Here is a 144,179-nt window from a genome sequence, read left to right as displayed (position 1 = left end):
TCTTGACACAATATGCACTGGATCAAACCGTGAATTTATATCACTTTCCAATAGTATGACTGTCAAATTTGCTTCTGATTCATCAGTAAATGACAGAGGCTTTATTGCATATTACTACTCCCTGCCATTGGACAAGGGTAAGACAATTATTTGGCCTCTACTTTTCAATGTATTCAAGATTAGAACATAAGAAAAATGAATTAATGTGCACGGGAAAAGAATATTGATTCTTTGAATCTTTGAATATTTATAATACAGATGGAAGCCATTCGGCCCAGTTTTACTTTGCTGGTTGTAAAAGAGCTGCCCAACATAATCTCACTTCCTGTAATACACCCTGTAGACCTGCAGACCATGTGTCATGGAGGCACTTTTTGAATGTCATGATGTCTTCTGTACACAGAACATGAGGTTACCTAAATGCAATATGTATTGTGGATAAGGCCGATGAATCAAAGTTGTGTGTGAAAGTGCGACTTGATGGCCATTACAGAAGTGTGGGATAAAGAGGGCAAGAAGAACAGCCTAATGTACTTGGTTAAAAGGTTTTCCAGCAAGATGTAGCGGGGATTAGAAAGGATTTGGGGACTGCTTCAGGAAAGAATCACATCCCCTCTCCATCTTGCTGGAAAACCCTGTAACCAAGTATATTAGGCTGCTCTTCTTGCCCTCTTTATTTGAACTCCCCTTCCCGATCTCATGCTGTCCCTTCTGTCCTTGGACATCTCTGTTGCCACAGTTAGGCCACATGCAAATTGGAAGAACAATACCTCATATTCAACAGGCAGCAATGGTATGAGCATTGAATTCTCTAATTTCAAACAAAACAACCATATCCATCCCTTTTCTTCCTTCTGCCCTCTCCAACCCCAATGCACACACGTTTCTCCCACTATCTCCCACCATCAAGTTCATTTCCCTTCCTCCCTACACTCATCTCCCTTTCTTGAGTCCCACCATTCATTTTTATCACTTCTTTTTGCCCTTCTCCCTGTCCCCATCTACCTATACCCTCTCTCTGCCTTTACATTTCACTCCTCCTCTTCTTTGTCTGACATCCCGTTGCCTCCTTTTCACCTCAGCCTTTGTCACGCACTCCACCCATCTGCCAATAATACACAGCCCCCTCCCCCCACCACACTTGACAGCTTTTGCCCCCAGCCCTACCTTTCGTTTCCAGCTTTCTCCCCCCCCTTACTCCATCAGTCTGAAAAAGGGTCCCAACTTATACAATGTCTATCCATTTTTCCCACAGATGTTGCCCGACCTTGTCAAATAAGAATGTTGACTGATTCAGAAGGCAGTGACCATTGAAACATTCCAATCTGAGTGGTGAAAATCCTCAGAGAAGACCTGAAAATAGGACGACATAAGTCAAGCCCCCGTAATTGATTTTGTTATTGATCATTTATCTCCTTCTTTGCTTCCAGAATGTGGAGGAACACTTCTAGCTAACAATGGATCCTTTACCAGCCCCAATTATCCTCACCCATATCCAAAGAATGCACAATGCATCTGGGTGATAACTGTGGATGAGGAACAAAGAATTCGGTTGAATTTTAATGATCTTCAGTAAGTGTGTTTCCCCAGTACTACATTTTAACAAAAGAAAATGTGGGCGGTAGAATTTTCCATGTAACTATTGCTGGTAGATGCAATTAAAGGCCAACAGAACTCCTGGTTAGTGCTTTTAAACTGAAGCCTTCCATGCAGAGGAAATATGAATTATTCATTAGCCATCCCAGTGACAAAGGATGCATGGAGATCTACATTTTACCAAATTTGCAATATGCTCACCTGTGTTAACCTTGTTGGCTTCTCATTGGGTTCAACACGACTCAACACCTCAGCATCATTCAGCATTGGATAAGTAATTCTAATTAATCCTTGAGTTATCCAAACATGGAAATATGTTGATCATTCCTTAGAAAATAGAAATACGATACAATACAATACGATGGCACTTTTTTGTCAGACCGAGGTCTGAAATTTGTTTTTGCATACAGCCATACAATAAAATAAAGAACACAACACACAATAGAGTCCACATAAAACATCCCCACACAGCAGAATCAAAAAGTTTCCCACTGTGAGAGAAGGCACCAAAGTCAGTCATCTTCCTCGATGTTCCTGATCTTTACCCGTGGTCGGGGTCTCCGGAGCCCTCCGCAGTTGTCGCTCAGGTCCGCTCGCCGGGATGATGGAACAGCGACAGGCTACAGGCAGAGGCTGCTAGTAGTGCAGCGCCCCCTTCTGCTGTGGACAGGATGATGCACTCATTACTTTTGTATTCAATGCTTTGCAACTCACATTGTGCTTCAATCAGACTCCGCACCAATCTCTCTGATTTAATTTAGAAATCATGTTTCCAAAAGGATGGATTTAGTGATTGGTTTAAAATAGATATTCATCATGCGGAGGTGATTTAATGTAACAGTGTGTGGAAAAGGTATATCGTTTTTCTCAATTTTCCTACTTCAAAACGATTCACCTAGGGGTGGAAGTTACTGAATCTGAATGTTATAATCATTGATCAAATCTTATTCTTTGGGAAATTATACCAAAGGCACAGAGCTACAAAATCAGAATGATAAAGAAATCCCCAATTGTTGACAAATGGAAATTGTAATTAATTAAAAATTCTTACATTTTACATGATAGCATTAATACTTAGGGGGGAAAAAAGTCATTCTAATGCTCTCACAGGAAAGCAATGATTTTTGGTGACTTCCATGTTCAAGCACGGTCTATCTATTATATAAGCCAAAACACTGATATCCTTGTTTGATATTTTGATTAGTTCTGAGTGTTGCCTAATAGTATGTTTTGCATGATGGATGAAGAAAAATTATCAGAAGATCAATTACTATTAAATTAAATATTCTCAATCTGTGCCAATTCTCTTCCCAGGTTGGAAGTTTCACCAAGTTGCTCTCGCGATTATGTTTCAATCTATGATGGGCATTTCAGAATTCCTACTTTATTTAAGAGAATATGTAATGGATCAGGCCAATCATTTACATCAATATCCAACATTATGACTGTTTATTTTAGCTCTGATAACCATGGAACTGGCCATGGCTTTGCTGCATACTTCCATTCCCTGCCATCATTCTATCGTAAGTCTCTAATGTTGCTTCTTTGGTTCAATGTAAATCAACTTAGAACCTAGGATATATTATTTAACATATATATTTCAAATATGTTCAAAGAGGAAGTAAATAATCCATTGCCCTCTGGGTGCTGACTGCTCCGCTGAGTTCCTTCGGCAGTTTGGTTTTCACACAAGATTCCAGCATCTATAGTCTCTTGTGTCTCCCCCATCAGTTTTTTAAATATATCAAATAACTAACAGGGCTTCAACATAGTAAATTGTTTTTAAGTTTTTAGTTTATAGATACAGCGCGAAAACAGGCGCACTGGCCCACCGAGTTTGCACTAATTCGCGATCCCTGCACATTAACAGTATCCTACACACGCTAGGGACAATTTTACATTTATACCAAGCCAATTTACCTACAAACCTGTACGACTTTGGAATGTGGGAGGAAACCGAAGATCTCAGAGAAAACCCATGCGGTCACAGGGAGAACGTACAAGCTCCATACAGATACAACAGGGCCGGATTTAGAGGAAGAGAGGCCCTAGGCTATTCCACTTGTGAGCCCCCCCCCCCCCCAATCCCCTATATAAGGCCCCTCCCAATCAGCCTATTAAGCCAATAGGTAATTCCAGCCCTGACGAGGCCCCCTTAGATCTCGAGGCCCTAAGCTTAAGCTTGTGAAGCTTATACGTAACTCCAGCCCCTGCACCCGTAGTCGGGATCGAACCCGGGTCTCTGGTGTTGTAAGTGCTGTAATGCAGCAACTCCACCACTGCACCATCATGCTGCCCCATTTTTTTTAAATGAAAAGTTATTCAGATTGTTCTCAGATTTCAACAACCACAGAAACTGACCTTAATCAACTTCTCTGGGAATCATAGTTGTTCAAAATAGTTTTGTTTTAGTTTAGAGATGGAGCATGGGAACAGGCCCACCGAGTCCACATCAATCATGGATCACCCATTCACACTAATTGTACCTTCTCCCATTTTTGCAATAGATTAAACATGTAAAAATGAAAATAGGAAGCCATCCTTCTGATAGACCATTTTACAGTTAAAAACATTTCTGCAGGAATTTATGTTGACTGAAATATGGACACTAATTAAAATCCTTTATTACTTTTCATTTGTAGAACACTGTAACTGATTGTAGAAGGCACTTTACAGTCAATTACTTTTCATCCCCCTGAACATAACACAGGGCCGCACAGTGGTGAAACAGTAGAGTTGTTGCCGCACAGCGCCAGAGACTTGCTTTCAATCATGACTATGGGTGCTGCCTGTACTGAGTTTGTACGTTCTTCATGTGACCATGTGGGCGGTTTCCTCCCACATTCCAAAGATTTGTAGGTTAATTGGCTTTGGTAGGTTGTAAAATTGTCCCCTGTGTGTGTAGGTTAATGTACAGGGTGATCGCTGATCAGCGTGGACTCGGTGGGCCTAAAGGGCCTCTTTCCAAGCTGTATCTCAAAAATCTAAAGTTTAATGTTTAGACTGTTATCCCTTAGAAAAGAGAAAAAGTGCAATGTACAAAGTCCTTTCAGTTACCCATGGTCAAATACACTGATTCCATGATAGAGTAATCTGCTAGCCTATACCCTTCCTTTCAAGTATACAGGTTTAGGAACTAATTGCACCTACTTTGAAATTAATTTATCTTTACAAATATGAAGCATTCTCAGATCATTGGTACAAGGTGAGAGAAATAGTGGGGCTGGAGGGGGAAGAGGGATAAGGATGACTGGTGCTTGTTCCCAGACAGCAACAAGCCAATTTCACAGAAGGTTAAGTAGGGTCTCATATCTGTCAACAGGATTTCTTGCTCCAACTAGTACTCAATGAGCATTAATGATACTGCAGACATGTGCATTCATGTGAAAAAAGTACAAATCAGGGCTTTATCATAAGACTCCTGATGTTAAAGCACCCATCACCAAATCTAAAATTGGAAAACCCGATTTTGTATTTTGAGTGAGATACAAAAAATATTAACAGGGTATTTTGAGCTGTAGACTACAATTAATAAAAAATCTTCATATCAAGAGTAGAGAGAGGTGAAATTATTGGAAAAAATGAAATGTTTGTTACTACTACTGATTGATTTCTTCATTGTTACCAGATAAGTTTGAATGTGGAGAAACACTTTTGGGCCACAATGGATCCTTTGCAACGCCCAATTATCCAAACAATTACCCATTCAGCACAAAATGCACGTGGCATATACATGTAGCCGAGAATCGGAGAGTAAGGCTGAATATTACTGAACTTCAGTAAGTAACAATGTTCCAAAAACACATAAACTGTAGATTAATCTTCAAAGACTTACAGGTTTGTAGGTTAATTGGCTTGGTATAAATATCAAAACGTCCATAGTATAGGATAGTGTTAATGAGCGGGGATCGCTGGTCGGTACTGACTCTGGGTGGGCCAAAGGGCGTTTATCCGCGCTGTTTCTCTAAATTAAACTAAACTAAACAAAATAATAGCAGTTAGACAAAAATGCTGGAGAAACTCAGCGGGTGAGGCAGCATCTATGGAACGAAGGAATAGGTGACGTTTCAGGTCGAGACCCTTCTTCAGACTGAATTTCGACCCGAAATGTCACCTATTCCTTCACTCCATAGACGATGCCTCACCCGCTGAGTTTCTCCAGCATTTTTGTCTACCTTCGATTTTTCCAGCATCTGCAGTTCTTTCTTTAACTAAAATATCAGCAGTAGTATCTTTCATCAAATAATTATTCCTGTTGGATTCATTTGAAGATATCAGTAATTAACTTTGAACATAAATCCATACTTTTAGTCTAAAATCCTCCCCCAAAGGGATTGCATTTCTCTGGCTACCTGTAATACATAGAGATTCAGATTCAATTGAATGTTTGAAATGGAAAACAATCTCATTCAAGTGGTGCTTCCAATGCATTCCATTTGGGCTATCTGCATAACATACCTCAATATCTTATTGTGCGTGTCTAAGAATAACAGTAAAACTCTGGCATGCTCAGGACTTTGAGAGTGCTGATCTGACAGATTTTCTGCTCTGTTAGATGTTATTCCAATTAATACTCCAACACATTTTTTATTCACTGGTTTTTTTTTAATGTTAAATAGCATAAGGATAAATTTTCAACAAAACCTGGAAGTCTAAATGGTGCACTGGTTAGAATCTTGGAGTGTTGCAAGGAAATGTAAGAAGCAAAGACCAATGAGTGGTAAAGAGAGTGCAGGCAAAGGGGCCATGGTGAGTTTAAAGGGAACACATGTATTGGGGCCCCAGTGAGTTTAAAAGGGGATGTTAAGACTGGGGCTCTGGTGATTATAAAGGCAGCGTGGGAACTGGGGACCAATTATGTTCAAAAGAAAGTCCTAGGGCCCTAATGTGTTAGGAGTGTGGAATCACAGGAATCTTGAGAATGCATGTTCCAGTGCCCTTGTGTGTTTAAAAGGTGAGTGGGAATCTGGGACCTGGTGTGGGCAGGAACCAGGGGCTCACTGTGTTAAGGGGGTGCATGGGAACAAGAGACCCACTGTGTTGATGGGAGCATCGCCAAAGCCACTGTGCATTAAATGGGTGCGCTGGTGTGTTAAAGAATGTACGGCCACCAGGGCCCTAGTGTATTAATGGGAATTTGAGATTCTGCATTGTCGAGCCAGGTGTCAAATCATTGGGATTTCTAAATAATCCACTGGCAAATTATTGATTTTATCTAAAATTGGTTGAAGTTTTTAAGTTATCAAATAAACAAAGGTGATGAAAAAATTTCAAAATACAGATCCTCATTCACGTCATTGACTAATGAGGTTGCATCAATGTTCAGGCAGTTTGCTATTTAATCTGTGGAAATCTGAAAGCTGAAATCAAAATAGGAAGTGAGTCAGTCAGCCGGGCAGCATCTGTGTAGCAGAGTTCATGCTCTAGGTCAATAATCCTTCATCAAATCTCCACCATTCTGATGAAGAGTCATTGATCTGATTGTTTGCTCAGTTTCTTTCTCCACAGATGCTGCTCGACCCAAAGGAAGGTGTGGATTCACACTCTGGAGATGGATATGAGCACAAAGAGTTGTCAACTTCTGTTTCATTGTCTAGAGTCGAACACCGAAACTCAATATGGTGCCTGAGTCAAACTCCACACCAATCTCACACACTTTGATTCTTCATTCACATTTCAAGAACTAATCCGGTTACAATTGGGTTATAGATAATTTTTTACATCTTTTATGTTGCAAAAAATATATATATATTTAAAACTTTTCTATTTCCAAGAGTCACACTGGGGATGGAAGTTCCCTTGGGCCTGATTTCAAAATAAAATCATATGAAAATGTTAACATTGGAGACAATGATGCAGAAGGTGTTGGCACAAAGATGTAGGTTGAAATAAATCAACCTGTGTGGACCAAAGAAAGTTGGGGTTGGAAGGATAATTTGGAATTATTCTTGATCATTTTAAATGTGAAAAGCTACAAAAACGTACCTTCATGTCATTGAGTATTTCAGATCTTATCCACGTTAAGGCAGTTTGCTATTTAATCTGTGGAAAGATTTGGTGTATAACAAATTGGTTAAACCTTGTTCCATGCATTTCTAGTCAGTACCATGAGCCTGTGCATGCATTCAGTGCTACATGGTTTAGGATTAATGAAAAAGGATTTTTTTGCAATATATATTATTAATCTATGATCAATCTCTTCTAGCCTCGAATTTTCATCAAGTTGTTCTTTTGATTATGTTGCAATATATGATGGACCTTCAGCTGCATCTACTTTGCTTGTAATTATATGCAGTGGATCAAACCATATATTTACATCATCCTCCCACAGTATGACTGTTTATTTTAGCTCTGACAACAATACACCTGAACGTGGCTTTACTGCACAGTACTATGCCATATCCTCATCTGACAGTAAGTCTACCAAATTACTTTTCTTTTATAACTTAGAATTTAATGAAAATGATTTAATGTATGCGATCAATTTTCAACGAGGATTACTGCATAAAGTAACCTCAGGTAATTGTAAGGTCAAGTTACTAACAAAACATAATTTATTTCAACAGTGAAGGAAAATAAAATTATGACAGTATTTGCAACACTCAATAAAATCAAAGTAATTTCGCCAGAAATGTTATATGCATTTGTTCACTCTCAGTTGCCTATCTGTAAAAGTGGTGTTTGAGAGTAAAAGTTCCTCATAATCACCATTTTCTCTGCAGTCATGAAACACAGCCATACATCTATGCTGCTGTTAAACATTTCTCCAGTAAAATCATTGCAAAAATAGCCCTGGAATCATTTTGAAAAATGTATCTATAATAGTCTTTAGATAATCTTCTGGATCAAGCTATTGATATCCATTTTCATGAATGGCAAACTACTATTTGTGTTTATTTTACAGTAGATGCACTTGAAACACGAAGCTCAAAAGGTAACAAGAGTTTTGTTATGTAAGCTATATATTTTTTTCTAGAAAACAATGTTCTGTGATTTAGGATAGATAATACACATGATAGACATTGAACTTTACAGTTTTTCCCAAGCAAAGGCTGCCCGCATAACAGGAGCTGGCACAGTGGCGCAGTGGACGGTTGCTGCCTAACGGCGCCAGCGACCTGGGCTCAATCCTGACGGGTGCTGTCTGTGCAGAATTTGCACGTTCTCATTGTGACCATATGGGTTTTCTCTTGGTGCTCTGGTTTCCTCCCACATTCCAAAGACATGCAGGGTTAAATTGGCTTCTGTATATTGGTTGGTGATGACTCGGTGGGCCGAAGGGCCTTTTTCCATGCTGTTTCTTTAAAAACTAAAAACAGATGTCTTTGCCAAATTCATAATGGTCCAATTATAATAAAATAAATGTGATCATGTCCAGACTCAAGAGTGCAGGCGGTCTTTGTTGCAGTGTTCCCAGGATATTAATATTGTGCTGAAATCAGTTCTTTGTTCTTATATAATGAACCAACTATGAGAAATCCCAACATGCCATTTACCAAGGCTTGATCAGAGGGCTGGGAGCTTGGCCTCGCAGGACAGGAGCTCTCTGGCTCAGGAATCTTAATAAGATCTGAAAGAAGGCGAGGTAGAGATCATGACTCTCTGATGCTTGTTCTGGTGAAAGAGACATGGGTGCAGATCCAGGTAGTTGAGGCAGGGACCATCCCGACATTTAAGAAAAAGTTAAACTGATACATGGATAGGACAGGTTTGGAGGTATGGACCAAAAGCAGGTAGCGTAGCTGGGACATGTTGGCGGGTGTTGGCAAGTTGCGCCGAAGGGCCTGTTTTAACACTGTATCATTCTATGACTACATTATACCTCCACCATGCATGAATGCTTCAAAATTAAGTGATCGAGTTTTATTGCCATATACTCAAGCATAGAAACATGGAAAATAGGTGCAGGAATAGGCCATCGGCCCTTCAATATGATCATGGCTATTCATCTAAAATCAGTACCTCTTTCCTGTTTTTTCCCCATATCCCTTGATGTCGTTAGCCCCAAAAACTCTCTCTTGAAAACATCCAGTGAATTGGCCTGCACTGCCTTCTGTGGCAGAGAATTCCACAGATTCACAACTCTCTGCGTGAAGAAAGTTTGTTCTCATCTCAGTCCTAACTGGCCCCCCCTTTATTCTTAAACTGTGACCCATGGTTCTGAACGCCCCCAACATCGGGAACATTTTTCCTGCAGTTACAGTAAGTGAAAATCTAGCAGGCAAGCAGGATGCTTTCTCCAACCACCCCTATTTGAAGTCTACTATCTTCCATCGTTTCTACCCAGTGCTTGGTACTTACTTCCAGCAGCCACTGGTTGTCCTCCAGGATGCACCGAGCCGCTGCCTGATCCATGCCGGTCACCTGGGCGAATTCGGCACAGAGACTCTCACGGCAGCGGCACAACACTTCGACGCCTCCGACGGCCCGGGACTCTTGCACTGAGGCTACTCCATGGCCGGAGCTGCAGTGAGTGACTCTCCAGCCCGGCAAACACTCTCCAGCCCCGCTCCCCGTCCGCATCTGTCCCCGCCGCTGCTTCTGCTTCCAACACCCGCGGCCCATGCAGTTGATATGAGTTTTGAAATTTTCGTTGATCACAGAATTTCTCACAACAGAGCGAGAGAAATTTGTGATCAGCGTGAGAACTTGGTGAAATGCGTGATTCTCACGCTCAATGCATGGGAGTTGGCAGCCCTGCCTCTCTATCCACCTTTCCCGCTCCCCCCCCTCTCTCTCCTCCTCTCTCTCCACCTCTCTTTCTCTCACATCTCTCTCTCCCTCCCACCTCACTCTCATCCCTCTCTCTCCCCTCTCTCTCTCCCCCTCTCTTCCACTCTCTCTCCTCTCAACCCCCCTCTCTCTCCCCTCTCTCTCCCCTCCCCCTCTCTCTCCTCTCACCCCTCTCACTCTCTCCCCTTCCCTCTCTCTTCTCTCTCCCCCTCTCTCTCTCCCCCCCTCTCTCTCCTCTCATCCCCTCTCTCCCCTCTCTCTCCCCCCTCTCTTTCCCCTAACTCTCTCTCCCCTCTCTTTCCCCTAACTCTCTCTCCCCCCCTCTCTCTCCGCCCTCTCTCTCTCCCTCTCTCTCTACCCCCTCTCTCTCGTCCCCTCTCTCCTCTCTCTCCCCCCCTCTCCCTCTCTCTCCCTTCTCTTTCCCCTAACTCTCTCTCCCCTCTCTTTCCCCTAACTCTCTCTCCCCCCTCTCTCTCTCCCTCTCTTTCTTCTCCCTCTCCCCCTCTTCTCTCTGTCTCCCTCTCATCCCCCCTCTCCCCCCTCTCTCTCTCTTTCTCCCTCCCTCTCTATCGCTCCCTCTCTCTCCCTCTCTACACACTCTCCCCCCTCTCTCTGTCTCTCCTCTCACCTCGCTCTCTCCCCCCCCTCTCTCTCTCATCTCTCTCTCCCTCTCTCCCCATGTCTCCCTCCCACCTCACTCTCCCCCGCTCTCTCTCCCCTCTCTTTCTCCCCTGTCTCTATCTCCTCTTTCTCTTTGCCCCCCCCATCTCTCTCTCTTTCCCCCTCTCTCCCTCTCTTTTACCACCCCTCTCTCTCCCATTCTCTCCTACCCTCTCCTTCCTCTCCACCCCCTCTCTCTTCCCTCTTTCTTCCCTCTCACCCCTCTCTCTCTTCCCTCACTCTCTTCCCCCCCTCTCCCACCTCACTCTCCCCCCTCTCTCTCCCCTACCTCTCTCTCCGCCCCCTCTCCCTCTTCTCTCTCTCCATTCACGCCCCCTCTATCTCTCCCCTCTCTCTCCTCTCACCCCCCTCTCTCTCCTTCCTGTCTACCTGTCTCCTTCCCCCCTCTCTCTCCGCCTCCCTTTGAGAGTCTGTCCCTTCGGCACAGAGACTTTCGCGGCAGTGGCGCAACGCCTCCGACGGCTCCGCGACCCGGGACACTCGCACTGTCCGGAGTGCTCCATGGCCGAAGCTGCAGCGTCAGCCCCGCAAACACTCGACAGCGCCGCAAACACTCGCAAGTCCCGGCTCCCCGCAACTGTCCCCGCAAACACTCGCAAGTCCCCGCTCCCCGCTTCTGTTCCCGCCGCTGGTTCTGCTCCCATCCCTCCCGCAGCCCCGGCTCTCCAACACCCGCGGACCATGCAGTTTATCCGAGTTTTTAAATTTTCGTTGATCACAAAATTTCTCACCACAGAGCGTGAGAAATTTCTGATCAGCGTGAGGCCGTGAGAGTTTGCTTGAGGGCGTGAGTATCACGCTCAATGCGTGAGAGTTGGCAGCCATGTAAGTGGTCACAGGGAGAACGTACAAATTCCACACAGACAGTGCCCATAATCAGGATCGAACCCAGGACTCTGGCGCCATGTGGCAGTAACTCTACCACTGCGCAACTCATGAGGGGAATAGGCAGGGTGAATAGTAGGTTCTCAGGACAAAGCTGTAATGCTGACATTTTTCAATGTCTTCCTCTGATTTGTCATGGTAAGAATATTTCCAAGGCAGACACAGTTCAAATGCCCGACGAGAAGCCCAATCCAAGAACACGAATGGTGCACTTGTGGCAGAGAGCAGGCAATTGTGCACCCTGTTGTAATATACAGCAAGCTGCTTATTTCATGTCTAAACAGCTCAAGTGCTTTGCCAACTTATTTCTGGGCCTGTAGATTTCCCTAACTTATTTTGTACACTTGAATTGTCTGCCAACTGTCAAGTTTTATTTGCCAATGAGTTAGGCATTCCTGCTTTGAATTTTTAAGGCAGAAAATTGTTAACAATCCACCAAGGGTTTGAGTAGTTATGTAAAACTGCCCTTTACAATTGAAATTTCCCTGTCTTTTTCTATAGTAATATTCAGGTTCAATGCTATTAAAATGACTCTGAATTATTAGGATTATTGTTCTTGCCAGATGTGATATAGTTCAAGGCATGATTAGTAAGTTTGCAGATGGCACTAAACTTTCTAAAGTAGATGGTATCCTGGACAGTGAAGATGGTTATGATGAATTAGAACAGGAATTTGATCTACTGGCCAAGTGGTCAAGGAATAGCAAAAGTGGTTGAATTCAAATAAGAGTAAGGAGATGTATTTTGCAAAATCAAACCAGGGCAGAATCTTCACAGTGATCAATAGAGCCCTGGAAGCAGTTGAGGCGGGTACAATAAGATCATTTAAAAGACAGGTGCATGGATAAGAAAGGTTTAGAGGGATCTGGGCCAAACACGCACAAATGGAACTAGCTTAGATAGGGTTTTTTGGTCACTTTTCCCGTTGGACTGAAATGCCTGTTTCCGTGCTGTATGACTCCATATGCCCCAAAAGTCTATGAAAACGTAATCTCTGGCTGGATTAAATGCAAGCATGTGCATAAAGCAGAGATAACCCGTTCAGAGTCTCCTTCGACTGAAGGTTTTCTGCTTGGCAGTAATTTCCAACAACTGGAAAGTCCTGACTGAAATTTAAACTTACAGCAGAAAAAAATATCATAACAAAATCTTACCTAAAAGTCTTCACCCTCCACCCTTGAATTCTCCAGCTGTGCAAGTGTCAGAGGTAAGTCACAAAATCTACCTTTCTGAGCAACACTGCAGTGGGCATTCAGCAAATGGGAGAGTTTGGTGGAGAAATACTAATGGAAACTTCCCATCACATCTCGTCCATTCTGCTGTTGGTGCTGAACAAGGCTCTCCAGGAAAGTTTAGGAAGTTCACAAGCCTCATTCCGCAAGTCCACAGAAGGCTGTAGTGTTCAGGTCAGTGGATGTTTTTAAGGCAGGATAGATTTTTGATTAGTACGGGTGTCAGAGGTTACGGGGAGAAGGCAGGAGAATGGGGTTAGGAGGGAGAGATAGATCAGCCATGATTGAATGGCGGAGTAGACTTGATGGGCCGAATGGCCTAATTCTACTCCTATCACTTATGACCTTATGACATTAACAAGGCAGTGAGTCAAGAACCCATTCCTGCTTCTCCTCCCGTCTTTGTCACCTAGATTAATTCCAATTCTGCTACAGCAGATATCAAGTTTCCTGTGCGTTTCCATTTGATTTCTACATTGCTTATTTTACAGAAATGACTGATAGTTTTGTTTAATCACCTTTGCAATCTCGTTTCCACAGTGCTTTCTTTAAGACTTTCAAATGGAAAGAATGAATGTGAAGGAAGAGTTGAAGTTTTATATGATGGAACGTGGGGAACAGTGTGCGATGATGACTGGACAATAAATAATGCACAAGTGGCATGTCGACAGATGGGATGTGGTGAACCTATTACTAATCTTCCAGTGGCTCACTTTGGCCATGGCACAGCTGAGATTATGTTGGATAACGTTGCTTGCCAAGGAAATGAAAGTTACCTGTGGGACTGTCCGCACGATGGTTGGATTTCACATAACTGTGATCACACTGAGGATGTTGCAGTAAACTGTTCAGGTATCATGTTTGCTCTGTTTTCAGTAACTCCCTATTCAAAGTACAATAAATCACTGTTCATCAATGTCATGAAAAGTTTCTGGATATGCAGAAAATATATGTACTGTGTTTGTAAATGCAAAGTATAAGCAGTAAGCAGACTATTATCTAAATGGTGGCCGACTAGGAAAAGGGGAGATGCAGCGAGACCTGGGTGTCATGTTACACCAGTCATTGAAAGTAGGCATGCAGGTGCAGCAGGCAGTGAAGAAAGCAAATGGTATGTTAGCTTTCATAGCAAAAGGATTTGAGTATAGGAGCAGGGAGGTTCTACTGCAGTTGTACAGGGTCTTGGTGAGACCACACCTGGAGTATTGCGTACAGTTTTGGTCTCCAAATCTGAGGAAGGACATTATTGCCATAGAGGGAGTGCAGAGAAGGTTCACCAGACTGATTCTTGGGATGTCAGGACTGTCTTATGAAGAAAGACTGGATAGACTTGGTTTATACTCTCTAGAATTTAGGAGATTGAGAGGGGATCTTATAGAAACTTATAAAATTCTTAAGGGGTTGGACAGGCTAGATGCAGGAAGATTGCTCCCGATGTTGGGGAAGTCCAGGACAAGGGGTCAGAGCTTAAGGATAAGGGGGAAATCCTTTAAAACCGAGATGAGAAGAACTTTTTTCACACAGAGAGTGGTGAATCTCTGGAACTCTCTGCCACAGAGGGTAGTCGAGGCCAGTTCATTGGCTATATTTAAGAGGGAGTTAGATGTGGCCCTTGTGGCTAAGGGGGTCAGAGGGTATGGAGAGAAGGCAGGTACGGGATACTGAGTTGGATGATCAGCCATGATCATATTGAATGGCGGTGCAGGCTCGAAGGGCCGAATGGCCTACTCCTGCACCTAATTTCTATGTTTCTATGTTTCTATAAGGTGTCTGCTAAATTATTTTCTCAAAATTTACTCTGAAGCTGGAATGAGTGAAATTGCAATGAAATAATTACACAGTAATATATTTTTTGACTGTGACATCATCTCTACAAAATATGTAGCTAACTAGAAACCTATGTGATGCTAATTTGATGCAATTTTTCATCGCCCATCACATCCTGAAGGAAGAGTGACTCAAAAATAAACAGATTTCATTCCGATAACACTTTTCCAAATATAACTAATACGTTTAGACATAATTTGATGCTGATAAATCTTAGAGTCGAAACATATTCATTTCAGGTTTTGGATCTAGTATCTTCTCTACTTCTTAGTCAGTCCCTGAAGATTCAATTTCCTCTTCTGTTTTCTGCATCGTTACCAAGACCAATATGGAACCAGAGATTCTTTCACAGACAGCAATGCCTCACAGGGGAAGTGATTGATAGTTTGTGAGGTAGTGCACTCCATCTGCAGCTTATGCTTGGTCTTTGTGTTCTCCCAGTGCTCGGAGATGAAGCACTCAATGTATTTTGATTGTTTCTTTTTCTGATGGTGCTGTATTCATGATTCCCAGTAATCATTGGGGATGTTGCTTTGGTTCAATGAAAATTTAAACACTTCCATAAATCTTTTCCTCTACCCGCATGGTAACCTCTTTCCATGAAAAAGTTTGGAATTAGTGACTGCATCAGACTGAGATTATCTCCAAAATGGCACATATAGTTACGTTTTGCTTCCTTATCAATAGTTGCAGCTCCGCGGTTGAAACACCATCAGATTTCTCCCATATTCCACGTAAATTTGTAAAGACCCCTTCAAATTTTAAGGAGAACAGTTTGTTCCCTAAAGGAAAATGATTGTGGAAGATAACTTCTACACAACTTTTTTTTCCATCACTATTGTAACCAAATTCCCAACCCCACACACTTCAAGAACTATACAGTAAATCTACTGTGATTCAATGAGGCAGGTGAAGTAACTCAGCGAAACAGGCAGCATCTCTGGAGAGAAGGAAAGGGTGGCCTTTTCGGGTCGAGACTCTTCTTCAGACTGGGCGTTTTGTGTCGAGACTGAAGAACAGTCTCAACCCGAAACACCACCCATTGTTTCTCTCCAGAGATGCTGTCTGTCCCGCTGAGTTACTCCAGCATTTTGTGTCCGTCTTCAAAATCAAAAGAAGTATGGATCTATGTTTCCTAGTTAACAACATAATACTAATAATATAGAAGTGCTTCCAACTCTCTAACTTCATGGCCCAGTGTACCTCCACTGAATTGATCATCAAAGAATCAGTCAATCCTAGTTCAATGAGGAAAACATCCATGATGCAGCAACATTGATTTTTATAAACAAATTTCTCATCAATTGAACCTCTAACTCAAGATTAATACAAATGTATTTAATATAAGTATAGAGTTTAATGTCCACCTTCACCATGAATACAATCACAAAGAATTCTTGGGGTGCAAATTCATAAATAATTTAAAGCAGCTATTTGGGTTAACCATGACATATAGAAGCCAGGTAACCTACTCCTGCTCCTGATTTATTGTACTCTGTTGGCTAAATCTTTGCCTTCATTGCCTGTAAAGCACTTCCTCACAGACATGGGAAAAAATGAAATTAATATGAAAACACAATTTTCTTTCTATTCGAATAGAATACCAACATACCTGCCGAAAAATAGCTTTCCACAATAATAAATATTTCCAGTTATAAAATGTTGTATTTGCTATTGAAGAACTAGAATCATCCATGCAGAACAATCAAAAAAGCACGTTGAAATATACCAATTTTTCCGTAGAATAATTGAAATTTATCCAGTTGCCTATTTTAACCAAAATGTTTGCTCTACAAGCTAACTACAGACCGAAAACTAGAAAATTGCCAACATTTATCACATTTTTATGATGATGGTTTTTCAAAGTGACTGTTTCTGCTTTGGTTTCCTTTTAGATGATGGGCTTCAGATACCATTGTTTCTACAAGCATAAGTCCTAGAGTCATAAAGATGTACAGCATTGAAAGTAGGCCATTCTGCCCACCATAACCAAACTGGCCAGTGGCCACCCATCCATCCTAATCACATTTCCCAGCACTTGACCCCCTACCTTTCTATCCCTAAGCAATTCAAGTGCTCATCAAGAGACTTCTTAAGTGCTGTCAATGGCCCTGCTTCAACCACTCTCTCACTGATTACATTCCAGATAGTTACCACTCTCTGTTTGAAGAAGGTCCCCCCTCATATCCCCTCTTAATTTCTTCCTCCTTATCCTAAATCTATGTTCTCTTGCTTTGTCTATCTCTGATATGGTGAAAGGTTTCTTGCAGTCTACAATTATCTATATCCCTCAGGTTTTATATACTTCAACCATGTCCCCTCAAAGCCTGTTTTGCTCCAGGAAGATTAGGCTTAGTTTCTCTAGTCTCTCCTCATAACAGAAACCCTCCAGCCCAGGCAACACCCTTGGTGATTTCCTCTGAACCCTCTCTAGCAATATCACATCTATCTTCTAGTGTGACACCCAAAACTGCATTAAGTACTCTAGTTGAGGCCTAACCCAAGTTTTACAAAGTTGGAGTATAACCTCCCTGCTATTGTATTCAGCGCCCCAACCAATGAAGGTCAGAATCCCATATGCCGTCTTCGACACATTGTCTACTTGCACTTCACCTTCAAGATCTGCACATCTCCAATATCCCTCTGTTCATCAATGTTCCCTAAGATCCTACCGTGCATGATATAATCCTAGCCTCATTAGTAGTCCTTCATAACTGTTTCATAAACATCAAAATAATCATTTATTTTATTTTACAGCAGCTGAAAGGAGACCACAATCTTCACCAGGTAAAACGATTTGTTGCGATTTAGACAATTGATGTTTATCTACATTAAAGTATTTATTGTGTGGTTTAGAAACCATCGCTGTAAGGAAACCTTATTCAGTTCAAGAAAACACCACATTGCTGAAGCAATTCTGGAAATAGCTCTGGTCCAATTGCCAAGCCATGTGCTTAAAAATATGGAAGTTATTCAATTCCTGTTGCAACAAAATCTGGCGGTATAAAATAAGGCACGGGAAAGGTTAAATCAAAAGAACACAAACTCTCTTCCATCTTTACCAATTCCCACCTCTCTTCCCACAGTACCTTCCCTTGCAAACCCAAGAGATGAAGATTTGCCTCCCTCCTTTTCAGCATCCTGGGCTCTTTTGATTGAGGTGGTGAATTGCTTGCATTTTTTGTATGGCATTCATTGCTTAAAATGTTAAGAAATCAACTACAGATTACATCACCATTTTTCTGAAAATGCCCATTCAGTCCACAAGAAGAGCTTTAAAATGCATGTCACTGTTTTTCAAGTGACTGGGTCTCTGTATTTGACCTCCTATGCTGTTGCAATGAAATCCCATGCAAACCTTTACTTCAAAGGTAGGACACAAAATGCTGGAGTAACTCAGCGGGCGGGACAGGCAGCATCTCTTGAGAGAAAGAATAGGTGACGTTTTGGGTCGAGACCCTTCTTCAGACTGAGTCAGGGGGGGATGGAGTCATGGAGATATGGAAGGGTAAGGTGTGAAAACACAAATCAAAGCAGACGATAAGTTTATTAGCTGAGGGGATGATCTGTTGATGACACGGCATGAGTTAATGAGCAGGAGAGTTTGGTCATATGCATGGGCTCCAGGAAAAATGGAATTTGGACAAAAATGACAATTTAAGCAGAAAGCAGAAAATAAATTATTTTTTGAAAGTTCAGCAACTGCTTCCAATGAAAAGTAGTTTTGTCAGAAAATACAGCCAGTCTATGATTGCGTAAACAAAATATGTCCTTTGTCAAGGTGTGACTGTAGGATTCATGACAGGAGAAATCCAAATCAGCTCCATTGGAAAATGTTTAAGAAGGAACTGCAGATGTTGGAACAATCGAATGTAGACAAAATGCTGGAGGAACTGTCTGAAGAAGGGCCTCGACCCAAAACGTCACCCATTCCTTCACTCCATAGATGCTGCCTCACCCGCTGAGTTTCTCCAGCATTTGTGTCTACCTCCATTGGAAAATTGTCATTGTATTGTTTCAATGCTGAAATTTTTATTCTGCAATTTACTTTTGTCTGCTCCCTGAAATGCTTTCTAGTATATTCCCAAAAATTGTTGTTTCGCAACTTACTTTTATCGCTTCATTTTTATTTTGTTTCAACTTATTCATTTTATCCTTTTCCACTTCTTTGTTATTGTTTACAGTTAAGCTTACAATAAATAATCATTAAACCCATTATTTCACGATGATTTTATTTTAGAAAAATGTGCAGACTTGATTTTCTTTTATTTCCTTTTAAAGTGAAACTATCCTGTTCCCCAAATAACATGGGAGTAGTAGTTGGCATAAATGATCTCTATTCACTGGGTTATACAGAGAAGGATATTGTCTTAAAGGATCCATCCTGCAGGCCACTCGTCTCTGATCAGAATGTAGCATTTACTATACCTTTTAATGGATGTGGGACGGTACAGCAGGTAAGGGCCGTGGTTGATACTATTTGATCTGGATACCATTATTATTCCATTATTGTACATACAACATCTAATGTAAATTGTAGATTTCCAATGGCATTAGTTATATTGTCAGCGGACTACAAAACTTACAATAAATAATCATTAAACCCATTATTTCATGATGAATGATTACCAAATTTTATTTTAACTCAAATATAGTCATGTATATTGTGGTGTTATATTGACTGGAGGTCCATGGCTAGTTCACAAGGATCAGTGCTGAGACCTCATTTTTAATCTATATAAATATCAATAAATGACTGATGAAAACATGTGGTCTGATTAGAAAGCTAATATATCCAAATAGGATTCCTTCTCTTTCCACAGGAAATAAATGGAAGCTTAATTTATTCCAACACCATGAAACTTTCATCAAAGAAATTGGTTGCAAATCGCCACTCAGCATTACATGTCAATGTTGGCTGTGAATTGCAACAGAATGGAGTCATTAAAGCTATCAACTGGACTGAAGATGAATTGCTTCTGAACAGATCAGTGTCTAGCAAGTTTGACATCAGGATGACATTTTATGACTCTACATCATTTAACTTTTCAGTGCTAGATAAATACGTATACCTAGAACAAGACATATTTGTGCAAATTAGTCTTCACAGCTCAGAAACAAATCTAGTAATATTTGTGGATACATGTACAGCATCTCGACATTCCTTTGACTGGGCCTATGTGCTAATCAAGAATGGGTAAGAAATACTAATTAATATGTACACTTAAGAATTGGAAAAATGTGTTAGTAAAACTCTTCGACTCCTCCATAAGTACTAACAATTTTAAAGGGATGAAACAATTTCCTAAAACATTTTGCTATGAGTGATCAGAGGAAAAGAACATAAAGACATGGCCATGAGATGAGGTGGTTTAAAACTGAAGTAAGCTTTATATATAGTAAAAAAGAACTGGCAGATTCTGGCAAAATCAAAGGTAGACACAAAATGTTGGAGTAACTCAGCAGATGAGGCAGCATCTCTGGAGAAGGAATGGGTGACTCTTCGGGTCGAGACCCTTCTTCAGACTGATGTCAGGGGAAGAGGCAGGACAAATATAGAATGTAGGCAGACAGTAAGACTAGTAGGAGAAATGGGAAGGGGATGGAGAGAAAGCAAAGGCTATCTGGTTAGGGAAGTCAATGTTCATACCACTGGGGTGTAAACTACCCAAGCGAAATATGAGGTGGTTCCTTCAATTTGCGCTGGGCCTCACTCTGACAATGGAGGAGGCCCAGCACAGAAAGGTCAGATTGGGAATGGGAGAGGGAGTTGAAGTGCTGAGCAACCGGGAGATCAGGTAGGTTACAACGGATTGAGCGGAGGTGCTCAGCGAAACACTCGCCGAGCCTGCTCTTGGTCTCGCCGACGTAGTGAAGTTGACACTTGGAACAGCAGATACAGTAGGTGAGGTTGGAGGAGGTGCAAGTGAACCTCTGCCTCACCTGGAAAAACTATTTGGGTCCTTGGATGGAGTCAAGGGTGGAGGTAAAGGGACAGGTGTTGCATTTCCTGTGGTTGCAGATAAAAGCTTTATATATGATGGCTATAAAGTTGTGACATGTATTAACAACATAGGGGAAATGAGGGACGAGAAATATAGGTTTCATTTTGTAATTGTGTGAAATTAACTACATTTAAATATAATTGTTAATGTTGTAAATATTTCTACGTGTCAGAACTTAGCTTTGCCATTCAGCAAAATTGGGGTAAGCTATCAAGGTTTTCAGGAAGATTTCAGAGGCACAATTTCTTCACTGCATCACTGACACTCCTGCCCGTGCTCATGTCTTGTTGCTGGAGACCAGTGGCCAGTCTAAAAGTGGTTAAGGTATGGCATGTCTATCATCAGTGTTAGGTGATCATGGACAGCAATTGCACATAGCCAGTATTGTCTTGTCAATATATTTTTCTTTGTGATGCCAAAAAGTCTCACAAATTTCCAAACAATTAATTTATTAATGATAAAATATGGTACTTTTATTTGTTCATGGTTTGTGGGTATCTTATTAAATACTTTGTTGCAGGTGTGTGGAGGAAGAAACATACATTAAATATTCTTCACCATCCAAAAATATCGCAAGATTTCAGTTCAAGCCATTTCACGTCCTGCAGGTTGTTCCTTCAGTTTTCCTCCGTTGCAAAGTTACTGTTTGTAAATCTTCAAATCCTTCTTCTCGTTGCAAATTGGGTTGCATTTCCAAAGAAAAGAAAGGTAACATTTCCTCTGAAGAATTTGTTGTTTTGGGTTCCATTCAGTTGGGAAACCGATCCAGCTAGGATCTAAACATTCTACTTATGCAGGTAGACTTACCTTTCTGTATTTACATCCTCTAAGAGTATAACTGTTTGAGAGAAAGTTTGCATAATGATAATATTTAGTGTTTTATTTTGCCTTTATGGCACATATGGCCTAACAGTTATGTTTTCAAAATATTTTGTACACCTGCCTGAAGGAGACAAAGCTAACCATTGAAGCAGTAATTTAGCCAATGGTGCTGGTTTGGTCTTTTCCATATTTACAGTAATGGTGATAAAGCTCAGACAGCAAAGATATCCATACTAATAATTATAACGCTACCTTCTATGAAACATCATTCAGAAAGAGGACTTAAAATTTGAAATTTACAGCAATTAGTTTGTTCGTATTTATTGTTACACGCACCAATTAAGGTACAGTGATTTTTGAGTTACCGTGATATACCGTAAAGTACAGTGATATTTGAGTTAACTCAGTGATATTTGAGTTAAGGTACAGTTATAATTTGAATTATATGACAACGTTAAAATAAGGAGCATTTCATTTATAAAATATCACTCCCATTGATGAGGTCAAATTAAGCAAAATTTAGCTAAGTAATTTCACTCAAACTGTTTGCTTATCTCCCAAAGCATGTTGGTGTGTTGTCCAACTTAAATATTTTAATTTATTGAAAAATTAACAATTGCTGTTTGACTGCAGTTAATCTATGAACCAAATGTAAAACATGGCAGAAATTGAAAATAAAGTTACAATAAAACCTTCAAACAGTACAATTTATCTGCTGCGTGAATTAGTACACATGTACTGATTCCAATTTACTTAAAGATTCATAGCGTGATACTGCATGGAAACAAATGCTTTGGTCCAACTTGCCCACACTAGCCAACATGTCCCAGCTACACTAGTCCCACCTACCTGTGTTTGCTCCATATCTCTACAAGCCTGTCTTATCCATGCTCCTGTCTAACTGTATCTTAAGCATTGGGATAATCGCTGCCTTAATTACCTCCTCTGGCACCCTATGCCATACACCCACCACCTTTTGTGTGAAAATGTTATCCATCAGATTCCTATTAAATCTTTTCCCCTTAACCTTAAATCAATTTCCTCTGGTCCTCAATTCACCTACTCTGGGCATGAGACTCTGTGCATTTACCCAATCTATTCCTCTCTTGATTTTATACACTTCTATAAGATCACCCCTCATTCTCCTGCGCTCCAATGAATTGAGTCTCAGTCTACTCAACCTCCCCCTATAGCTCAGACCCTCTACTGGCAACATACTCGTAAATTTTCTCTTTACGCTCTCCAGCTTGACATCTTTCCTATAACATGGTGCCGAGAACTGAGCACAATACTGTAAATGGAATCTCACCAATGTCTTATATAACTGCACCACGACCTCCCAACTTCTATGCTTAATACTCTGACTGATGAAGGCCAGTGTGCCAAAAGCCTTTTTGACCACCCTATCTACCTGCACCCGCACTCCTAGATCCCTTTGCTCTACAAAACTTCCCCAGAGCCCTACCATTCACTCTGTGGGTCTTGCCCATGTTAGACTTCCCAAAATACAATACGTCACATTTCTCTGTATTAAATTCCATGAACCATTCCTCAGCACAGTTGGGAAGATTAAATTAATTTTATCTCTCTTCCAAAATAGGACCAAAGTAAACTCACCCATTAAAATAGCTGTAATTGTGGGATAAATTCTCTGAATATACACAAAACGATAAGCACACATTTCACAGAGCAGTACATATATGTCAGGAATGTTGTGTCCATCACATTTCAAAAAGTACAAATGGAAAAAAAAAGATCTGATGCATTAAACACAAAAGCCTAAAATATAAATACGTACACAATATGTAAATTGAAAAATGCTAGAGCCAGATGGCTGGATCCAGTGACTCTGGAAGGGAAAACCAGGCACTGATCCTCCTCGGATAGGAATTCCCCTATCAATCCCATTACCAGCAGAGTTATGTGCCCCAACAGTAATTATGTGACCATTCTTTCCAGTATCTGTTCCTGACAGCTTTCAACCATTCTTTTTACAGTTATAGTACCTGACAGATTGAACAATACAGCTTTTTCACTGACTTCTGGGTGGCCTTGTCAGTTCTTGCTTAATAGATTGACTCTGTTCCTTCTGTGGAAATCAATTTGAATACTTTCTATTACATGTTAAAATTCTTCCCTCACATTCACCTTAAGAGAAGATCCATATATTTAGCATATTTTAAATAGTTTATTTACAAATAACAGCCGTGGATTAATGAGCCTATTCAATGCTTTGGCAGCAAAAAAATACATTCTACGTTAAACAAGGTCTTTATTAATAGTTATACATGGATATTCTACATATATAAATAAATTAATATCCATCTCACTAATCCAACTTCTGAAACTCAAGTATTTTATCACTGTACTGCATGCAAATTCAAAATCTTATATCCAGGTGACACCCTACAATATCGAGATCAGAATTACATTGCCATATTAAATATCCCTGCTCTCAATCACTAAAATACACAAGATCCACTGTAGCAACATAAAATGCTTCTTAGATGCAACATATCTTGATTTCTACCACCAGGGAGGTCAAGGCCGCAGGGATATGAAGAGCATCCTCAAGCACTATCTAGGACAGATTGCAATAGGCCATTGTTGGCAAAGGTCCGACTCACACTGCCTGAGACCTGCTCAGACAGACTCTCTTTAACTAACAAATCAGGCATTATGTGCAATTAAAGCCTCCTTCCACTCAAGTTGGCTGCGTCTTCTGCATGCCGAACTTGAGTTTTAGGAGAAAACTGCAGTCACATCAAGTCTACTGGATGCCACATGCACATAGGACTGTGAGAAAATCACTAATTCACAATCCGCAAGCTGTCAATTTTCTTTAATGAATTTAGTTCATGTAAATTAATTTGCATAGGGGACTATACAATAGAATTTCAAGGCCAATACTTTTTTTCAATAACCCTTTAGACTTTCCACCTTATGGTAAGATTTTAATACCACTTACTATATTCAGTTTCATTAAAATATTGGTATTATTTAATGATTGCAAATCAGATACAAACTAATTCAACGATAGATTTAATTGCACCAGGTTTTATGTTTGGTAATAAATGGCAATGATGGGTCTAAAACCACAAATGAATGTTGAAGATGAGGTAATTAGAATATAACTTTTTTAATTACTGTGAAGTGTGCTAAAATATGCCGGTCTTTCCACTGCAACTATCCAAAAATGCAGTGGAAGGGGTACGGATCAATTTCAAATCAACTCAAGGATATCACTGTCATAAAATCATTAATATAGATTAAATTAAGGCTCCGTTATTTTACTAGTTCACAAACATTAAGTCTTTTTTTGTACTTGCTATAATTTTAATACATCAATTTTTTACAGCAATGCTGTTTTAATTGTATTTGCTGAAACTGCATTGGAAGTTTGCAATAAAATGTAATTGTCAATGGTTTTTATGTGAATCCCGTGTAGATGGACCATATAATTTCTCCCATTAATCTGTATAAACCAAGCTCCCAAATGGAGATGGTCTTTAGGATTTATCCATTAACAACTAGAATTAGCTGTTTATAAATCTTAAAGGCAGACTGTCAGGTTAAGAAAAAGACCATATGTTCGATTGAATTAGCTGGGTTAACTGGCATGAAATAATGTGTATATGTCGCTCATGGAAAAACACACCAACAATGAGTTTAATGTAGAAACAAAGAACTGCAGATGCTGATTCATACACAAAAGGACACAAAGTGCTGGAATAACTCAGCAGATCAAGCAGCATCACTGAAAAACATGGATAAGTGATGTTTCGGCTCGAACCCTTCTTAGGACGTTTAATCTGATTGAACTTTAAATCTATATGAACCAAGTAATGTTGCTTAATTACCCCAACAGTAATTGTTAAATTGAATGTTTCTCAAGACTATACCAGTTTCACAGTTGTGTTTTGAATGTGATGAAAAATTATTTAAACATCCCCATTTGTTAAGAAGGCACCATGTTCAATTTCTTTTGTTGCAGTCCTTTTCACACCAGCATTTTCAATCAGTTTGGTGAGTGAAACAAACTTTTTATCAAGGTCATCTTGCAATATGTTTATTCGGTGATCAATATAATCCTTAAGTCTTTGTTCCATTGACTCCATATGTTCAGTGATATGCTTTTCCAATTCAACACAAAATGTCTGTTGGTACAGCCTGTGAAGGAAGGGAGCAACATAAAATCTAGCCCATAGGTTCATAGAATATAACATTTTTTAAAAAAAACAAGAGATAAACTTCCAGAACTGTCCACAATTATAAAAAGAAATAAGTTTAGAAGGTGCATACATTGGGACAATAAATCATCAAAAACAACAAGGTGCATGATCTATGAACATTAGATGCGCAACTTATTCATTTACAATAAATTATTAGCCTTTGATTAGTAGTTTCCCCCATGCCATTGCTTGTGGACAGTTCAGGATCTAGAATGTAAAACATTGCCGAGATTGTGCTTCTAAAATATATTTAACAATATCATATCACAAGTGGTAGAGACTACCTTGTGGACATGTATCTGAACATTCATATCCTGCCTTAAATTTCATTTGTCTCATTTTTGTAATTCCCCATGGCCTCTATGTCTTGTCCCACTACAATATAAAACATTGTGCAGAGGTAAGAACAAGTTATGATCCATGTATATTGATAAACAGTGTAATGTGACATGCAAGTGAACCTGTACTGCATTACTTTCAATTGCACTGTGCAGATTTGTGATGCAGTATTTCCACTCAAAATTATGTCATAATTTAAAACACCAAAATATAGTTTTGTGATTTGTCCTAAGTTATGACTAAGTTACTGTTTATAGCCCCCCCCCCCACACCGGCAATGTATTAATAAACATCATACATAGAATGATTAAAGATTTACCTAACAAAAGGAGGAAATAACTGAAAGCTAACAAAACCCTGAGCAGCAAATTTTCATAAAGTACTTTGCACCAGTATCCAAACTCCATTTCTGTGTAAGATATCCACAAAATGATTAGAAAGCTTACCTATCACAGGTTCCATCTTCTTCTGTTACATCGTGTTTAACAGCTTTAGTTTTTTCTCCTATGCGAAGTTCATTCACTTGGCTGCACAAATTCCGAAGAAATGGTAGCATATCAGAACTAAAGCTGTTTTGTTCCCCATTGTTTTGTTTGCACAAATAAGTTGATACAAGCTCTTGCAAATCTCCTCCAGCAAACTTATGTTCATCTGCATCTCTTGCGCTAGCTTCAGAATCATACTCTGTTTTCTTATTATTTATTCCAGTAGCCAAGTTTGAGGCATCTCTTGTTTCTGTAGACTCACCATTCAATATAAATATTTCTTTTGACCCCTTCGTTTCTTCCATTTGTGAAATGAATATTGGGTTAGTTTCAATGCATTCATGAGAAGACAGTCCTTCCTCAGATAGTCCAGTTGTCTGAGATGAACCAATTACTTTTCCAATTTCTGTCAAATTTCTTGAACCAAAGATTCCCTGGAACAATCCTCCTATTGCGGCTTGGTTCTGCTAAAAGAACAGAACACAGGATTATAACAATTTAAGTTTATTTTAGAAAGTCATGGGCAGAGCTGCACAACTTCCTACTGCAGAGGCTCAACATCACCTTGGTTGTGATCACCAACCTCAGCAAAGATGTAAACATCTGTACATTTAAGATAAGAATATAAGCAATAGGCCACCTGGCCTTCCAACCTCTGCTATTCATCAAGATCATAGTTAATCTCCTGCCTCAACCACCCTTTTGCTCTATCTTTCATATCCCTTGATTCCTTTATATCCAAAAATCCATCCATGTTTGAATGAAGTCAATGACTGAACCTCCATAGCACTCAGATATTGAGAATTACAAAAAATTCACCATCTTCCGAGTGAATAAATTTCTCATCCCAGTCCTAATTGAACCATTCCTGATCCTGAGGCAGTGATTCTCTATCCAATTCAGGAAAGTGTCAGCCTTTTGATCCAAGTATGAATAGTGTAAATTCGATGAGATTAACCTCACCTTCATTGATACTCTGGAGAATGCAAGTCTCATTGACTCAGTCTCAATAGGTTCTCCCAACATTCCAGAAACCAATCTGGTCGATCTTCGCTACCCTCTCTATGGCAGGTACACCTATTTTAACCTATATAGACTTAAGATTGCACATGATACTCCAAGTATGGTCCCAAGAGCATATATAATAGCAGTAACATATCTTTATTCCTGTATTGATATCCTCTCATCAGCAAGCTTGCCACTGCTTTCCTAAATGCTTGCTGCACCTGGATTGAGCTTTCAGTGACTGGTGTTCAAGGACATTCAGATCCCTAGGAAATAAACATTTCTCAATATGTTCATATTTAAAAAAACATTATTTTTCTGTGTTTGCAGACTTATTCAGCAAATATTGCATCTACCAAATGGTCATCCACAACAGCTTCTTGTTGCCTTTTTACAGACTTCTCCCTATTAAGAATCCCACCTAGTTTTGCATCAACCAAGATAAAAACACGTTTTGTCCCCTTGTACCTCTGCTGCTCACATTCTGCTGACCCAAGAAAGGTCTATTTATTCCAACTTTTTGATTTGTCTGTGAACCAACTCTCAATTCAACCCAGTATATTCCCTCCAATTTCACATAGTTAAGCTTTGTTGACCAACATCCTGCTAGGATCCTTACTAAAACCCTTATTAAAATCTAAATATCCCATAAACAAGTTGCCACTTTTGTTACTCTACTAATAACATTCTAAGTGTTCTATAATTACATCCTCTGTTACGCAAAGTATTTCCCCTTCTATTGTTGTTACGCCAACAGGTTGGTTGGTCAATGTTATTTCTCTCCCATTTCTATAACAGGAGGGTCCCATTTGCTATCTTCCAATCCACAGGAACCATTCCCAAACCTGTTGAACCAATTCATCCACTAACTCTAGGTCCACCTAGTTCAAAACTCTGCAATTTACACCATTAGGTTCTTCAAATGTTGTTGCTTTAAGCCTCACCTTTTCTATTAATATTTTTTTCATGAAAGCTTATTTCCATCAGATTCTTATTCTCATTACCTTGCTACTCTAGTATTTCTGAAAAGATTTAGATCTTCTTCCAGGAACACCAACAAAGTATTTAATTTCCTTGTCATTTTCTTATTCTGTTATAAATTCTCAAGTGTCTGAATGTAGAAGATGCATAGTTGACATGTTATTGTGTTTGCCCATTTTTCACCATTTTACTCAGAGGCTATAACAATTACAGCACGGAAACAGGCCATCTCGACCCTTCTAGCTATCTTACCTTTATCAATGCTGCGGTCTTTCTTTGCAAGTTCTCAAATGCTCACAATCCTTACTACCACCACAGGCAACTTGATAACCCTTCTTCTCAATTAAACTAATTAAATTTCTCCTGTCAGACAAGAATATACCACTATATCTGTAGTGTTATTTTCAAAAGGATAAAAGTGTATTTATTTATTTAAATGAAAACTATCACCTGTCCTCGAATATATCTTCCAATAAATTTGCACCATCAGTCTGATATTGCCTTTAGGGATCAATAGAAAAATATTTTTGTTGCCTACTGACTTTCTCTACATCTTTTCAAGATACAATCTCCTTTCAATACAGAGCATATGTGGACAACCTGTTTAATCATCTCTATTGCTGAATTACCATGCCATGTTCCTATCATTGCAATCCCAACATATTAACAAATGGTTCTGCCTAAATAAAAGCACATTTTTTAACCCAATTTGTGCTTGAGTGAATGTTTGCTTTCCCAAACTGCCTGAGAAGGCGATGAGAATGAAAGAATAAGTATATTTCAAATCCAGGATGTTGTGTTACATGAAGAGAGAATTACAGGTGATTGCATTTCTTTGCACAGGCTGCCTTTGCGCCTCTTGGGCATAGAGATTGCAGGCACTTTTGTAGAAGCCGATGTAAGTAATTGGAATCCATGTTGTAGATTGCCCACAGTGCTGCAAAATATCAATGCTTTTTTTAAATGTCATTCCATTGGGCTCCTGCATATGAATGGTCTAATTACACTTCTGATCCATGATTCCCAGAATGATAGAAGGAACTGGGCACTGTTAAAGCCATTTAATATTAATGCGTTAGACTTTCCTTTAGGAGATTCATTTTCTTTTATATGATGAACCAATCTTTTAGGACCGAGATGAGGAAAACATTTTTCACACGGAGAGTGTTGAATCTCTGGAATTCTCTGCCACAGAAGGTAGTTGAGGCCAGTTCATTGGCTATATTTAAGAGGGAGTTAGATGTGGTCCTTGTGGCTAAAGGGATCAGGGGGTATGGAGAGAAGGCAGGTACAGGATACTGAGTTGGGTGATCAGCCATGATCATATTGAATCACTGTTTTTTAACCATGACTGTGATAAAGACAGTCGACGCTTGAATGGCCTACTCCTGCACCTATTTTCTGTGTTTCTATGAACATATTACTTTCCTTTAATGAACCAAACCCCAAGTATTTTATTTGCATCCAGGTCAGTGAATCATGCAGGCTCGAAGGGCTGAATGGCCTACTCCTGCACCTGTTTTCTATGTTTCTATGAACATATTACTTTCCTTTAATGAACCAAACCCCAAGTATTTTATTTGCATCCAGGTCAGTGAATCATTTTAGCCCAAAACTGGCTTGAGAGAGTTAGAGAAGAAATTATGGAAGGCCAAATTGGATTATCGCACCATCCTCTGGTTCAATGTGGTTCCGAAGCGTCGACTGTCTTGATCACAGTCATGGTTAAAAAACAGTCTTGGAGGCATCTCCTTCCATAGCTGTTTAACATTCCACTACTGTTCATGACTAAATGTGGCAGGACTGCAGAGCTTTAATAGTCAGATTGTTTAGCTCATTTAATACTTGCTGCATTTGGTGTTTTTAAGTATGTTTTGCTAGGTTGGTACTTCATCTTGAGGATCATTTGGTGCTGCTCCTGGCATTGATGGATGGGGAAAGCCAAGAAACAGTTAGGAAATCTTATAACATATTTTAATGCAGAAATACAAGTATTGCAATTCCTAGGTTTTAAAATAACTTACCTAATATAAAAATATATTTCTTTTAATTCAACACTTTAAAGTGATCTATGTATTTAATTCACCTTTTGTTGAAACTGGACCATGTTCAAAAGTTGCTGAGCTCCAGGTGACAGCTTTGTTCCCATTGAATCCATCATTGTCTGAACTCGCTGCATGTTGATATTTTTTCCTAATGGAGAAATGCCTCTTGAGATACCAATTGAAGCATGCCTTATGCCCAGTAATATTTCACCAATTTGTACTTTCGCCTTTCCACCTAAAGAAAGCAACTAAGAAACAAACATTAATCAGAAGATTCCCAGATGAAAAGATGGCAAATAATTGATAAATACTATTTCTCAACATTTTACCTTTAGTTCACATGACGAACTCGGAAATTCCAATTTAAAATACTTCTTAAATAAGAGAATCTGCTTGTGGCCACTGAAAGAGAATTAAAGCACTCAATTATCCAAATGCCTTTCAATCTTAAAGAATTAATCTAAAATATGTTCTTCAACCTAAACATTGAGTTTGGGGATTAAGTATACAAGATAGAACATAGAACAGTACAACACAGGAACAGGCCCTTTAGTCCCCAATGTTTGTGCTGAGCGATGCAAAATAAACTAATCTCATCTGTCTGCATATTACCCATGTCCCTCCATTCCTTGTATAATCCATGTGCCCATCTAAAAAAATGTGAAACACCACTGTCGTGTCTGTCTTCACCACCATGCAAGCACTCGCCACCCTATGTAAAAAGAACTTATCTTAAAGACTCCTCTTAATAAATGTATGGTAAAACAATATTACCTGTTTATTTGTGAATTTTCTAGTCTTTGGCCTTGGCAGGTTCCACAGTACTCTTCTTCAGTGTAAACTTCCATTGTTTTTGCTTCACTAACTACTTCTACAAAGGTTATCTCAGCAAGCTGTTTAGAACACTGGAGATACAGCAAACATGGAGTTTCCACAGGGTTGGTTTGAGGTCTTTCCAAGATAACTGGTTCTGTACTGAAGCAGAACAAGAATGTACAATAAGCCATTTCTGATACAAGCCAAATATATGTTTTCAAAATCCTAAAATTGTCATAATTTATTTTTATCCTTGGTCGAAACGTTTCTTCCACTGCAAGTAAAATACGTTGCAGTTTGTAATAGAAAATGGGATTTCCTATTGTTCGTGGTTTAATATTTTCCAGATACTGGTACTATTCCTCAAATTATACACACACATACGTATGTGCACACACAAAAAAACACACAACTATACTAGTTGTTACTAGTATAGGTCGCCATTCTTGGTCACATGTGTGACTGAAAACTTGTAGAATACATCTCTTCTTATTCCGAAAGCATTACACATATATTGCTTTGTACTGCCTATATAATTCATATTTTTTCAGTTTGTCCAGTGAAATGTTTATATGTTATGCTGACAATGTTTATTTAGGGTAAGAGGTCAAATATGACTGGTCACCTGTGTGACATGTTGGTTCACTTTCCAAAGAATGGACATATACTAGTTACTATTAACTAGTATAGTTGTGTATTCGGTTTTGACCAAGTTTCAATTCACGATATCTTCTGTGCAAATCAGTTATGTTTCACTCATAACAACTACATCGATCAGCATTAGACAGCATTAGATACCACACACACAGCACATCAAATCACTGCAGAATAAGTCTGAAGATCACATACCCAACGCTAATGTTTAATTTGGCTACTGGGACAAAAATATAATGGGTCACCCAATTAGCCGCACATGCCAGTGACCGACAGAGTCAGCAGTGGCCTATAGACCGATTATTCCACTAATTTTGCAAAAGGTTGCCACTCGGGATATAATTGATCCCCCCCTCCCCGCCCGCCCGCACTGGCACCACTTGGTGTCAGCTGAGCGGATCACCTTACACAGGTGTTGCTCGCATCACGGGTGTGGGGCAATAGGAGCCAAAATCACAGCAGCCTCCACACAATTATTGGCAGCGAGGCGTCTCTGAGCAGCTTCTGAAAATCTTCCTGCAGAGTTTGGGGGGATTTTACAGTTGGCAGTAGCTGGGGAATCAGGCGCGCCGCAAAAACACTGCCCGCCCTTCAGTACCGGCGCGAAGGCTGGGGGAACGCCGGCCGCCCGACGCCTATTGCCGGGGGGGGGGGGGGGGAGAGCTACCGGGGTAAAGCAGGGCCGCTACCGGGGGGGTAAAGCAGGGCCGCTACCGGGGGGGTAAAGCAGGGCCGCTACCGGGGGGTAAAGCAGGGCCGCTACCGGGGGGGTAAAGCAGGGCCGCTACCGGGGTAAAGCAGGGCCGCTACCGGGGGGTAAAGCAGGGCCGCTACCGGGGTAAAGCAGGGCCGCTACCGGGGGGTAAAGCAGGGCCGCTACCGGGGGGTAAAGCAGGGCCGCTACCGGGGTAAAGCAGGGCCGCTACCGGGGTAAAGCAGGGCCGCTACCGGGGGGGTAAAGCAGGGCCGCTACCGGGGTAAAGCAGGGCCGCTACCGGGGGGGTAAAGCAGGGCCGCTACCGGGGTAAAGCAGGGCCGCTACCGGGGTAAAGCAGGGCCGCTACCGGGGTAAAGCAGGGCCGCTACCGGGGTAAAGCAGGGCCGCTACCGGGGGGTAAAGCAGGGCCGCTACCGAGGAGTAAAGTAGGGCCGCTACCGGGGTAAAGCAGGGCCGCTACCGGGGGGTAAAGCAGGGCCGCTACCGGGGGGTAAAGTAGGGCCGCTACCGGGGGGTAAAGCAGGGCCGCTACCGGGGTAAAGTAGGGCCGCTACCGGGGGGTAAAGTAGGGCCGCTACCGGGGTAAAGCAGGGCCGCTACCGGGGTAAAGCAGGGCCGCTACCGGGGTAAAGCAGGGCCGCTACCGGGGTAAAGCAGGGCCGCTACCGGGGTAAAGCAGGGCCGCTACCGGGGGGTAAAGCAGGGCCGCTACCGGGGTAAAATAGGGCCGCTACCGGGGTAAAGCAGGGACGCCGCCGGGGTAAAGTATTACCGGTGCGGGCTCTCCCCGCCAACACCGCCCTCCGAGTTGTCGGCAGCCGCCATCACCAGTCTCAGCACCTCCCGCAGCCCTCCCTTGTTGCACTTCCAGGCGGCCCTGGCGCACACGACGGCCGCCGAACCATTGGTGTTGCCGGGCCCCGGCTCCATGCTGCTCGTCTCCTCTCCCGGCCTCTCGCTCCCTCCCCTCCCCCGTCGCCATGCGACGCTCCCGCAACCTGCCTGCCGCGTGCGCACGCGCGGGCCCGGATCCGGGCTGGGAGAGGGCGAGGCCAAAGATGGCTGCTATAAGATCGTTGGGCGAGGCTGCAGCTGTTGGATTCTTGGAGGGGAGGATGCTCCTCAAACTGCCGAGCATCCTGGACAATACAGTTCACCCCCTCCATGACACACTGATCAACCAGAGAAGTGCTGTCAGCAACAGACTGGTTCTACCAAGATGCAGGACAGAAAGCCACGGGAGATCCTTCCCTGTGGTTATCAAATTCGACAGCTCCTCCCCCTTCTGTCGTGGGGTAGACTACTTGACTGACCCCCCCTTCCTCAATCTTTGCACATCCCCAAAGCCTTACCAAAGATCTTTGCTTACCACTGATCACTTTATTTTCATGTTTCATGTATTTTGTGTTTTTTATGACTGTTGGCAAATTAATTTTCCTCCTGGGATAAATAAAGTTTTATCGTATGGTATTGTAGTGCAGTCATGTGTTGTTATTTACATTTTGAAACTTTTTTTCCATTTCCTCACATGATTTACATTAGCATGCTGTTAATCTTTTCTGAACACACATACTGTCAAGTTATTCTTATAATAAGGCTCGTACAACGACGTAATCGGAGTCTGTCTTTATTTAGCAACTCTGTACAGCAGCAGCAGGCTCGTGTGCATGTACACAAAATTGCTGGGGAAACTCAGCGGGTGCAGCAGCATCTATGGAGCGAAGGAAATAGGCGACGTTTCAGGCCGAAACCCTTCTTCAGACTGATGGGGGTGGGAGAAAGAAGGAAAAGGGGAGGAGGGGGAGGAGCCCGAGGGCGGGCGGATGGGAGGGTGGGAGGAGACAGCTAGAGGGTTAAGGAAGGGGAGGAGACAGCAAGGGCTAGCAAAATTGGGAGAATTCAATGTTAATGCCATACGGACGCAAGGTCCCCAGACGGAATATGAGGTGCTGTTCCTCCAATTTCCGCTGTTGCTCACTCTGGCAATGGAGGAGACCCAGGACAGAGAGGTCGGATTGGGAATGGGAGGGGGAGTTGAAGTGCTGAGCCACCGGGAGTTCAGGTAGGTTATTGCGGAGCTGGGGTCCGTTGCAGGTCTGGGTTAGTGAGGCCTGAAGTCCAGGGAGTGTCGATGTGAGGTCCTGTTGGTGCCGGCGCATCGCGACCAGGGTGGATCTTGCTCGCAGGATGGCTCGTGTGCATGCCCGGGCATTCCCTCACACCCCCCGGTAACCACGTCACATCCGGTTACGCCCACAGCGCCAACTTCAGGCCGGATGCCGTCACTGCAGCCTGACCACTGGCAACAGCGCCCCCTTCCGGTTACTACAAAATAAAGGCATTCCTTACACTATTATTCCATAATACCACATCTCCCTTTCTATGAGAACAAAGGGTGGACTACCTTTGTCTCTGCAGGTCTTAAGGGGTTTATTCTGCCCTTTTGCTGGAAGACCTGTCCCTGATCTGTCCCTGTTTCAAGCATGCAAAATAGAAATAAAATAACTTACGCGTTACCATATTGTGAACTATTACTTTAGCAGGCTGTGTTCTTCAAAACTTAAACTCTCAGGTTTCAGGTAAATGTAACAGGTTTAGCAGAACAATTTCACAATCACATTTCACTCTCTTTTTCTTTACTGTAGAAAACAAATCAATAAATCACCAATCAAGTCTCTTCGGCTTTCTAACCTCTCCCCCACACCTGGTCCGCACAGTCTCTGTGGTGGGGCCCTCTCTGCTGGGTGATGTTGTCACTGGTGGAGCTGGCTCTGGTGTAGGTGAATCTTCTCCCACCGGTGGCTCATCAGCGTCGACTACCCCACTGTTGGTCTGCAGCGGCACCAAGTGATGCCGGTTCCTCCTCAGTGTGCCCTGAGGCACCTGGACGATATAAGAGCGAGGGGTATTGTGTGTAGATAGCAATGTGCCCTGGACTCGTGCATCGGTGATCCACACATCCTTCCCAGGTACGAGTGGCTCCAGATTTCTCACTCCGTGCCTCTTGTCGAAGGATCTTGCGTCGTTCCTCCTCTTCTCCCTTTCTTTGGCCCCCAGCGCGTTGTAGTCAGGCAAAACTGGATTCAGCAGGGTTGGAAGGGCAGGAATTGTAGTGCGGAGGCGGTGCCCCATCAACAGCTCGGCCGGGCTATAGCCGTTCTGTAGAGGGGTTGCTCTGTAGGCCAGCAATGCAAGATATGGGTCTGATGCCTTTGTTAGCAGGTTTTTCATGGTTTGTACAGCGCGTTCCGCCTCCCCATTGCTCTGAGGAAACTTGGGGCTGCTCGTGATGTGCACAAAGCCATACTCTGCTGCAAAGGCTTTAAAGTGGCTACCTGAGAACTGGGGCCCATTGTCACTTTTAAGAAATTCACAAATTCCATGACGAGAAAACATGGATTTCAGGTGCCCCACCACATCTGTGGACCTTGTGGGTGACAGCAGCGCAACTTCCACATACCTTGAGAAATAATCTACTACTAGTAGATAAGTCTTGTCTTTCAGCGTGAATAGGTCAGCTCCCAAGGTTTGCCAAGGCCTGTCTGGCATCTCCGTTGGCATCAGCGGCTCTTTGACGTTCCTTCTCTCTTGGATGCAGGTTCTACATTTCAGCACCATGTCATTCAGCTGGCTGCTGAGTCCTGGCCACCATACCGTCTGTTTGGCCCGGCCCCTGCACTTTGTCACCACCAGGTGTCCCTCATGTAGTCTCTGCAGCACATCACCTTGTAAGGCTGATGGGATGACGAGCCTCGTGCCCCGCAGCAGCAGCCCATCGTGCACAGTCAGCACTGCTCTATCAGCCCAGTAATGTCTCAGCACTCCCTGCAGTTGGCTTTTGCCGGGCCAGCCGTCTGTGCAGTACTCCATCAGTGCAGAGCATGTGCTGTCTGCCTTCAGGTGCTCACGTAGGCTGCTCAGATAATCTCCACTGACAGGAAAGTTGCTGATGACAGAGTCTACATAGATGTTGGTGTCCTCTAATAGGCTTGTGTCTGTGTGTGTTCTTGCGGCTCTCAGAGGAGCACGAGATAAGGTGTCGGCTGTCCACAGGCTTTTGCCAGGGACATGATCGACTGTATAGTTGGACCTCATGAGTCTCATCCTAAATCTTAGGACTCTTGGTGGGAGGTCATCCAAAGCTTTCCCTCCCAGCAGACTCACCAACGGCTTATGGTCAGTTTCCAGCTCGAATGGTCTTCCCAGGATGAAACAGCTGAACCTTTCACATGCCCATGTTGCAGCCAATGCCTCCTTCTCTACTTGAGCATAGCGCTGCTCTGTTGGTGTCATTGACTTGGACGCATATGCCACAGGTGACCACATGGCATCGCTCTTCTGCAGCAGGACTGCCCCCAGGCCAAAGGAAGAGGCATCAGAAGAGATCTATAGAGCACTGTTTGGGTTGTATAATGTGAGCACTGGTGTGGATGACAGCTCTGTTTTTAACTGATCAAAGGCGGCCTGCTGCTCTGTCCCCCAGTACCAATGGTTCTTCTTGGACAGCAGGTCTCGTAGCACTTTGTCTTTTTCAGCCAGGTTAGGCAAGAAGCGGCCCAGCTGATTGACCATGCCCAGAAAACTCCTGAGTTCGCTGACATTTTTGGGTGCATCCATCTCTTGTACTGCTCTCGTCTTCTCTGGATCTGGCTTCACTCCATCTGCTGAAATCACATGACCCAGGAATCTGACTGTGTGGCGTGTGAGCTCACATTTGTCCATGTTGAGCGTAATGCCGGCCTTTTGTGCCTTCTCTAGCACCGCATGTAGCCGCACATCATGCTCCTCCTGCGTCTGTCCCCAGACCAGGATGTCATCCATGTGACACAGTACCCCCTCCAGGCCACCGGTCACTTCTGTCATCATCATCCTTTGAAAGTGCTCGGGGGCTGATGCTATGCCAAAGGGTAGACGGTTAAAATAGTAGTGCCCAAAAGGCGTGATGAAGGTGGTGTATTTGGCAGACTCTTTTGTCAATGGTACTTGCCAGAAGCCCATGTTGGCATCTAATTTGCTGAATACTGTTGCGCCAGCTAGCATGCCCAGAGTGTGCTCGACAGAAGGCAGGATCAACTTTTCTCTGCATACTGATTCATTCATCATTGTGAAGTCCACACAAATGCGAACATCACCTGCTTTTTTCGGCACCACCACCATCCCGGCACACCAATCAGTCGGCTCCTCAATCTTGGTGATTACGCCCATCTTCTCCATACGGTCTATCTCCTCCTTCACTTTTCCCATAAGCGGCAGAGGGACTCTGCATGGTGTGTGGAGAGAGAAGGGCACAGCCTCTGACTTCAATTTAATTGAGTATGGCCTCCGAACAAGACCCAAGCCGCTACACAGCTTCGGATATTGTTGTTTCACTGATTCCAAGGTGATGCCGTCAACCCTGCACACAAGCTGAAGCCGTTCTGTGGCAGGCCTTCCCAACAGTGCAGTGTGCAGGTCTTTTACTACATAAATGTTCTCTATGGCTGTCTTTTTGCCTCTGCGCAGTGTTTCTCTGGCTACACCCAGGACAGAGAGTGCATTGTCCCCTGGCCCAAACAATGGGCGTGTCGACACTGCCAGGCGCTTCACATCATGCCCCCCTGTAATGTCATGGTACACCTCGGCTGGCATGGCGGTGACATCAGCACCAGTGTCTATTTTAAAGCACACTTTTTTTAGTCTCACTTGTAGCTGCACCGTCCACGGGTCTTTTCCAGCATCCACGGCTCCCAGGAAAAAAGCTCTCTTCTTCCTCTGTAGTGACAGCATTCAGAGATTTTCCACTGTTTCTGCACACTTTGCCATAATGTCCCTTTTTGCCACAGTTGTGACACACAGCATCTTTAGCAGGGCATTCCAATTTTCCATGCGAGGGCATTTTTCCACATCTATAACAGGCCTTTGAACCTGGCTGTGGCCGTGTATTAAGTTTATTTTTGCCTGGTGTTTGTGCTTGTGGCTGAGGCTTTGAGGGAAATTTGGGTTTTCTGTAGCTTTTAGCATGCACAGCATCAACATTAGAGCACTTGCTAGCACCGCTATTTTCTCCTCTTAAGTCAGACCGCTGTCGTCTAACTTCTTCAGACTGCCTTGTCTTTGTTATAGCAGTTCCAAGGGTTAGGTCTCTGTCTAGCTGTAGCTTTTCTGACAATGAGACGTTTCTCAGCCCGACCACTAACCTGTCGCGGATCAGCTCGTTCTGTAACTGTCCATAGTTGCAGTGTTCAGCTAATCCGTATAGAGCAATGATGAAGGAATCCACCGTTTCTCCTGGCAGTTGCACACGCTGATTGAACTTGGCTCTTTCGTAGCTTACATTCTTTTTAGGCACAAAAAATGCATCAAAGCCCGCCTTGACATCCGTGTACATCTTCCTCTCATCTGCAGTTAGCGTTAGCCCCTTTAGCACATCTTCGGCTTCATCGCCCATGCAATACACTAACGTGTTCACCTGGTTTTCTGCCGACGTCGCGTTTAAGTTGCTTGCAAGCCGAAAGCGGTCGAATCTCCTGATCCAACGCTCCCATTCTTGAGGCTTGGTAAAATCGAATGGCTCTGGAGGTTGTATTGTGAACGTAGCAGTTGGTGTAGGTTGCGCCATATCTGCCGGCTCGTCTCCCATTTCCCGCCAAAACGATACACCTTCCACTTCTTCTTCTTTTTTTTTTTTCGCTTACAAGTTTTCGCTTTTTTCCCCTTTCTGACACCATGTCAAGTTTTTCTTATAATAAGGCTCGTACAATGACGTAATCGGAGTCTGTCTTTATTCTGTACAGCAGCAACAGGCTCGTGTGCATGCCCGGGCATTCCCTCACACCCCCCGGTAACCACGTCACATCCGGTTACGCCCACAGCGCCAACTTCTGGCCGGATGCCGTCACTGCAGCCTGACCACTGGCAGCAGCGCCCCCTTCCGGTTACTACAAAATAAAGGCATTCCTTACACTATTATTCCATAATACCACACATACCATGACCAATAAGTTTGAGATGTTTTTATACCAGGCCTTAAACTGGTATTATCCCCCTAGAATCTTTGCAGCAGGAAGAAGGCGTCCTTGTTCATCTCACACAGTCTTATCATCCACGTTATTTTCAATTGAATTGGTTTGGTATTTTGCTGTCTTAAAATGGGAGATTTGACAAGATATTCACCATATGACAAACATAAGGAAAAATACAAGGAGCAGCATCAAACTCAGCCAATGGCTTTCTTTGAATTTACAAAAATCTTTGGCTTTATCAGCTGAGAGACAAAGTTGAGGTGGAGAATACATCTAAAATTTGGATCTTTTCAGAGATTCGGGACAATTGAGAAATTATTTAACCTTGATCACCAGGATCAAGGTTACCGCTGCCTCTATCATCAAGCTACAAGATCAAGATCTTAAATTCAGCAAAAATCTCAGTCTACCAGTAAGCAATAATCCCTGCCCTCCTGTGCATTTAGATCATATGCATCAGACTCCTCAAAACACAGGAAATATGCCACCAATCATATCTCTGCAAAATCCTCCTAATCCACTAATAGAATAAGTGAACTCATGTCATTCTCACAGGCAAACATTATTGGCATTGAGGCCAGACCCAGGAACAGGAGTATCCCTCTCATCCTTCCAGATTGTTTCACCATTCAATAAGATTCATAGCCGATCTACTTCAGGTCTCAAATACTCTTTGGTGTTAGATCCCCATAACGCTCAATCCCTGATCCCTCCACAATCGGACAATTTTGATCATTCTGCGAGGGAATTTCTAATCTAATTACAAACACTTAACTGCACCCAGGTTAAATTACAGTCTAATTACATGTTCTATTTACACTCAACTGATTCCATTGAGTAGACCTCATCACTTACATGTCCAATTCTCGACTTCTGAAAGAAGCAGTCCATTCTGAGCTTGGTCACATTACTAGAGATTACTATCAGAACAATAAAAAAACGTCATGCTTGTTCTCACAGCTTCCTTGCCATCTCATGGGAATCTCCGACCCATAATAGTTCAAAATGAAGAAAGGGAATTCAGGATGACTCAAGTATTCTCTGTGTGAACATGTAGAAATCCAGAGAAAAATGCAAACTGAACCACCTCCAATACTACCAACTTTTACCTGCCCTGCCGAGTGTCTCCTGTCCCACCCGTGGCAGAGTCTGTGGTGTCCACATTGGTTTCATCAGCTACCTCTGGACTTACATAGTTGGGTTCGAAGCAAGTCACCCTCAAGCCTAAGGACTGCCTAAGAAACATACTATATTAAGGCAGCCATATTCTATGATCCTTCCAATCTACTGACAACATATGCAAATCAATGTCAGTTTCCTCTGACAGGTCAACATTCCCAGCATCCAATAATTACACCGATGGGCGGGCCATATGCTGAGCATGACCCACAGCAGATATCTGAAATAAACTTTCTTGGTGCAAAATGCAGACGCTGGACTTCTGAAATAAAAATAGTAGGTAAGACACCATTTGTAGAGGGATAAAAAAGTTAACCTTTTAAGTTGACGTCCACTTCTCCAGGACTAAGAAACAGAGAAAACTGGTTTTAAGCTGGAGATGGTAGGAAAAGAGATGCTGACCCGTTGAGTTACTACAGCTTTTTGTGTCTATCATTGAAATTTGGGAGCCATTCAGATCATTTCCAGAGATGCTGTGCTGCTGAGTTATTCCAGCATTTTGTGTCTACATTCAGTGTAAACCAGCATCTGCAGTTCCTTCCGATACATAATTCATGTTTTGTTTCTGTTTTATTTCATTAGATGCATCTTCCCATCAAATATAATTCTTTCATCATATGTCAGTCCCGCCATCCCGGGAAATAACCTGGTGAACCTACGCTGCACTCCCTCAATAACAATAATGTCCTTCCTCAAATTAGGAGACCAAAATTGCACACAATACTCCAGGTGCGGCCTCACCACGGCCCTGCAAAACTGCAGTATGATCTATTAGCTGCTATCCTCATATCCTCTTGCAATGAAGGCCAACATGCCATTATCTTTCTTCACTGCCTGCTGTACCTACATGCTTACTTTCAGTGACTGATATACAAGCACACCCAGGTCTCGTTGCACCTCCCCTTTTCCCAATCTGACACCATTCAGATAATAATCTGCCTTCCTGTTTTTGCCACTAAAGTGGATAACCTCATATTTATCCACATTATACTGCATCTGCCATGCATCCCATTCACCCAACCTATCCAAGTCACCCTGCAGCCTCATAGTATCCTCATCGCAGCTCACACTGCCACCTAGCTTTGTGTCATCTGCAAACTTGGAGATGTCACATTTACAGTAATTCCCTCGTCTAAATCGTTATTGTAAATAACAGGGGTCCCGGCACCGAGCCTTGCGGCGCCCCACCAATCACTGCCTGCCATTCTGAAAAGGACTCGTTAATTCCTACTCTTTGCTTCCTATCTGCCAACCAGTTCTCTATCCATGTCAATACCCCACTCTCCAAGATAGAAAGGGTACAGAGAAGATTTACAATTATGTTATCAGGGCTAGAGGGTCTGAGCTATAGGGAGAGATTGAGTAGGCTGGGACTCTATTCCTTGAAGCACAGGAAGATGAGGGGTAATCTTATTGAGGTATATAAAATCATGAGAGGATTAGATCGGGTAGATGCACAGTCTCTTGCTCTGAGTAGGTGAATCGAGGACCAGAGGATATAGGTTTAAGGTGAAAGGGAAAATAATTAATAGGAATCTGAGGGATAACCTTTTCATACAAAGGGTGGTGGGTGTATGGAACAACCTGCCAGAGGAGGTCGTTGAGGCAGGGACTATCCCAACATTTAAGAAACAGTTAGACAGGTACATAGATAGGACAGGTTTGGAGGGATATGGACCAATCGTGGACAGGTGGGACTCGTGTAGCTGGGACATGTTGGCCGGTGTGGGCAAGTTGGGCTGAAGGACCTGTTTACACGCTGTATCACTATGGCCTACCCTGTCAAGCAGTGCTGGAGTAACTCAGCCTGTCAGGCAGCATCTCTGGAGGTGAGACTCTGCAGTTCCTTGTTTCTAAAACAGGATCTGCAATTCCTTGTTTCTACCTTGTCAAGCACCTCCCATAGCATCCCCTAGACCCACGATGGCTTCATCCACCACCCCAGAACATACAGAAACAAGTGTTCCTCCATTCCTTGCCTGAAGAGATTTGTAGAAAAGACTTATCCACCAACTTTATTTATTGAGAAAGCCTCGTCGGGGAGGTGCTTCCAATTGCAGACCCTCAAATGGATGCTCAGGTATTCCACTTTTACTCCAGCACTAGATTGAATAGTGGTCATCGAGATAAAAACAAACTGCTACGCTCCATAGATGCTGCTGCACCCGCTGAGTTTCCCCAGCAATTTTGTGTACCTTCTGCTAGAGTAACTCAGCGGGTCATATGTGGGTGGGTGTGGACAGATGAGGTTTCCAGTCAGGACCCTCTTCAGACATTCCGATCTCCACGTGATGCAACCTTCCGAGGTTGTCGTCAGTGATCAAACTCGTTTTTCAGGTCCGTTTGGATGTTCCTTATACCTGACAAGAAGGTGAGACGCAAGTGCGAAAAGTTGATGTGAAGAACGAGACGTGGTCAATGGCGTGTGATCTGATCACTCTGTGCTTGCCCACACTATCCTGTCGGATGCTGCTGTTCGTGGAGTTTTTGTTAGTTGTGGTAGGATTTTGTGTTAACAGCGGGACAGGTAAGAATCAATGCAAGATAATTCCTTTGTTCGGCAATGTTATTGGGAGGTCAGATCAATTAATATATTATGATTGTTGCGACTTTTTTCTTTATAACCCAACCTTTGTTATTGGAGGCACGGAAATTAGTTGGCGGGACTTTATAATAAGGAATTTTATTCGTATTATTGAAATAAAAGTAATTCCTGATTGGCAGCTCTTTAGAGTCAAAGGGAGCGTTTGACCTACCTTTATGTAACTTTAATTGACGCGGAACTGTTCAAAATACTGTACAAATTTTCCTTATATTCTTAAGAAAGGCAAACACAGAATACACAGTATGATAATTGGATACTTGCGTGGGTATTGTCAAATCTGGATGATTCTGGGGTAATTCTCACTGATAAAGGACACTCTCTTCTCAAAAATCGAACTAAACAGTCCTGAAAACGCAGCCTGATTGGATCTCCGTGATTTTTGCATTAACCCCACAACTGAAGTCTTTCAATTGAATCATTCAATATATTGTCTGATGCTCCCCACAGAGAAGTCATCCCAGAATTCTTCTGGATTATTTATGCGCTTCTAGATTTCTTTCGATTCCATTTTTAATTAATTAGCAATCTGTGCGTGACGTGCGCACGGTATCTTAAATATGATCTGTATCTCCTCCACCCTGCTCGCAACCCACCTCCCTCCCTCCCTCCCTCCCTCAAGACAGAACACGGATAGACCTCCCTTGGTTCTTATCTTTCACCCTGCCAGCCTTTACAACCAACACATTATTCATTGACAATTCTTTGACAATGACTGCTACAAAGTGATCTCCCCCACTTGTCGCATCTTTTCCTCCCAACTCCTTTCTACTCTCCACAGGTACCACTCTCTCAGTGATTCCCTGGTGCGCTGATCCCTCCATCCACCTCTCCACCCCCTTGCTACATAACGCCAATCCCAACCTTCTCCCCGCCAGCATCCCTGAACTTAAACAACCATTTTGTCCAGCTTCCAATATCTAATTAATTTCATCAAGATTTCACCAAACTTAATCTTAAATCCAACAACCCACATCAATAAGTGATCTGCAATTGTCTTTAGAGCAAGTTAAACATTTTCTCGCCCCCAGTCCCCCCCACACCTCTATCTTTCAGTCTAAAGAAGGATTCTGACCCAAAACATCACATCTTCCTTTTCTCTAGAGATGCTGATCCATTACTTCAGCTTTTTGTGTCTATCATTGAAATTTGGGAGCTATTCAGATCATCTCCAGAGATGCTGCCTGACGTGCTGAGTTACTCCAGCATTTTGTGTCTACCTTCGAGGTAAACCAGCATCTGCAGTTCCTTCCGATACATAATTCACGTCTTGTTTCTGTTTTATTTCATTAGATGCATCTTCCCATCAAACATCTCATCTCTCTGGTTATGAAGTCATAATTCCTGAACTTATAGGTGATCGACAGAAACAAAATGTTGACCAGGTACTTGGAATGCCATATAAATTCCTCCATTTCATACTTTATGCAGTTAATTTAAATATTTCTCATCATCCTTGTTAACTTGTTTCATGAAATAAAGCAGAATAAAATATCTAAAGATTTAAAAGAAAAATAAGAAATGTTGGCAACTGTTGCATTTCACATTTTCTCATTTTATTTCACAATCACCACAAATGTACCAAGTACATAACATGTTGATCAATAAAAGCAGTTTGTTATTGGTGTTGTATAACAGAAAATTGATTTAACCTGGAATAATTTATGACTGTGACCACTCCTGGGTCAAATTGCTCAAATCGTGAAAGTCAACTGCCTATCCCCAGTCAAGACCCAGTCACAATCCCAGTCTGATTTCTGTGTAAAGACAACATTCCCTATGCATTATGCTTTTGAACCAGGGGAACTTGGCAAATTGTCCTGGGAGTACCCAACATAGGCCAAAGATCTTGTTTATTGCAATAATAATGAATATAAAAATCACCCTATGTTGACACATGATTGAGTAAGTGACGAGTTACAGTTTCTTTATGAATGGCTATTAAATAATTGCTTTCTTAAAATTGCTTTCTATAAAAAGATGTCCTGCTTCTTTAGTGAACCTGGTTTACCCCTGCTGTTCTAGATGGAAAGCTCACCCGTGACCCCAGGTTGAAACTGATGTTAGTCTGCTTGAGTGTGCAAAGCATGTGCACACTTTATGTGTTTGGCCATGAATGGAAAATTCAGATCCAACTGCATGGAATTTGTGTAACACGTAGGTGTCATTCATCAGCCTTATCAGCAATTCTTAGAGGACTCAAGTATATCCAAAGATTTGTGCTGGACAGCTCTCTTGGTGAAGAGAAGAATATTATTGCAGGAATTTTTGCATTTCCATAGGAGCTGAACATGCCAGCTGAAGACATTCTCCAACCTTCAGGTTCTTTGAGAAAGGGGAACATAGTTTATCCTGCTATGATTCAGAGTATTTAGTTCGAACTGGGCCTCCATGAACATAACTAATGCAGGATGACAGAAACATCACCCTAAGAGTCTCTGAACCATCACTTCAGAGCTTAGTCACAAAATGCTGGAGTAACTCAGCGGGACAGACAGCATCTCTGGAGAGAAGGAATGGGTGACGTTTCGGGACAAGACCCTTCTTCAGAGTCTGAAGAAGAGTTTCGATCTGAGACGTCAGCCATTCCTTCTCTCCAGAGATGCTACCTGACCCCGCTGAGTTACTCAAAGAGTCTGAAGAAGGGTCTCGACCCGAAATGTCACCCATTCTTTCTCTCCAGAGATGCTGCCTGTCCTGCTGAGTTACTCCAGCATTTTGTGTCTATCTTCGGTGTAAGCCAGCATCTGCAGTTCCTTCCTACACACTTCAGAGCTTAACTCTGCCACTTGTACTTTACCATCTCACGGTCACTTAAAACCATCTATGCAGCATGCCTACACAAATCTTAGACTCACAACCAGTGTGAGGTTTTTTTTCATGACAAGCTGATATTTTTCAACATCCACCTTATTGTATTAAAATACTTCACATATTAATTTTAAATTGACTAATATCTAGTATCCCCATCCTATTTTGTAACAAGAAACCACTCATCCAAACCTTTAATCTCCCAGGCCACCTATTTCTCGATATCAATATGCATTCAATTTAAAACAAATATCACCGTTTTTTTCCCCTCCCTGCAGCCATTCCTAATCGGGGGCCCACATTTTGGAATACCTTTCCTAGCTTTTCCTCCTCTTTGCAATAAAATCTGATTTGAAGTTATTTTCAAACAAGCATTTGGTCATTCCACAGAATTTAACAGGGGGGATTGATATTCCAACCAAAGGATCTTTGGAGTTATTATACTTCAGTAGAGTTATGGAAGTCCATGATGTTTCATTTAAATAAAATTAAGTTATAGTCTTTTGTAACCAGTATAAAAGTATGAATTTTAATTTTATTATTGCAGGGACAATGGATGGATCATGTATCATATTCAATTAATTTGGATGGTGAAAAGTATATATTAAAACTTGAAAAGAACAAGTAGGTATTAATGATAATTTGTTTGTCATTGAATATGCTGGCCTAGAAATTACATTGATTAACACAGCAATTTTATGAAAGTGCAGTCAAATGATTGGATTCAGCTATGTAATTTCAATGCCAGTGGTGCAACTGATCCATGTCCTCCATGTTCATCTGCCTATGATCCTCTTTGCTCCTCATGATCCTCTTCCATTCTGAGCCTCTCTACAGGCCATCCATAATACCGAAATTCCCAAATCCACTGCCGAACTCTCTTCTTCCACAATTATCCTATTGGCAATGCACCAGGTCTTGTCTTTGTAGCATATATTTGACTGGTTCTTTTCCAAACTTTTATTTATTTAGCAGGTCTTTGTAAATATGCTTTGTATTATTCCAGATTAGGAGGGTTCCTCTTACTCATACTTAAACAAATAGGCGCGGTGGTTAAGTCCAGCTTCTTTCACCTAAGGAAGCTGGCAAAGGTGAAGCCCATTCTCGAGCGGGAGCATTTTGAAACAGTAATCCATGCCTTTATTACATCTAGGCTGGATTACTGTCACGCACTCTACTCTGGAGTCGCACGAGCCTCATTGGCTCGTCTCCAGCTTGTTCAAAATGCTGCCGCTCGCCTTTTGACTGGAACTCGAAAGAGGGAGCACATTACGCCAATTTTGGCCTCCCTACACTGGCTCCCAGTGCACTTTCGAGTTCATTTCAAAATTCTTTTATTTGTTTTTAAATCGTTGAATGGGCTCGCCCCGCCTTACCTCTCTGAGCTTCTCCACCTATATGCTCCTGCCCGGTGCCTCAGGTCAGCTGATCAGCTGCTCCTTGAGGTACCAAGGTCTAAGCGGAAGCTCAGAGGGGATAGAGCCTTTTCTGTTGCTGCTCCGGCACTCTGGAACACCTTGCCGCTGCACATCAGACAGGCCCCCTCACTGTCCATCTTCAAATCCTCCCTAAAAACACATTTTTATTCTTTGGCTTTCGACACTGGCTGAGGCATTGCTCCTGTTTTTAGTGCTTTTAATGTCTTTTAATTTTTAGTGTGTTTTTATAGTCCTTCGTTTTACGGTTTTTAATGGTTTTTAATTGTTTGTAATAGCTTTTTGTTCATGAGTTCTCATGTACAGCACTTTGTGGCAACTGTAGTTGTTTAAAGTGCTTTATAAATAAAGTTATTATTATTATTATTACTGTCTCCGTTCTGTGCTAATTTCACCCATTGTGGCAGCAGTGGGTAGCATTGGAAATTGAGTCACAAAGGCAAAAAATAAACTAAATATTTGTTGTTCATTCACTGTTGAAACACGATTCATAGAAAATGGAACTGTTGAATCTCAGTCTTGGCTTCAATGTTCTGACAATTCTGACAATTTGCACAATTCTTGAGCCCAAATTGTGCAAATTGTCAGAACATTGAAGCCAAGACTGAGATTCAACAGTTCCATTTTCTATGAATCGTGTTTCAACAGTGAATGAACAACAAATATTTAGTTTATTTTTTGCCTTTGTGACTCAATTTCCAATGCTACCCACTGCTGCCACAATGGGTGAAATTAGCACAGAACGGAGACAGTAATAATAATAATAATAACTTTATTTATTTATTTATTTATTTGACAGAGATCAAAAATGATACACCTGTATTTATACATCATGTTTCTGAGGACTAGCCAAGAACATGAAAGTTTCTCATAGTATTTTGATGTTCAATGTGTTATTGGGTAAGTTAGCTTCTTTGCCCATTGTGAGATCAACAGCAGCAGCACTTGCTACATTGGATACAAGGATAACTTGTTACATTGTAGAAACAAGTAACTGCAGATGCTGGTTTACACAAAAGGACACAAAGCGCTGGAGTAACTTAGTGGGTCAGGCAGCATCTCTAGAGAACTTGGATCTATCCATGCTCACCAGAGATGCTGCATGACGCACTGAGCTATCCATGTTCACCAGTGATGCTGCATGACCCGCTAAGTTACTCCAGCACTTTATGTCCTAACTTTCATTATTGTTAGTTACAGGAAGAAAGAGGTTAGAATATTGAAAACATTTGTATCTTTTTTTTAGAAAAGTGTTTTATGATCTTGATTCCCCAGCAAAACCATAGCAATTGAAGACAAATGGGGTTTCTGTTTAACTTCTCATCCAAAGGTTTTAACTCCCCACATAGCAATACTGAATAACAAAGCATCATGTAGCTGCTGGGATTCAAATTTGTTCCCTTTCCTTCTCTTAAACAATGCAGATAAAGGAGATGTGGAGAAGCAGAAACTTTTAAACTTTTGTGCACTGCAGGTTTGAAATTATCCAAAGCACTTTAAAACATAATACATTTACTGAATGATAGAAAGAGGAACTTTGAAATGAAACTCGCTATCCTGGGCTATTTATTTCCATCCTGTTTGGATGGTCATATTTGATGCAAGCAAATATTGTAGTCATTGGCCAATTATTAAAAGAAATGGTATAAATACTTCCTAAAATATGAGTTGATTTTAGAATCCTCATAATGGAGTTTTCGAACTGGGAGTGAAAATTAGGTGTTTAATATCTGTTGCTTTTCAATTGACTCAAGAGGATCTTTAGCCCTTGATGACTTAAAATAGAGGAATATTCAAGATGGCACTTAGAACCTCAGTGAAATTGAACCACACCCAATAGCACCCATTTATCTTCTCCCTGAAGCATATGTGGCTGGTTCCACACTGGCCACCTCAGATTCCATAGAATTAGATTTGAAGTAAGTCATCCACCACCCCTAGGAATTGCCTAAGAACAAGAAGGACAGAGGAATCTATTGTGCCAACATCCTTCTATTACAATAAAAGACACGTTTGTTGTAGACAGAGGAGAATGTCAATCCCAGCTCATGCTAACGACAATGTAAATAGAAGTAGACTATTCAGTGTTTTTAAAGAGGCAGCTGACAATTAAAATCTTGGGGCACACAAGGCTCTCTCATCCATTTCCTTTGCCTGAATTACTTTTGAAAGGAAGGGAACTGTGCAAAACTTTAGTGCCACTACTGTCCGCCAATCATTAGGACAACGAATGCAGACTTAGAGGCAAGTTTTGATTGTCATTTTTCTCCGCATACCTTTATCATAGCAAAAGCAAATATCAAGGCATTTAGGCATGTATGCAATGTTATTTGTATTGTTCCTCCAGATGTTTGATGAATGCACCATTTTGAATTTATATATGGTTACTTATCTTGTCACCAGTAAATCAATTTTATTGCATGAAACAGAATATGAGTGACTATATTTCAGAGGTAATTTTTTTTTTTGAAATTTCTCAAGGGCCTCCTGTAGTTCTTATGTAGAAGTCATTTGTTTTTTTTTTAAACTATGTAAGCTGGAAAGTCATCAGTCAAGGACCTTAAATGATAATTATCTTTGCTATGTATATTTTGTTTCATAGGAAACTGCTTGGTAAGGATTTTGTGCAATATACATATGGTAAAGTTGGCAAAATGAAGTCATCTCAACCCAAGATTAAGGTAAGTGCCAAAAGCACTTGGAAATATTAATACTACCAAAAGATTATCCAACAAAATTAGAAATACATGTACATAAATCATTAATTTTTGACGTCAACAAAATATAAAGCCTCATGGAAAACTGTCCCTTCTCTCTGGCAAACCAGAATACAAAGTGTTAATAACCCTTTGCTAATAGGTTGCTATAAATCTTTACTTTCTGATCCTGATTAGGCTGTAATTAGAGTATTGTATTCAAATATTTTGGTTGTGGAAGATATGCAGTATATTTGCAGAGTATATTTACTGGAATGCAAACTTGGAGGGACTGCACAAACTCCAGTTGTATTTCATGGAACTTATATTTGATTAAGCGACAATTGTAGGACCACTTATAAAAATAACTGATCAGATGGAACAAGCCTTTGAAGGTCAGAATTTGAAAAGATTCGGTATGTGTGGAAGTTTGGAATTCCGTTCGAGTACTCCCATTCACGCGTGGGACCACCAGCCATCATGGGTTACTCAGGTCTAGCTTGTGATCAAATACGTCAGCAGATTTTCAAGGGTTTTTAGAGTCAAACTGAGTTTATTCTCATATACACAAAGATGGTGAACTACAGGTGCAATGAAAAATCTTCTTTTCTGCAGCATCACAGGCGCATGGACTCAGGCAAACACATACACACATTAATCATGCATAAATTACACATGTATTATGCAAGACAGCGAAAGGAAGAGAAGAATGTGCAAAACAAAAGACATGACATTAATGCAAATCACAATTAGAAAAAATACAATTCCCTCATAGTACAAGAGATGGTCTTTGGTGTTCCACTGACGAGATAGGAAAATAGTTGTGTGGACTGCTTCAAGATCCTGATAGTTGCAGGAAAATAGCTGTTGCTGAACCTGGTGGTGTGGGACTTCAGGCTTCTCTACCTCCCTCCTGATGCTAACAGCGAGAAGAGAGCACAGCAGGAATCGTTTAGATTAGATAGATGCCGCCTTCTTGAGGCAGCGCCTCATGTAGATGCTTTTGATGTTGGGGAGCTCTGAGTCCATGATGGACCCGACAGAGTCTACCATTCTTGGCAAACTCTTGTCTTTCTGTTAGATGGAATTGCTTTACCAAGCCATGATAAAACCAATCAGCATACTTACAGCAGTACATTTATAGAAGTTTGTTAAAGTATTCAACGACAAGCTGAATATCTTTAAACATTTAAGAAAGTAGAGGCATTAGTGTGCCTTCTTCATGATTACAACACCCTTTTAGTTGTGCTCAAGATCTTAATTGTTGGCAAGCACTGCAAGACCATCTGGCGCATCCATTAGGGTCTGATACAATTTCTAGGACATGCCATCTTTCAATAAGCTTACATTAATTATGATCAAATTCAGTAATTTGGAATTTTGCAATGTCACTTTCTTGGCTATTTTGTTGCTATTTAGGGTTACCCTAACAGATAAGGTTTCTCTTTCAAAAAAGAAGGAAACTCCAAATCTAAAACAATGTCTCAGAACAGTGAACGGAACAAATATTTGTAGAGAGCAGACACACAAACTGGATTAGTGTAAATAGGTATTTAATGGTTGCCTCTGACGTGGTGGACCAAAGGGCCTGCTTCTGACTATGACTGTGACTTAACAAAAAAACTGTGCATTCCTATATGTATCTGTTTACTGTGATTTGCTTCCATCCATTGTGTTGGAGCAAAGAAAACCAGTTCCTGGTTACTGATCTATTGGACAGTGTATGTGGGTGTGGGTATATGCACTTATATGAGCTCATGACTAATTCAGTTTGAATCTGATCATAGTTCTTCAGAGGGCAAACAGCATATTCTTAGGTCGCCTACACAGAATGATCAATCAAACAATAAACTGGAGAAATGTGTATGATGCTGGTTTAAAACAAAGATAAACACAAAATGCTAGAGTAACTCAGCGGGACAGGCAGCATCTCTGGAGAGAAGGAATGGGTGACGAATCTGGAGAATGTTCTCAGCCCTTGCACTCTAGTAGGAAGGAAGTAAACCGATCGGAGTGGAGAAAGTATATAAAAATCTTTCTGCACACCATTCAGCTTTAAACCACACCATTAAACACCATCCCAAATCTCATCATTAATGCTGGCACCATCATGCTTATTACAATTGCTACACTCGTTAGCTAATTTATATAATGAATCATTTATTTCAGGTCCACTGTTACTACCATGGAATTGTGGAGGGTATTACTAATTCAAAGGTTTTGCTCAGCACGTGTGTTGGTATAAGGTATTGTATTACAACAGCTTTTAGTTTGCAATGAGAAACATTCTTAAATTTTATTAAATTTAGCTGAATATTTTACTTGAAACAATTCATTTAAATGACAAATTATACTGTATTTTGCTTCCAAAATTATTGAGAAGGTTAAACACGCATAAAGTATCATGTCTCAGAACTTGCTATCTCTCAAAAATGTTTAAAAATGGTACAGGTTCAACTAGTTGCTGCTTGGAATGAAGCAACCTGTTTGATGGTAAACGCCACAGTCATTTGCGCACAGCTGTAGGTGAGATATTGGCCAAGAATGAACTGTGCTCTTCAAATAACACTGTGACATTGTAAACACTCCTATATGGAAGCAGACTCCAGTCAGTTTTAAATATTATCCAAGGAATTCCTAGAGTGAACTCTAGGAATTCCAAGAGCGAATTCCAAAGTCTGAATCCAGAGCATGTTTTGTTGTGAGGTAGCTCCTATTTTACCTGACAATTCTTATAAATACACACACATACATACAGGCAGCCAAGTCATGTGATGTTACCAAGTGTCAATTTCACTTTGGATTGAGTTTGAGGACCGGGGATAGCAGAGCAAGCTGCTTTGGTGTAATTCAATCTATTTTAAAATTATACAGTCCATATTATGTTAGCACATAAATTATATTTAATGGAAAATAATAGATTTATATAGCAGGCTTCTTTTTTATATATGGCAAAACTACAAACTGCTTCAAGTACAAATCAATGCACCAAGCACACTAGACTGAGATTAAAACCAGGAAATGCAGGGAATGCTGAACAGATCTGCAAAGAAAAAGACCTTCCAGGTCAATCAAAAATTCAAACAAGGTTAAAGAAAACCCAGAATTTCTTCATGGTGAGAATAAAAGGCGTGGAAATAAGTGAAAAGCTGATGCAAAACAAAATTCCACTGGTTTATGACAAAATGTTACAGTTGTGATTGCGCCTCAAGGTATTCTGTTGGCCGAAAGCTGCTTTGTGGCAGCCTGATGGTATGCAGAAGATGTCACTGAATCTAATTCTGGCATTTAAACAGGAAATGCTGGAAATACTCAGGAGGTTTGGAAATGTTCCAATGACAGGTGATCAACCTGCAGTGTTAAAACTTTATTTTCTGCAACATTATCTGTTGTTGTTTCAAATTTACAACGTACACAATATTTTGTTTTAGGACAATGATCAAAAGTTGTTATTAACAGCCTCAAATTATAGGCATTCTGCTAAGTGAGAGTCAGTAACTCTCACTCACATAACATAGTGTTGTAGCTCATTTCAATGTATGGGATTGAAAGTTGACCATGTACTTGTAGTGTAAGAAATAAGTGCCAGACTAAAGTGCCACTATTAAACATCAACTTAAGCAACTGTTTAGAGTTGGTGTTTTGCTTGGAGAAAAGGAAATTGTGCTACATCTGGATAATCTTTTATAATTAGCAAATAAACCAGAGGGAAGATGAAGAATGTTTTCTTTGATTGGTGTGTTGCTGTGAACCAGAACACAATGTCTGAAAGGATGATGGAAATGAGTGAAAAAATTAGTAGATAATATTTTTGAAAGCAAGGGTTATTTCTGAGCCACAGGGGAAAAAAACAGGATGTTGGGACATATTGGATAACGCTCTAAATGAGCTCGTCAATTTCAATAGACATTGTGCTGCATATTTCTGTTCCTTGTAAAGTCCCAGTGTAGCAGGCAATCCCATTAATTTTTAGTGGTAAATCCAGTCATGTCCCTGTGTAATTTCACAGTAAACCAACATGGTTTTGAAATGCCACCACCATTTCAAAGGGGCAAAGTTTAAAGGAGATATGTGGAGCACAGTTTTTACACAGAGAGTGGTGGGTGCCTGGAATGTGCTGCTGGGAGTGCCAGGTTTGATGTTGATAATGATAATGCCAGGTTTTGGAGGTTCTTAGATAGGCACATGGATGCACATGGAATGGAGGAATATGGATCATGTGCAGGCAGATGAGATAGGTTCATGGCAACATGTTTGGCACAGACATTGCGAGTCAAAGGTGCACTTTGTTATTCAGAGAGTGGTAGCTGTGTGGAATGAGCTTCCAGTGAAGGTGGTGGAGGCAGGTTCGTTTTTATCATTTAAAAATAAATTGGATAGTTATATGGATGGGAAAGGAATGGAGGGTTATGGTCTGAGCGCAGGTATATGGGACTAGGGGAGATTATGTGTTCGGCACGGACTAGAAGGGTCGAGATGGCCTGTTTCCGTGCTGAAATTGTTATATGGTTATATGGTTATACGTTTTTATGTTGTATGTTCTATATCATTCTCAACTATCTCTAGGGCCAATTTCGGAATTCCCCACCATTGAGTTGTTAAAGGGCCTGTCCCACTTTCACGGCCTATTTCACGACATCTGCCGAGTTTGCCCTTGACTCGTACTTGCAGCATGGTCGTCACGAGGTCATAGGAGGTCGTAGGTAGGTCGTAGCAGCCCGTGATGCTAGTCGTAGGTACTCGCGGCATCAAGTAGGTCGGCGCTTTTTTTTCTAGCCTGATGAAAAATGTCCACGAGTAAAAAAGGTCGTGAATTAGGTCATGTAAGTAGGACAGCCCCTTAAGTTTGAAACTTCCTCCTCCTCCCCAGGCGCACCTTCCCCTCAGTCTCGTCTGCTCATCCTTCAGATTCTAGTCTTGCCACATTCCTTTGTCAACTGGCCCTTTACATAATTGAGAGCAGTAATTATCCGGAATGGTACCATTTGGCACCGGAACGGCAGCACCGAAAATACCCGACCTGTCACAAGAACCCTAGTTTTAAACTAGGCTTCATACTACACTTCATAAAAACAGGCTTCATACTATTATATTGTGCTGAATTACCATCCCATCTTAAACAATGTTCAAATAAACAAAACATTAACACCAAGGTAAACCTGTACCGACAATGTAGGAATTAACCATCATGTGCAGAGCTACAAAACTCAGTAAGGCGATATATACTGAAGAAAACCTAGTAGAAGATGAATTATTATTCCAGCAATAGCATAGAGTGGATCTGACGTCCATATTGTGATAGTTTTACTCAATGATAACACAGGTGCCCGAGGGTCATAAACCACTGGATGCTGACCCCTGACAAGAATATTATCTACAAGTAATTAAACTTAAACATGTAGAATAGAAAATAGGAGAACAGGTTATTTGTTTGTTAGTTGCCAAAAAGTGTTTACCTTATGAAAGGTCGGCGCCAAAACAGAGGCGCCGAAACAGCGGCGCCGAAAAGTACCCGACCCGTAATTATGAGTGTGTAGCATCAATTCAGATTCAACATGAATGTTATTTACTGAATTTGATTTATATTGAAAACTAGCGAGGAAATTCTTAATTTACTTCCAGCTCTCTTAGGTGCAATGAATTGCAAGTGAGGTTCCTATGCAAAGCAAGTGTAAGATGTTGAGTCACTTGGATATCCATGTCCTCCAGAAATGCTGCGTGACCCTCCGAGTTACTCCAGGACTTTGTTTTTTTGTTTTATCGGGCTGTAGTTGTGAGAGCAGACGGAGGAAGTTTAGTGTTGTTTGCACCCAGGTGCCTTGTGGTTTATTTAACACAAGCTCATGTATGATATTGTTGGCTGCATTGCACTCAGCACATTTAAGTTAATTGTATGAATTTATCAACCAAATGTTATCCTGGAAATCTACACCTTATGCTATGCGGAATGTAAATTATCCAATCTCAGAGCAATGAAGAACTGTTTCGTAGTGATTGATTCAGATTCAGACTAGTTTATTGTCATATACACCTGGTTGCAATGAAATTCCTTGTATATATGAAGCTGATAGAGTACCCAGTATACATGATGCCAAAGAAAAAAAATGCACTGAAGTGATTTATTTATCATTGCATCAGTGTGAAAGGAACATGATAGGTTATTGGTGATATGGTCACAGGAACTTGAATCTGTAGACCATCTCTAGAAGAGTTCCATTGATGAGGACAGGGTTGTGTTCATTCCCCTCTCTCACTTCCTAGGTCAACAGCCAACTCTTTTGCCTTAATGATGTTAAGGACCAGGTTGTTGTTCTGACACCATGACACAATGTTCCCGATCTCTTCCAGGAGTTTAGGGATGAGCTAATTCAGTATTATGGCGTTGAAGCATGAGCTCTAGTCAATTCAATGAAAGCATTCTATCGTAGGTGTTCTTATTGTCAAGGTGATACAAAGCTTGAATGTACGACATGGGAGATGGCGTCCTCCTTGGCCCTATTTTTCTTGCAAGCAAATGGTAAGGAGTCTAGAAGACTGATGCAGGTGTGGCTATCTGTACCGGTTTTTCAAAATACTTCATTGCGTTCGATGACGGAGTTACTGGGCTGTAGTATCGAGATAGGTCACTTTACTTTCCTTGGGGCTGTGACGGTATTGTTGAAGCAGAGAAGGACTGTGGACTGATGAAGTGAGAGGTTAAAGATATCAGCGAAGATTGGCCTGTTGATTGACACATGATCTCAGAACCCATCCAGGGACTCTATGCGGGTCATCTGCTTTCCGAAGGTTTACCCTTGAGAAAACAGCTCAGACTTCTGCCATTGATATGTATGCGATGGAGCCTAATGCACAAATGTTTTGTAAATGTAAAGATTGACAGCTGTTTATATGAAGTTATGTTGAATTTTGAAACGGTGAATCAGGCCATTCAGCCCTGCATCTCTAGCCTGATCTTCTCATTGGGTTCCTTCTCTCAACACCCTCCATCTCAGCCTGTTATCACATCCTGGAATGTTTTACACAACTGGTTTTTACATCTGGTATCAACTGGTTTTGCGGCTCGAATCAAAAGCAGGTTTGTCAAAAATAGAAACAATGCCAAGAATGGAACATTATTTAGTATTAGGTAACCGTCAGATTTTGCAAGTTCATCCTACGTTTCAAATTTCTGTAGAGTATGTTAATTATTATGTGGAAGGAACTGCAGATGCTGGTTTAAATCGAAGATAATGAAAAAATGCCAGAGTAATCCAGCGGGACAGGCAGCATCCCTGGAGAGAAGGAATGGGTGATGTTACGGGTCGAGATCCTTCTTCAGACTGAAAGTCACGGGAGACTGAAAGTCTCTACATCATCGTCTATAATTCCCGTTTCCCTTTCCAGTGACTTTCATTTTAATTATCATCTTGTCCTTTAAAGGCTTGATGGCATCAAAATACTAAAGAGATTTATAAAATGCATTAGTGTTGAATAGGTTTTGCCACTCTAGTTTAAATTTTGGAAACCAGTGAGCAAATTCTAATGTTCTCCATGACAGGTATTTTGGTCAGAAATATAAAGAAACTAAAAGAAAAATAACCTTACATTGTGGATATGCATTTGTCTAGGCAGTGTCAGTATTTATGTGTAGCAATAAAATTCACCCGCGGCAAGCCATTTGGAGCATTGCCATGTGAAAGATATAATGAATGGTAGCAACTTTTACAAACTCTGCATGACCCATTGCACTCCATAACCAGTGAAGTATTTTAATGCTGTCTGACGAAGGGTCTCCAACCAAAACGTCACCCATTCCATCTCTCCCGAGATGCTGCCTGTTCCGCCGAGTTACTCCAGCATTTTGTGTTTACCGAAGTATTTTAATGTAGTCACTATGGCAATTAAGGGAAACTACACCAAGTGGGACCCGTTAGGTCCTGTCCCCTCAATGTGCGGTTGCGGGGGTGGGCAGCCTGCGGCGTCACACACACACTAACCACCCCACCCACACACACTTACTACCCCCCCCACACACACACTAACCACCCCACCCACACACACTTACTACCCCCCCCCCCGCACACACACACACACACACACACTAACTACCCTAACTACGTTCTCCAGCAGCTCGTTCCATATGCCTACTACCCTTTGTGTAACAAATTTGCCCCCCAGATTCCCATCAAATCTTTCCTCCTTCACCTTAAACCAATGTCCTCTGGTTCTTGATTCCCCTACGCTGGGTAAAAGACCTTGTGCATTTTTCTGATCTATTCCTCTCATGATCTTATACACTTCTATAACATCACTCCTCATCTACCTGCGTTCCAAGGAATAAAGTCCTAATTCATTTATTAATCAGGCATCACTTCAATACAGCCGGTGAATATTGTCCACTCACGCTCTTCTGTCATTATTTCAGGGGAATTATTTCTATTCTTGAGAAAAGTTATATAATTGAACCCTTGAATGGTTCATCCACATTTGAGCACTTGATCTACCGAATGGAAGACCTGGAGGTCGAAACCTCTGTGTGCGGTGTACCTCACCATGACAGACCTGCGAATCACACCCATCATCACTTGAACCATGGGAGAATACTACAGAATCTAAGGGTAAATAAAACACCATTTCATTGTTCATTTATTTAAAAACACATGACATTGAGAGAATACTAAGAGAAGTTGCAAAATATTGCATTAGTATTTATCCAAATGCTACAATTTGAAAATAGGATAAAATTTGGAAAAAATGGGATTGATGTAGGATTATTGTACATGGGAGGAAGACGGTGAGTTGGGGGTGGGGGGGGTGGGGGGGGATGCTTGTTTCCGTGTGTATTTCTCTATTTAGGAAGGTATAGGTCATTCAATCAGAATATGGACTTCATCACAGCTAATAAAAGCAGCCACTCGGCTTGCACCTTTGTTAAACAGGTCATTGGTTTGTCAATGACCCTGCTTGAATCATGGACTCATTTTATCCCTGCTCATTTACAAAAAAGGAAGCATGTTGGGAATAAAACCTCCATCAGTTGTCATCTATTTTTCAGCTGATCCGCTGCAATTGTTTTACTGAGCAAGAGCAGCGACATGTTTTTAAATTGTGTTATGAAGGTAAAGCCCCTACTATTCACTGTTCTTCCATTTAGACATAGCTACCGAATAAATCATGTTTGGAATCTGGTTATGTTTTGTAACATGGGTTTATTATACACCAGCACAAATAAAGTTGTTCTTGCGTTCTGTTTCGAATGGTCTCTCAAGCAAAATACTGGCGGACACATCTTTTACAAAATAAATTTATAAAAAAGCACATTTAGACGAAGAAAAATTGTTTATTCTGGATTTCACTGACTACGTGGTATGATGGGCAGGGAAAAAAAATAGAGAGCTTGTTCACTTTAATTTAATCAGATTCATTGTTAAGATTTTTACATCACTGTTCACCTTATCCAAGTTTAAAGAGCAAGGAAAAAACAATGAACAGATTATTCATAGGCTGCTTGTGGCAAACAATTTTTGTTTTTTGCAATCTGAATAATACATGTTATATCCTGATTGTACAATGGATTTACATTTGATTGGTTATGTTTTAGCACTTAAACTGCAATAAGACAAGCTAATTTAAATTAATTCTAATGTACTTGGGAAAATCTGTTACCTTTTTCATACGTTTGGGTCTTGAGTCGTTTTCACTTGCAATATTACAATATAGTTAGAAGTAAGTATTATTTTTGTAAATGTCCAGACATTGTAGAAACAAATTAAGAAAGGATTCTTTCAGATAGCATGCTTAGATTTCTTTTTATATTTCTACTGTGATGCAATCTTAACATATCTTCATATTTGACCATTAGGTAAAAAGAACCCATTCGGCAAAAAACAATTATGTGGAGTTGGTTTTGGTTGTTGATAATGACAAAGTAAGTATTAGTTTTTTTTAAATTATTTCATAATTAGATTATAAAGAGTATCAGCCTCACTTACTATTGGTGAATCTTTGTATTTTCCAGTACAATCTTCACAACAGAAATGAAACTATAATTCAGAATCAAATGGTTGAATTGGTTCATCTTGTAAATGGAGTAAGTATTATTGTTTTTTCCAAAGTTCAGTTCTGTAATCTGAGTTTGCCTTCGAACATTCATGTAACATTTATAAGTCCTGTGAGACAAAACTTTTCATGCGGTGTTGGTTCGAGGCAAGTAGATTGGAGTTACGGCATGGAGACAGGAGATCAGATGTGGATTGCATGGATGGGAGGTCAGGTATGATATGGTTCAGATGATGATGGGAGGTCAGGTATGGTTTGGTTCAGATGGTGATGGGAAGTCAGGTATGATATGGTTCAGATAGTATGTTGAGTGTCAATAGCAGCAATCAAAATATGATTCAGGCAAGTAGAAAATCAGCTTTAATTAAAAAAAAATCACAGTTTTTACTCAAGGATGTTACAGAGCAAAAATTCATCAACTTCGCCTTAATGTACCTGATCTTCTGTTTGCTCAGCACTTTAACTCTCCCTCCCATTTCCCAATCAGACCTTTCTATCCTGGGCCTCCTCCATTGTCAGAGTGAGGCCCAGGGCAAATTGGAGAAACAGCGCCTCATATTTCGCTTGGGGAGCTTACACCCCAGCGGTATGAACATTGACTTCTCTAACTTTTTCAAGTAGCCCTTGCTTTCCCTCTCTCTCCATCGCCTCCTCCTTCCCAGTTCTCCCACTAATCTTACTGTCTCTGACTGCATTCCATCTCTGTCCCGCCCACTCCCCTGACATCAGTCTGAAGAAGGGTCTCGACCCAAAACGTCACCCATTCCTTCTCTCCAGAGATGCTGCCTGTCCCGCTGAGTTACTCCAGCATTTTGTGCCTACCAACAATTCATCAAATGCTGGTTATTGAATAAGTGATGTCTCAGTTTGTGAATGGGAAATGCGGGCCTTTCCTGTTCTTGCTGGCCTACAAGAAATTTTCTGGGATATTTGCTCACTAGGAACTCTTCAGGGCCAACACTGTTGCCAGCTACTCTTGGAGACTGTAAAATTCACAAATCACATAGATATATCAGTCACATTAGACAACATCATTCAACGTAAATGAGACCTTAACTAATGAGAAGCCTCCATCCTTCCAAAATCTAAGTGGCATAACAGCAGAGGTTTGCAGATGCCAGGCACTACAGTCATTTCTGTCCCATTTCAGTTTACCCAATTGTACCATTCTCACCATGCAAAAGGGTTACAATTAACCCCATACATTTTAAAGTTAATTTTACATGAATGGTAAGTACTTTATACTCAAAACATTTCTGAGTTCTTTTCCCTTTTAATATTTTCCTCAAGTTATTTTTCATTAAATAGATACACATCCATCCCTGGAAAATATTAACTGGCCTCTGCATCATCCTTCAGTTTTACAGCTCTCTGAATGTTGCTGTCATATTGACTGGTCTGGTGATCTGGAAGGATGAAGACCAGATTGCTATCACTACAACTCCGGGGGAGGTTTTGGGTAATTTTGTAAGATGGCGCGATCGAGTCCTACTCCCTGAGATGCAACATGACAGTGGACATCTGATTCTGTAAGTTTATTTGTGTGGAATATTCCTTGAGTTTCTTTCTATCTTTTTACTGTGAAGTCAGCGAATGCTTCTTTAAACAAGAGTCAAGAGTGTTTTATGATCATATGTCCCGGACAGGACAATGAAATTCTTACTTGCTGCAGCACAACAGAATATGTACATTGTAAACATTGTGTATAATGAGAAAAAAAAGAAAAAGTTCAATAAATAACAAATATAGTGCAAATAATAATATAGTCTTTTGCAGTTCAGAGCTCATAGCTTATTCATTGTGTTTAGTAGCCTGATGGCTGTGGGGAACGAGCTGTTTCTGAACCTGGACGTTACAGTCTTCAGGCTCCTGTACCTTCTTCCTGATGGCAGTGGTGAGATAAGTGTGTGGCCAGGATGGTGTGGGTCCTTGATGATTTTGGCTGCCTTTTTGAGGCAGTGACTACGATAGATCCCTTTGACGGTGGGGAGGTCAACGCCAGTGATGGACTGGGCTGTGGTCACAACTTTTTGTAGTCTTTTTCGCTCCTGGACGCTTAAGTTGCCGAACCAGGCCACGATGCAACCAGTTAGAATGCTCTCTACCGTGCACCTGTAGAAGTTTAGGAGAATCCTCTTCGACATGCCAAATCTCCGTAATCTTCTCAGGAAGTAGAGTCGCAGATGTGCCTTCTTTACAATTGCATCGGGCTGCTGGGTCCTGGAAAGATCTTCTGATATTATGCACACTCAGGAATTTGAAGTTATTGACCCACTCCACCATCGTCCAATTGATATAAACAGGATTGTGGGTCCTCACCCTTCCCCTACTAAATTCCACAATCAGTTCCTTGGTCTTACTGATGTTGAGAGCCAGGTTGTTGTGCTGGCACCATTTGGTCAGTTGGTCGATCTCACTTCTGTACTCTGTCTCTTCGCCATCTGTGATTCGTCCAACCACAGTGCTGTCATCGGCAAATTTGATGATGGAGTTCGCACTATGACCGGCTACGCAGTCATGGGTATAGTGTGAGTAAAGCAGGGGGCTGAGCATGCAGTCTTGAGGTGCTCCCGTACTAATTGTTACTGAGGATGAAGTGGTTCCTCCAATTCGAACAGATTATGGTCTGTGGATGAGGAAGTCGAAGATCCAATTGCAGAGGGATGCGTAGAGACCCAGTTCCGTGAGCTTGGTAACCAGCTTGGAAGGGATGATGGCATTAAATGCCGAGCTGTAATCTATAAACAACAGCCTGACCTAGGTGTTTTTATTGTCCAAGTGGTCTAGTGCGGAGTGGAGAGCCAGTGAAATGACATCTACCGTTGACCTGGTGTGGCGGTATGCGAACTGTAGTGGGTCGAGGTTCTTGGTGAGGTGGGAGTTGATGTGCACCATAACCAACCTCTCAAGCACTTCATCACCACAGACGTTAGTGCCAATGGTCGACAGTCATTGAGGCATGTCACCTTACAACTTTTTGGGCACCGGTATTATTGATGGCCTCTTACAGCAGGATGGAGCCTCAGACCTCAGAGGTTGAAAATGTCCGTAAAAACTCCAGCCAGTTGGTCCGCACAGGTTTTTAGCAAAATCCAAACATGCTTCAATGCTGCAATCTCTTGCAACTCTGTTACGCAAACCATTGTGAAAATGGTTAGTGGTACCCAGTATTCAAAGAAATGAATGTGAACTGCCAGATCCTATCTCCCACAGTTTTATCTTCCTTCCAGTGCAATGGATTCTTTTGGTCTTCCATTTTATTGCACAATTTACAGGCTTTTTAAACTGAAGCTGAAGCCACATAATTATTGCTTTTACAATTGCATATTTTTTTGTATTGTGGGTCTTGCATCTTCACCTATAATATATTTGAAATGCCTTCTTGATATTTTTGGACTCTTTTTCTTATCCATCTTCAGGTCTTGAACATAAATATCTCTTTACCTGAGCTGTGATGTTTGAAAGACATTTCAGGCATCTTTTCAATTGTCGATTTTGATTATTTTGGTCATGGTATATACAAATTGTTTCAGACCACGAGATATAAACTATGAATTAGCCATAGCATCCGGCCTTTCTGTTTTTTCTCTCCACAATAAGGTTGAATATGTATTACTTAATGATAAAAATGGCGACTGCAGTGCTTTCTGAGGGGATTGGGCTGCTGTATATATTGGACCAGGATGTTTCCATTATGCTTGATGCTTAAGCTGATAACATTTTAATATTTGCTATGGAACTGATGATGACATCTCCCATTCTGGAGTACTTTAAATCCCAAACAAAGTCTTGCAACACCTTGTTTGCTGCTTCACTTTTAGCAACAGTCATTGATCATTCCCAGTGTACCCAAGTTTAAGTTTACGCTGTAAATGATTATTTAAAGGGCCATACACAATTTCTGATAAAAACTCTAATGGCACAGGCCTTAATTCCAAGACACAACTCCTGTTATTATGTTGTACCCGAGTAGACATCACAACACTCACATTTGGAAGTTTGGATGACTCTGCCCTGGCACAATATGAGGACTTGAACATGGGACTTGAATCATGGAAGGAGACCTCGAGACCTCACGTGCCCAAGTCCTCTCTGAAAAGCACAGTAAACAAGGGTCATTTTCATTTAACCATCAGTCCTATCACTATCTCCTGCCATGCTGGAGGTCTTGCCGACTCACAGCCAAGCTTAGACTGCTCTCCCTATATTTGGAGATCAGCAGCATACCGAACATTTATTGCCCATCTATAATTGTCCTTGTGAATGTGACGGTGATCACCTTCAATTGAGCACCATGTGCATTTAGGAGTCCACCACCTGGTGTAGATCTGTATCATGTTTACGCCAAGGTAAAGATGGCAGATTTTCTCTGCTAAAGGACATTAGGAAATGAGATGGATTTTAGCAACAATGAAATAGACTTTGCATTCATCATTATTAAAGCTAGTTATCATTCTGTTTACAAATTGCAGATTATTATTGGATTTAACCCTTTAGCTGCCATGCTGGTCCTCTGGATTGTTAGTCCAGGTTTTCAGATGACTAATCTGTTAACTACATCCTCACCAAAGCATTCCTTAACTTCTTCACCTCAGAATCCTTTCAAGGAGTTACCATTGATAAACAATAGACAATAAACAATAGACAATAGGTGCAGGAGTAGGCCATTTGGCCCTTCGAGATTCAATGTGATCATGGCTGATCATCCCCAATCAATACCCCATTCCTGCCTTCTCCCCATATCCCCTGATCTGCCCCCTGCTGCTTTAAAGTCAACAACAAGAGTCAACAACAAGAATGGGGAGGAACATTGTGCATGCTCGTTTGGGAGCATGATTGGATTTCCAAAGGTGCAAGGCCTCATAAGCCACATCTATTTGCATTAATTGTGTTAATTGTTAACCCTGAACTTTTCCTGAAGGCCTTCAACTCTCTATCATTTGCTCAGCTGGTTGGCAACTACAAAAAAACAACAATGATGGTCAAAGCCATCTTCCTAGTGAATGCACACCACATGTTGTTCTAACTGGGCATGGTTACTTACAGTGCATGGTTTATCATCTGCATGGCTAGACACTCGGAGACAAGAGGAACACCACTTCATATCCCACCTGGGTGGTCCACAACCCAATGACATAAACATTGAATTTGCCAATTTGAGCTAACCAACATCCCCCTTGTCCTTTTTTCTCCTCCTACTATGCCTGTCCTCTCTCGAACCCCCACCTTCCCACCTTCCCCACCCCGACTATTATTGCTTTATTTCTTTTTCCGCTCCCCAAACACTCCTCCCACTCGACCCCCTTCCCCTCCCCACTGAGGATAGGGAAAGAGAGGTGTATAGTAGGAAAAATGGGTGCACCTCCAGGTGAGGCACAGGCAAGGGGGTGAGGGAAGCAGGGGGGGGGGGGTGCTGCATAAAATTGGAGATTTGAATGTTCATACCATTGTGTTCTCAGCTACTAAATGGAATATAAAGTGCTATTCCTCCAGTTGGTGTGTGGCCTCATTCTGACAGTGGAGGTGGCAGCTGGGTGGAAAAGAATTAAAGCCCTGTCCCACAGTATGAGTTCATTCCAAGAGCTCTCCCGAGTTTAAAAAAAATCAAACTCGTGGTAAGCACGGAGAATCAACGTAGCGGGTACTCGGAGCTCGGGGACGTCTCTTAGCGGCTTGTTAAGCTAACGGCAGGTACTCGGTAAGACTCGCTAGCGGCAGGTAAGCACGGGAAGACTCGTGAAGATTTTTCAACAAGTTGAAAAATGTCCACGAGAGCCCCGAGTACCGACGAGTGGCCATTACAGTAAATCTCCAAGTTCGAATCAGGGCAAACTCGGGAGAACTCTTGGAATGAACTCGTACCGTGGGACATGGCTATTAGAATGTTGCCTGACCCACTGAGTTATTCCAGCACTGCTTCTTTTCTTGTAAAACAGCATCTGCAGTTCCTTGATGTTGCCTGAGAACATTAACACCGACTTACTTTCTGTTTCTGTTTCAGAGGGAAAGCACAGTTCAGTGGAATTCTAGGACTGGCCTTTGTAGGCACAGTTTGCTCTTCCAGACTTGGAGGTGGAATCAATGTTGTGAGTGACCTGCTGCATCACTATAGCTGCGCAGTGGAATAAATTGGTGTGATTTTATGTTGCCTGATGTATAATGATAACTGAAATACCTGTTTCAATAGTTTAATTCCTTTCAAAATGTAATATCCTGAATGGATCTTTTTATCCCTTTAGTGAGTGTGTATCCATATACATTTATTTAAATATATTTATGTTCAATCGTTTATAAACTTAATTAAACTAACAAAATTTCATACAAAAATTAAACATTTGTAGCCTACAAAAAACTTAAAAACTTGAGATTTGCATGCGTCCCCTCCTCAAACAAAAATATTTAGAATAAAGATTATTCAAGTACTCCACAAAATTACTACCATATCTGGGGAACAATCACTAACTCCATTCTTATTAAGCTGAAAAAACACAGAAAGATCATAAGACACCAGACAGCTTGCATTTAATAAATCTCCATTCATCAATTGACCAGCAAAATCACCCCTTCGTTTTCATTTCATTGCTGGTATAATCTCTTTTCTAGCCATTTTTAATTTGTTATTCTAAAGATTTAAATAAAAAATCATCATTGTTATCACTTTAAATCTTAAGTACTCTTGCATGTTTACCACACACTTTTCTGCCCCTCAGTCATTCTTTTCCAGGATGGCAAGATAAGCAGTTATTTAATTATTTAGCTATTTCTTGTCGCTAAACTTTTGAAACTAAACTTTGCAATTTCCTCATCATTCCTTTCTACATTGTCCCCTATTTTTTTCAGTCGTGTGCATCCTACATTGTGTGGCACCACAAGGGTTTCTCGATTCACAGGCCACATTCTAAATGTTTTCTTTAACCATGCAGTTATGCTTGATTTTCCTCGAACTAAAATACAAGGCTGAATGTAGTTAGTATAATTAGTCTGCTAATTCCAATGACCTTGCACCAGGTTTGTAATAAAGTGATCTAGAAATCCTTCCATGTCTTACAAGATAAAGTAGCACTGCAGGAAGATGTTTGCTGATTGTGTGCCAAATAGGGAGCACAAATTTCATCTATACATCATACTTGTTCTATTCATGAAAGCTAGGCCTTCTGTCAATAACATACTGAAGTCACACATTAGTTGAAAAGTCACACACAAACTCAAACTTTGCAGTCTCGTGTCAGGTGGGGATAGTGAGGGCCTGTAATGCAAAATTTAAGTTGTAGAGCTTCTACGAGTCAAGTGGCTCAGAGGAATAGCCAGTGGCCAACGGGATATCATGGTATCAATGATGCATACCATTGTGCTAGGGACCTCCTCACTTCCAATAAAGAAAGGAGAGATGTTCACCTTGTGATGGAAGGCATTTACACCATCTAATGCCAAGGCCTTGCTTCCCTGCTGGTCTTCCCAAAAGCAGACCTGGTCGGCATATTTCCAAACTATCCTGCTGTAAAGTATTGCTGTTATTTCCCAAACACTATATGAGTTGCCTGTTGTACTTTGATCAATCTCTTTGCCATACATAAGCTGGAAGGGGCTCCCTATTGTTTACTATGGTGTGTGCTGTCTGCACGGAATTGTCAGCTGCTAGATAAAAATATCACGTGGTGGCAAAAAGCATTGTCTTACTCAATAGCATTTGTAGCTGTGTGTCTTCTTGCGCCACTTGAAAGTCATTCAAACCAAGACCCATTCGATCATCGCTCCCATGTTGGCTAACCTGCATTATTCTTTGTTTTCATATCCTTCTCTGCCTTTACCCTCTCCATTTCAATCATCATCTCCAGCTGTATCACCCCTGACATCTCTGGACATAAAAATATCACTCAACCCTGCATTTTATTTTTTCCATTACTCTGAATGGGTCTTCAATTGCTTACCAACCCCAGACCCACCCATTGTCTTAAATTCCCCCACCCCTCAGAACTAGAGCCCGAACCCCACTGCCTCTCTAGTTCTCCCTCCTTTTTTTAGTCCTTGTATCTGTTTACTCAGCTTTCAATGTTCCAATAGCTCCTCACATTCATCCATTCAAACAGATATTCCTCCTGTTGTCATAGCACCATGGTTGGAGTGTGTGCCATCCAGGCTATTCTGATCTCCTGAACCAGGAAGGGCTTGGTCAGCAGATGTATGAGAAAACCAATTTTGCCTCCAAGTCACATGCCACCCTGATGTGGATGTACGTTGCCATTCCCTCGTTACTTTTTCGGTTAAGGGCCTGTCCCACTTGGGCCGTCACTTACGCGACAGGCCGGTAGTGACGGGTGCGCGGCATCATGCGCCCACACAGCCGTCTGGAGCGCGTGACGTCATTTGAAGATGGACACAAAATGCAGGAGTAACTCAGCGGGCCGACAGCATCTCTGGAGAGAAGGAATGGATGATGTTTTGGGTCGAGACCGTTCTTCAGTCTGAAGAAGGGTCTTGACCCGAAACATCACCCATTCCTTCTCTCCAGAGATGCTGCCGGTCCCGCTGAGTTACTCCTGCATTTTATGTCTACTTTCAATCTTCTTGGCCCCACTCTGGGAGTAAAAGTGGGGGCAGATCCGGATCTGCAACGGCCATGAGCCCCAGGCTGAGTTCGACGATCGTTTGCCTGCTTCTGCTGCTGTTGGAGGTGAGACGTTGCGTTGCGCCAGGGTCTTGAGCCTGTCCCACTTTGGCCGTCAGTTATGCGACAGGCCGGTGGTGCGCGAAGATTTTGTGTAGGACGAAGTCCACATTCCTCCACGCCACTTCACACTCCTCCACACCACTCCATTCGCTACCCACACGCTAGCAGGTCGCGTAAATGGCGCGCGAAAGACAGCCAAGTGGGAATGGCCCTTTAAAAGCGTGGAGCTCCTTTTTTGCATCATGAAGGCATCTCACCAGAGGTTCAAGAAATCAGCTCAAGATCACCACCTCCAGGGCCTTTATGGATGGGCAATGGAATCTGGGCTTCACAGCAACAACCACCATGTTCCAAAAAGTGAATGAAACGAATATGGTGTAGTGTCACGATTTATTCGTTAACCTACCCCTGAAGCATAATTTATATTTTGATATAAATTAAAATTATAATTAGATGTATGAATTATATTTTACCATGTGAGAGATTCTATGTAAATGGAAGGTAGACAAAAATGCTGGGGAAACTCAGCGGGTGAGGCAGCATCTATTGAGCGAAGGAATGGGTGACGATTTGGGTTGAGACTATTCTTCAGTCTGAAGAAAGTACTCGACATTGATGCTGCCTCACCCGCTGAGTTTCTCCAGCATTTTTGTCTACCTTCGATTGTTCCAGCATCTGCAGTTCCTTCTTAAACTATATAAATGGAAGTCACTTCGGTAACGATTTTTTTCCCGCTTAGCAAATCCTGCAATCATATCCATCTCTCCTTTTAACTAGTTTGCAGGCAGTAACGTGGTAAATGCTGCAGTACTTCTTGCTCACGAATTAGGGCATAACTTGGGCATAAGTCACGATGATGGTCGAAGTTGTCAATGTCCAGTCACTGGTGGCTGCATCATGTCCGCTTCTTTTACGTGAGTACAAACTTTACTTATTTGATTATTTTTTTCGTGGAATTAATAGTCTGAATTATTTCCTATAGTTGCTTTAGAATGTTTAAAGTTGTATTTCAACTAACGTGATGGATATGAGAAGAATCTGAATCAAAACTATAAGGTAGGTTTATGGAATTGGAGATTACAGACTAATTTGAGAAAATTGATCCTGTCAGATTATCTGTTAGGATGAAGGATTCACATTTCAGGACAATTACAAATGAAGAAATAAGGGAAAAATGTGGAATCAATTACAATGACAAGAAATAAATCACTTACTACAAATAAGCAGAATATAATTATTAAATCTAGATAGAAAGCCGAATATGAAATGCTTTGAAATATGTCCATGTCCCTATACAGGCTTTTTAGAGCCTAATAATGTAATCCAGATTAGAATCGTAGAGCCACAGAGTGTGGAAACAGGCCCTTTGGCCCAACTTGCCCACACCAGCCAACTTGCCCACCCAGCTACAATAGTCCCACCTGCCTGTATTTGGCCCATATCCCTCCAAACCTGTCCTATCCATGTACCTGTCTAACTGTTTCTTAAACGATCCTAAAGTCTGTTATCATAGAATTATATGGGAAATTTATATGGCACAGCAGGAAGCCATTCTGACTATCATCGGTACACACAATTGCTGGGGAAACTCAGCGGGTGCAGCAGCATCTATGGAGCGAAGGAAATAGGCGACGTTTCGGGCCGAAACCCTTCTTCAGACTGATGGGGGGTGGCCTATCATCGATCTGAAAAGGCTATCCAGTGAGCTGTAAACAGGTGCAACTATTTTTGTTTCAAACACTTAACCAATTCCCTTGTAAAATTGAAAATTTAACCTGGTTACAATTTAATTTACGGCAGCAAATTCACGATCATGTTGATTAAATTGTGTATGGTAATTTCTCATCATCTGTCTTGCTGTTTTTACAAACATTGACATTTCAACTTGTCCTCCTTTCCCTCAAAGATGTTTCCCTTGATTTGTGTTATCTAAACTCTTCAGGACTTTGGTTAAATCTATCCACTGTGCTAATTGAGAATAATCCCAATTTCTTGAGGCCCTCTAGAGAACTAATCTATGGTATTAATTTAAATCACAAACAAACATTAATGCTAATTAATTCTTTCCTGTACAGAAATGCATTGTATATGTTTAAATCATTATTGCAAAATTGCTTGGCCAAGATTAATTTAACAATTAATGCTGAAGAAATTTTGTTGGATTAAATTTATTCTGAATATCACGTCACTTTATTGCAGACTCTCTTCAAATTTCACTGATTGCAGTGAGAATGACTTTGAAAACCTAATTACGAGAGGACAAGGCTTATGCCTTCAAAATGAACCCAATGAGGAAGATCAATATACCTTGCCATCTTGTGGCAATAATATTGTGGATGAGGAAGAGGAAGAGGAATGTGACTGTGGAGCACCAGAGGTTAAAAATAAAATTTCATATTCTCTGATTCACTTCTATAATTATTTTGTTCAACAGAGGCATGGGTAAGACTATTGACTAATGGTTGCCCTTAGAAACAAGGAACTGCAGGTGTTGGTTAAAAAAAAGGCACAAATTGCAAGAGTGACTCAGTGGTTCAGGCAGAATATCTGGAGAATGCGATAGGTGATGTTTCGAGATGGGACCCTTCTTCAAATTAATTGATCAATGGTTACCCTTGCTGCTCTTGACATGCTGTCCTATTGATTCAAATATATTTGGCTCAGCAAACACAGATTTTATTCTCACTGTATTTTAACAACTTCACATTATACAAGAAATGAAATATGCTTGTAATTTTAAGTTACTTGTGTTCTCCAAGCCTTTTAAAAAAATGAGCACTTCCACAACTCTGCTTCTCTAACCCTCTTCCACATCCCACCCATCACTACTCTCCTCAGCAATTTAACATTTTTATCCTTGTACTGAAATCTCTCCATTGCCTTATTCCCTCTCCGTACTCACATCACATTTCAGCTCTGCAATCTCCTTCTGTCAAATTTCACCTGCTCTGATTCTAGTCTGTAGTCTGTTATCTCACCTTTATCACTCCGTCTGCTTGTCCTGGTGTGTTCCTTCACCATATCCCAATGGTTTCTCATTTGCTCTGCCATTTCCATTCAACCTTAAAGCCCAGCTCTTTGTCCAGGTGTTTGGCCATTTATTTTAATATCTCCATCTCCTTTGCAGCAGTTCTGCATCATAGAATATTTTTCTAGGCACAAAATAAGTGCAGGTTATTGATAATAATGAAATGGTGAAAAGATCTCATTGTTGATTAACGGTTGCATTTACCAATCATTAAGACCTGACATTGATCTGATGAAGGGTCTCGACCCGAAACATCACCCATTCCTTCTCACCATAGATGCTGCCTGTCCCGCTGAGTTACTCCTGCATTTTATGTCTACTTTAAATCTTCTTGGCATTTTGTGTCTATCTTCGGTGTAAACCAGCATCTGCAGTTCCTTCTAACACATTGGCCCATAGTGCCTTTATCAATCAGCTTAAAGCAATTCTGCTGAAGGTCAACATATCACTGAACTCATCTTGCCATTAACTATTGAATTGTATTTCCTTAATTGCCAAAAATGCAAATAGATTTGGGCCACAGAGTGGCACAGCGGTAGAATTGCCGCCTCACAGCGCCAGAGACCTGGGTTCGATCTTGACCACGTGTGCTGTCTGTATGGAGTTTGTACGTTATCCCTGTGACCACGTGGGTTTTCTCCTTCCACACTCCAAAGACATACAGATTTGTAGGCTCTTTGGCTTTGGTAACATTGTAAAATTGTTCCTGGGATAGCGCCAGAGTACAAGCAAACAAATAGGATTTACAATTAATTCAAATTTTAAAAACTACATGGATCAATTGTTAATTTGATATCATGAACTTTAATTGTCTTTATTTGCTTTAGAAATGTACCAATCCCTGCTGCAATGCACGTACTTGTAAACTAACATCGGGATCAGACTGTGCCCATGGAAGGTGCTGTAGGGACTGCAAAGTAAGTTAAGTAAATACACTGTAAATGTAGACAACTTATATTTGTAAAGTGACTAAAATGTTCGTACTCCGGTGATGAGGCATTCACCACATTCTTCTTATCGATTTGCAAGAATTGAAAGTAATTCAAGACCAAATAAAAAAATAAGTACCTGGGGTCCCTGGGTAACAGACTTGCAGAAATCTCTGTTTATGCAAATTTTCCCTTGCATTTGTTATGCACTTATCAAGTGTACTAATTTTATAGTACTAATAAAATGTTTATTGTTAATGACCAGATACAGTATATAGTCCATTAGTTTAATTATGGGTAGTTTTAGGGTGATTGATCAATGAAATGGAAGAAAAGTAGCAAGTGTATGTGGAGTGAAATGATATGGGATACTATAGTAAATAGACATTACTGACATGGCAAAATCAGATAACGGAATGTTCCCTTGTGGACCCTGTGGACTGCCTCTAATTTTTTTTTACATCACGTATTTAATGAATAATGGATGAATAGGTTTGCTTCCATCGGCTGAGTGATAAAGGTAGAATCAATCTGCAGAATCTGATAGCTCCTGTGTAAAATGTTGCTCTTGACTTACATTCTGTTTCTTACATTGTGTGCTCAGACACAGCCTCTGCTGAGAGCCTGGTGCAGTATTGAGAATGCCTCCCTTTAAACATCCCGTTGTACTTGCAAAATGGTTTGGACAGACATGAGACCATGTCCCCAGTCCCAGCAGCTTCTACGGCTGATGGTCATTTAATATTTGTGAATGACTCTGGCGTTCACATTTAAAATTACTGCGCACCTGTTCTTAGTCAAAGTGTTCAAGAAGTTAAAACAAGTAAAGGGCCTGTCCCACTGTACGAGGTAATTCAAGAGTTCTCCCGAGTTTTCCCCTGATTCATGCTTGTGTAATGTACGTAGCGGGTATGTAGGAGCTCGTGGATGTCACGTAACGGCTTGTACGAGTAACGGTAGGTACTCGGGAAATCCGGTAAACTCATGACGTTTTTTTAACGCTGTGAAAAATGTCCACGAGTAAAAAAATACTCGTGATGAAAAATCTTTTACTTTTTACTCGTACGAGCCGCTACGTACCCGCTACGTACATTACACGAGCTCGAATCAGGGGAGAACTCGGGAGAACTATTAAAATACCTCGTACAGTGGGACAGGCCCTTAAGAGTAATAAACAAAGCACTTAGACACACACTGAATCAACAACATTTAAACCAACTTAATTAAATCAGACAAACATTTCCTGTCAGCTCAGTTCTCCCATTCATTTGGATGGGACTGTCTACTTGTAGACAGAAAGAGCAGCAGATGCCTGTTTACATTACAAAAAAAACACAAAGTGTTGGAGTAATTCAGCAGGTCAGGGAGTATCTCGGGAGAAAATGGATAGATGATGTTTTGGGTCAGGATGCTTCTTCAGACTTGGTGACGTTTCAGGGCGGGATCCTTCTTCAATCTGAAGAAAGGTCCAGATTTGAAACGTCACCTGTCCATGTTCTCCAGAGGTGCTGCCTGACAGGTTAAGTTGCTCCAGCACTTGTGGTTGTTGTACTTGTATCATGTTTACCTAATACAGGCTCAGCAGCAGATATCCCAGCCTTTGGGTTAGAATGTCTGCAGACGTTCATGTGATCCTGATAAACTCCAGGATGAGTCCAGCTTGTCACCAGTGTCTCCTGGCACCAGTTAGAAGATCCTGCCACTGTCTTCAGCTGCTCCATGTACAGACTTTAATGCTTCTGCAAAAAAATGCAGATAGAACATAGAACAGTACAGCACAGGAACAGGCCCTTTAGCCCACATATCCGCGCCAAGATAAACTAATCTCATCTGCCTGCACATTATCCATAGGTCTCCACTCCCTGTATATCTATGTGCCTATCTAAAAGCCTTATAAATGCCAAAATCTTATCGGCTATCACAACCACCTCTGGCAACATGTTCCAGGCGCTCATCATCATCTGTGTAAAAATACTTGCCCTGCACATCTCCTTTAAACCTTGCCGCTCTTACCTTAAATCCCAGATTTAGTGCTGGCATCAGATGGAAGATCAGCCTCAGTCATACGTCTGTTATTTGCTATTCAATGTCTGCTGAAGAAATATCAATAAAATATGGATTTCTATAAAAAATACTACACAAACATGATTAGTAATTTGTTGCTGGATCTGATTTTATTATGTGCAGTTCCACCCTGCAGGAACTTTATGCAGAGCTGTAAGTGATGTCTGTGACCTCCCAGAGTACTGCGATGGCTCGTCATCCTTTTGCCGGTCTGATTTTTATATTCAGAATGGTTATCCCTGTGCAAACTTTACAACATACTGCTATGAAGGTGTATGTCAGACCTACGACTACCAATGTCAGATTCTCTTTGGCCTTAGTAAGTGTGATTGTTTTTATTACTGAAGAAACTGAAACTGCATTTTACTCAAATCCCTAAATTTATTCATGTTCTTTGTGTGAAATATGTTGAGATTCATGATGAAAGCATATTTGAATTTTTAAAGGTACACAAAAATGCTGGAGAAACTCAGCGGGTGCAGCAGCATCTATGGAGCGAAGGAAATAGGTGACATTTTGGGCCGAAACCCTTCTTCAGACTGATGGGGGGTGGAATTTTTAAGTTTGCTGGGTGAAATTCCTCCCTCAGATGCAGTCGATATTAACATTTAAGCGGCAATATATGTGTTTTTTTTATGGTGTTGCCCAAGTCCCAATCTGAAATAAGAAACATTCCAACAAACATTTTTAAGGGCATTGATGTGTCGTGGTATTTTATTTATGTCTGCTGCTTTCCTTTGCTGCTGTTACTGTGAAACACCTGGTATTTGATCATTGTGTAACACCTCTTATGACTAAACATGAGAGATGTGACAAACACATGCACTTCTATGGGTTAAGTGATCCAACCCACAGACAGGCAGTTTCTGGAGTAATTCCTTTGTCTCCAGTTGGAAGGTGCCTGAAGTAGTGGAGTAGCTGATCGATTGGCAAGCCACTGGCCCTGAAGACTGTCCAACGCCAGCCCACGGGAGCCTCTGAGCTTTCCTTTCAGCAGGCTCTGCTTGTCATTCAGTGATAGGACTGTACTGAGTATTTTCAGTGCAACTGGATGGCTGAAGTGATGCGAGGCTTCCAGCAGCATGAGACCACAGCTTAACCCTGGAAATTCAAGGATGGGGTGATGGTGATGGGGGAACCTATTTGGTGGGCATTGATATTATAATTGCTTGCCCAAAATAACAATAAAGAAAGCAATGGTAACTTGGGCAAGCAATTAAATGAAGGCAGGTTCTGGCCCTATTTTAAAAATATTTTCTTTTACTTTTCAAGAGTATTTACATACTCCCTGCTTTTCCAAGATGATTAACATGGAACTCCGTGATGTTTCTCAGTGTTTTCCTTATTTAGGTTTGGGATGGTTGGGTGGGAGGCAGCATCAGTCAAGAAAGCTCAGATGCAGGAAGCAAGGCCATGAGTGTCTACGTCAATCAGCTGTGAGGTGAAGGAAGTGACATAATTAGGTCCCATGGTCTGATCGCATGATACCCCCCCTCCCCACACAAATGCTAATGAATGCCTGGGAAGAGGGAAAGGGGTGCACCATGGGGTTGGCAAATTTGTTGAAGAATGCACAATAGTGCTCAGTGGACCAGCCATAACATCAAATGGCAGGTAGATGTTAGGTTGGGCAATTATGCCCATTGTCTTGGGGAAAGCATTATGGAAAGTCAAAGATCAAATAACACTAACCCTGTGATACGTTCCACAGGTTCACGGCGTGCCACAGATATATGTTTTGAATTTATAAACATGCAAGGGGACAGATTTGGCAACTGTGGACTCCAAAATTCAGGATTCAAAAAATGTTCTCGAGGGTATGTAATTGTACAAAAAATAATAAAACAAAATAAAAAAGATTTTAGATCTGATATATTTTTGAACCTGATGAATTATCTTGTATTCTTTGCACTTTCAGCAACGTTGCGTGTGGTAAAATTCAATGTGTTGACGTGACAGAGAGACCCTTTGGTGTTGACACAAGCACTTCATCTATTGATGGTGTTGCATGTGTAAATGCTGACTTCCATGTGGGTACAGATGTCACTGATCCTTCTTATGTGAACACAGGCACTGGCTGTGCCAATGGCAAGGTAACTATAAAGCAATGGAATGAACAAGCAATGATCAGGGATATTAAATATAATAACTTTATTGATCTGGCATTTTAATGAAACAAGAACATGAAAACTGTAAACACTCAGCAGGTGAGGAATGAGAAACTGAGGTGCCGTTTCATGTCGAAGACTCTTCACTAGAACTGGGAAAGTTTAAAATTAAGTTTTCTCCTGGCTTGTTCTGGTGAAGGGTCCTTGAGCCAGAAATATAAGCACTATTTCTCTCTCAGTGGATGCTGCCTAATCTCCTGGATGTTTACTACACTTCTTGTATTTGTTTCAGGTTTCCAGCATGTGCAGTTTTTACATGTTTTTTTCTAACGTTAATTTATGTTGGACTTTCACCTTCAGATGTCTTCATTATTTAGGGAATGGGGTTCCCCTCTCCCATCATAGATGAGGCCCTCCGTCGTGTCTGCCCGGTACCCCTCAGCTCTGCCCTTGCTCCCCCTCCCTTCTAGTCGCAACAGAGACAGAGTCCCCCTAGTCGTCACCTTTCACCCCTTCAGCCGTCACATACAACATGTAATCTTCCAAATTTTCGCCATCTCCAACATATTCCCAACTCCACCCCTTTCTGCCTTCCACAGAGACCATTCCCTCCGCAACTCCCTGGTTAACTCATCCCTTCCCACCCAAACCGCCTCATCCCCAGGTATCTTCCCCAGCAACCGCAGAAGGTGCAACACCTATCTCTACACCTCCTCCCTCGACTCTGTCCAGGGACCCCGACAGTCCTTTCAGGTTAGCAGAGGCTCACTTGCACCTCCTCCAACCTCATCTCCTGCAGGGGTGGAAATTCTGGGGAGGATCAGGGGGGACATGCCCCCCCCCCCCCCCGCTTTGAGAGGTAGGGGACAATTCCCCCCCCCAATGTTTTGTAATCCGGACTTTATCAGACGCTTTCTAAGGGCTGAATCGACCCGTTCGCGGAGCCTTTCAGCGCCCGGAATGGCTTATAATCAAACTGCTGATCGAGGTGATCGAGGCTCCCGATGTTGAAGCCCACTCCGGCAGATGAAAGACCCCGGTAACGGGCCGATTCAAGCCCCACGGCAAAACTGCTGTTGCTGGAGTTCGCAGTCGGTCACCAACCAGGTCAGCTCCCAATGTTACCGTCCACAGGGCCCACGGCCGAAGCCTCGCGTGTGTGCGCATGCGAGCACGGCCGCCAAGAAATTGTGTCCCCTGCATGTTTAGATAGCGATTTCCGTGCCTGATCTACTGTATCCGTTGTTCAAGATGTGGACTCTTATACATCGGCGAGACCAAACGCAGACTGGGCGATCGTTTCGTGGAACACCTTCGCTCAGTCCACCTGAACCTACCTGATCTCCCAGTTGCTAAACACTTTAATTTCCCTTCCCTTTCCCACACAGACCATTCTGTTCTAGATCTCCTCCATTGTCAGAGTGATGCTAAACGCAAATTGGAGGAATAGCATCTCATATTTTGCTTGAGCAGCTTACAGGCCAGTGGTATGAATATTGATTTCTCTCACTTCAGGTAGCCCCAGCATTCCCTTTCTCTCTCTCTATCCCTCCTCCACACAAATCGCACTAGCTCCTCGTTTTCACCCTACAAACAGCTAACAATGGCCTGTTTCCTTTATCATCGTTAATTTTTTGCATATCTTTCATTCATTGTTCTTTATCGCTCCACATCACCATCTACATCCCTCGTATCCCTTATCTCTAACCAGTCTGAAGAAAGGTCTCAACCCAAAACGTCACCCATTCCTTCTCCCCGGAGATGCTGCCTGTGTCACTGAGTTACTCCAGCTTTTTGTGCTATCTAAGAATAAGAATGTTATTAGGCAAGTCTGGTGATAAAAAGCTGATTGCCATTATAGGTTGCACAAAGCTTTCAGGGGGACAAAGACATGCAAGATGAATGGGAACGGACATTGTAAATGGATATAATGTGAAGAAATTTAAATCACCCCTTTAGTAGATAAAAATAGAAAGTCTGTGTATTTCTTGAGTGATGAAGGATGGAACCACTGAAAATTAATATGCAATTATGGCATTTTCAGAAAGATAGTATGTTGTCCCTTAATGTCAAAGAATTTGAACACAAAGGAAAAGACATCTTACCATCATGGTCTAGAACTCTTGTAGAATACGGTGCACAGGTCCACTCTCCCTAACCAAGGAAGGAAGTGCTCCTGAAAAAGTGATTGAATTGAATGTTCGCCATTTTTATATCTGAGGGAGGGGTGGGGGTGGGGGGTTGTACTTTGCCCCATGAGGAGAGATTAAATAGACTCGGCCTATATTATAACAACAGTTCATCTTACCAAAATAAATAAAGGTCTTACAGTGGTTGAGAGGGCAGTTGGGGTGGAAGATTGCAACCTTCACGTGGTCCACCCTGTGCACAATCAAATAAGATCAAATAGCACAAGTTGTCCTACAACTTTAGGAGGAGGAGAAGAAGAAGGAGGAGAAGGAGAAGGAGAAGGAGAAGGAGAAGGAGAAGGAGAAGGAGAAGGAGAAGGAGAAGGAGAAGGAGAAGGAGAAGGAGGAGGAGAAGGAGGAGAAGGAGAAGGAGAAGGAGAAGGAGAAGGAGAAGGAGAAGGAGAAGGAGAAGGAGAAGGAGGAGAAGGAGAAGGAGAAGGAGGAGAAGGAGGAGAAGGAGGAGAAGGAGGAGAAGGAGGAGAAGGAGGAGAAGGAGGAGAAGGAGGAGAAGTAGGAGAAGGAGGAGAAGGAGGAGAAGAAGGAGAAGAAGGAGAAGAAGAAGAAGAAGAAGAAGAAGGAGAAGGAATGATGACTGTTCTGGCAAGGCTTCGACAATCACAGGATCAGTCTCAAGAAGTCAACCTTTCAGGACTCAAAAGGGAAAGGAATATTTCACCCCTGGACTTGTCTATCCAACAGGGCTATAGAGGTCTGGCGACTGAGTACAATCCAGGGCTAGCATTGGGGATTTATTTTGTATATTAAAAGAATATGGGGTTAGTGCAGGGAAATGCATTTGCATCCTGAAATCAGTGCTATGATTTATGTTTCATTTTTGTTTAAAATTGGTATCTTTTTCTAGGCCTGCAAAAACTTTGAATGTGCAGATGATGCCAACCTGGGATATGATTGTGATGTGCAAGGGAAGTGCAATAACCATGGTGTAAGAATCATTCCTTTCCTACTCACAGCAGCTGGTTGCTTGCTTTCCATGTTATGTTATGCAAAATTAACACCATCAGATTATATTCTATCAATACTTCAGTAACGTGCAGTTAATTACTTCTGGGTTTTATGCTGTTTTTAAAATATTTTTGCCAAACTGGTAGGAAAGTTTTGCTCTAGAGTCATGGAGTCAAACAGAATGGAAACATGCTCTTTGGCTCAACATGCCCACACCGACCAATGTGTCCCATCTACATTAGTCCCATCTGCCTATGTTTGGCCCAAAATCCTGCCTATCCATATACCTGTCCATGTGTCCTTTAAACCTGCTTCAACTACTTCCTCTGGCAGTTCGTTCCAATATACCCACCACCCTTTATGTGAAAATATTGCCCCTCCGGTTCTGATTAAAAGTCCTGTCCCACGAGTATGAGTTCATTCCAAGATTTCTCCCGAGTTTGCCCTGATTCGAACTCGGAGATTTGCGGTAATGGTCACTCGTCGGTACTTGGGGCTCTCGTGGACATTTTTATCATGTTGAAAAAATCTTCACGAGACTTCCCGTGCTTACCTGCCATTAGCGGGTCTTCCCGAGTACCTGCCGTTAGCGCTAAGAGACGTCCCCGAGCTCCAACGTACCCGCTACGTTCATTCTCCGTGCTTACCACGAGTTTGATTTTTTTTAAACTCGGGAGAGCTCTTGGAATGAACTCGCACCGTGGGACAGGGCTATTAATCTTTCCTTTCTCATCTTAAACCTATGTACTCCTGTTCTCGATTCATCTTGTCTGGGCAAGAGATTCTGTGCATTTACCTGATCTATTCCCTTCACGCCTATAATATCACCCCTCATCCTCCTGCACTCCAAAGAGTAAAGGCCGAGCCTGCTCAACCTCTCTCTATAGCTCAGGCACTCAAGTCTTGGCAACATCTTCATAAATTTTCCCTACACCCTTTCCAAATTAACAACATCTTTCCAATAACAAGGTGATTAAAACTGCACATAATAACCCAAATGTGGTCTCAGCAATGTCTTGTACAACTGTAACCTAACATCCCAACTTCTATACTCAATATTCCAACTGATGACGGTGAATGAGCCAAAAGCCTTCTTGACCACCCTATCTAACTGTGACGCCACTTTCAAGGAATTATGTACCTGCACTCTTAGTTCCCTCTCATCTACAACACTCCCCAGTGTCCTGCCTTTCATTGTGAGTCCTGCCTTTGACTTCCCAAAATGCAACACCTCGCAATCATCTGCATTAAACTCCATTAAACCATTCCCTACTCCACCTGCCCAACTGATTAAGATCCTGTTGCAATTTTTCTTAAACATCTTTGCTATCTGCGATGTCACCCACTTTCGTAAGTGTTGCAAACTTACTAAACATGCCTTTCATATTCTCATCCAAATCATTGATATAAACCACAAATAGTAGAGTCTAGCCCCGATCCCTGAGGCACACCATAATCACAGGCCTCCAGTGTGATCAATAACCTTCAACCATCACCCTCTGCTTCCTTCCATGAAGCCAATTTTCTATCCAGTTGGTTGTCGCTCCCTAGATCCCATGAGACCTAACATACCAGAATCTTACCATGTGGAACCTTATCAAATGCCTTGCTGAGGTCCATATAGACAATGTCCAGGGCTTTGCCCTCATCAATCTCATCAATGAAAATTGGCTCGGGCAATTTTCAACTTTTATGAGCAAAGTTGTATTCTGTCAGTTTTGCTGTTTGAAAACACATTGTAGAGTGTATTCACAAATAAAGGAAGTAAAACTCTGATAATGCACTATTTGACTATTCGTAAGTCCCGAATGTTTGGCACCTTCTTCTTTTGTGTCCATCTTCCATGTTTCAAATGTTGACATTGCTGTCATCGTCCGTCCTGAAAAGGACGCAAACTTCTGGCGACAATCAGTGGGAGCCATCACTTGTTGCAATAGATGATGGTGGCAGCAGAATTAGCTCAGGATACTTCCAGTTTCCAGCCCCGCGACGTGGACACTTCTGCTATGGGGCTGCTTGGCACCTGGCTTACCAGATTCCTGATACTGAATTCACTCCCACTCACCAGAGCCAGGGATCCTGCATTCCTTTACATTAACCATGGTCCTGATTCCCACATTTCCTTTCCACTCACTGTGGACCACGTTCCCTTCCTCCCTTGAAACTTACCCTGGGTTTTGTTTCCTAAGTTTCCTTGAAACTTGACTGGGTTTGTTGGAAATGTTATGATTTAAACTGTGTAATATGTCAAACATTACCACTGAAGATAGACACAAAATGCTGGAGTAACTCAGCGGGACAGGCAGCATCTCTGGAGAGAAGGAATAGGTGACGTTTCGGGTCGAGACCTTTCTTCAGACTCTGTTGAAGGTCTGAAGAAGGTTCTTGACCCGAAACGTTATCCAGTCCTTCCCTCCAGAGATGCTGCCTGTCCCGCTGAGTTACACCAGCATTTTGTGTCTATCTTCGTTTTAAACCAGCATCTGCAGTTCCTTCCTAAAGATCACCACTGTGCAGAATCTGGCAGCTGAGAATTGGCTGATTTTGTCCAGGAAATTCTTACCAGGAGAAGCAAAGTGTAATCTTTCTTTGTAGATAAGAGTAAAGGACATAAATCTCATGCCTGAGTTAAACTTTGAGCCAATAGAAGATTTGTGGATACATTTTGGTTAGTAGATCCCTGACGGTGATCTTTTATTGACAGATTGTTTATTTCTTCATAGGTTTGCAATAATAGGAAGAACTGCCATTGTGATGATGGTTGGGCACCACCTAACTGTGCAACCCGTGGATTTGGAGGAAGCATAGATAGCGGACCCACACGCATAGGTATTTAAAAAGCATAAAGATGCAATACTATGCAGCAGATATAATTCCTGCACATTTATTAAAAGTGAATCTGTTCAATATGTTAATGGTACAGGCTAAATTATAATTTAGAAATTGGTTTTATTTTAGACTATTCATTAATTTAATTGTGACTTAAAAAAAAAATATATAATTAGAAGTACAGTAAGTTATAGTAGTACAAGCCACATATATCTTATTTCATTTAATGTGACTATTGAGCATTACATTTTGCTTTGTTGAAATACAATTCACAATTTATTTTTTATCCAATTTTCTAAATATGAGAATGATTTAAATTAATAGTGACTTGCAAAGTTCCCTTGCACTTGACGGTTCAGTCTACAGTTGTTTCTGAAACCCAATGATTATTGGAAATTTCATATTCTTAGTCGTGATTCCTAAAACTCACCATTGATGACCAAAATATTTCACCATCAACTATCCCATTCATGCCAATGAACTTTAACAATGGTCTGCTTGTTAAGAATTAGTTAATTACGGCAAAATGATTTAACAGAGCAGCCTGCTGTCTCGAATTTCCATGACATTACTCCAAATCTCAGAAGACTATGACTGTTAATGGACTAATCAACAGCAACCATCTATAGAAATATTTGCTTCTCAATTAATTAACTCTTATTCAATGTAAGATTAAGAATGCGTCAAATATCTTTAATGGTACAAACTACTATTCATCATTAAGAATTTCCTTGAAGAGTTTTCTTATCTCTTACTGTGACGGTGAGTTCAACAGAAATCCAAAGGTGTTACATAGTTTCTGCTGAAGTTATTGCGGAGGGGTAGGAGAAGCCCGAAGACAGATTTTCAAAATCAGTCTGTAGAAGGGTCCCAAACCGAAACATCATTTGTCCCTTCACAGATGCTGCCTGACTGGCTGAGTGTTCCAGCACTTTGTTTTTGCTCAAGAATTCAGCAGCCTCTTATCTCCATTTTTAAAAACAGTCGTTTTGAAAGAACATCTAGTCTAAGTCAATAAGTCTAAGAAATAGTCCTGCGGTTTAATGTCAGATGTTACTCTCAAAAGCGTTTCACTGTACCTCGGTACACGTGACAATAAACTAAACTCATGGTAAAAGACCCTTATGATGAAAAATGCTGTCTTGCTAATCTATCGTATTTGTAAATCCTTATTCTGATATCTATAGCATTCTGATAAATTTATGAATTTTTTAATATTGCCAAAGTAAATCTAAATAAGAAGCCTCTGAAGGTCTCTGAAGCCTCGAATCACATCGCTTTGATTATCTTTATGAACAATGCAGATCAAGTTATTACAGATAACCCAGTCAATAAATTCTTTATTTTACTTCAGATACATCACTTCGCGATGGGTTGCTGATATTTTTCCTTTTGGTGGTCCCAGTCCTTGGTTTTGTTGGCATGTTAATTTTTTTCAAACGCAATGCAATTATGCAATTATGGAGAAAGAGGAATTCTTCACAAAGGACGTACGTGAGATTTGGTTCACTTTGATACTTCTTGAGCTTTATTTGTATTGGTATTGTTTTACATTGTCATGTTTTGTTTAGTTTAGAGATACAGCGTGTAAACAGCCCCTTTGGCCCACCAAGTCTGTGCAGACCAGTGATCCCCGTACACTAGCACTATTCTACACACTAGGGACAATTTACAATTCTTATCAAAGCAAAATTTGGATTAACGTACAAACCTGTACGTCTTTGGAATGTGGGAGGAAACCGGAGCTCCTGGAGCAAACCCACATGGTCACGGGGAGAACGTAAAACTCCGTACAGACCGCACTCGTAGTCAGGATCTAATCCGGGCGTCTGGTGCTGTAAGACAGTGACTGTACTGCTGTGCCACCCTGCTGCCCCTAAAGTGTACTGAGAATCAGTGAAAACCATTTAACATGCTATCCAGACAAATCGTACAATATATTACGTCAGGTAATGCAATAAAGAAAATAACAAGAATAGAGAATGTAGTGTTACAGCTACAGAGAAAGTACAGATTTCCAAAAAAGTCCAAGGGCAGTTATGAATTCATCGTCGGCATATGAGAGGTCCGTTGAAGCATCTGATAAGAGTATGGTAGAAGCTGTTCCTGAATCTGCCCACACCGACCAACATGTCCCATCTATACTTATCCCACCTGTCTGTGTTTCGCCCATATTTATTTAAACCTATCCTATCCATGTACCTGTCGAAATGTTTCTTAAACGTTGCGATAGTACCTGCCTCAACTATCTCCTCCGGCATTTCGTTCCATGCTGCTACCACTCTGGGTAAAAAAAATTTACCCCATGAGGTTCCTATGAAATCTTTCCTCCTTACCTAAAAACTTACCTTACCTATGTCCTCTGGTTCGCGCTCCAAGGAATAGAGTCTTAGCCTGCTCAACCTCTCCCTATAGCTCAGGCCCTTGAGTCGTGGCAACATCCTTGTAAATCTTCTCAGCACCCTTTCCAGCTTGACAACATCTTATAACATGGTGCCCTAAACTGAGCACAATGCTCGAAATGTGGCCTATGTAACTGCAAAATAAGCTCCCAAATTTTATACTCAGTATTCTGACTGATGAAGGCCAATGTACCAAAAGCATTTGACTCCACTTTCAAGGAACAATGTACCTGCATTCCTAGATCCCTCTGTTCTACAACATTCCCCAGAGCCTTACCATTCACAGTATAGGTCCTGCCCATGTAGACTAGATAGGTCAAATGACCTAACTACTCCTATTCCTTATGACGTTATTTGTTATTAAAAACACGTTTTATTTTACAGAACACAAAAGAGAAGACAGCAACCAAACCCAGACAATCAGAAAAATAATACAGTAAGAATTATTGTCATTTTAGCAATCCCTGTTTTATGAAGTGATTATTATACATATGGATAAGGAGTTCGAGTGGGGGTGCCGTCGAGTATGGCTGACCTGCCTGCAGCTGTTTGTCCTTTCACCCTTTTTCTTATTTTTAGTGTGTTAAGAGTTTTTGTTGTGGAGGTCTAGTCCTTTTATGTGGGGGGGGGGGGTGGGGGGAGGGGGAAACTGTATTTCTCAGTCCCTACCTGGTCGGAGATGCGGCTTTCCTCCGAGTCACATCTTCGTCCCTTCCTCGCGGTCTACCAACGGGACTGGAGTGACATTTCCTGCCGGGACCGGCCAGAACCTCAGCTTCGGCGGCGGCGCAGCGCTGAAGCACCACCGCGGAGCGGGCGATACCTTACCCGGGTCGCCGTGTGGTAAACTCCGGAGTGCTGTGACTGTCGACTCCAACATCGCGGAGCTGTCGTTGCGGTGCGTCCAGCCGCGGGCGGCGCTGACTTTTAACCACCGCGGAGCCTGGGATCTCTCGCGGAGATCGCCAGTGTTGGAGCTCCGACCAGCGCGGCCTGTGGACTTCGGGAGCCGCGGTCTCCGGGGAGGACGCGGCCGTTCCAGACTCTCGAAGCCGCTGAGAGTGTTCTCCCAACGCCGGTGCTCCATCATCCGGCGAGAGGGCCTGAAACATCAGCCCGCCATCGCGGCGACTGCGAAGGCCTCAATAGGCCCGACCATGGATGAACACGAGGAAGAGGACTGGACTTTGTTGCCTTCCCTCATGTTTTTGGGGATGTTTTTATGTTCAATGTTAAATTCTTTAATGTTGTGTTTTATTTTTATCGGTGTGCTGCAAATGGCAACTCAAATTTCACTACACCAATTGGTTTATGTGACAATAAATGTCCTTTGTCCTTTAGGGTTGTATAATAGTTTTAGATGGCATTATGTAATATAGCTGCACACTCATATTGACATTACTGCTTTTGATTTCCCATCCATGCAATCAATAGTGGGAAGCAATGGTGATATTTTGTGAAATGATCATGCAAATGCATAGTTTAATATTTTATGATTAAGGTAAAAAGTGTAAATAATATGCTGGTTTCTTTTGCTTTCTTTTTAGCCTATTCCTACAACAAGGACAAATGTCTATGAGACTACTCCTCCACAGAGGTACATATACTGAACAAAAATGCTGCTGTGTCAGTCATTCCACAGCCTGTGTCATATTTGACTGTTTCTTTTTTGTGCATCGTTATATTTATATTATCAATAGCTAACGGCTTTCTTTCCTTCTTTAGGCCAGGTGCATCAACACCAAGTCACCATATTCCTGTTGTACTTCCTCAACGTCCTGCGCCTCTGAGACCTACTGCACCTCCCAGAGTCTAAACTTAGTCTTCAGCACTCAATGAAAATCCAGTATCTTAATAAACCAGTTCGGTATTCCAATAAACGCAAGGAATCATGGGATTTGTCAAAGGTCATTCTGGGGGAAAAAAGCGAATGGGGTGCCAGGTAGCGGTAGAGTGGTGTGTAACAGCGAGAGAGAGGGGGGGCAGATGCGAGTGGGAGACAGAGGGAGAGACGGTGGGAGGTGGGGGAGAGAGAAGGGGGGTGAAACACGTGCGTGGGGAGACAAGAGAGAGGTTTCAGTTAGACAGATATAGTCAGATCATCACAGATATGAAGGCACAAGCGACTGCAGGTCTCGATGGTGGAATCTTGAGCAAAATACAAAGTGCTGGAGAAACTCAGCGGGTCAGGCAGCATCTGTGAAGGGAACGGATGACGTTTGGGTCGGTGCCCGTCTTCAGACGGAATCTTGCTCAGTCTGAAGAAGGGCCCCGACCCAAAACACCACTTGTCCATTCCCTCCACAGAAGCTGCCTGACCCGCTGAGTCCCTCCTGCTCTTTGTGTTTTGCACATAGATGTGATTAGTTTAACATTCTGCGGAGAGTGCCGGGGTTTGCACGTTGTTTGTAGAGGCGGGCAATGTCCCCCAGTCCCTCCCTCCAGTCCAGGGTGGGGGGATGGGGGGGGGGGGGGGGATGTGGAGGGCTTGTCCTAGCGCCGGGACCTGCAGTCAAGTCGCGATAGCGAGTTCCTCTCTCCCCATCCCTCTCCCCATCTCTCTCCCCGCCGCCTCGCCTTTACCCGCGGACAGGCATTGCTCTTTTATGAACATTAATTCGATCTTATTTCTATCACTTCACAAACCCACCCTCTGGAATTCTGCAGAACCTCCCCCGGCAGCGTTGGAGGACATTCGCTCTCTCTCTCCATCTCTCTCTCTTTCTATCTCTATCTCTATTTGATAGGGTAATCAATACCCCGCTAATTGCCATGTAGGAAGGAACTGTCGATGCTGGTTTACGCCAAAGGCAGACACACTGTGCTTGAGTAACTCAGCGGGACAGGCACCATTTTTGGAGATAGGATAGGTGATGTTTTGGGTCGCGTCCCTTCTCCAGAAATGCTGCCTGACCCGCTGAGTTACTGCAGCATTTTGTGTGTATCCCCGTTGATGACTAGTGCTCGGCTTTTTCCGGCACCGAGGGGGTTAACCAACAGGCCCTGGATAAGGCGAGAGGTGCAGCTGACGGTCCCTGGCTCGTCGGGGAACGGGTTCCTCGCGAGTTGATGCAGAGTTAAACTGGCGTTAACGCTTCTTCTCCGCGCTGGCTGTAAGCCTGGGGCCGCCACTGCTCCAGGCCGGTGTACCGTCAGTCCAGGGTCACCCCGGACATCTCCCGCCACCCCCGGACATGGATGGGACACTCGGGAGGGGACGGGACGGTAGTGAGACTCCGCTCACAAATCTGCCTCCTGGGGTTATGCAGGAGAGGGGGGCGTGGTTCGCCCCTGTATAATAACCCTGTATAACCCGGGAGGTGCAGCCAGAGTGATAATGGAACCCATACAACCAGGCTGAGGGGGACTGGACCGTGATTCATTAGATTGTCACTGCTGAGATTTCTGCATGGAGAAGGGAGAAATAGTGTCACTACCTCCAGTAGCAATTCAACAGCGCTTGCAGCGCCGAGACCCAGTTCGATCCTGATTACGGATGAAACACAGGTCTGTATACACGAGGCAGCTCAGCAGCCGAGAATGTTTATCTCGAGTGACCTATGACCTGGGCATGCGCAGTTGAAATACCGAACTCGCTTATTATATTTTGTTATTTTGCTGATTGCATAAAAATCCCAGGAAACAAATATCCAAAAAAAGTACTTGCCTTCAAAATATTATTGCTAATTACGACAATCTCTGTCATAATGCTCTGGGCTTACTCAATGCTGTTGAAGTTTTATGGGAAATGCAGCACTTTATTGTCACATTAGATAACATTAGACTTTATGAGGCAAAGCTATAGTTTCAAGAATATTGTATTTATATGGAACAATGTAGACAAAACTGAAATTGCCAATGACAGTTATCTACACATGAGATAGTCAACTCATAGTTGACTGATGTGGAGAATTATGAAAATAAGAAAAATTATCAGTTTGTAATATGTTTAACCCAAGAGCGTACATATTGTAGAAGCATGATGGGAAAAGAGGCCAACATAATGATGGGAACTTAAGGATCATGTTAGGAAAGGCCACAGAGTCATACAGCATGGTAACAGGCCCTTCAGTCCAACATGCCCACACATGCTAACATGTCTCATCTACAGTCGTCCCACATGTCTGCATTTGGCCGATATCCCTCTAAACCAGTGGTTCTTAACCTGGGGGTCGTGACCCCCCTATGGGGGTCGTTTGGGACTTTGCCGGGGGGTCATGAAGGGGACACAAATAACATATCAATTTGTTGAGCCCATGTTTAGGAATCTAACAAAGGTACATACCACATACAATATTTTGTTCACGTATGTACGTACTGGTGCCAAAATGGTTAAGAGCCACTGCTCTAAACCTATCCTATCCATGCATTTGTCTAAATGTTTCTGAGACAACTTTTCTTAAATCGTTGCAATAGTATCTGCCTCAACTACCTCCTCCACGTTACCCCTCAGGCTCCTGTTAAATCTTTCCCTCTTACTCCAAGCCTATGTCCTCTGGTTTTCCATTCCCCTACTCTGGGCAAGAGACTCTGTGCATTTACCTGATCTATTCCTCTCATGATTTTGTACACCTCTCTAAGATCAGCCCTCATCCTCCTGCGCTCCAAGGTTTGGAAAAAAGTTAGAAAGGTTTAGATTTAGAAAGTGCTTAATTACAAGGCATGGTAAAAATAGGCTAAAAATAGCTAAAGTAAAAATAAACACCTACAGACATCCACAACACCTTTCTGACATAAGACGGGGATACCGCTGCTGATGTAGGACTGCAAAATTCAGTTCTAAATGGCCAGAATATGTCACACTTACTCCACCTATCTAAAATAGAGTGTGGAGTGTCCTAACCAGTGAACCTTATAAAGGTCAAGAAAAGTATTGGAATTTTTTGCCGTATATTTGTGGGACTAGCTAAACCTAAAGTTCCACTATGGGCTCCTCAGAAATTCTGTGCCATTGCTGCTTATCTCACTCCTTGTCATTGCCTTTCAGCTAGTTCACTATCACATCCTACTTGTTTTCTGTCCTCTCCAAATGGGCTTCTATTGTTATCCTAACGCCACAGACTGAAGTGGACTTAAGTAGACCATTGCTCTGTCACGTTTTGGCTCAGGGCAGCTGAATTGCTTGAGAGGTATAACCAATTTGTGGTTTTGCCTTTACTTATTTTGTATTTATTTACTTATTGCACATTAGACATTTTCGCATTTATGGTAGCCATTGATTTATTTGTCTAGATTTATCTTTTAATTACTGCTGTTCTGGTATTACACAGACCTACAGCATGTATATTTTTAATACAGAATAATATTTAATTAAAAGTGAAAAATAGTTGCTTACACATTGGCATTATCAGTGACACCAAGAACAAAATTAATAGAAGGCTACATTATTGGGAAGGATGTAGTCAATTTGTTAGCAACTAGTTTTCACTTCCTGGAAGAATGGAATCAAATTGGTTGAAAGGCTGGTGAATTTATAGTTACTTTAACATTGATTTAGCCTGAAATATTTTAAAGATGCTGTTCCAAACTGATCCACAGAATTCTTGAGCTTCAATAGATCCACAGCTAAATTGCCTTAAGCCTTTTGTTTGAATTTATGAGAACAAAAATGAAAAATGAAATGTTAATACTCTATATGTGTATATATATATATATATATATATATATATATATATATCAAAACACCATTCCATTGAATTAAAAAAATATAAAAATTTACATTATTACAATCTAATTTTATTTGAGCTATTGAGCAAAGAGTTAAAAATGTATCATTTGAACCTTATGGTGTGTCAATTTTCTACAAATCCAAATTAAAGTCTGCCACTGAGGGCAGATTAACTGTTCGGATATTGCACGTGATAGGGTAAGGTTTTCCTCCAATGGTATGATTTCTTGACGGTAGATGTCCCTTTCCTGGATTTCCACTTGTGGTGAATCAAACATCATACATCAATACACTCCTGACTAACCATGTTTGGCTTTCACTAGTGTGGTTATTATTAAATTTGAGCAGACATAATGTAATTAAGAAAGCTGAAAAATTAAGAGAAAAATAAAACCCTGTTTAAACTTATTCCTCACTCTAGATTTACTTGTGACTACTTTATGACAAAAATATCCACAACACAAAGTGCTTCGCTAAATAATAATATTATATTCTTAAATATAACTTTTTGTTGTTTGGAAAGTAAATTCCCACAGAATGTTTCTTTGACATCAACAAGAATGAACCCTTCATTAAATACAGTGGCATTGTCTGAGATTAATCAGTAGGATTTGTTTCCTTGCCAATTACACACTTATTCTTTGAAAAGTACAATTGAAATCATCCAATGAGGTTTGCAATAAAGATGCAACGCAGTGGTTGTACAACGTTCTGAAATTCAAATCAATTAAAGTCGGTGGAACTGAATAAGGAGACAGAGTACCATCAGTCGCAATTGTACAGGCACATTTAGGACAAGACAAGTACTTTTTGCTGTCTGGCCTGTTGAAATACCTTGAGTGTTTTGCCTATAAAGGCAAAGAATAGAGATTGATCTAAATACTGATTGGTTTGGATAGCTCGCAAATCAAAGTTTTCCACTACACATGACAATAATAAACCTAAGCCTAAACTTTGCTCCAGATAGCCAACATTTTAATTTTAAACAGATTTAATTGATTTTGATTATAATATTTTGTGCTGCCTTGTGGTAAATTACAATGGGATCAAAAATAACTTATTTAATAGAAAGGTGCTTCAAAGAGATTACTGTACACTATTAGTGTATAAAACTGGTTTATTGAATAGTTTTCTATTGATTAGTTTTGTTAAGAATCACCTGTATTTAATCCTTTGTATCAATTAATAGTTACCTATGCAGGAAACCTTTAATCCTGTACCTATTGTGAAAAAGCTGAATATATTTTCCACAAGAATGTTTTAATGTGTTATTATCTTGTATATATTTTGGGGATGTGATGTTTATTTGGGTTTTTTTCTCATGACCACTAAATGAAGGAAATGATCAAGAAGAGATTTATTGTTGTACAATGGAAGCAATTCCAGAAATCCTAAAATATTTTTAATAAAATATCACAAAACAAATTGTGTTTCTTCATTTCTAATCACATTACCTGTACTAATTAGGGACCACACTATATTTCAAACAGCCACTCTTCTTTAGCACAGGACAATATTCTCAGTTGTTCATAGAAGTGGTATCAATTAAATTTGACAGCAAACTACACGAGATGGTATCAGAGCTGATCGTTAAGAAATTGTTCAAACTGTTAAGGTGTGTCTTAATGAAAGAAAATTACAGAGCAGGATTCTTAGGGAGGGAATTCCAGAGCTTAGGGGCTTGGCAGATAAAGGCAAGACCCTTTTCTGGAGGGTCAGTCATCCTCAGCACCCAGGTTCATGTTTCTATGTTTACTGGTTTATTTGAGCATGTGCAAGCAAGCCACCCAGATACAGTGTGGAGGTAATCACACTCCAGACATAATTACTTGTATCAGCTCATTCAAAGGTTACACATCAGAGATCAGCATTTTCCCGACCAATGAATACTTAATATTATTTCTTAACCATCCCAATATGAGATCCCTACCCCTGGTCAGTACCTGTGTATAAAACATCCCTTTGCTTCAGTCAATCATTCAGTGTCACGTGTCATCAATTGCCATTTGTATTCAAAAGGCCTATTGACAATAGTTGCATTTCCTCTGGTGAAAATGTGTGTACACAAATCTATCACCTGTCCCTACATTCCTGCACAAGTTAATTGTTTTAGGAACAAGTTCTGTTTATCGATTTTATATCCTATAGCTAAAGCTATTTGATAGACTGCCTATCTAGAAGCAAATTAAGTCTTTGCTATACATCTCCATCTATGTTGCCATAGACATTACAGCAAATACCACTGCAATCCAATAATTCTTAGCAACAAGATGCTACCTTAAAGAGAACATTCCAGTGGATTCATAGTTAATTGTACACCCACCCTCTTTAATAGGGAAGGGAGTTTATTGTCACAACACGCTTAACACAACCTTTGCTACCTCAATGCTATAAAATATTCTCCAAAATAATTCAGTAATCTTAGAGGACTAATAATGGAATGATTACATTTGAGTGCAATCAAGAGGTCAGAATTGGATTAGAGCCGACCCAAGTGACAGATCCAAGCCACTTGGATCACAGGTACTGAATCTTTTTTTCCTCGACAATTAAGGAAGCAGGTAGCAAGTCCTTTGTTGAGAGCACACTGGGGATGTGGAAGACTGGGTCTTCATATAGACAACACCAAAAGCAGAAACAAAAAGGCTATTAAAACACAGTGAGCCTATGGAGTGGTAATAGAAGTACACGGTTTTCCTTTCGAAAGTGAAAAGTTAACTGTTTTGGACCGAAGGAGAAAAGGAAATGTGCCATAGAAGAAGCTAAAGGAAAACCAACAGAGGAGCTTTCAGCAATAAGGTCCTAGCAGCACAATGCACAAGGTACACGATAACAAATGATCACTGCATAGAAAGCTGCATCAGAGCCAGATAAAATATCTCTTGTGACAGTCCCATGTTGTTGAGATGGCTGCTGACGTGTCGTCAGAAACGTGTGTTCCAATCCAAGTAGATGTCAAGGATAAAGGAGGGAATTTATGCTTTGAGTCAGGGGATGTAGGTGGGGTACTAAATGAGTACTTTGCATCTGTATTCACCAAGAAAAATCTTTGTATCTTCTCTAGCCACAGGCAAGATCCAAGAGGACTGGAGAATAGCCAACTATATCTTGCACTAAACGTTATTCTCTTTATTCTGTATCTGTACACTGTGGACAGCTTGATTTAAATCATGTATCCTCTCCGCTGCTGACTGGATAGTGTGCAACAATAGACAATAGATGCAGGAGTAGGCCATTCGGCCCTTCGAACCAGCACCGCCATTCACTGTGATCCTGGCTGATCATTCACAATTAGTACCCCGTTCCTGCCTTCTCCCCATATCCATTGACTCTGCTATCTTTAAGAGCTCTATCTAACTCTCTCTTGAAAGCATCCAGAAAATTGGCCTTCACTGCCTTCTGAGGGAGAGAATTCCACAGATTCACAACTCTCTGGGTGAAGAATATTTTCCTCATCTCCGTTCTAAATGGCCTATCGCTTATTCTTAAACTGTGGCCCCTGGTTCTGGACTCCCCAACATCGGGAACATGTTTCCTGCCTCTGGCGTGTCCAATCCCTTAATAATCTTATATGTATCAATAAGATCCCCTCTCATCCTTCTAAATTCCAGTGTATACAAGCCCAGACACTCCATTCTTTCAACATACGACAGTCCCACCATCCCGGGAATTAACCTCGTGAACCTATGCTGCACTCTCTGAATAGCTTGAATGGCGACAGCCAGCAAGTTTTTGTCCTTGGCCGATCATATCTTATGAACTCGATTTTTAGTTTTTTGAGGGGGGGTGGGGGAGGTGGGTGAAGGTGATCGATGAGGGTAGAACAGTGGATCCTGTCCACTGATATGCTTAGCTTCATTGGATGTGACATTGAATATAAGTGTCAGGAAGTCATGATGCAACATTAAAGGACTTTGGTTAGGCTGCATTTCAATCATTGCATGGAATTCTGCTCGCCCCATTATAAGGATGAGGAGGCTTCGGTGAGAATGCAGACGAGGTTTACCAGAATGCTGCCTGGATTGGTGGGTATTACTTATAAAATGGAAAATCACAAAGTGACTTCACTGTTTAAGAGGGGAACGAGGCAAAAGAATGGAACATAGGCCAGTTAGGCTGACTACTCAGGGGAGTCTATTATTAAGGATAAGGTTTTGGCATACTTACAAGCACATGATAAAATAGGCCAATGTCAGCGTGGGTTTTGTGAAGGGAGGATCTTGCCTGACAAATCTGAGGAGGTAGCACACAAGATAGACAAAGGAGAGTCGGTGGATGTTGTTTACTTGGATTTTCATAAAGCATTTGATAAGGTGCCACATGTGAGGTGCAAAACAAGATAGGAGGCAAGGTACTAGCATGGATAGAAGATTTTCTGACAGGCAGAAGGCAAAGATTGGGAATAAAGGGGGCCTTTTCTGGTTGGCTGCCAGTGACTAGTGGTATTGGGCAGGGTCTGTGTTGGGTCTACTGCTTTGGATACCCAAGTGGTCACAGGGAGACCATGCAAACTCCCCACAGGCTGCACTGAGGTCATGATCAAACTCAGGTCTCAGGTGTAGTGAGGCAGCACCTCTACCAGCTGCACCACTGTGCTGCCCTTTTCTATATTCTATGTTTTATGTTCTGAAATATCAAGTGCTACACAACTACCATGCTGCAACAACAGAGCTAAAAGGTTTCGTCATTCATTTCCTATGCTACAAAATAATAAAGAGCTTTTCAAGCCATTAAGTATTTTTGTGCAAGACACAGGGCTTGGTGGGGAAATCCATATTATTCCTGTCAATATTACACAAGTGTGTGGCCATCAACATTTCACAGCAGTCATGTGGGACTGTGCTAGACTAAGGTGATCTTCAGAAGCTTTCAAGAATGTGCGACACGACGGCGCAGCGGTAGAGTTGCTGCCTTGCAGCGCCAGAGCCCAGGATCGATCCCGACTACAGGTGCTGCCTAAACAGAGTTTGTACGTGGTCCGCGTGGATGTTCTCCGGGATCTCCGGTTTCCTCCCTCACTCCAAAGACGTACAGTTTTGTAGGTTAATTGGCTAGGCATAAATGTAAATTGTCCTTAGTGTGTGTAGGATAGTGTTAGTGTGTGGGGATTGTTGGTCGGCACGGACTCGGTGGGCCGAAGGACCTATTTCCAGGTTGTATCTCTAAATTAAACTAATAGTTTAAGAAGCGTAAGGTACATCAGACATTTACTCAAACCTTTTTTGTCACCAGATATTTATTCATACTATATAAAAACTGAAGTTGAGAAGCCAATAATTCAAGCAAAGGGATCCAAACTAAAAAATGAATTACTGCATGTGGGGTCATATATACTCAAAACCACACAAATAATCATTCTAACAGAAGCTCCAGATACAGGTAAAGTATATGTTTTGGGAAGACCTTCACTTGTATGTGTATGGAAGTGTATGAAACTTTAGTTTTCTCTTTATTTAAGAAGGACTCGTACTTGCCTACAGTAAAGGCACACCGTGCGTTCAAAGTGAAAGCATTGTAAAACAGAGTGGTACTGCATTTCCAATGAATGCTCTAAAATTATTCAGCTAAACGCAGCAACCCAATGTATAATTACATTGACAACTAATCAACTCACCTCCTCAGTCATTGGTTTATGCAACATTCCAGTCCTTTGCTAAAACTGCTGATTTCACAAAATATTACTCTTAGGCGCTTTTGTAATTGTGCATGATCTGCCATAGTATTGTGATTCAGTTTACCCCCCTGCAGCGAATCGCCTTGCCTTTAAAACTTTTTGCAGAGACGACAAAATTGCTTGAGAAAAATTATTACCATGGATGGGTTTTTTCTCTGAGAATCAAGGAGGAACAAATTAAAATTAAATACTTTTCAAATAACTACTCACACCATTCTTTCCTGAGGCCTTACAATCTCCATCATCAAAGAATAGATAAACCAAAATAAATGCAAATCCTATTTATCTTTTAAATCCAAGCGGGGTCTGGCAGTGAAGTCTGAGCAGCAAATCCAGCACTTTTACATTCGTGCAGGTCCCAATATTTACTTGCTAACACCAAAATCCCAGCAATCTCCAGGCAAAAATGAGAAATAATAATAATAATAATAAATTTTATTTATGGGCGCCTTTCAAGAGTCTCAAGGACACCTTACAAAAATGTTGCAGGTAGAGGAAAAACATATAAGGGGAATGAAATAAATAGTAGAGACATGACTAGTACACAAAGTAAAGACAGCATTCAATTCAAAACACAATATGAGGCAATTAATGCACAGATGAAAAGGGAGGGGGACATGGGGCTAAGGATAGGCAGAGGTGAAGAGATGGGTCTTGAGGCGGGACTGGAAGATGGTGAGGGACACGAAATTGCGGATCAGTTGGGGGAGGGAGTTCCAGAGCCTGAGAGCTGCCCTGGAGAAGGCTCTGTCCCCAAAACTGCGGAGGTTGGACTTGTGGATGGAGAGGAGACCGGCTGATGTGGATCTGAGGGACCGTGAGGGTTGGTAGGGGGAGAGGAGGTCAGTGAGATATGGGGGGGGGGCAGATGGTGGAGGGCTTTGTAGGTGAGGATCAGGATTTTGTAGGTGATCCGGTGGGAGATGGGAAGCCAGTGAAGAAAGACAACATATCCCAATATTAAACTATGAGCTGTATAGACTCTCAAATATTTTGTAAAAACAAACGGGTTATTCATCATCTCTTGTAACATATTTACTTATTACAATCTCTGAACATATTTTCATAAAAAAGTTAAATATTTACAGTTGTAGCAGAATTTTACCCAAACAAATACTCTCTGTATTCTTAAAAAGGGCAAATGTTAAGCCCCCATCATACAGACATTAAACCGTCCATTGAATTTAGTATCAGTTAATGAATATGCTCCTGTTATTTAGATGTGCTCTAAATTACTTGTTCAATTACCACACCCTTTCCATCATGCTTTTGTTACTTACTTTCTCTGCATCCTACCTGCAGCAGCCTTTCTCTGCATCTTAACATTTATTCAAATCTCTACACCCTCAGAGCGTTTCTAACGTTTTTATTTCAGCTTTCGATCATCTTCAGTACTTTACTCATGTACATTTTATGAAACAAGCAAAACATGTTTCACTCTTTTAACAGATATAATTATACATTGCACAACAATGATATATACTCTATATTGGTGCACCTGATCCTTACAATAGCAATTCTGCACAGTTCTCCAGCAAATAACCTGACTTTTCTAAGTCAAACTCTCATAACTAAGATAGAGTACTGAGACAGGTTAAACTATGGGCTGTAGACAAACTGGACAGCACCATGCATTGTTAACTTGAGGATTTTAGAAAATTCCTCAGAATTTTTTCCTTCCTCTGATCAAATTCATGTGTAGCTTCTTTGACGATCACATCAACATCACCATAAAGTTTTATAGGATTGCTCTGGAAGTTGAGATGTCGAAGGTCTTCCAAAATCTCAGCCTTAAGCTTGTTCAGTTCTTGAGACAGCAACTTCAAATTACACTTTGAAAGGTTCTTAGCTAGAGAATAAATAATTTAACAATGTTGGAAACATAGTGACAACAAAATATTAAAAGTATCAACATTTCAAAGGCAAATTTAAAAGGCTCCCAGATTCTTACTGGAACAAACTGTACAGTCAAATCTGAACTAATGCCTAATTTTCTCATGGTTTTATTTTCTGTTTGCTGTAGTAATCCAAAAGACAAATCGTATCTGACATATTTCATTCAAATTTTTCTTTTTTCATTAATCAATGTGTTTCCAAATAACATGTTAGAACATAACTGTGTTACACAAAAGCACCAGGTCAAACCAGTCCAACACAAAGGATTACATAGAAAAAAATGACAAAGATTCAGGCACCTCCTCCCAACCAGCCCACACAAGTATGCTCTTCTGAAGTCTTCTCTTTATTTATTTCAGTTTGTTAGTATTACCTTCTAACCATTGACCCTTTGTCCAGAATTCTTTAAAATGTATGTGTAGAATGTACACATTCTACTTAGAATAACTTCTCTTCTTCTCAATTCCCTGTGACAGCAAGTTCCACATTCTTCCCACTTATTGGGTGAAGAGATTTTTTACTAAAATACTTATTTAATTTCTAGGTGATTATTGTCTAGAGATAGCCTATAATTGTCCTTCCTCACATTTGGACACTTTCTCTCACAAAACATAAATTACTGGAGGTCAGCGGGTCAGGCTGCGTAACAGGTGAGGAAATGGAAAAGTGATGTCTTGGACTGCGGTGCTTTTTCTGTCTGAGTGCACCTAAGGTGATGATCGAACTCAGGTTTATATTGTTGCAAGACGGTAGTTCTAACTGCTGCAGCATTGTGCAGCGAGGTAGGCCGTCGCAATCTCCTGGAGAGCACCGCGGAGCCGTCCAATAGAGGACCCGGTGGCAGGTGGCCGAGGATGGGCCCGCGTAAATGCTGGTGGTCGGACGGGCCCGCGGTGGGTGCCGGAGGTCGATTGGGGGGGCTGCCGAGAACAAAGAGGGGCCCAGTGTGGGAGGCGCAGCCGAGGACAAAGAGGGATCATTGGGACAACATTGAACACTTTGTAACTTTGTCGGCACCCTATAGGTGGCGATTCTTTGCATACTTTGTGCATGGTACGCAAAACAAATAATTTCACTGTGACACGTCACATGTGATAATAAAGTATCAATCAGTCACTTTAGCCTGTTTGTGAAAGTACTTCCACTGTTCTGTTACTGAGGGATTAACCAGACTTTTAGCCAGCAAAAATGAAGAAAAGACAATACAAATCCAATATTTCCATACCATTTGCAAGCTTGTTGGAAAGATATGGAAAATATTGAAAATAGGCAGCTGGTCAAGTGGTTTCAATGAAGGACAAATAAGAGTTGATGCTTTAGGTTAATGACTTGATGCATCTTTGTCCACAGTTGCTGTCTATCTGGTGAGTATTTCCAGCAATTTTGTTTTTTTATTTAAGATTTATGGTACCTGCAATTTATTTTGCTTTATTTTGCTTTTATGAAGCTACTTTGAACCTTTCCTGGTACATCTATATTTTCTGCAAAATACAGAGAATGAACTGGGCAGTTTCCAAATGTGATTGAAACAAAGTATTAACAAAGGTTTAACACAACTTCTCAGCTTTACAATTCTCTCTTTTAAAATGAACAATTGTGCTTGGTTTTCTTTTCATGATGAATTTGTTTTAATAATATATTAGTTGTACCTTTTGCAGTTTTCATAGACTGAGACACCAAGCGGCGGAAGGCTTGATCAGCTTGATGAAGAGCACTAGCAGCACAAGTGGCACGATCTCTCTCCTGTGTTATAACCAAAGGCAAATATTTCAAATAATTATATAATTAAGCCAAATTATTAAATGTATTTTTGCAATCTTAAATTAAACCTTTACTCTGGCTCTGCCAAAATTGTCAATGTACTTGGTCAGTACAGCAGGTAAGAGCGGCATTTATCCAAGCACATCTCCACATGTATAGGCTGCCTCCAGCAGTTCCCTGGCAAAGTTCTCTGGAAAAATGACCTGACCCTCACCTGCATGGCCTGCATATGGTAGGACCTCTTGGATGCATGGTGGAGCCAGAATTACCTTTGCCCTGACAATTGTTGAAAATGAGTTTGAGAGCTAACAATGCGAGTCTTCCTAGCTTAAACAGCGGTCAAACACATAAAAATGCAGTAAATTATTCTGAATGGAAACCTTCACAGCATTTATCCAACTTAAAAATGGCACCGGGTGGCGCCACCAGCCTCGCCAACAGACTCTGTCCTTTCTTCTGTTTTTGTTATTTTAATTATGTGTTAAAAATATCTTTTAGTGTTCCTTGGTTTGTTTTATGTGGGGTGGGGGGGGACTTTTTTTCAATCTCTTACCTCGACGGAGATGCGATTTTTTTCCATTTCGTGTCTCCGTCCCCACTGCGGCCTAACATCGTGGAGTTGGCAGCCTTTCCTCGAGACTGACCCAGCGCTCCAAGCCACGGGAGTCTGCGGGATTTTAACATCGTGGAGCTTGCGATCCCTTTGCCGAGGATCGAAGCTCCAACCGCGGGGCCTGTGGACTTTAACATCGTGAAGCCCGCGGTCTCTGGTAAGAAGAGGCCGATTCGAGAGCTCCATGCTGCGGAGAGAGTTTCAACCGCCTCGACGCGGGAGTTTTAATCACCCCAATGGGGGCTTCGATTGTCGGCTGCGGGGGCTTTGATCTCCCCGACTGCGGATGGTTTGACTGCCCTGACCGCGGAAGAACAAGAGGAAGAAGATGGAACTTTATTGCCTTCCATCACAGTGAGGAATGTGGAATCCACTGTGATGGATGTTTATGCTAACCTTTATTTTATGTGGCTGTGTGGCTTGTGGCTTTTCACTTAGTATGGCAACTCAAATTTCACTGTACCTTGACTGGTACACGTGACAATAAACTGACCTTGAAACCCTGAATTTACGATTAAAAAAAAACTAAAGAGCATTTAAGTAAATTGAAATCATTTTTAAAAATTGTGAATGATCTAACATCCAACTGTTGCAGTTTTTCCTCTCCATTCATTAAAATCGCAGCAAGCACCTAATGTAAAGTCAAGACTTGCGTGTTTGTTCAAACTTAGTTTAGGTAGAGCATGGCAACAGACCTTTCGGCCCATTAAGTCCACGACAACCTAATTTTATTTGTACTCTAGGGACAATTTATAGAAGCTAATTAATCTACAAACATTCACATCTTTAGAATGTGGGAGAAAGGTGGAGCATCCGGAGGAAACCCATGCGGTCACAGGGAGAAGGTACAAATTCTGTACAGACAGCGCCCATAAGCCTTAAACCCATGCAGGGAAAACTTCTTGAATTTCTTGGAACAATGCAACCCCTGAAGATTACTGGGTTTTCTACAATTAATATCACAACCAAAGTTGCAACCTTTCGAGGGAAATGCTTCCAAATGAACTACAGACACTCCCTGACTTCCACGATAGACGACTTATGTAAACTCACACTTATGTAAGCAATTCTGCACTCAGTCCCTCATGTAATCAAGGTAATTTGTAAATTCAAGTTTACATCGGAAATGAGCCACAATGGCATTGGTGCTTACCCAGAAAGCCCCACATTGCAGAAAGTGCCCTGGACACAGCCGGACGCTGCTGAGACAGTTAATATTCTCAGTGAGTTATTTTGGGCATTGGATGGGGATGGTGATGAGACTTATGTAAAATCTGATTTACGTATGGGTTCACAAAAAGTATGATGGGGAGTACCTGTACTATATATGATGGCAAGCTAATGTAAATAATGGTGGTCATTCACCTAAACTAGCTCTTCTTTTCAAAAAAACTAGATCTGTGATTCTTTAGCAATGTGTAGATGCTGGGAAGGTTTGGCTGGGGCAGATTCTGTCCCTGGTTTGAGGGCACCCATGGATGCCCACAGCTAATTTTAATAAAGCCTGAAAGCAAAGTGGACATCAGATTATGGGAGTATCTACTTTATGATTTCACAAGTGCTTAGTTATGGAATGGAAACAGGCCTTTCGGCCCACCAAGTCCACACCGACCATTGCTGACCCATCTATCTATTGGCACAAGGTATAATACTAAAACTCTCATCTTGACCACTTCCTGTCTGCGTTGTAATTACATTTGCACACACACACACCCTCCCACACACACACCCCTCCCCACGCCCCCCCTCCCGCACACAACCCTCTCCCCACCACACCCCCCAGCAGGTCTTCAACCAATATTACAGAAATAAATGCTGCTTATGGACGTTCTGACTGAAAAACACTGGAGAACTTTTCCATTGGCAAACAATAAGTTCCACCTAGGTTGCAAAGTGAAATACTTCAAAAGTTTACAGTTGAAGAACAATTATATAATACATTTTCTTCTACTAAAAAGCTGATCTATGTACATCTAACATAACTAAGCTAATATTTAAAAGTACATTTACTAAACATGGTAAATGGTGAAAACCATTACAATTACCTTTTGTTCATTGTTTTCTTCTAATGGCTTCTCTGGATTTTCTATTGAACTGTCAAGAAGTGCAAATACCGCTTGCCTGTAAAACAAATTAGGCTAAATGGATATGAAATTGAGCAGTAAAATTAATGCATAATACCGTACTTAAACTATATGTGAGAAAGAGATCTAACATCTTTTACACATCATTATGAAGAAAAATATATTTCTTAGCCAGTTTAACCCCAGTGATGGCAAATAATAAATATACATTATGAAAGTATACCAGGAGAATAGTATTTTCAAAATTCCCAGTTTACTTTATCAAATGCTTTTGTACTGTTTCCAGAAACCATACTGGAAACAAATGGCATAAATGACCAAAACACTTGGCTCATTTATGACCACACTATTGCCTATGCCATCTGCAGACATGTTGGAATATATCTGGAGCTGGCACCCTATCCAATTCTACATTCCTTAAATCCTGTGTACACCAAAACAAATTATTGTGACAATTGCTATGAGATCACTTATTTTAGAGCAGAATGGAAATTACATTGTTTTACACTGGGAAATTGCAAGAATGAAATTGTCTCGAATTCTTCACAAAAAAACATAATCCTTGTGTCCATGATATCAGTGCATTAAAGCAAAACAATATGTTTTAAATGTCTACTTTCTTACTTACTTATCATGAGAGGAGGCTGCCATTTGGCTCATCAGGTCAAGTAGCCTTCCCATGGTCCCATTACCTCCTTCCAACTTATTCCCTAGCATGCTCATCAACTCAAAATGTGTTGGTTAAATATTTACTGTATAGTGTCCCCAGAAAGAAAAGCATATTTCCATTTGTCAAAAGAGATATAAAGTGATGGAGTAACTCAGTGGATTAGGTAACATCTCTGGAGAACATGGATAGACGATGTTTCGGGTCGGGACCCTTCTTCTGAATGCTCTCCAGGGATGCTGCCTGACCCACTGAGTCACTCCAGCACCTGCAGCTCCTTGTTTCCTAATTTCTCTGATTTTCCATTTGTTATCTTGGGTTTTGATTCCATAACAAATTTTATTTGGAAATATGGATAGGTTTGTCAAGGGATACTGTAAATATAAATCTACCATCTTATTAACTTCAAAAAATGGAAGAGTTAACTTAAAAAAAAAACTGATGTGCATCTTTCAAAGTAGGATATTTAATCATTTGCCCTACCAAGCATGCATAAGTGTGAAAAACGAATTATACCAATTTGAAAATGAAAAACTTACATTTCATCTTCCATAAAATGTTCTGAATTGTTTAGTATAATACTGTTCTTTTCCCATGCATTTTTCGCAGGGTCTGGAGGCTGGATTTTTGCTGACATCAGAATTATTGTTTCATCATCAACCAGACAACCCCGCTCATGATTTCTCGTCAGGCATAATTCTAGCGGGCACTCCAGAAACAGCTGCAAGAAGCCTATGGAATCTTTTAGAAAATATGCAGTTGTTGACTATTTTCTCATGGGCATAATTTCTGTAATCATTATTATGAAGTATAATTTTGATTTTGCTATAATTAACGGGTAGAAAATAATCACTGCCTGGTCAGCACAGAAGCAAATTTCTACATCATATCTGACATTGACATATATTTTAGTTAAAGGACAATGCAAGTAATGAACATTTTGGTGCATTAGCTCAAATCAATCCCAGGTCAGATGCAGTGCAAAACATTGATTACACAGCCCAAATATGTACATTCCTGTATTACACTTTTCTGAATGTTATCTTTAGCACATCTTCTTTAAATGAGGCATCAAACACAGATTAATAGTCTAATGGGACCAGAGGTCCCCCACTCCCCAACAATCCATCACAGGTTTCCTCTTCCTTTCTGAACCCAAGTGGCCATTTTTATCTAGGAAGTCAGAAGACACAGACACAGGAAGTCAGAAGACCCTCCACTCCGCACTGGACCACTTGGACAACAAAAACTCATATGTCAGGCTGTTATTCATTGATTACAGCTCGGCATTTAACACAATCATCACCTCCAAACTGGTTACCAAACTCGCAGAACTGGGTCTCTGCGCATCCCTCTGCAACTGGATCCTTGACTTCCTCGTCCACAGACCACAGTCTGTTCGTATTGGTGGAAATGTGTCGGCCTCAATAACAATCAGCACGGGAGCACCTCAAGGCTGCGTGCTCAGCCCCCTGCTGTACTCACTCTATACCCATGACTGCGTAGCGAACCACAGTGCGAACTCCATCATCAAGTTCGCTGACGACACCACTATTGTGGGGCGTATCACTGATGGGGATGAGTCAGAGTACAGAAGAGAGATCGAGCAACTGTCCATATGGTGCCAGCGCAATAACCTGGCCCTCAACACCAGCAAAACCAAGGAACTGATTGTGGACTTTGGAAGGAGTAGGAGGGGGACCCACAGCCCCATTTATATCAACGGGTCGATGGTTGAAAGGGTCAAGAGCTTCAAATTCCTGGGCGTGCACATCTCTGAAGATCTTTCCTGGTCCGAGAACACTAATGCAATCATCAAAAAAGCACATCAGCGCCTCTACTTCCTGAGAAGATTACGGAGAGTCGGATTGTCAAGGAAGACTCTCTCTAACTTCTACAGGTGCACAGTCGAGAGCATGCTGACCGGTTGCATCGTGGCTTGGTTCGGCAATTTGAGCGCCCTGGAAAGGAAAAGACTACAAAAAGTTGTAAACACTGCCCAGTCCATCATCGGCTCTGACCTTCCTTCCATCGAGGGGATTTATCGCAGTCGCTGCCTCAAAAAGGCTGGCAGTATCATCAAAGACCCACACCATCCTGGCCACACACTCATCTCCCTGCTACCTTCAGGTAGAAGGTACAGGAGCCTGAAGACTGCAACAACCAGGTTCAGGAATAGTTACTTCCCCTCAGCCATCAGACTATTAAACCTGGCTCGGACAAAACTCTGATTATTACCAACCACTTTCTGTTATTTGCACTATCAGTTTATTTATTCATGTGTGTATATATTTATATCATGGTATATGGACACATTTATCTGTTTTGTAGTAAATGCCTACTATTTTCTGTGTGCTTAAGCAAAGCAAGAATTTCATTGTCCTACACAGGGACACATGACAATAAACTAACTTGAACTTGAACTTGAACTTGAAGTCTCGGTACAACTTTCTCCAATCCATTGTTGTCTCAACTACACAAAATATTTATTTGTTAAGTTATTCAATGTAGTAGTCATCACGGCTAAACTCAATCCTGTCCATCCTGTTCCCACTCTCACACAGATTATTGTATATATATCAAATAGAAAAACTGGCAGATTAAGCCATACTTAATTACTGTCCCAGCTAAACAGACTGATTAAGCTTGGATCCTTCCTACTTTATACACCTCAGTAACACACCACAAGGATTATCCAAGTTTATTTATCATCCGTCATTGTCTGTTGGAATCGGTTTCAAGTTGCATTAAATAATTGTATCTGGCCATTTATAATTATCCTAAAGCTCTGGCCATTATCTATGCATTAATGAGATGAGCAAATTGAAGCCAAACCACAGTTAGGGATGCAACAAGCTTACAGGGTTCTTACAATCCAAATCATCTCAATAGTACAACAAATCGTATTGGGACATTACAGTTTCAACTTTTAGATGAACAGTTTACAACTTCCCCATTAGTATTCAAGTTCATCAACATAGCCTTCATTTACAATCTGTGGTTCAATAATTGCTGAAGCATCAGTGCCTTCAAAAATATTGAAAGGCACTGATGAAGACTGGTCACGTTGTCCCGTCCTGAAGCACACCAGAGGCCAGAAATTATTCCTAGCAACTATGTTATTGTTGACTCTCTATCACTATTTTAAGGCAACTGTGTTGGCACCAAAATATTATTTGAATGTACCAGAAAAAATTACTGATGCTGAACCAGAAAATCCTTAAACATTGAATTTAGAACAAAATGCTACATGAATGGTTGCAAAACCTGCTAGGTTAAGCATGAGTAAAGATGTTAAATTGTTACATCATCATTGCATTAATAGAAAATACAATCTTTTGATGCTGACAGTCTAACAAATAATGTTAATTTTCATTTACGTTGGTAGACAAACTAAATATAGATTGTTGCTGGGAACTTACTTCGCCTCACCATCTGGTAAACCTCATGTCTCATACTTTGATAGTAGAAGTTGTCATCCAAAATTATAACTAAGGGCTTTGAAAGTGTGATGCAAATTGAGTACTTCTGCACTCCATGCTGGGTTTCTCCAGAGATAATTTGCTGTTGTTTCAGTGACTCAATGAAGCATTCCCACAATGAGTCATTTTCATTGCCCGAAAGGGAGAGCTGGCCATTTTCATTAATAGCCTGAATTAAGCACTCAATATATACCAGCAGTTTATGTCTGTACAATTTCCAAAGTGAATCCTGCAAGTCAAAATAAAACAAATTTAAAAGCAATAACTGAACGATGCTTCACATTCAGTGCAAAATAAACATACGCTTCCTTAAAAAGACACAAAGTGCTGAAGTAACCAGCATGTGCAGTTCCCTGTATCTACACACATTCTTCAACCTGGGGTTGAGTTAATGGAGCTAAAACATAGAAACATAGAAATTAGGTGCAGGAGTAGGCCATTCGGCCCTTCGAGCCTGCACCGCCATTCAATATGATCATGGCTGATCATCCAACTCAGTATCCCGTACCTGCCTTCTCTCCATACCCTCTGATCCCCTTAGCCACAAGGGCCACATCTAACTCCCTCTTAAATATAGCCAATGAACTGGCCTCGACTACCCTCTGTGGCAGAGAGTTCCAGAGATTCACCACTCTCTGTGTGAAAAAAGTTCTTCTCATCTCGGTTTTAAAGGATTTCCCCCTTATCCTTAAGCTGTGACCCCTTGTCCTGGACTTCCCCAACATCGGGAGCAATCTTCCTGCATCTAGCCTGTCCAACCCCTTAAGAATTTTGTAAGTTTCTATAAGATCCCCTCTCAATCTCCTAAATTCTAGAGAGTATAAACCAAGTCTATCCAGTCTTTCTTCATAAGACAGTCCTGACATCCCATGAATCAGTCTGGTGAACCTTCTCTGCACTCCCTCTATGGCAATAATGTCCTTCCTCAGATTTGGAGACCAAAACTGTACGCAATACTCCAGGTGTGGTCTCACCAAGACCCTGTCAACTGCAGTAGAACATCCCTGCTCCTATACTCAAATCCTTTTGCTATGAAAGCTAACATACCATTCGCTTTCTTCACTGCCTGCTGCACCTGCATGCCTACTTTCAATGACTGGTGTACCATGACACCCAGGTCTCGCTGCATCTCCCCTTTTCCTAGTCGGCCACCATTTAGATAATAGTCTGCTTTCCTGTTTTTGCCACCAAAGTGGATAACCTCACATTTATCCACATTATACTGCATCTGCCAAACATTTGCCCACTCACCCTAGCCTATCCAAGTCACCTTGCAGTCTCCTAGCATCCTCCTCACAGCTAGCACTGCCCCCCAGCTTAGTGTCATCCGCAAACTTGGAGATATTGCCTTCAATTCCCTCATCCAGATCATTAATATATATTGTAAATAGCTGGGGTCCCAGCACTGAGCCTTGCGGTACCCCACTAGTCACTGCCTGCCATTGTGAAAAGGACCCGTTTACTGCTACTCTTTGCTTCCTGTTTGCCAGCCAGTTCTCTATCCACATCAATACTGAACCCCCAATGCCAGTGTGCTTTAAGTTTGTATACTAATCTCTTATGTGGGACCTTGTCGAAAGCCTTCTGGAAGTCCAGATACACCACATCCACTGGTTCTCCCCTATCCACGCTACTAGTTACATCCTCGAAAAATTCTATAAGATTCGTCAGACATGATTTACCATTTGTAAATCCATGCTGACTTTGTCCAATGATTTCACCACTTTCCAAATGTGCTGCTATCCCATCTTTAATAACTGACTCTAGCAGTTTCCCCACTACCGATGTTAGACTAACTGGTCTGTAATTCCCCGTTTCTCTCTCTCCTCCCTTCTTAAAAAGTGGGGTTACGTTTGCTACCCGCCAATCCTCAGGAACTACTCCAGAATCTAAGGAGTTTTGAAAGATTATTACTAATGCATCCACTATTTCTGGAGCTACTTCCTTAAGTACTCTGGGATGCAGCCTATCTGGCCCTGGGGATTTATCGGCCTTTAATCCATTCAATTTACCCAACACCACTTCCCGGCTAACCTGGATTTCACTCAATTCCTCCAACTCCCCTGCTATTTCCGGCAGATTATTTATGTCTTCCTTAGTGAAGACGGAACCAAAGTAGTTATTCAATTGGTCCGCCATATCCTTGTTCCCCATGATCAACTCACCTGTTTCTGACTGCAAGGGACCTACATTTGTTTTAACTAATCTCTTTCTTTTCACATATCTATAAACACTTTTGCAGTCAGTTTTTATGTTCCCTGCCAGTTTTCTTTCATAATCTATTTTTCCTTTCCTAATTAAGCCCTTTGTCCTCCTCTGCTGGCCTCTGAATTTCTCCCAGTCCTCCGGTATGCTGCTTTTTCTGGCTAATTTGTACGCATCATCCTTCGCTTTGATACTATCCCTGATTTCCCTTGTTATCCACGGATGCACTACCTTCCCTGATTTATTCTTTTGCCAAGCTGGGATGAACAATTTTTGTAGTTCATCCATGCAGTCTTTAAATGTCTTCCATTGCATATCCACCGTCAACCCTTTTAGAATTAATTGCCAGTCAATCTTGGCCAATTCATGTCTCATACCCTCAAAGTTACCTTTCTTTAAGTTCAGAACCATTGTTTCTGAATTAACAATGTCACTCTCCATCCTAATGAAGAACTCAACCATATTATGGTCACTCTTGCCCAAGGGGGCACGTACAACAAGACTGCTAACTAACACTTCCTCATTACTCAATACCCAGTCTAAAATAGCCTGCTCTCTCGTTGGTTCCTCTACATGTTGATTTAGATAACTATCCCGCATACATTCCAAGAAATCCTCTTCCTCAGCACCCCTGCCAATTTGATTCACCCAATCTATATGTAGATTGAAGTCACCCATTATAACTGTTTTGCCTTTGTCGCACGCATTTCTAATTTCCTGTTTGATACCATCTCCAACTTCACTACTACTGTTAGGTGGCCTGTACACAACACCCACCAGCGTTTTCTGCCCCTTAGTGTTTCGCAGCTCTACTCATACCGATTCCACATCCTCCAAACTAATGTCCTTCCTTTCCATTGCGTTAATCTCCTCTCTAATCAGCAACGCTACCCCACCTCCTTTTCCTTTCTCTCTATCCCTCCTGAATATTGAATATCCCTGGATGTTCAGCTCCCAGCCTTGGTCACCCTGGAGCCATGTCTCCGTGATCCCAACTATATCATAGTCATTAATAGCTATCTGCACATTCAACTCATCCAACTTATTACGAATGCTCCTTGCATTGAGACACAAAGCCTTCAGGCTAGTTTTTACAACACTCTTACCCCTTATACAATTATGTTGAAAAGTGGCCCTTTTTGATTTTTGCCCTGGTATTGTCTGCCTGCCACTTTTACTTTTCACCTTGCTACCTATTGCTTCTACCCTCATTTTACACCCCTCTGTCTCTACGCTCACACATTTAAGAAACCCTTTCCCTTTAACTCCATCCTCCACTATCCCATTCGACACCCCACCCCCCTTATTCAGTTTAAAACCACCCGTGTAGCAGTGGCAAACCTGCCTGCCAGAATGCTGGTCCCACACCTGTTAAGATGCAATCCATCCCTTTTGTACAGTTCCCCCTTACCCCAAAACAGATCCCAGTGATCTAAGAATCTAAATCCCTGCCCCGTGCACCAGTTCCTCAGCCACACGTTCATGTCCCGTATCTCCCTGAACCTGCTCTCGCCAGCACGAGGAACTGGAAGCAAACCGGAGATAACAACCCTGGAGGTCCTGCTTTTCAGCATTTTTCCGAGCTCTCTAAAGTCACGCTGCAGAATATTCATCCCCTTCTTTCCGAAATCGTTTGTGCCGACATGCACTACCACTTCCGGATGTTCACCTTCGCCCTTGAGGATTTTCTGCACTCTGTCCGTGACATCCTGGATCCTGGCACCAGGAAGGCAGCACACCATCCTCGCATCCCGTCTGTTGCCGCAGAAACCCCTGTCCGTACCTCTCACAATGGAGTCTCCCACTACAATGGCGTTGCCTGCCTTAGGCCTTTTTGGTTCTGGCTCAACAGCCCTATTCGCATCGCAAGCCAGTCCGCTGCTCAGTGTAAACACGTCTTCTGTCCCGACAGCTTCTAAGTGGGTGAACCTGTTCACAAGAGGTACAACACCCGGGGACGTTGGCATTCCATGCTTCCCTCCCTTTCTCACTGTCTCCCACCTTCTCTCTTCCAGTACCTTAGGTGTAACAATCGTACTGTAGGACTTGTCGAGGAACGACTCAGTTTCTCGGACGAACCGGAGGTCATCCACTTGCTTCTCCAGTTCCCCAACACGGCCCTTCAGGAGCTCTACCTGGATGCACTTCTCGCATTTGTAGCAGCCAGAGGCACCAGCGGTGTCCTTGACCTCCCACATACTGCAAGCATCACACTGAATCAGCTTGCCTGACATCTCCTTCTTTCGTCTCTACCTCTCAAGCATATTGCGTGGTCTCCTCTCCGAAGACTCTCGAGCCAAAGACTCACACTTCCCTGACAAGGCCGCTCCTCACTGCTGCTCCCCAAGAGCAGTCTTGCTTAAATTGACTGATAAATTGCCTGATTTACCAATTTACAAACCAAATTCCTCAGTTTTCAACTGTTTTCCCGGCACTGACTCACTTCTCTCCTCCCACTTGGGCTAGAGCCAATCAGTCGTATCTCTTGCTAAACTCCTGCTGCTGTTGCTCCCAAACCTACAGCAGTTCTGAGTAAAGTCTGCCTGTCCTTGGCCTCTACTTTTCAACTGTTTTCCCGGCACTGACTCACTTCTCTCCTCCCACTTGGGCTAGAGCCAATCAGTCGTATCTCTTGCTAACCTCCTGCTGCTGTTGCTCCCAAAGCTACAGCAGTTCTGAGTAAAGTCTGCCTGTCCTTGGCCTCTACTTTTCAACTGTTTTCCCGGCACTGACTCACTTCTCTCCTCCCACTTGGGCTAGAGCCAATCAGTCGTATCTCTTGCTTATCTCCTGCTGCTGTTGCTCCCAAAACCTACAGCAGTTCTGAGTAAAGTCTGCCTGTCCTTGACCTCTACTTTTCAACTGTTTTCCCGGCACTGACTCACTTCTCTCCTCCCACTTGGGCTAGAGCCAAAGGCATATTTAGATTGTATGTACTACACCTTGGTGAAATTTTAAGTCTGCAGGATAACAGCTAATCTCATTCAGAATGGGTAATCACTATTCTCTTCTTAATTTTATTATGTAGATCCAACATATCAGATAGCTCCAAACCATATCCATCACACCTTCTTGAAACGTGTTCCATTGAAATAAAAATAGATATAATACAGGTCCATGTTCAACAAATGGAATAAAAGGAGTAAACAGAAAGAGGAATGGTTGCCGCAATCTCCTTAAAAAAACTCAATGTTGTCAGATGTCAGCCATGCTCTTATAGCATCAGAAAGATACTGTGGCCTGGATTTTCTGTTTTAACAAAGAGGACAAGAACATCATGGCTCACTGATGTTAAATAGTAAATCAAGCAGCAACTTAGCACAGAACTATTTCAACTTGGGCAGCACAGTGGCAAAGCTAGTAAAGCCACTCTCTCACAGCGCCAGAATCCCATGTTCAATCCCGACCGCAGTCACTGTCTATGTGGACCTTGCATGTTCTCCCTGTGACCATGTTGGTTTATTCTGGATGCTCTGTTTTTCTCTGCATTCTGAAGACATTTGGGTTAGTAGGTTATGTGTAGCAAAGAACTGCAGATGCTAGTTTAAATTCTGAAGAAGGGTCTCGACCCAAAACGTCACCCATTCCATCTCTCCAGAAATGCTGCCTGTCCCACTGAGTTACTCCAGCATTTTATGTCTACCTTGGGTTAGTAGGTTAAGCAGCCACTATAAATTGTCCCTAGTATTGCCCCTAGAATGCATGAGAATATGGGAGAATAATAATATGGGATTCATGTAGGATTAGTGTGAATGGGCATTGATAGACTCAATGGGCTGAAGTATCTATCTCCATGATGTACATGTCAATGAGCATAAAGCACCTGAATCGGACTATGCGCCTCGTTAGCATTCTTCGGTTTGGATTTTCTTAGATGATTTTCTCTTAGATGATGCCTGGCCTGCTGAGTGTGAGCATGGGGACGCTGTCAGCTCCTTTATAACTCAACGAGCCACCACTCTGTACGTGTTTTTCTTTTTTTCCCTGAATTTGTTTCTATTAACCTGTTTCTTTCCAGATTCGAAAACAAAATCCATGGCCTGAGCTCCAGTTCGTAAACTCTCCAAGATAGATGCGTCCTTACGGTTACGCTTAATCAAACAATTGATTCTCCTTCAGGTGCGCAGACAATAGATTTCCATACATTTCTCAGCACCTTTTCCTGTCCTTGCACCTTTAATACTATCCTAAAACCCACGTCTGTAAACAAGTCGTCTGTCGACTGATCCACCGCCCTCTTCCTACACAGCCGAGCCGAGGTAAATTTTGGAAGAAAAAGCAGAATGCTGATGGTGAAATCTAGAAAAAACATAGGAAGGTTGCACGCAGTCGAGGTCACGACCCGTGACCCGTACTGTTGCCACGCAACGCCAACTGGAGTACACGCGATGAACTGCAGGTAAGCACTTACCATTGTTTCCAGCGTCGCGGACCTGTTAATAACCTCCGAAAGTCCACTTTTGAGCTGTAAATATTATGGAAATCGGGGTAAGCGTGAAAGACATTTATTCTACTTCAGAATTCCAAAAGTGAGGAGAAATTATGGTAGAGAGAAGCGACAGCTGAAGGGACAACAATAGCTAAAGTGGTTGGCGAACATTGGCCGTGCGTATATCAAGATTGAAAATATTAGGAATTATCGCGTTTGCTCACTGCATTTCATCAACAGTAGGCAATATTTGTGTTTTTTCTTAACTCCTTTGGTATCTAAAAAGTTTTAGAAGTGATAAATCTGGCTGTAAAATTTTAAAATCGCACATGGTTCTCAAGTGGGCTTTTACATGCAAAAGGAAAACGCTTCTGAAGCAAAATCTATCATTACTCAGATGCAAGCCAAGGAATGGCATAATTGTTAGCTGTTAAGTGGACATAATCAACCTTAGCAAATTGACAATATCCTATTGAAAGGGAGTGGGTGTTTAAGCTGTCAAGACATTTTATTATTTGCCAAAATATACATCTCAATAGCAAAATGATAGAAAACTTACTTTTTCACACACCACTCGTACGTCTGGAATTTTTTTTAATGATAAATTTAGCTTCAGAAGCGTTTTGTTTTTGCATGTAAAAACCCACTTCAGAACCACAGGCGATTTTAAAATTTTACAGCCAGATTTATCACCTGCAACGTTTTAGATACCAAAGGAATCAATGTTAACCAGAACAAGGTATGGGTGGGCGGCGCGACTCACATCGCAGCGGCCTCTGCAGTCCGTCTGTCATTTTTATTTATTTTTTTGTCGCATTTGAATGTTTGAATGTAGTTTAAAGTGCTTTTTTTTAACTGGGTATGTGTGTGGGGGGCGGGGGGTGGGGGAGACTTTTAAAATCTTTCCCCTGCACGGAGAACCCGACCATTTCCCTGTCGGGTCTCCGTTGTCGTTGGGGCCTAGCACCGTGGAGCGGCCTCCAACCGGAACGACCGGGGGCTCCAGTCGTGGAGCTGCGGACTTACCCACCATCGCGGAGCTGGCCGAGTTCGGAGCGGGTAGAGCTGTGGTGGCGAGCGGCTGCGACCCGACCCTGGAGATTCGGAGCTCCAACCGCAGGTCTGGTGGACGGTGACACCGGGAGCCCGCGGGTCCTTGCTGCGAGACCGCTTTTCGGGGCTTCCGCAACGGCGACTTCTCCCGCCCGAGTTGCGGGGTTGAAAATTACCTGGAGCGGGGCCTTAGATCATCGCCCGGCGCAGCCTTAAATGGCCGCGGGACTTGTTAGCGCCCGCCGGGGGCTCCAACACCAAGATCCGGAGCTTGGCCTTGCATCACCCAGCATGGCTTTAATGGCCGCGGGACACTTACCATCACCCGCCGGGGGCTTTGACTCTGACATCGGGAGGAGAATGAGGAGTGCAGGGGAGAGATAAGACTTTGCCTACCATCACAGTGAGGAGGAGATTCACTGTGATGGATGTTTGTGTAAATTGTGTTGTGTCTTGGTTCTTTTTCTTGTGTGTATGACTGCAGAAACCAAATTTCGTTTGAACCTCAATGAGGTTCAAATGACACAAATAAATTGTATTGTATTGTAATCAAGAAAAGACACAAATAATGCCTTACTGGTAATGAAATGCAGTGAGCAAATGCGATAATTGCCAATATTTTCAATCTTGATATCTGCACGGCCAATGTTTAGCTGTTGTTGTCCCTTCAGCTGTCGCTTCTAACTACAGTAATTTCTCCTCACCTTTAGAATTCTGAAGTACGATAAATGTCTCTCACGGTTACCCCGATTTCCACAATTATTTACAGCGCAAAAAAATGACGATTTTGGCGTTTTGTAACGGGTAAGAAAGTACACGTTTCGTGTATGCCAGAAGCTGCCATGTACTCCACATGGATTGAGCTGCTCCTTGCGTCACGCCCTTTGACCCGATGACCGTACGTGAACCCCCTATATAAACACATAACGCTGAAGCTCCCAGCATTCTCGTTTTGTTAAGGTCAACTAATGTTTGATATAGGGAGGTTTCACGAAAGGTCACTGGGTCATAGGGCTCGACGCACGGAGCCGCTAAATCCAACTGGAAGACATCCGTCACTTCCGGTATATGTTATTAATGCTAGAAATGCGTACTTTCCTACCTGTTAAAAAACGCCAAAATGTTGAATTTTTGCGCTGAAAAAAATTGTGGGAGTCGGGGTAAGTGTGAGAGACATGTACCCAACTTTAGAATTCCAAACGTGATGTGAAATGATGGTATAGAGAAGCGAGAACTGAAGGGACTGCAGCAGCTAAAGTGCTTGGTAAACATTGAAAATATTGGGAATTATCGCGTTTGCTCACTGCATTTCATCAAGTAAGGCATTATTTGTGTTTTTTCTTGATTCCTTTGGTATCTAAAAATTCTCAGAAGTGATAAATCTGGCTGTAAATTTTTCTTCAGATGCGTTTTCATTTTGTATGTAAAAACCCACGAGAACCATGGGCGATTTAAAAAAATTACAGCCAGATTTATCACTTCTGAAACTTTTTAGATGCCAAAGGCATCAAGAAAAAACACAAATAATGCCTTAGTTGATGAAATGCAGTGAGCAAACGGCCAATGTTCGCCAAGCACTCTGGCTGTTGTTGTCCCTTCAGCTTTCGCTTCTATCTACCGTCATTTCTCCTCACTTTTGGAATTCTGAAGTAGGCTAAATGTCTCACACGCTTATCCCGATTTCCATAATTATTTACAGCGCAAAAAATGACAATTTCAGCCGGTTTTAACGGGCCCGCTACGCTGGAAACAATGGTAAGCGCCGACCTGCAGTACATCGCGTGTAATCCATTTGGAGTAGCCTAGCAACAGTACGGGTCATGGGTCGTGACCCGACTGCCGTGAAACCTCCCTATATATGTGGGAAGGAACATATATATGTAGGAATATGTAGGATAGTGGTTTAAACCGAAGATAGACACAAAAAAGCTGGAGTAACACAGCGGGACAGGCAGCATCTCTGGAGAGACGGAATGGGTGACGTTTCGGGTCGATACCTTCCTCAGACTGTTTTTTTAAAAATACGTCAATCGATAATCTATCTGTCTGAAGAAGGGTCTCGACCCGAAACGCCACCCATTCCTTCTCTCCACAGATGCTGCCTGTCCCGCTGAGTTACTCCAGCATTTTGAAGTCTATCTAATGTTTGATTGATGCGGGAGCATTTTGGTGCCTGAGTGAGGGGGGGGGCTGGTACGCGAAGCACCCAAACAGGCTGCAGTTCTGGTAAAACGGCTTGTGAATGCTCTTGTGAATGCGGTTTATAATGTTTAAATAAATGCTGCTCTCAAAGGTTTAACCGCGCCTGCAACATGCTAACCGTTCCAGAGGGGTTGTCCGTTGAAAGGTCGCCATCGGCCTGCGTTACAGCCTGGAAAGCCTCCCTTGGAATGACATCATCGTAGCGCAGCACCACCGACTGCGCCCTCGGCTGCAGCAGCTCCGGCAGACGGCGGGTAAGCGTGGTCTTCCCTGCTCCCGGGAGGCCGGCGACCAGACACAGGCACACGCAGCTGCCACCGGCACTCATCCACTCCAGCACTGGCTGGAGAAAGGCCGCCGACTGAAGCCGGGCCTCCGAGGCCTCCGCCCCTCCAGAGACGCGCAACAGTCGCGACCGTAAACTGTAGCAGGGAGGAACTGCAGATGCTTTGGTTTAAACCGAACAGACACACAAAATGCTGGAGTAACTCAGCGGGACAGGCAGCAGCATCTCTGGAGAGAAGGAATGGGTGACGTTTCGGCTTGAGACCCTTCTTCAGACACATATAATGAAGGTTGGACGGAACTGGGCCTGTACTCCCTGGAGTTTAAAAGGATGAGGGGGAGAGAAACCCCATTGAAACCAAAGATTATGCTCCTCTAGTATCTTTGATTGAAACGTACCGGATAGTGAAAGGCTTGGATAGAGTGGATGTGGAGAGGATGTTTCCACTAGTGGAAGAGCCTCAGAATTAAAGGACGTTCCTTTAGGAAGATGAGGAGTTTCTTTAGTCAGAGGCTGGTGTATATCTGGAATGCTTTGCCATAGGAGGCTGTGGAGGCCAATGAATATTTTTACAGCAGCGATAGAATCTTGATTAGTACAGGTGTCGGGGGTTATGGGAAGAAGGCAGGAGAATTGTGCTAAGAGGGATAGATCAGCCATGATTGAATGGCGGAGCAGACTTGATGGGCCAAATGGCCTAATTCTGCTCCTATCACTTATGACTGGCACATAAACCGAGCATGTGGGCCCAGGGGCAGGTGTGAACACCAAGGTACACAATTGATTTCAATCATGTATGTGTGTATATTTTTTCCGCTGTCTGAATAGCATGCAACACCAAACCCTTTCACTCACGATGGACTGAGGAAGGGTCTCGACATGAAATGTTACCCATTCCTTCTCTCCAGAGATGCTGCCTGTCCCGTTGAGTTACTCCAGCATTTTGTGTGTCTTTGGTGTAAACCAGCATCTACAGACGGCATACGATTGGCAGCCTCGCCAACAGTCTGTTTTGTTGTATTTTTTTTGTCATTTTTAGCGTGTTTTAAAAGTTTGTGTAAATTTTCTCTGGTATGTTTTATGTGGGGGAGGCGGTCGGGGGAGACTTTTTTCCAGTCTCTTACCTTGCTGGAGATGCTGGAGATGCGATTGTTTTTTGGGTCGTATCTCCGGTCGTTCTGCGGCCTAACATCAAGGAGCTGGAGGCCTCACTCGGGACTGACTTTGAGCCTCACTGCAGGGCGTGGACTTACCATCGTGGCCGATTCCTTGCCTGGGATCGCTCCAACCGCAGTCTGCGGATTTTACCATCAAGGGCTCGCAGCCTCTGGAGAGACCGAGTGTACCAAGCTCCGGAAGCCACACGACATTCGAGCAGCCCTGACCCGGGGTCAGATCGCCCGCTGCGGGATCGCTAAGATTCCCCCCCCCCCCCCCAATGCAGGAGCTTGATCGCCTCGACAAGGAGGCTCGCCACTGGCTGCAGGAGTAAGATGTCCCGTCAACGGAAGGCTCGAGACCCCCGGCCAAGGGAGAACAAAGAAGGGAAGAGATTGAACTTTTTTTTTTTCCGCCTTCCATGACTGTGAGGAATGTGGCGGAGTCACTATTTATGTTAAAATGTATTTTGTGTGTGCTGCTGCTTTTTATTTGTATGACTGACTTGGCAAATGAAATTCCTCGTATGTTGCACATAAAGTATTATTGTATTGTATTCCTACACTATATACCTTACACTACACCACGGTACACTGGGCAATAAATTAAACTAAGTGCTGAAGTATTTTCAGCGGGCCAGGCAGCATGGATAAGTGGTGTTTCGGGTTGGGATCTTGGGGTGGGGGGGGGGAATAGAGGGTAAAGCTGGAAAAGGGGAGAGGTAGGACAAAGCATAGCAAGTAAATGTCGACACAGGCAAGTAGTTGGAACAAAGGCCAGATACAGGAACAGTAGGTATAAGTCAAGTTTTAAGAGCTGCGGATTGTGAATCCAAGGGGAGGGAATGGGGAAGACAGGGAGAAATGGGGTGGGGAGGGGCATGGATGGTTAGAGGTTACCAACAATTGTACATTTTTGCATTCATGCCGTTGGTTTGTTAACTACTCAAGTGAAAACTAGATACCACAGGTCAGGTACAATGCCCTCCATAATGTTTGGGACAAAGACCCATCATTTATTTATTTGCCTCTGTACTCCACAATTTGAGGTTTGAACTTGAGCAGATAGGATGTGTCTATACACTTCAGAATTAATTATGCTACTACCACCAGCAGTGGTTTCATCAATGAAGATAAGTGAGCCAGTACCTTCAGCAGCTATACATGCCCAGGCCATTACACCCCCACCACCGTGTTTCACAGGTGAGGTGGTATGCTTTGGATCTTGGGCAGTTAGAAACATAGAAAATAGGTGCAGGAGTAGGCCATTCGGCCCTTCGAGCCTGCACCGCCATTCAATATGATCATGGCTGATCATCCAACTCAGTATCCTGTACCTGCCTTCTCTCCATACCCCCTGATCCCTTTATCCACAAGGGCCACATTTAACTCCCTCTTAAATATAGTCAATGAACTGGCCTCACCTGCCTTCTGTGGCAGAGAATTCCACAGATTCACCACTCTGTGTGAAAAATGTTTTTCTCATCTCGGTCCTAAAAGACTTCCCCCTTATCCTTAAACTGTGACCCCGTGTTTAGGACTTCCCCAACATCGGGAACAATCTTCCTGCATCTAGCCTGTCCAACCCCTTAATAATTTTGTAAGTTTCTATAAGATTCCCCCTCAATCTTCTAAATTCTAGCGATTACAAGCCGAGTCTATCCAGTCTTTCTTCATATGAAAGTCCTGCCATCCCAGGAACCAGTCTGGTGAAGCTTCTCTGTACTCCCTCTATGGCAAGAATGTCTTTCCTCAGATTAGGAGACCAAAACTGTACACAATACTCCAGGTGTGGTCTCACCAAGGCCCAGTACAACTGCAGCAGAACCTCCCTGCTCCTATACTCAAATCCTTTCGCTATGAATGCTAACATACCATTCGCTTTCTTCACTGCCTGCTGCACCTGCATGCCTACTTTCAATGACTGGTGTACCATGACACCCAGGTCTCGTTGTATCTCCCCTTTTCCTAATCGGCTACCATTCAGATAATAGTCTACTTTCCTGTTCTTGCCACCAAAGTGGATAACCTCACATTTATTCACATTATTCTGCATCTGCCATGCATTTGCCCACTCACCCAGCCTATCCAAGTCACCTTGCAGCCTCCGAACATCCTCCTCACAGCTAACACTGTTCCTTCTCTCCTCCATACTTTTCCTTCTCTCCTCCATACTTTGCTCGTGCCATCACTCTGATACAAGTTAATCTTTGTCTCATCTGTCCACAAGATCTTTTTTTCCAGAACTATATTGCTCTTTTAAGTACTTCTTAGCAAACTGTAACCTGGCCATGTTATGTTAGCAGCTAACCAGTGGTTTGCATCTTGCAGTGCAGCCTCTGTATTTCTGATCATGAAGTCTTCTGCGGACAGTGGTCATTGACAAATATACACCTGACTCCTGAAGAGTGATTCAGATCTGTCGGACAGGTGTTTGGGGATTTTTCGTTATTATAGAGAGAATTCTTCTGTCATCAGCTGTGGAGGGCTTCCTTTGCCTGCCAGTCTCTTTGTGATTAGTAAGCTCACCAGTGGTCTCCTTCTTCTTAATGATGTTCCAAACAGTTGATTTTGGTAAGCCTAGGTTTTGGCTGATGTCTCTAACAGATGTATTCTTCTTTCTCAGTCTCATAATGGCTTCTTTGACTTTCATTGGCACAACTTTGGTCCTCATGTTGATGAACAGCAATAAGTTTCCAAAGGTGATGGAAAGACTGGAGGAAAGATGAGGTGCTGAGAGCTCTCTTATACCTGCATGAAGGAGGCAATTAAACACACCTGAGCAATTACAAACACCTGTGAAGCCATGTGTCCCAAACATTATGGTGCCCTGAAATGGGGGGGGGGGGGGGGAACTATGTATAAACACAGCTGTCATTTCTACATGGTGAAACCAAAATGTATAAAAGTGGCCTTTAATAAAATCTGTCAATGTGCACTTTAAACACATGTGATTTTTTTCGATTACAAATCTCAAATTGTGGAATACAGAGGCAAATGAATAAATGATGGTTCTTTGTCCCAAACATTATGGAGGGCACTGTATGTCCTGCAGGGTCTGCAAACCACAGTTGTGACCAAATTGTTCAACAGAAGCACATCATCACAGTAAAGTCATACACAGATAAGCATGTTGACCATCCGCTGACTATTTACACTGGTCCCACATTAATCCTTTTTTTTAAAAATTCTCCCCACATTCTCATCAAATTCGATCATACACCTACTAGGGGCATTAATTGCACTAGGGGCAATTTACAGTATCTAATTAATTTACCAATCCACATGTTTCTGGGATGCGGTAGATTATCAGAGCACCCACTAGAACCCCTAGTAACTGTTTTTTCTTTGACAAAGACGCATAATTTGCCTCTAATGCCACATTGATTCATCTTGTTAATGGGAAAAACTATGATTCTACTATCATCTTAGAAAAAACATGTGTCTTGGACAATTAAATGGAATTACATCAAATACCTGGAATGCCAGATTAATATAATTTTACAGTATTCTCCTTGTAACAATTAAATTTATTACAGGATTTTAAGTGTTTAGTTTGTTGATTCAACTTGTTTTAGTGAAGCACAGTTTTCTTGGGAGTGACATATTCATTTGACAGGTTCCTACAATCAGAAAGAATCCTGACATAACTCAGAAGCTAACAAGCTAAAACCATCTCGGGACAAAAGCAGCAATAAGGAAATAACCAGATATGATTCCATAGAAATATATTCCCTATAGATTCACAGAATCACAGTTTTGCTAAGTGGTTTCATTAAAATATGATCTGAGGAAATACTTCCATTTGATCTTTCATAAACACATACAACATCCACCTTGATTAAAGTTTAAATAAATGTACACCTTTTTAAAAATGTAAACTTTTATCTTTATTGCACATAGAACATGACCTCAAATTACACTTAATACTAATTGAAGCAACAAAATGTCTTATACAAAACGAAACTCAAAGACAACTGAATTTGGTTAGTTTTTTATTTTACACGATTTCAAAAACAGGAATAATATTTGAACTGCTGATGCCACCGAACAGTGTATTCTGTTGTAACAATGTGCATGGGCATTGAGTTAGATAATTTCACATGAAATGATAAAAAGGAATGACTTTTATACATCTGATACATTTTAATTAAAATATAAACCTTTAAGCTAGTTTAAACACTTACCAGTTTTTCAATCAAGCACACGTACCAATGTTAGCAAGTTTCTTAAATAGCAATTTAATCACAACAGTTTATTCACATTTTTACACTTAAATTGTAAATTAAATTTATATGCACTTGTTAATGCACGTTTCAATATATAAACAGCAATGCTGAAAAGACGAACACAATTCAAACAAACGACTCACATTTTACATTAATTACCAAATGTAACAAAACTTCCATTATATGGTATACAAATGAACCAAATAATATCTGGAATATAAAACAATGTGGCAAAACATCATCATTCAAAAAGACTTGGAATAATCAAGCCAAAATTATAACCACTCTTTTTTCAAATTCCTCAAGTTCTATTTAAAGTGCTCAGTGATGTCTATCAGCACATTAATAGACATTTATATAATTACAAATAATAAATTAATGATGGAATACTGGACTTGACGAGAAACACAAGCGAATGACGTTGAAGAATCTGGCGATAATTACTAACGTGATTCTGCTTCTAATTGAACTCCTGATGATTTTCTCATAACTGAGGACTAAAATACAGTCATTATACCAAATGTAACAATACAGTCCACTATACCATGTTAGACTGATAGACTGGAGTGTTCTTACTGATCTACCATTTTCTCATCAAATTCCATTCGATAAGTAAAATGCATTTCACTGCAAGAGATACCAGAAAGTTTGCTGACATTTTGGAGATTGTATTACACAATTATAATATGTAATTTAGCCTAATTTCCATTAGGGTTAACTTAAATTTCACTTGATAATTAGATTTGTTAATGCATCTTCCTTGTTTTTCCAAAGACTGAAAATGAGTAGTCTTAATTATAATGTAGCTAGCTGCTTCATTTTGCTAATCTAATCAGTTAATTGTGGCAGGAAATCTTGGAGGATTTTAGCTTTGATCCCAGGGCCTTTGTTGATTTATACCTTCAATAAAATTCCATTCAGCTGATCCAAATGACCCGATCCCCATATCCTGACTTGCACAAAATCCTGTTCACCCAGCATTTCTCTACTCACTAATCTGTTTGGAATCTTAAAAGTGGTAAGGCATTAAGTAAAAATTCATATCCATTTTGTTCTTCTCAATCTTTATAAACTCCCGTTGTCCCCCAAAGCACTTAAGGAATTATGTTTCTCCCCTTCAAACCTTATGTGTATCCTAAATGTTCTTCAAAGCTTCATTGGTGGCCTTGCCTTCAACTATCAAACTACCTTAACTATTACATTTCTTAGCTTCACTATCTCCCCTGTCAAACAGTTTTTATAACCCATCTCTTTCATAAATCCTATTCTTTGACTCTTGAATGATATCTTACAATATATTACAATGTTATTTTGAAATTCCACAGAACACTTAGCTTCATTTAAAAGTGTTTTAGAACGCAATCTGTTGTTTATGTGATTTCAACCAGCATGAAACAATGGCATTAAAATTAGTCTAACTACTCTCAAGCTTTGGGGAGAAAATAGTCAAGTCACCATAACTGTCAAGCTATCATTGTGGAACAAATTTACACTTGAATCTATTTGGCCACTTAAAACCAGTCCATTTCTATTCAGGAATTATGCATCTACTCCTATTCCTTTGCCCTCTCCCCAAAATCCTGCAAATTATATTTATTTTAAGTATTTATTTAGTCCCCTTTCCGATGCCATAATTGTTTCTGCATCCACTATTACTACCAGTCTATTACAGATTCTAACCATACACTACAAATAAACTTTTTTCATGTCAGTTTTGATTTTTCTTTTGTCAATTTCATTCTTAATGCTCTGATTTTTGAACCTACCAACAATAGTAACACTATGTACTCAGCCCAATATTAGACTTAGCAGCAAACACAATTAACTATTGGAACATAGTTAAAGGATTAGTATTAAGACAGCAAATTTAATGTCTGCCTTTCAAACTGTCCTCATGCAATCCAGTAACATGACTTGGCAGCAAGATATATTCCACATGAGAAATGGCTCAGAAATACCAATGAAAGACCAGTTATAAGTACTTTTCAATGTCATTGGTATTACAGTTAACACTACTAGAGAACTTCCTATTGTTCTTCGATAGTATTATTGAATTTAATTCCTACAGGACATATATCATGTCCACGGGAATTCAGCTCCAGCACTAAAACACACTTAGAACACAAATACTAAGACAAGATTTGCTCTAAACATCATGTGTGATTTAGTTCTCTGTGTTGTGATGCAGGTGAATGATTGTAAATGGGTCTAATTGATATTTTTAATTACTCTCTGATGCCAATTACAGTTTTAATAAATCCAATATTCCATCAAAATCACAAATGTTAAACAACTAAACTCAGCAATTGTGTATTTATATTGAAACCAATTATGTATATTACAGTAAAATATATATTTCTTAAACAATAGTTCCAAAAATGAGATCATCTGATTAACAGTGTGTATATTGGAAGCCAGAAAACAACTATAACATTCTTTTATTTACAATGTATTCAATAGGCACCTCTGGTTCTCAATTCTTTAAAACGTAAGACTAAAGTTAATGCTTGTTAACATTTCATACTAATAACCTATATACACATCAGAAATAATGAATTTAATGACGGTGAAACCCATTATTTACCAATGACCATTATTACCAATCATTCATTTGTCAATAACAATGTGGAACAAATACAAAAAGACAACAGGCAAATAGACATACCCATATCAAGTTTATACATGGTTTATACATTGCAAAGGCGGAAGAAAACCCTAATGTTTTATGGCGGTTACCATTTTGTGCTAAATACTAACCAAATGTATTTAGTCGTGCTATTTTAAAATAAGAAACTTATTATGTGAGATCACTTTCAGCCTGAAGGCACAAAAGGTGTGTAACTATTTAGATTGCTTTGGTAGCATGTCTCCTCGATGGAGAAAGTTAAAAGGTCAGCCTATAACTTAATATTAACAGTACAATTACCATATAAATAATGTGTGGCTTGCAAAGGAGATCATTTCCCTTTTTAAGTGATGTTCACTAGTTGAATTATGATAAAACACAGTTCCTAGGGTGTTACAATTGACACTAGTGCTTTTAAACAAATTGTTTTTGTAGAAGTTGCTAATTAACTGCAGAAGCATTTTTGCTAGACGTGAAAATAGATCCCCTGTACAACCAGAGCACAAGCAGCCACAGACCTCAGAAGTGCAAATAGGAAGGACAAAGTTCTATGTTTATTTTGCTCCAGGAGCTGACCTTACCCAGCTGTTGATTAGCAGAGTCTTATTTTTGTGGATTTGACAATACTCTCAGTTACTAGAACACGAATCAACCGACAGTAAGTGATCTATGACTGCATCTACTGTCAGCTGTGGTCAAATATTAAAAAGTGCTTTGAACGTTCCAAATAACAATTCATAGGATTATAAATCTAATGTTAAAGTATACTGTATGTTATATTTCCCATCATATTCATTTGAGAAAGCTATTATCCTTGAAATAGAGCAACCAGCAATCTAATTGCTTCTTTAAATTGGATATTTTAAACCACGTTTATCCAATATAGTTCACTAACTAAATCTAATAACCAAATTGTGCAATGGGGAGAGAAATTATTTAAGTGCATTCCAGAGAAAAAAATCTACTCAAACCCTAAAAGACATTTCAAAATTCAGTACAACTTAATGACAGGGTCTCCCTCGTCCATTCTAATTTTGGTACAAGAACTGTAAAGTTGTGCAAGAACAATTTATGCTGGTTTCTCAGAGTATCTGCAACTTTCTGTTGCATTAATGAGAGATGGTGTGGAAGAACATATAGGAAATTGCTGTTCCCAAAGTTGTAAAGAATATATGGAAGGGATGGGAAAATAGCAATAGTTAATAATAGGACCAGTACAGAGTAAAAAATACATTAAGAATGCTGAGAGAGAGAAATAAATATCACCATGACTGCAAAGGATGCAATGTTTTAGGAAGGAGCCAATGCAGGTGTCCAAGAAATGCCCCCCCCCCCCCGAAAGAAAGTGTTGGAGCTAAGTAGCCTAACCATTGTGTGTGTAATGTTTGGAAACTTAAGTGTTGGCCGGGATAGGGAATTTATCTGTATGACCAGCAGATTTATTATAAAAATAGAAACAATGAAAACTATAAAAACTAATTGAAAAGTTCTACCTCATGAAACTCCAATGAACTTATTATTCGTAACTATCAACATACCCATTCCATAAGTATTGCATATATTGGGTTTGTATTGATTTAATCATGGTTATTGATCAATGCATTGCATTGAAACATGTGTCAGCATTAAATGAATATAAAGATAGTCCTAAGACAAGCAACAGCTTGAACAGTTTTGCTGCAAGCCAGTCATCCACTGACACGCTTCAAAATGCAAACAATTGGGCAAAACGTAATATTGGTAGACGTAGCAATTTTGGAATAAAAACATTTTAACTTATTTGTACCTGTGCAGAATTATTAGAAGCTTGATTTTATAGATTGGTGTAGAAATGATTATACAGACCTTAATTGGCATGCACACATGCCAGAATTAAGAAGTACATTTTGGAATAAGATGCTACAATTATTGAATAATAATATTTCAATACAAGCTAGATTTTTAGGAAGCTATTTTATGGTGTATTTGAAAGAATTCATTTATTTCAGCTATGGCTGTTGCTATCCACTTCAAACCAAAAACTTTAAAAGCATCTTATTTTAATCTCAGCATTTTTAATGCAAATAGAAAATTAAGATATGAAAGATCATTAAAACTACATAGTTAACAGTCATTTTAACCTACAATGGGACTGAGAAACTAGAGGGGAATCAGTTACTTGCACACTCAAATTTTCTCTCCCCTCTCAGTTGGATACAACACATAACCAGTTGCAAGTACATTATGCACTTGCACAATATAGGCAACGTATTATCCACAGTAAGATCACTGTGATAAGGTTTAGAGGCGATAATGATTCTATTGCTAAAATTTACAATTTCTTAGTACTGTGAAGTAATATCAAATGTTGCTTTACCAATAGACTTTGAAGTAGTCTGAACGTTTATGCCCAATACTAAAGACTCTGAAGAAAATATATAAAAGGGTGGACAAAGGGGAAAAAATGAGACAAATGAAACCCTCGTTATACATTTAATATTTTCAATATGAACCAACATTCGTTAATATGTTCTTAAATTGAATACCAGCATTTAAAGTATTAATTTTGTTTGTGTTGACCCCGAGCAAAATGACAAGCAAAATCATATTTGTTTTTACATTTGCATCCACATATATTACACTGAAATGGATTCTTATAGCCATGGCACCCCATGTGAATAGTATAAAGGATATTGTCTGCAAAATACATGTCACAGTGTTGACAATGATGAAGAAGCTGAGGATCCTGAACTTGAATTGGAGGAGCAGGGGTGCTAGGCTGGCTGTTCGTCATGCTGGGAGTACTTGTGTGAACACTGTGATCACTACTGGGGCCTGCCACAGGACTGAAGGTCTGCTGGTTGTGAGCGGGACATGCATCTGGACTGATAGGGGATGAGCTTTGGACCACACTGGAAACTACCGTGGAAACGACTTGCGCTGTAGACTGTGAGATCACATATGGTTTTTCATCTCTGCAGGTTACATCCTCAGGAGATGTTGGAGCTTGATTTTCAGGTGGAAGGCTGGATAATTGGCCTGCTAAGGTAGAAAGCTGATTTAATGGATTATCCATCATAATATCTTGAGAGCCCCTCGAGATCCCACCAGAGTGTAGTTTTTGAAAACTCTCACAGGAGTTAACTGATATATGAGAAAAGTCACTGAGGTAATCTGGCTTCTGTACCACCATGGAAGGAGGACTTAGATTAATCAGAAGTCTTGTTCCATAATTCGGGGAGTTGCCAATTTTTCTCTGTAAATCTCCAAACATTTCGTTATTGGTCAGACAAGTCCTCACATTTCTCATGGGAAGAAGTTTGTGCCTACGTCTACGGTGATGGGACAAATTACTTCGATCACTGCAGCAGAAAGAGCATAGGTCACACTTATATGGTTTTTCACCTGTGTGTGAGCGCATGTGTGCTTCGAGGTGACGCTCATACGCTGAAGCAAACGGGCAAAGGTGACATCTGTGGGGCTTCTCACCTGTATCAGAAAGAATAGATCAGCAACCTTGCCATTTTATCTCTCTTTGCATTTTTTCCCTCCAGAATGCATCTTGTCCTCCATCTGGAAGCTTTGAAGGAATCCTGCAACTCTTACAATGCTGTCTAAACAGCTGTTCAGTTGTCAACTAATAAGCAGCATGATTGTAATTTTACATGACAGCATAATTGCACCTTTCTTCCCTCAGTGTGAAACAATTTAGATTTTTTGTGTATAAATGAATGAGCGATGAAACTCATTCCATGTGCCTGATGAATGCATTTCCATTGGGTTTATGTCTCTCAACCCTGCCAATTAAGGGTTGGAATTTCAGTTAACTGATAAAAATACGCTATAATGAAGAATCAATATTATTTCTAGTAATTTCTGGAGATAGTCAGCAGGTCAGGCAGCAACTGTAGAAAGAGAAACAGAGTTGAGTACTGATGAAGGAATTTGAACTTGAAACATTAACTCGGTTTCACTTCCACAGATGCTGCCTGACACACTGAGCATCTCCAGTATTTTCTGCTTTAGTTTCAGATTTCCAGCATCTGCAGTTTTTTGACCTACATCTATTTCAGACGAGTTTATTGAACATGAAAGTGTTAAGGAAGAAATGTCAAAAATCAAATGGCAATAGTAATTTTGAGAAGGAGAGACATTTTCTGAGTTGATGCATCACATACAATTTGGTGTTAAGATGCTCATAAAAACCAAGTCTTCACATCTAATTACAAATGAGAGCTGTAGCTTTATGTGCTGTTTTTACAGCATCTATTACCCTACACAGAGGAGCAGTACTGTACTGTGCTATAGTTATCTCAATCAGATGACACCAATAATACTTTACACTTCAATCCTTACCTGTTTTTTCGTTACTCCTGGCCCTTTTCACTTTAAACAGGGAGACTCACCATCGGTACCCCTTTTAAAAAAGATCAAACTGTTACAAAATATTGTGATCAGATGTAATATGTTTTTGCTTTTAGTGTGAAAATTTTGATTGAAGGAGGCCAATGAACTTACAGTGACATAAGTCACTTAGCCAACAGTGTGAAAGTGAATAAACAAACATCAATACTTAAAATTACAGAAGATCACTCATTGTGGTTGTAAATAATGTATCTGTTGAAGTCTATCTCCTTAATTTTGCTAATCAACAAGTGGTCATAAAATGGTTACTGTCATGAGGTTTGAACAATTTTAACCAAAGAATTCCAATGTCAATATAGAGTATTTAAACAAGTTAGTCATAGTTCTTTATAAATTTGGAAGGGGTGGTCAGATGGTGAGACTCCATTTAAAATTATTTATGTTAAATAAATAGTTTAATATGTCACTCTCGTAATAAATACCACATGCTTTAAGTGAAACTGGATGGTGAATGAAAGTCCAGAGATCTATTTAAATTCCCCATTTTAATCTTATTTAGGATTTAACTGCAATAAACTTCTCTTTATGGAAGAATGCAATACTTTGGATACATCGGAACCCGAGCTCTCCTTGGATTGTGAAACCAACAATTTGTAACAATCACTCCTTACTAAAAGGTTCGCCAGATTATTTTAGATTAATAATCCAGAATTATACAAGGGAGGCACTGGGAATTAAAACTCTGTATTTTAACCTGGAAGGCGTGTTATTTGCTTAATTTTCACTTTATTGTACAGTACTGCTCCTCAAGGTAGATCAAATAGAAATAAATCTAATCCTATCTTCTATTTCAGATTGTTTATATACCAAAGGCATACAGCCATTACCTGTGTGCATTCTGATGTGTTCAGTCAGTCGTGCAGTCCCTTTGCTAGCATAGTTGCAGTAATGGCACCTAAATTTTCCATCATATGTCCTTTGCACCCCATCATTGACGAGTCCTGAGCCATCATCCAGTGAAACTTCAACTGAAGCATGACGTATTCCATTCTGATCACTTTCAGACCCCACTGACAATAATATATCCAGAAAAGAGGACGATTAAAAAAATACAACTCTTTGTAATTTGGCATAAAACAGTTGGTGTTTGACCACAAACATTTACAAACAAATATCACTCAACTTGGACGTGAATTTCTACAGTGTATTTATCTATGTACATGAACAAATAAGAACACAAATTGCTGCGAAAATGGAAATTTCTCAAAATACAAGTTTTATCTTTGTATCATTAATACTAGTAAATTTCTTATGCATTCTTATTCGTGGAGAGACAAGGAATCTGCTAGGTTTTAAAGATCACATTTGTGGCAAACAAGTGATGATACAGATGATTCAAGCATTGAATAATTAAGATTTTATTATATGGTATTTTAATATTTTTTCCTGTGGTTTGTGGATTACATTTCTTATTCAGACTTACTTTATATATTTAGCTATAATTTTTAAGACCCTGAATAAATGCAAGATCATCAGCATGTTTCCACCCCATTCAGGGATGTGCACATCATTGGCAAAGTCAACATGCACTGCCTACCCATAATTGTCCTTTGGAAGATGTTGGTGAGCTGTCTTTATGAAACCCTGCTGTTTTTGCTAAGGTACTCGCAAGTGTAGGGAATCCCAAAGTTTTGAATGCATGAATATGAAGGAATAGTGATAGTTATAAATGAAGTGTGCTTTAGATTGAAGCTAATGGCATTTTCATGTGTCTTTGGAGGATAAAGATTGGGGATTTGAGAAGAGTGTTTGAAGAAGCTTTGTTGAATTGCTGCAGTACACTATGCTGATGGTAAGCACTGCAGAAGTAATGTACCGATGGCAGAGTATGTTTAAGATGGTGAAAAGAGTACCAATCAAATGAAGATAGACACAAAAAGCTGGAGTAACTCAGCGCGTCAGACAACATTGCTGGAGAAAAGGAATTATTTATTCTGCAGAAGGTCTCGACCCAAAACATCACCTTTTCCTTTTCTCCAGAGATGCTGAGTTACTCCAGCTTTTTGTGTCTATCTTCAGTTTAAACCAGCATCTGCAGTTCATTCCTACACCAATCAAATGAACTGCCTTATCCTTTGTAATGTTGACATATTGTTGAGCCGTACTGATCCAAGGAAATGCAGATTACACCATTACACTCCAGGTTTATGCATTGTTGATATTATAAAGGCTTTGGCAAGTTATGAAAATAGTCATTCACCTCAAAATACTCTTTTACATATATATTCCTGCACTAGTAAAACTAAGCATTCAGGTCCAGTTCCAGATCAGTTTCCTTATAAATTCCATCATTTCAATCTGTATCCAGGTTATATTCCAAATGCACTGTGGGTTTCTGTCACTGATAACACTTTTATGAAATTAGTTTCAGTCCCATATTACCCTCAGGGTGCAAGAAATTCTAATTATCACATGTTGAATCTGCACCCCACTAATGATGTATCTTAGACATAGAAGATATTTCCTATCAAATACGTCTAGGAATCCCCCCCACCTCGGAAATTATACATTAATTAAACCCCCCCCCCCCCCCCGCCAGCTTCCTTCCTTACAGAAAAAACAGATCCAATCTAGGCAATCTTTCTTGAGAACTACAATTCAAAAGACTACATAATATGCTCATAAAGACTACATACAGTGGCTTGCAAAAGTATTCATACCCCTTGAACTTTTCCACATTTTGTCACGTTACAACCACAAACATAAATGTATTTTATTGGGATTTTATGTGATAGACCAACACAAAGTGGCGCATAATTGTGAAGTGGAAGGAAAATGATACATGGTTTTCAAATTTTGTTACAAATAAAAAACTGAAAAGTGTGGCGTGCAAAAGTATTCAGCCCCCCTGAGTCAATACTTTGTAGAACCACCATTCGCTGCAATTACAGCTGCAAGTCTTTTGGGGTATGTCTCTACCAGCTTTGCACATCTAGTGACTGACATTTTTGCCCATTCTTCTTTGCAAAATAGCTCAAGATCAGTCAGATTGGATGGAGAGCGTCTGTGAACAGCAATTTTCAAGTCTTGCCAGAGATTCTCAATTGGATTTAGGTCTGGACTTAGACTGGGCCATTCTAACATATGAATATGCTTTGATCTAAACCATTCCATTGTAGCTCTGGCTGTATGTTTAGGGTTGTTGTCCTGTTGGAAGGTGAACCTCCGCCCCAGTCTCAAGTCTTTTGCAGACTCTAACAGGTTTTCTTCCAAGATTGCCCTGTATTTGGCTCCATCCATCTTCCCATCAACTCTGACCAGCTTCCCTGTCCCTGCTGAAGAAAAGCATCCCCACAGCATGATGCTGCCGCCACCATGTTTCACAGTGGGGATGGTGTGCTCAGGGTGATGTGCAGTGTTAGTTTTCCGCCACACATAGCGTTTTGCATTTAGGCCAAAAACTTCAATTTTGGTCTCATCTGACCAGAGCACCTTCCTCCACATGTTTGCTGTGTCCCCCACATGGCTTGTAGCAAACTGCAAACGGGACTTCTTATGGCTTTTTTTCAATAATGGCTTTCTTCTTGCCACTCTTCCACAAAAGGCCCGATTTGTGGAGTGCACGACTAATAGTTGTCCTGTGGACAGATTCTCCCACCTGAGCTGTGGATCTCTGCAGCTCCTCCAGAGTTACCATGGGCCTCTTGGCTGCTTCTCTGATCAATGCTCTCCTTGCCCGGCCTGTCAGTTTAGGTGGACGGCCATGCCTTGGTAGGTTTGCAGTTGTGCCATACTCTTTCCATTTTCGGATGATGGATTGAACAGTGCTTCGTGAGATGTTCAAAGCTTGGGATATTTTTTTATAACCTAACCCTGCTTTAAACTTCTCCACAACTTTATCCCTGACCTGTCTGGTGTGTTCCTTGGGCTTCATGATGCTGTTTGTTCACTAATGTTCTCTAACAAACCTCTGAAGCCTTCACAGAACAGCTGTATTTATACTGAGATTAGATTACACACAAGTGGACCCTATTTACTAATTAGGTGACTTCTGAAGGCAATTGGTTGCACTGGATTTTATTTAGGGGTGTCAGAGTAAAGGGGGCTGAATACTTTTGCACGCCACACTTTTCAGTTTTTTATTTGTAACAAAATTTGAAAACCATGAATCATTTTCCTCCCACTTCACAATTATGCGCCACTTTGTGTTGGTCTATCACATAAAATCCCAATAAAATACATTTACGTTTGTGGTTGTAACGTGACAAAATGTGGAAAAGTTCAAGGGGTATGAATACTTTTGCAAGCCACTGTAATATGCTCCTCTGTTTCCCCTAATACAATCACAATTGGTCATAACATAATGACAAGAAGTGTTATAAAGTATTTTAGATTTGACATAACCAGCATTTTACAAACGTTATAGCATTAACTACAATCTCTTCAGTCAATAAAGGCAAGTATGACTTATGCCTTACTGATCACCTTGTGAAATCTATGGACATCATTGTGTTTTACTTCATTAACAAAGACAGTTCAGGACTGGAACTTGCACTTAAGCCCACAATGTCTGTGCTGAGTATGATGCCAATTTAAACTAATCTCCCTTGTCTGCATGTCCAAATACCTCTACATCCATGTGCCTACCCAAAACCCCCTTAGCACCACTTACCTATCTCTGCTTCCACCAATCTCTGCAACAAAACCTACCAACAATATCTCCTACAAACTTTCCTCCTCTGATCTTAAAGTTCGATTTAACTTTTTCACCCAGGATAAAGCTTCTGACTGTGTAACCTATGTATGTCTCATAATTTATATACGTCTATCAGAACTGCCATTATCCTCCAACGCTCCAGAAAAAACTGTAATCATCAATTTACTGCATATTCATGACCTAAATTTCCTGACTGAATTCCACCTAACCAATTAGTTCTACTGCAGCTTTCTCTGTAACTATCTTCCCTCGTGAATTACCAGTTGGCCTGTTTCTGTATTACCTGCAAATGTTTTAATGACACCCCATACACTTAAGTCTAATGCATGATGAATACAACAAAAGGCAAGTAATGAGCCTTGCAGGACCCAACTGGAAATAAACTCCCAATTACAGAAGCACTTGTTGTTTATTACCCTCTATTATCTGGCTCTTCAGACAATTAAGGGTCCACCTTCCCTGTTTTATTTGGAACCAACGTGCTTCAACATTACTCTCCAGTTTTCCAGTGAAGATTTTACAAAAACCTTGCTAAAATCCAAATTGATCCTTCTCATTAACGAGAGAGAAAATGTTACTAGGTTAACCAAAATCCAAATGAAATATATTGATCCTTCTCATTAACGAGAGAGAAAATGCTACTAGGTTAACCAGACATATATATCTTCCTCTTAACAAATCAATGCTGACTGTTCCTGATTAATCCATACCATTCTAAATGAAGATGAATATTATCCCTCAATTTTTTCCCCAAAGATTTTCCATTATTTGCGGTCTATCGTCTTTGAGATAAATAGGTGGTTTATCTACAGTGGAGGAAAAACGATGCTGGTTGGATTTGGGGCAAACTGGTGAACTTTGATGTCAAAAATATTGAAAAGTGAGAATGATATTAGGCTGGATTGCATTACGTAGGAGGTGGAAAAATCTCAAGTTTATCAACGCTTTAAGCTTTAAAGGATCTTTATAATAATTGAAAGGCCTCGACCCGAAACATCACTCATTCCTTCTCTCCAGAGATGCTGCCTGTCCTGCTGAGTTACTCCAGCTTTTTGTGTCTATCTTCTTACATAATCATTGAATTTAAAACTTTATGAAGTACCTAATGGTTCATATCTCAGGATCTGCAAAAGTATTTCATGGCCAATTAAATAGTTTTTGTTTAATTACTAAAGTATCTCAGGCTAATTGCATTGGTAATTTGAAAGTTTAAATTTTAGTAGCAAAAGATAGCTGACAATCAAGTATTTCAAAATTATATTTTGTGGTCAGTTATCATTTATGTATACGATAACATCCTCAATGGTAAAATGCAGTTGGATAGTCCAATTACAAATGTAGTTAATTGACAATGTACAATGTTGCCGCATCTATAGTCAAAACACTGAAATCTGGATAAGGAAGTGCAGACACAGATGCTTGGCAAAACAGTTGCCTTGTCAAAGCCAAGCATCTTTGCTTTATCCACCATGATCATCTGGACTCCTGGTTGAAAGTAATTTTAATTCCTCTTCCTATTCCCACATTGATCAAATTGTCTTTGGCCAAGTCCATTGCCAGGCCATCTCATGAGTAGACACAAAATGCTGGAGTAACAGTGGGACAAGCAGCATCTCTGGAGAGAAGGAATAGGTGACATTTTGGGTCGAGACCCTTCTTCAGTCTGAAACGTCACCCACACAGTCAGTCTGAAGAAGGTTCTCGACCCGAAACGTCACTCATTCCTTCTCCCCAGAGATGCTGCTTGTCCTGCTGAGTTACTCCAGCATTTTGTGTCTACCTTCGATTTAAACCAGCATCTGCAGTTCTTTCCTATGCATAGCATCTCATATTCTGCCTGGCTGGTCTTCAACCCAACGGTATGAACACTGAATTGTCCAATTTTAGGTAAACCATTCCCTCCCCGTCCCTTTCTCCTTCTATCTGATCTACCCAGGTCCTTCTTTTTCACTTTCACCCCAGACCCCAATCACGCATTTTTTCCCCCCACCCTGTCACCACTTGATCTGCCCATCACACACATCCCTTCCAACATTGAGACCACCCGCCCACCATTCTCCCTTAATTGGTTTCATACTTCACCTTTCTCTCCAATCAGATTCTTTTATCTGCACTTTTGCTGTCTCCACCTACCACTTCCCAACTGCAGTTGCTATTTTACGCCCTTCCCCTCCCCCATCTGATAATTTGCCAATCAACTCCCCCACACTTATCACTGGCCAGCTCTTGCCTCACTCCTAAAGGCCCCCTTTATACCGGCCATCTCCACTCTTTCAGTCCAAATGAAGGGTTTGAACCAAAAACATCAACTGCCATTTCCCTTCACAGACACAGCTCCACCGAATGAGACTCTCGTGTAGATTGTTTGTTGTTCTAGAATCCAGCATCAACAGTCTCCTGAAACCAACTATATACAATGACAACAACTTGATTACCATGTAAATTTTTGGTTATGATATTCGTAGAATAATCTGACTACACTGGAGAGGATGTTGAGGAGATTTAAGTATGTTGCCAGGACTGGAAAATGGTAGCAAAGAAGAAAGATTGGATAAGCTGGGGTTACTTACTTTCAAACAGAAGTGGCAAAGCAGAGATTTAAATGATTAGTGAAGATTATGAAGGAGCTAGGTAGCATAAATATAAATGACTTTCTTCGCTTAGCAGAGGGGCAATAATTGGGGAACTTTGACTAGTAATTGACGGAAAGACTAGAGGAGTAATGAGGGCATTATTTTCCTACCCAGAGCCTGGCAAAGATCTGGAATGTACTACCTGAAACATTTACAGGCTGAAACTTTTGTTGTATTAACAAAGTACTCTGGTGTGTTCTTGAAGAACAGGGCAATGGAATTGGACAGCTTTTGACATTGATAAGTAATATGAGGCTGTAAAGCCTTCTGTGACATTCATACTACATGTATCTAAGAGTTCCAAAAGCCCCTACCAGCCTGAAAGGAATCTGATTCCTTCTCTGCAGCCACGGAGCCAGATATCATGTTCACATGATGGGTTTGTTGAGTGAGATATTCCTGGAAATCCTTGACGAAGTCCACTGAAACTGCTCTTTTTTCATCCATGTTCTCAGCTTTTCAAGAACTGTCTTATTGCCTGAAAGACAAATGTTAAAAGGAATTGTGCATTTCACAAGTCACGACAACGAGTTAAAGAAAATTTGGGTTTTGCAGGAATAAAAAGTTATCAAAATCTTCTTGGTTGATAGTCTAAATTAAATCCCAATCAGGGCAGTTTAACAAGTTTTTTTATTGCGAAAGATGATCATTTTGAAAGCAGTAAAACCGCAATGCTGTGTAACATACTTTAGCAAATGCAGAATAATTGGGAGGGGAGCCACATTACTCTCTCATCACTGCTTCACCATTTAACAAGATCAAGGATGGTCTATTGCATTACGTTTACCTCATCACCCATTTTAAATATTCTCGGCTTCCCTGTGTGTTCCAAAATAATAGATTTTAACAAATATATTCCAGTTAGCACGTAGAGTTGGTGCCTTACAGCACCAGAGATCTCGGTTTGATACTGACTACGGGTGCTGTCTGTACAGAGTTTGTACATTCTCCCCGGGACCTGCGTGGGTTTCTGCGGGTGCTCCGGTTTCCTCCAAAGGCGTATAGGTTTGCAGGCTAATTTGCTTGGTAAAATTGTAAATTGTCACTAGTTTGCGTAGAATAATGTTAGTGCGGGGATCGCTGCTCTGGGTGGATTCGGTGGGCTGATTGGTCCATTTCCACGCTGTATCTTTAAACTGAACTAAACTAATTGAGCATCCATGACCCTCAAGATACAGAATTCCAAAGACTTAGACAGCTGAGTCCTAACATGGATTATCTCCACATCCCATTCTTATACAAAGGACAACATTCCCAGTAGTTTTGAAGAAAATATTTTTTTATAACATGGTACAACTAAATAAAATGTAGTGGACCTGACAGTGCTTTTAGTTACTAGCTACTTTGAACCAAAATAAATATCTGCTACAGAGAGATGTGCAGGGCAAGTTTTTTTTTTGCAGATGGTGGTGAGTGCCTGGAACAAGCTGCAAGGGTTGGTGGTTGAAGCAGATACACAGTTGCATTTAAAAGTTTTTTTTGGATAGACATATAGATATGCAGCGAATGGAGGGGTATGGGTTATGTGAAGGTAGATAAGTGATGGTCTTGGCTTCACGTTCAGCAGACATTATGGGCTGAAAGGCCTGTTCTTATGTTCTGTATTGAAATGTTAAGTGAAAAGCAAACGGCTGGTGGAACTCAGTAGATAGGCAGCATCTGTGGAGGGAAATGGACAGACAATGTTTCAGGTTGGGAGCCTTCTTCAAGACTTAAATAGAGGGGAGAAAATTCCAAAAGTATCGAAAATCCTTCTTTTGTCATTACTGAATATACACAACAGCATTGTCATTTAAAGTACAGAATTCCAAGATTTGCAATCTCTTGAGTAAATCCCCTTCTGGAAATTTGTCTTACTTCTTACTCTCTACTATGTCAATCCCTTTCAGAATCTCCATTAGTTCACCTCATTTTTATATTCTAAAGAGAAAATTGTTTAATTTTCCTCAAATTCTCATCAACCCTCCACCCCTGGCAATGCGTTCCAGGCGTTCCAGGCCTCCATCATTCTCTTTGTAAACTAACTTCCCCTGCACATTGCCATTAAACTTCCCCCATCTCTTCTTATAGTAATGCCCTTTAGTGTTGGACATTTCCACCCTGTCTACTGTGACTTTTCCACACTCAGTCTACTGTGACTGTTCCAGAGATCACACAACAAATGTACCCATCACGTCTTCAGCCATCTCATTTGTGAACCTAGGATGCAGACTGTCACTAATAACCTTCAGGAGTTAATAAATATGCCGTCTACACTAAGTTTGGCCCGCCATACGTGTGAATGACTTTTAAAATAATGCTCAAAAAGTATGTAGTAAGCCACTCAGTTCTCATCAGTTCTCATTGACCTTGCCAATGATCCCAAATAAAAATAAATATTTATTCTCAGTTCACTTCCTTCGACAAAATCTTCTTTAAAATAAAAATACCCTTGTCAATCATATATTCTACCTTTTCCTGCTTGGTGATGATTCCTAACTTTCCTTATCCTTATACTTATCCTCTCTTGGTCTAATATTTAGTGTATCTAATCAATTTGAAGTGTGTAATCTATTTCCAATAACCTGCTGGCAACAAAAATACAGTTGTCTGCACATGATTAAGCTAAATGCTGATCAATATTTATATATTTATATTTCAACAAAATCTCAGTCATTTTAATGGACAAATTAAATGAGTCAAGTGTTAGTAATTCCTTCTCAAGTTTCAAAAGCGCTAGACCTCAGTATTTCTATGGGAGAATTTTACAGAATACAAGATTCCCCAGCCATGAACAATCGTAACAGTGCAAGTGGGTTAGAAAAGGGACTTCAAGTGAAACTGCATTTAAAGGAAACTGAAGCAGGAGTATAATATGAACGGAGAATGGAGGGGCTTTGTTTGTTGGGGATAGGTGAAGAATGACACAACTGAATGCACATATACTGTTTTCTAAGGTTGTACTTCTAGACCTGTATGTTTGAAGACAAATAGCAGTATTACATAGACAATAGGTGCAGGAGTAGGCCATTCGGCCCCTCGAATCAACACCACTATTCAATGTGATCATGGCTGATCATCCACAATCACTAACACGTTCCTGGCCTCCGCTAGCTCTAAGAGCTCTATCTAACTCTCTTTTGAATGGATCCAATATTGGCCTCCACTGCCTTCTGAGGCAGAGAATTCCACAAATTCACAACTCAGTGTGAAAAAGTTTTTCCTCATCTCAGTTCTAAATGGCCTTTGAATGACAAGCTGAACATTTCCAATATTTAGCATTTTTATTTCAATTTTACAACATCAGAAGTTTTCTTTTTGCTTTTCATTTGCTTGAAGGTTGCTTTTGCACTCAGTGTAAACATACTTTATTTAAGTGCTTAAAATTATTTTCAGCATCACTGAAGACAAACTCTGATTTACCGAATACATTGTAAATTCAGTGTTAGAACATTACCAGGTCACTGGTAGTTATTTTTAGAAACAGAAAGGAACATGAAAAGTATCAAATGCAGGAAAATGAACATTGACTATTTCAATGGCTTGCAAATTTATGACAAATGCTTTTAGCGACATTTTAGCTACCTTCCCTACCTACCCATACATATGGGTAGAAATTATCAGTGTCATCAACCTTGGGCCTGTTTGTGTTCCTCTGTCTCTTTTGTTCTCTGGGAGGTTATGTACTAATCCTAGGAAAAACTGTGCAAATTTATGATTAAAGCTCTAGGTTAGGATTCCTTGCTATTAAGAGACACGACATGTTTCCAAGGCCAGCAATAACATACAAACTTAAACTATTCAGTGGAGCAGGCCATAAAAGTTTCCCAAGTAATTCTGAAGTATAGGGTGATTTCACAAAAGGTCACTGGATCATAGATCCTCACCCACGTGACCGCAAAATCCAACTGAGGTACAAGCGTCACTTCCGGTACATGTTATTGATGCTGAAAACGTGTACTTTCACACCCGTTAAAAACCGCGAAAACGGCCCGTTTTTGAGCTGTAAATAACTGTGCCAGTCGGGGTGACCGTGAGACACAGTTATCTTACTTTACAGTCCAGAAGATAGATAAAAACGAAGGTAAATACAAGAGGGAGCTGAAGGGGCAAAAACAGCGGAAGTGGTTAGCGGACATTCGCCATGGAGATATAAAGATCGAAAATATCGGGAATTATTGCGTTTGCTCGCTGCATTTCATCAAAAGGCATTATTGACGTTTTATCTTTATTCATTTGTTATATGAAAAGTTTTAAAAGTGAAAAATCCGTCAGTAAAATTGCAAAATCGCCCATGGTTCTCAGGTGGGTTTTTACATGCAAAATGAAAACGCTTCTGAAGCTACATTTACCATTTAAATAATCGTAAACTATCAATGCATTTTGAAATAAATTTTACTCAGATGCAAGCTAAGGAATGGGAAAATTTATTTCAAAACGCATTGATAGTTTACGATTATTTAAATGGTAAATGTAGCTTCAGAAGCGTTTTCATTTTGCATGTTAAAACCCACCTGAGAACCATGGAAGATTTTGCAATTTTACTGACGGATTTTTCACTTTTAAAACTTTTCATATAACAAATGAATAAAGATAAAACGTCAATAATGCCTTACTTTTGATGAAATGCAGCGAGCAAACGCGATAATTCCCGATATTTTCGATCTTTATCTCTCCATGGCGAAGATAACTGTGCTTCACGGTCACCCAGACTGGCACAGTTATTTACAGCTCAAAAACGGGCCGTTTTCGCGGTTTTTAACGGGTGTGAAAGTTCGCGTTTTCAGCATCAATAACATGTACCGGAAGTGACGCTTGTACCCCAGTTGGATTTTGCGGTCACGTGGGTGAGGATCTATGATCCAGTGACCTTTCGTGAAATCACCCTATTGTTAAAAATGCAAGAAATTGAAATTGAGGACATATCAATGAATGGTTTTCGACTTTTCTCTCCAGACGTTTCTCCTGAGAGCCTTCCAGCATTTCTGTTACTTCACACTTCCAGCACCTGCAATTTTTTTTTTTAATTCTCTTCTCACTTGATTAGCTTTCTGTGGCTGAAGCTTTGGTTTACAAGATATCAACCCCAATGTATCTTAGAGGGTTATAGTGTAACAGTATACTGTACTAATATAATATAGCCTACTATTTAGATTCCAACTTGTACATTTCGGGAAACGAAAACCACTTTCGTGATGTGTAGGATGGAACTGCAGTGGCTGGTTTATACCGAAGGTAGACATAAAATGCTGGATTAACTCAGCGGGACAGGCAGCATCTCTGGAGAGAAGGAATGGGTTTCGTTTTCCTGATTCCTACTGGGAGGCCTTTGCTTGGATCATAGCTGGTCAAGATGATGAACTTCACACCAACAGGACGGTGAAGGGGCCCCGAGGCCGCCTCACGTCCACCAAACTTGGAGAGAAGCAGCAGACACCAAAGATCTTATAGCAGATCTCTGCTCTAAGATCTGTGGCAGACACCCCCCGCCCGACCCGAACGTGACCTTCTCTTGCATAAAACCTGCTGTATTGCTGGAGCCCACGGGTGGAGCCGCCGCCGCGTCCCATTGACCCAGCCGCGCGTCCATCACGGCTGTCCACCCGGTCAGGCTTCGCTCGGGCGTTTTTTCAAGGAATTAAAAAGCGTAAATCAAAAGATCCACCATCGGGCCAAACTGGGGACCTGCTGCTGCTGCCGCTTAGAAATAAGCCTCGGCCGCAAAATTGTTGAGGAAGGGACTATCCGGGCGGCGTCGTTACCGGACGCGCTCGCCCCTGCACTGCAACCGACGGAGAGTTTAAAGAACTGGATCAAACTGTTCAACCGCCACGAAATCCACACAGCAGCCCGTCCACTCGGGAAACTCCTTGGCCGAAAGGCCGCGTACTTCGCAGCGTTTCACTCACATCTCAGTTAGTTTCCCTACCTTCCGATTCAACGGACACACAGCGGCCGGAGTAATGTGCTGCCCGTGGCGGCCGAGGAAGCCCGCGGCGCTGTTTGCGCGATGGGCCGCATCGTCGGTGCGGGCCGGGCCGGGGGCCGGGGGCCGGGGGATGGGACGGGATGTTAACGACGCTTGTGGAGTTTGAACGTCTCCTGTCCAGGGCACCGAATGCTCGGCTCAGGCTCCAACAAGCGGCGGAACAAAAGCCGGGGTCAGAGGGCGCCCGCGGAAGGAATCAGTGCGACGGCTTAACGGGTCCCCACGGAAACGGTCGCCCTGGAAACGGCCGGGCCCGCGGACTGACGCACTCGCGTCAGAACAATGAGCGGTGGCTTTGGGAGCGACCGGGGAAAAACTGGGCCGGAATGTGACAGAAACTTGCAGACAGGTACATGGAGACACGAAGGGATGCAGATGCTGGAATCATGAGGCAAAAAAACAAAACTCAACCGGTTCCACTGAACACCAAAGATCTTCTGCTCTAAGATATTTGCTCAACACCTCCGCTCAGACCGCCTCAACCCA

At 41.4% G+C, this 144,179-nt stretch overlaps 4 protein-coding genes across 8 annotated transcripts; 1 reads left to right on the top strand and 3 right to left on the bottom strand.

The window, feature by feature from the left end:
- Positions 1-23,949: 23,949 nt before the first annotated feature.
- c15h10orf88 (chromosome 15 C10orf88 homolog) lies at positions 23,950-34,209 on the bottom strand. 4 transcript variants are annotated; one of them, XM_033033777.1, is made up of 6 exons: positions 34,055-34,209; positions 31,643-31,843; positions 31,198-31,270; positions 30,910-31,116; positions 26,799-27,304; positions 23,950-25,951 (listed from the first exon to the last, which is right to left on the bottom strand). In XM_033033777.1, the coding sequence occupies exons 1-6, from the start codon at positions 34,192-34,194 to the stop codon at positions 25,723-25,725; spliced, it is 1,356 nt and encodes a 451-aa protein (XP_032889668.1). In that variant the 5' UTR covers positions 34,195-34,209; the 3' UTR covers positions 23,950-25,722. The 4 variants fall into 4 exon arrangements, with proteins under 4 accessions (XP_032889668.1, XP_032889669.1, XP_032889667.1 ...); XM_033033778.1 differs by having other exon boundaries at positions 26,799-27,301; XM_033033776.1 differs by lacking the exon at positions 34,055-34,209 and adding an exon at positions 33,829-34,050.
- A 9,381-nt stretch (positions 34,210-43,590) lies between these two features.
- On the top strand, positions 43,591-87,879 carry LOC116981089 (disintegrin and metalloproteinase domain-containing protein 9-like). 2 transcript variants are annotated; one of them, XM_033033773.1, is made up of 22 exons: positions 43,591-43,763; positions 45,132-45,223; positions 47,197-47,273; positions 50,688-50,766; positions 52,951-53,027; positions 59,186-59,378; positions 60,623-60,688; positions 60,779-60,850; positions 62,179-62,348; positions 66,821-66,905; positions 70,265-70,401; positions 71,687-71,856; positions 73,341-73,432; positions 75,632-75,827; positions 77,220-77,325; positions 77,427-77,601; positions 80,668-80,748; positions 83,492-83,597; positions 84,952-85,087; positions 86,384-86,435; positions 87,547-87,596; positions 87,725-87,879. In XM_033033773.1, the coding sequence occupies exons 1-22, from the start codon at positions 43,655-43,657 to the stop codon at positions 87,813-87,815; spliced, it is 2,412 nt and encodes an 803-aa protein (XP_032889664.1). In that variant the 5' UTR covers positions 43,591-43,654; the 3' UTR covers positions 87,816-87,879. The 2 variants fall into 2 exon arrangements, with proteins under 2 accessions (XP_032889664.1, XP_032889663.1); XM_033033772.1 differs by having other exon boundaries at positions 71,687-71,864; positions 73,343-73,432.
- A 10,422-nt stretch (positions 87,880-98,301) lies between these two features.
- Positions 98,302-118,183, bottom strand: pstk (phosphoseryl-tRNA kinase). Its single transcript, XM_033033775.1, has 6 exons — positions 117,852-118,183; positions 107,785-108,073; positions 104,902-105,103; positions 103,657-103,732; positions 100,887-100,980; positions 98,302-99,190 (listed from the first exon to the last, which is right to left on the bottom strand). The coding sequence occupies exons 1-6, from the start codon at positions 118,059-118,061 to the stop codon at positions 98,979-98,981; spliced, it is 1,083 nt and encodes a 360-aa protein (XP_032889666.1). The 5' UTR covers positions 118,062-118,183; the 3' UTR covers positions 98,302-98,978.
- Positions 118,184-123,158: 4,975 nt separating this feature from the next.
- On the bottom strand, positions 123,159-143,865 carry LOC116981086 (zinc finger protein Pegasus-like). Its single transcript, XM_033033771.1, has 4 exons — positions 143,634-143,865; positions 138,040-138,203; positions 131,263-131,445; positions 123,159-129,499 (listed from the first exon to the last, which is right to left on the bottom strand). Exons 2-4 carry the CDS (start codon positions 138,170-138,172, stop codon positions 128,571-128,573), a joined length of 1,245 nt encoding a protein of 414 aa, XP_032889662.1. The 5' UTR covers positions 138,173-138,203; positions 143,634-143,865; the 3' UTR covers positions 123,159-128,570.
- Between the last annotated feature and the right edge of the window lie 314 nt (positions 143,866-144,179).

This window comes from Amblyraja radiata, chromosome 15 (assembly GCF_010909765.2).
Source record: "Amblyraja radiata isolate CabotCenter1 chromosome 15, sAmbRad1.1.pri, whole genome shotgun sequence".
Lineage (NCBI taxonomy): Eukaryota > Metazoa > Chordata > Chondrichthyes > Rajiformes > Rajidae > Amblyraja > Amblyraja radiata.
Note: the sequence above shows the minus strand (reverse complement) of the source record. Positions and strands in the feature narration are given on the sequence as shown.

What these genes read in the sequence shown, in the direction of transcription:
- c15h10orf88 (XM_033033776.1), bottom strand. Translation starts at nt 33,986, where the DNA reads ATGGAGCCGGGGCCCGGCAACACCAATGGTTCGGCGGCCGTCGTGTGC. An exon ending in GGCGGGGAGAGCCCGCACCG is followed by an intron (nt 31,844 to 33,828) that starts GTAATACTTTAC and finishes GTTCTGCTTCAG; the next exon opens with TACAGAACCAGTTATCTTGG. An exon ending in GAAAATTCACAAATAAACAG is followed by an intron (nt 31,271 to 31,642) that starts GTAATATTGTTT and finishes ATTCTCTTTCAG; the next exon opens with TGGCCACAAGCAGATTCTCT.
- LOC116981086 (XM_033033771.1), bottom strand. Translation starts at nt 138,172, where the DNA reads ATGGATGAAAAAAGAGCAGTTTCAGTGGACTTCGTCAAGGATTTCCAG. An exon ending in ATCAGATTCCTTTCAGGCTG is followed by an intron (nt 131,446 to 138,039) that starts GTAGGGGCTTTT and finishes TATTATTGTCAG; the next exon opens with TGGGGTCTGAAAGTGATCAG. An exon ending in ACACATCAGAATGCACACAG is followed by an intron (nt 129,500 to 131,262) that starts GTAATGGCTGTA and finishes TTTCTGATACAG; the next exon opens with GTGAGAAGCCCCACAGATGT.
- LOC116981089 (XM_033033772.1), top strand. Translation starts at nt 43,655, where the DNA reads ATGGCGTGTGATCTGATCACTCTGTGCTTGCCCACACTATCCTGTCGG. An exon ending in TTCAAAAAATGTTCTCGAGG is followed by an intron (nt 77,326 to 77,426) that starts GTATGTAATTGT and finishes TTGCACTTTCAG; the next exon opens with CAACGTTGCGTGTGGTAAAA. An exon ending in ACAATCAGAAAAATAATACA is followed by an intron (nt 86,436 to 87,546) that starts GTAAGAATTATT and finishes CTTTCTTTTTAG; the next exon opens with CCTATTCCTACAACAAGGAC.
- pstk (XM_033033775.1), bottom strand. Translation starts at nt 118,061, where the DNA reads ATGAGTGCCGGTGGCAGCTGCGTGTGCCTGTGTCTGGTCGCCGGCCTC. An exon ending in TTACCAGATGGTGAGGCGAA is followed by an intron (nt 105,104 to 107,784) that starts GTAAGTTCCCAG and finishes ATTTTCTAAAAG; the next exon opens with ATTCCATAGGCTTCTTGCAG. An exon ending in GTCTATGAAAACTGCAAAAG is followed by an intron (nt 99,191 to 100,886) that starts GTACAACTAATA and finishes TTTATTCTCTAG; the next exon opens with CTAAGAACCTTTCAAAGTGT.